The sequence below is a fragment of the Azolla caroliniana genome, unplaced genomic scaffold (genome assembly GCF_043228905.1).
Source record: "Azolla caroliniana isolate FFs.n. ecotype wild unplaced genomic scaffold, voAzoCaro1.0.p SCAF_2, whole genome shotgun sequence".
Lineage (NCBI taxonomy): Eukaryota > Viridiplantae > Streptophyta > Polypodiopsida > Salviniales > Salviniaceae > Azolla > Azolla caroliniana.
Genome location: NW_028230437.1, coordinates 4,050,421 through 4,193,873, shown reverse-complemented (window position 1 = coordinate 4,193,873; position 143,453 = coordinate 4,050,421). Strand labels below are relative to the sequence as shown.

At 39.0% G+C, this 143,453-nt stretch overlaps 11 protein-coding genes across 22 annotated transcripts; 5 read left to right on the top strand and 6 right to left on the bottom strand.

Annotated features, from left to right (window-relative positions):
- Positions 1-27,811: 27,811 nt before the first annotated feature.
- Positions 27,812-32,761, top strand: LOC147867155 (palmitoyl-acyl carrier protein thioesterase, chloroplastic-like). Its single transcript, XM_087314940.1, has 6 exons — positions 27,812-28,358; positions 29,446-29,582; positions 29,710-29,823; positions 30,593-30,764; positions 30,964-31,032; positions 32,197-32,761. Exons 1-6 carry the CDS (start codon positions 27,966-27,968, stop codon positions 32,425-32,427), a joined length of 1,116 nt encoding a protein of 371 aa, XP_087171066.1. The 5' UTR covers positions 27,812-27,965; the 3' UTR covers positions 32,428-32,761.
- Positions 32,762-37,401: 4,640 nt separating this feature from the next.
- On the bottom strand, positions 37,402-41,305 carry LOC147867154 (putative xyloglucan endotransglucosylase/hydrolase protein 30). Its single transcript, XM_087314939.1, has 4 exons — positions 41,228-41,305; positions 40,908-41,008; positions 39,397-39,605; positions 37,402-37,897 (listed from the first exon to the last, which is right to left on the bottom strand). The coding sequence occupies exons 2-4, from the start codon at positions 40,977-40,979 to the stop codon at positions 37,402-37,404; spliced, it is 777 nt and encodes a 258-aa protein (XP_087171065.1). The 5' UTR covers positions 40,980-41,008; positions 41,228-41,305.
- Positions 41,306-41,421: 116 nt separating this feature from the next.
- LOC147867153 (putative protein phosphatase 2C 62) lies at positions 41,422-47,707 on the top strand. The gene is made up of 4 exons (XM_087339664.1): positions 41,422-41,627; positions 45,333-45,375; positions 45,933-46,725; positions 47,373-47,707. The coding sequence occupies exons 1-4, from the start codon at positions 41,422-41,424 to the stop codon at positions 47,672-47,674; spliced, it is 1,344 nt and encodes a 447-aa protein (XP_087195790.1). The 3' UTR covers positions 47,675-47,707.
- Positions 47,708-48,439: 732 nt separating this feature from the next.
- Positions 48,440-51,347, bottom strand: LOC147867152 (uncharacterized). The gene is made up of 3 exons (XM_087314938.1): positions 51,245-51,347; positions 50,275-51,101; positions 48,440-48,964 (listed from the first exon to the last, which is right to left on the bottom strand). The coding sequence occupies exons 1-3, from the start codon at positions 51,255-51,257 to the stop codon at positions 48,659-48,661; spliced, it is 1,146 nt and encodes a 381-aa protein (XP_087171064.1). The 5' UTR covers positions 51,258-51,347; the 3' UTR covers positions 48,440-48,658.
- Positions 51,348-53,643: 2,296 nt separating this feature from the next.
- Positions 53,644-60,121, bottom strand: LOC147867151 (phosphatidylinositolglycan-like protein). Of its 2 annotated transcripts, none has more exons than XR_015529319.1 (8): positions 59,999-60,116; positions 59,037-59,079; positions 57,303-57,480; positions 57,130-57,214; positions 55,340-55,394; positions 54,540-54,678; positions 54,325-54,443; positions 53,644-54,205 (listed from the first exon to the last, which is right to left on the bottom strand). XR_015529319.1 is itself a non-coding variant. In XM_087314937.1 (8 exons), the coding sequence occupies exons 1-7, from the start codon at positions 60,027-60,029 to the stop codon at positions 54,375-54,377; spliced, it is 600 nt and encodes a 199-aa protein (XP_087171063.1). In that variant the 5' UTR covers positions 60,030-60,121; the 3' UTR covers positions 53,644-54,197; positions 54,337-54,374. The 2 variants fall into 2 exon arrangements, 1 of the variants encoding a protein (XP_087171063.1); XM_087314937.1 differs by having other exon boundaries at positions 53,644-54,197; positions 54,337-54,443; positions 59,999-60,121.
- A 29,005-nt stretch (positions 60,122-89,126) lies between these two features.
- LOC147867150 (transcription factor bHLH111-like) lies at positions 89,127-91,843 on the top strand. The gene is made up of 6 exons (XM_087314936.1): positions 89,127-89,348; positions 89,874-89,996; positions 90,623-90,703; positions 90,792-90,857; positions 91,116-91,154; positions 91,274-91,843. Exons 1-6 carry the CDS (start codon positions 89,142-89,144, stop codon positions 91,406-91,408), a joined length of 651 nt encoding a protein of 216 aa, XP_087171062.1. The 5' UTR covers positions 89,127-89,141; the 3' UTR covers positions 91,409-91,843.
- Positions 91,844-95,107: 3,264 nt separating this feature from the next.
- LOC147867149 (beta-glucosidase 4-like) lies at positions 95,108-99,974 on the bottom strand. Its single transcript, XM_087314934.1, has 13 exons — positions 99,745-99,974; positions 99,180-99,246; positions 98,422-98,480; positions 98,257-98,332; positions 98,091-98,165; positions 97,918-98,009; positions 97,474-97,719; positions 97,064-97,179; positions 96,752-96,972; positions 96,566-96,597; positions 96,277-96,379; positions 96,039-96,147; positions 95,108-95,803 (listed from the first exon to the last, which is right to left on the bottom strand). The coding sequence occupies exons 1-13, from the start codon at positions 99,901-99,903 to the stop codon at positions 95,530-95,532; spliced, it is 1,629 nt and encodes a 542-aa protein (XP_087171060.1). The 5' UTR covers positions 99,904-99,974; the 3' UTR covers positions 95,108-95,529.
- Positions 99,975-103,602: 3,628 nt separating this feature from the next.
- LOC147867148 (LisH/CRA/RING-U-box domains-containing protein) lies at positions 103,603-111,058 on the bottom strand. Of its 6 annotated transcripts, none has more exons than XM_087314931.1 (9): positions 111,021-111,058; positions 110,534-110,635; positions 110,050-110,436; positions 108,064-108,267; positions 107,867-107,989; positions 104,635-104,820; positions 104,418-104,551; positions 104,142-104,328; positions 103,603-104,034 (listed from the first exon to the last, which is right to left on the bottom strand). In XM_087314931.1, the coding sequence occupies exons 3-9, from the start codon at positions 110,377-110,379 to the stop codon at positions 103,933-103,935; spliced, it is 1,266 nt and encodes a 421-aa protein (XP_087171057.1). In that variant the 5' UTR covers positions 110,380-110,436; positions 110,534-110,635; positions 111,021-111,058; the 3' UTR covers positions 103,603-103,932. The 6 variants fall into 6 exon arrangements, with proteins under 6 accessions (XP_087171057.1, XP_087171055.1, XP_087171059.1 ...); XM_087314929.1 differs by having other exon boundaries at positions 110,050-110,406; XM_087314933.1 differs by having other exon boundaries at positions 110,050-110,403; positions 111,021-111,039.
- A 2,232-nt stretch (positions 111,059-113,290) lies between these two features.
- On the bottom strand, positions 113,291-116,900 carry LOC147867147 (uncharacterized). 4 transcript variants are annotated; one of them, XR_015529318.1, is made up of 10 exons: positions 116,792-116,900; positions 116,029-116,198; positions 115,208-115,270; positions 114,943-114,962; positions 114,796-114,840; positions 114,452-114,534; positions 114,157-114,254; positions 113,894-113,982; positions 113,581-113,782; positions 113,291-113,467 (listed from the first exon to the last, which is right to left on the bottom strand). XR_015529318.1 is itself a non-coding variant. In XM_087314924.1 (9 exons), the coding sequence occupies exons 1-9, from the start codon at positions 116,853-116,855 to the stop codon at positions 113,656-113,658; spliced, it is 759 nt and encodes a 252-aa protein (XP_087171050.1). In that variant the 5' UTR covers positions 116,856-116,900; the 3' UTR covers positions 113,291-113,655. The 4 variants fall into 4 exon arrangements, 3 of the variants coding, with proteins under 3 accessions (XP_087171050.1, XP_087171052.1, XP_087171053.1); XM_087314924.1 differs by having other exon boundaries at positions 113,291-113,782; XM_087314926.1 differs by having other exon boundaries at positions 113,291-113,782; positions 114,455-114,534.
- Positions 116,901-120,721: 3,821 nt separating this feature from the next.
- LOC147867146 (uncharacterized) lies at positions 120,722-126,053 on the top strand. Of its 2 annotated transcripts, none has more exons than XM_087314922.1 (7): positions 120,722-120,856; positions 121,980-122,131; positions 122,222-122,327; positions 123,010-123,343; positions 123,448-123,581; positions 125,108-125,283; positions 125,611-126,053. In XM_087314922.1, exons 1-7 carry the CDS (start codon positions 120,773-120,775, stop codon positions 125,732-125,734), a joined length of 1,110 nt encoding a protein of 369 aa, XP_087171048.1. In that variant the 5' UTR covers positions 120,722-120,772; the 3' UTR covers positions 125,735-126,053. The 2 variants fall into 2 exon arrangements, with proteins under 2 accessions (XP_087171048.1, XP_087171049.1); XM_087314923.1 differs by having other exon boundaries at positions 120,725-120,856; positions 123,031-123,343.
- Positions 126,054-139,361: 13,308 nt separating this feature from the next.
- On the top strand, positions 139,362-142,392 carry ANT1 (aromatic and neutral transporter 1). Of its 2 annotated transcripts, none has more exons than XR_015529317.1 (3): positions 139,362-139,846; positions 141,031-142,157; positions 142,304-142,392. XR_015529317.1 is itself a non-coding variant. In XM_087314921.1 (3 exons), the coding sequence occupies exons 1-3, from the start codon at positions 139,622-139,624 to the stop codon at positions 142,210-142,212; spliced, it is 1,257 nt and encodes a 418-aa protein (XP_087171047.1). In that variant the 5' UTR covers positions 139,362-139,621; the 3' UTR covers positions 142,213-142,392. The 2 variants fall into 2 exon arrangements, 1 of the variants encoding a protein (XP_087171047.1); XM_087314921.1 differs by having other exon boundaries at positions 141,031-142,028; positions 142,179-142,392.
- The last annotated feature ends 1,061 nt before the right edge of the window (positions 142,393-143,453 follow it).

Below are 143,453 nucleotides of genomic sequence, written 5' to 3'. Positions count from 1 at the left end.
GGTAACGGAATTTAGTAAATGAATCTTCTTTAGAAAGCTCTTTGAAAGAGCTTTCCAATGAGCTATAGAATGTAAAAAATGATGGCTAGAGTGAAACGAGAGAGAGAGAGAGAGAGAGATTACAAAAAAAACGTAAAATTGTATCACAAGGAAACAAGAATGACCAACTACTTACAAAGAGAAGGAGAAGGTGCTTATGTATTGCCTCTTGGGAAAGAGGTCGCTCTAAGTTCTCTCATTAGTATTGCCTCTTGGGAAAGAGTTCGTGCCTTAACTACTTAAAGAATATGTGTCATAGGATATTAACTTCTATGACACACTAGTTACTATACAAGGAGGTGGGGTGTTCACACACTTGAGTATCCTAGTGTTGCCTATTAGGAACACGGTCCGCGGTCAGTCCTTCGACCTAGACCTTCAAGTGGGTGTGGAACAACGAATGGCATCTAAGCGTCATGCGTAGGGGATTGTTCCCTATAACCTATCAGCGTATAAGGGAGACATCTACAACCGAATCCTTAGCAAAGGTTACACTTACGTTCTTACACGCTTAGGTCTTCAAGATACACACAGTGGATTAGCTGTAGCTATACATAGAGAATCAGAGAAGATAGAATTCTATTATGAGACGTTTCTTACATTCCCCAAAATTACACGCACCTCTATCAGAGGTTTTCTGCCCTTTATATACGCAGGGTCTATTTAGCCGTTCACGCTTCCAGCGTGAACCGTTACATGCGTTATGATCTTATATTATTTCTTATTCCTACGCTTTTGTCCGTCGGTTACTAATCCAGTGGACAACACCTGGCACGCCTGTGGGACAGTGCCCTGGCACGTCGGACCCATCCCGTTAATCCTCTTCCAAAATGGCCCGGATGTTTGGCTCTGCTGTAGTGTCCGCGTCCAGAGGTGACGTAGGGCCCGTAGGTGCATCGTGGTGTGACTCCCCTGTTTGGTCGGGTTGGTTTCTCCCGGAGTCGCAGTCGTCGTGTGTGGGCAGTCCGGGTACGGTGGGCTCTTCTTGAGCTAGTGGGTTGGGCTCCGCCGTTGTCGTGTTTGCAGTCGGCTGCGACTCTGCCTCCATTGTTACGTCCTCCGTGGTGTCGGCCGTTTTTGTACGTTCCGGGGAGTGGGGCGGAGATTCCGCCTAGCCCGCACCATTCTCCGTGCGGTCTGATGATAGCGTGGGCTCGTGCGGATGAACCTCTTTTTGTGCAATGGTTTCGTTGTCTGGTCCTGTGGGGAACTCCGCTCGTCGGTCCCCGCTGTTCTCCATCGTTGTCATTTCTGGTGATCTGGCTTGCGGTTCCTCTTCTTCGGTCGTGCCCGGAATTGGCGCCGCGCTGGATTCCTCGTTTGTGCGCGTGTTGTTGGCCAGTGTGATCTGGTGAAATAGCTCCTCCTAGCTTTCACCAAAATCATCTAAGAGTTGCGTGAGTTCTTCGGAGTGTTGGTCCGCTAGCGCACGATAGTCTTGCGCTAGGTCCTCTCGTACGGCCGCAATGCTCTCCTCATTTAGTTTATAGAAACCTCGACCGTCTTTTCGCCGGTTCTCCCAGTCCGCACAATACGCGTGCAATTCCGCTACTTGGGTTACCCACGCCATCCATCCTTTGTCCAGCACCGTTTTCAATTGCGCTGTGAACCTCTCCCGATTTGTTTGGAGAAGGATACGCACATTACCAGTGATGGCCTGGCAACGGTTGCGTGCGTCTTCCATCGACTTCTAGAGATTTGCGATTTCTTGTTGTTTAACCGCCGCCGCTTCCTCATACGTGGCCTTCAGGCCCGCCCACAGCTGGGATTCCTTTGCATGTTGTTCTTCTAATTTCCCCATTTCATTGTTTAGGCGGATTTCGAGTTGATGCCTTTTGTCTTGTTCGACCACCAATTGCTCGTCGAACTATACCTTCTTTTTCTCTAATAAGGCCTAGAGTCCCGCGATTGCCGTCTCCGATTTCTTCACGTCCTCCCGTAATTAGGCGTTGTCGTCTTTTGTCCGGATGTGCTGAGCTACCTCCGTAGCGAGTTTCTCTTCCAGGGTTTTTACTGCCTTCCGGCCGTTAGCCCGTATCTCCTTTTCTCTGTCTGAGGATTGGCGTAGTTCTGCTCGAAGGCGGTCAATTTCTGATTCCGCTAGTTGCACGGCCCTTTTCGCTTTTGAAGCGATGGCGGTCTGAGCCTCAATTTCTTCCTTTAAAGCGTCGATGGCTTGGTTTGGTGGCGGAGTTGCGTGTTGCGCCATAGCCGCATGAGCTTCCAACTCCGCGATGCGTTCGTTGGCTTTTTGTAGTTCGACTTGGGTCAGTTTCACCTTCTTCTAGACATTCTTATTTTTTATGGCCATCTCCTTGGCGCCCGTGCTAACCTTTGCCAGTTCCCGATGGACTTCGACTAGGGCCGTGTTTAATGGGGGTATCTCCATCCCCACTCGACGTACCCCAGCGTTCCTCTGTCTGCCGGCCCCGGCTAACCAGTCCTCATCGTCGCTCTCTGTGGTTTGTGTTAGGGTGCGCTCAATCATTTGGCGTTCCGCATGCTCTTCGGCCATTCGTTGGGCGGCTTTTACCTGTTGTGTTGCCAGGAACTCCATGAGCTCAAAAGAAGTGTCGAATTGTAAGAGAGCGTTGAACTCATGGGTCGTATCCGGGATATCCAGATATGCCAAAACCTCGCTTTCCGCCCTCAATACAGCTTTCCCTCGTTGGGACTAGGTCGTAATGATCGGTCGTGGCTCCCGGATGATTTCGAAGGTGGTATTGGGTTCCGTAGCTGCGGCGCCATCGCCTTCGGTCGGTGTTTCTGTCGTCGTGGAAACGTTTTTGACCAACCCCCGCCCATCTTTCCTATCCAATCTACGTCGTTTCGGTCTAGGGCTATCCTGCCGTGTTTCGGTGTCTGGCTCTGGGGTTGCCTCCATGGAACGTGCCGGCTGTTCCTCCTCCATTGTCCGTTGTCGTGCCTTTCGGCTCCGGATTGTTGCGTGAGTCGGGTGGGAACCGCCGAGGTTTTGGACTAGGAGAAAGAAAAATACAAATAAGACTAGTAAAGAATAGGTATAAAGAGTTATAAGATAAGAATCTCGTGAATCCCACGAGTTTAGTATATTTAGTCAATATTTAGGTAGTAAGAGAGAATTATTTTAGCAAATTCATGAATCCCACGAATATTTTAGATTGATTGATCATTATAGAAAAATAATCAACAAAAACTACAATGTGCTCCCCATCCTTATATAGTGATGGGAGAGACTAAGCATAGCTACATGCTTTTTCTAATATGTTCATGCACACTAAATGTGCATGTGATGCTTTTCTAATCCTTGCTTTTATTTGCTAAATATAGTGCTCATGCACGCTAGATATGCATGAGTCACTTTTTTAGTTGCTTGCGTTTTTTCTATAAAATATTCACACACTCTAAAAATGCACGATTTACCTTTTAATAAAGGTAGGTGCAAATAAAGCACTTATAGTTATTAAATCTATTTGTAGAACACTAAAGATAAGGTAGCGTAATGGTAAAGTTGAGGTTTGGTTACGTGGAGGTACAAGGTTCGAATCCTGCCCTATGCACGTGATAAATATTTTGATATTCTTATTTTATTTATTTATATGTAATTAAATCATTTATATTATTTTTACTTTTTCACGTAGTGTACGAAATACACTACGACACTCGCCCCCTCCGAACCCGCACATCCTCCGGTATGTGCCGAAGTTGCCGATGCTCGTTGTCTCCCCTTCATCCTCCGTTTGTCCCGCTATGTCAACTTTGTCTCTCCATTTTGAGTAGACCCATTCTTTCCACCCGAACCATTGTCGCCATCCGATCCACCATATTCTTTGTTCATTCTTTGCATTGCCATGAGTGGTTGTCATGGTCCCTTGTGGTACTCTTGAGCATCTCGGTGTGTTGTCTCTCTCCACTCCGCGCTTGTCTTCCGTAGGTTCTACCCACGCGTCGATGTCGACCTCCGAATACGCGCTCGCTGTTAGGTCCTTGTGCGGCTTTAATGCATGCTTTATTTCTCGATGTTGCGCATGCGTCGTATTAGGCCGTAGCGCATGCTTCGTATTCCATCGTAGTGCATGCGTCGTATTACCCCGTAGTGCATGCTTATTTTTGCACCGTAGCGCGTGCTTCTTTTTGCGCCGTAGCGTGTGCTTCTCTTTACGCCGTAGCACGTGCTTCTTTTGGTGCCGTAGTGCGTGCTCCGTATTACATGCTTCTCCCATCGTAGACCCGACCTTCGCGTTGTCATGCTTTTGTTTACATCGGAATTTCAGACGGATCATCTTCCATCCGAACCGGCTTCCGACTTTACCTTCCTTGTTGCCACCTCCCGTCTCTCCGGTCTCACGTTGGTTCTCGGACACAACCGCCGAAGTCTCTAGAATTAGTGGGTAGGAATCCTCGGTATTATCATCTTCCGTTGTTTCACCCATAGCCATGTTCTCCTTGGCTATCTCTCCTTCGTATGCATCGGCTTCGACCTTCGTTTCGTTGCCGCCACTTTCCTTATCTTCGGTGTTATGTCGACACCCGGGCTCCAGTACCGAAGTCTCCGAAACAATGGTGAAGGAATCCCTTCGTTCGTGCTCATTTACTTTGTCTTCCTCGTTGCCCTTCCGGTCCTCCACTTTTCCGCCGACACATTCCGTCTCTCCGGTCTCACGTTGGTGCACGGGCACAACCGCCGAAGTCTCTGGAACCGGTGTGGGGATACCCTTTTGTCCTCGATCTTCCTCCTCCTCGTCCTTTGTTGGCCTCGACTTTGGTTCGGTTTTAAGCTCCCCTTCAATGTCGACTTGCGACTTTTCATGCATCTCCGAACCCTTCCGCATCAAGCTCTCCTTCGGTGGTAGTCGGTGGCCGCTTTTCACCCACTGTTGACCGCCGTTCGTGGACCATGTCCTCGTCCGCTTCGGTCTTAGATAGTCATATGTGTCTCGTATAGCTTCTTCAAAGGACTCCCACATCGGGCTTTGTTGCCGTATCTCGTGGATTCTCTCTTGAAGCTCATCCGTAGCCACCCGGTTGAAAGATAACACTTGCAATCTTTCTGAGATACCATATCGCAACATCTCCATTTTGTAGTCACGTAGATAGCGTGACACGTCCTTTCCATCGAATTGCCCGTTCTGTTGCACGAGCCGTTGTACTACTGTCGTGATCTCCGACATCTCGCGTTGTTCTTGTAGCATTCTCTCGAACATCATCATCATCATGTTCATCGCCTCTTGTTGATTCTCCATCTCCTTGCCACCCGCCTTCACGTCGGGTTCACCAACTTGTGTCGTGCCTTTCGGCTCCGGATTGTTGCGTGAGTCGGGTGGGAACCGCCGAGGTTTTGGACTAGGAGAAAGAAAAATACAAATAAGACTAGTAAAGAATAGGTATAAAGAGTTATAAGATAAGAATCTCGTGAATCCCACGAGTTTAGTATATTTAGTCAATATTTAGGTAGTAAGAGAGAATTATTTTAGCAAATTCGTGAATCCCACGAATATTTTAGATTGATTGATCATTATAGAAAAATAATCAACAAAAACTACAATGTGCTCCCCATCCTTATATAGTGATGGGAGAGACTAAGCATAGCTACATGCTTTTTCTAATATGTTCATGCACACTAAATGTGCATGTGATGTTTTTCTAATCCTTGCTTTTATTTGCTAAATATAGTGCTCATGCACGCTAGATATGCATGAGTCACTTTTTTAGTTGCTTGCGTTTTTTCTATAAAATATTCACGCACTCTAAAAATGCATGATTTACCTTTTTAATAAAGGTAGGCGCAAATAAAGCACTTATAGTTATTAAATCTATTTATAGAACACTAAAGATAAGGTAGCATAATGGTAAAGTTGAGATTTGGCTACGTGGAGGTACAAGGTTCAAATCTTGCCCTATGCACGTGATAAATATCTTGATATTCTTATTTTATTTATTGGTGATAAATATCTTGATATTCTTATTTTATTTATTTATATGTAATTAAATCGGTTATATTATTTTTACTTTTTCACGTAGTGTACGAAATACACTACGACACCGTGTGTCCGGTTGGTCCGTAGGTGGTGTTGTCCTTGGGTCAGGCTGGGCGGTTTGGGGTTCCTTCTCCCACTCTGGGGCCGATAACTCCACTAACCTACACTTCGCGGATCGGGGCGGGGGCGTGGGTTGGCTAGGCTGCGGTGCCGGTAGGCCTCGGGGTGGAAATAGTACCGTAAGGTACTGTTGTATGATCGGCCTGAGCTTTTTGCGTGCCTGGTACGCATGCAAGCCTTCCCTTAACGCCAGCCCTGTGATGACCCCCCAATCGACCACGCGCCCCTCAAAGGTATCGATAACAATGCCTACCTTCTACTTAGGCATCCCATATGTGTTCACATGTACGCAGCCGACTTCTAGCGGGAACTTGGCAACTTCACGGAAGAAGGGATCCGGAATCTGCTTGGTTCTATAGGCCTTGGTGGACGAGGAATATGGCCCAAAATATCGTTGCAGCGCCTCTGCAGGAGGGATGTGGAAATGCCTTTCGCCTAGCGATGACAGGTCCAACTTCTTCCGGATGGAGGAGTTGGTGACCGTGTCGATGTTAAGCTTCCTGGCAACGTCCATGGCATCCGGGTGTGGGGGTGCTTCTGCGACCCGGATGTACCCATTGAAGCGTTTCTCCACGAGCCATCGGCGTAAGGCAGTAGAGATGAAGATCGTCATCGCCAGAGGAGGTTCGTGGGAAGGAGACTGGTGGTTGCGGTGGGTTGTAGTTGTGTGATAGGATGGAGGAGAAGGTGAGGGGGAGGAGCGATGGAAGCGTTGATAGCTAGAAGATGAGTTTCTGTTTTGTGCAGAAAATCTTCTATTTCCTTCTTTTTGTGGCTTAGGGTTCATTGGGCGGTGAGCCATCGTGGTGCCACGTGTTCTTGAACTAGGAGTTTGTGCATGTCTTTAGTCGTTTTAATAGTCGCTATCTTCTCCTTCTTCTTCTTCTTCTTCTTCTTCTTTTTCATAACGGTTATCTACAACCTATTTTTACATTATGGTACAAGTGGGGCCGCCGCTCATTTACGGTGCGGGTTCTTCGGCTCTGTCCTGTCCGGCAGTGAATGAGTTCAGTGGCGTAGGGCCAGGTAAGGTTTGAGCCGAAACCCATTCACCTTTTGCCGAACTACTTGCCCGGCCAGCGTACCTAGTTGGAACGTGCCTTGTTCCGCTCCAATTATCCAGTATGGGCCAGTCCAGCGGAATCGTAACTTCCCCGACATATGGCCCATGCGAGTTTGGAAAACCAACACTACTCGACCCACGGCGAACTCCTTTTCCCTTGCGTTCCGATGTCGATCCACAAATGCTTTGCGCCGTTGTTGTTCCTATTCCAACACAGCCATGTTGTGGACGCGTTTTTCCCCTAGTTCAAGGAGTTGGTGGAGCCATACCTCCTCCGGCTTGGCTTCTAATAGTCGGTTTCGTACCTGAATTCGCAAACTAGGTACCTGAAATTTGATCGGCATCACAGCCTCCAGCCCAAACGCTAGTCGAAACGGTGTTGACTGTATGCTTGTTTTGTAGCTGGTTCTGTACGCCCATAACGCACTCTATAGTTTGGTATCCCAGTCTGTTCTATTTTCATTGACGATTTTCTTCAAAATGGTCTGCAACGTCTTGTTGGTGGATTCTGCTAATCCATTCGCCTGCGGATAATATGGCGTACTCTTCTTATGGACTACGGCGTAATGATGTGTTAATTCTCGAACAACCATATTGAGAAAGTGGCTCCCCTAGTCACTGATAAGCTAAATCGGACAGCCGAACCGGCACCAGATGTGCTCGTAAAGGAATCTGGCTGTGACGGCCGCCGTATTTTCACGTAGTGCCTTTGCTTCTACCCATTTTGTGCAGTAATCCGTGGCTACCAATATGTATTTATTGCCCATACGGGCTGCCGCCAGTGTGAAGGGCCCCACAAAATCCAATCCCCACTTTTAGAAGGGGTCTAGCGGTAATACGGGCTGGTGTGGCATCCTTGCGCCCTCCTCGGGCTGTCCCATCCGTTGACACAAATCACACTTTGTACAATACGCGGATGCGTCCTTCTGCGTTGTTAGCCACCATAGGCCCGCCTGCCATACTTTCCGGGCTGTGACATCGCCCGCGTAATGGCCGCCTGTCGTGCTGCAGTGTGCCTCCCGTAAAATTGCTTCCTTCTCATCCTGTCATACCCCACGTCACCAAATGTCGTCACTTCCTTTGTGATTTAAAACGCCTTCGACGAGGTAGAAGTGACGGCTTCGGACGGCTAGTCGTTTCTTCTCGTCCGTGCGTAATTGTGGTGAAGGCAGTCCGGTAGTCAAAAAGAATGTCATTTCCATAAGCCACCGGTCCGGAAAGGTCGATTCTGTTCTTTCTGCTAGTGTCGCTACCCGCAAGATATCGGCGTCCAGAAAATCGTCGTCATCTTTCTGTACTATTTCTCCATTCTCGAGTCTGCTCAAAAAATCAGCCACTGCATGTTGCGTCCCTGGTCGGTGTTGGATTACGAAATCGAATTCCTGGAGCAGCAGCATCCACCGCGCCAATTTCCCTGTCAGGGCTTGTTTCTCCACCAAATACAGTAGGGCCGAATGATCCACATGGAACGTGAATTTCCTTCCTAATAAATAGTGCCGAAATTTATTGATGCTATAGATCATCCCTAGCGCCTCCCACTCTGTTGTGGAGTAGTTACGCTCTGTTGTTGATAATTTGCGACTAGCGTAGTATACTCGCCGGTACCAGCTTGGTTCAGTGAGCTCATTAGTGCACTTCCTATTGCTATGTCTGAGGCGTCGACGAACACATGGAATGGCTTTGTCCAAACTGGTGGTTATACGACGGGAGCCTGTGTGAGCATTATCTTAAGTGCCTCGTAGGCCTTATCCTCCGTTGCAGTCCATTGGAAAGGAGTCCGATGTACGGCAGCGTGTAACGGCGTGGTGAAGTCCGCCAAATACCGTATCATCCGACTATGCCACCGTATTTGTCCCAAAAACCGGTTGAGTGATTTGGCGTTTGTCGGAGTGTTGGCTTGCGTAATCGCGGAGATTTTTTTCGGGTCAACCGCTATTCCCTCCTTGCTGACTATATGGCCCAAGAGAGTCCTGTTGGTCACGCCAAAAGCACATTTCGCGGGGTTCAGGCTTAAGCGTGCGGTGCGGCAACGTTCCAAGCACAGTTGTAAGTGCGCAAAATGGTCTATTGTTCTCCCATATACCGCAAAGTCGTCTAAAAAACCTTGCATGAACGCCGGAATGTATTCCCCAAAGATCTCCATAATTGTCCGTTGAAATGTTGTCAGCGTCGTCTTTAGTCCGAACATCATGACGACTGCCACATATACTCCCTAGTACGTGACAAATGCCGTCTTTTCTTGGTCCTCGGGATGCATGCGTACCTGGTTATAGCCACTGAAGCCATCTAAAAAATTGTACATCTCATGGCCTGCGACAACGTCCAGTACGCTATCAGTGAAGGGTATGGGAAATGCGTCCGCAATGGTGACAGCGTTTAATTTTCGGTAATCTACGCATACCCATATTTTGCCATTTTTCTTTGGAACGACCACTATCGGGGTTAACCATGTCGCTTGTTTAACTGGTCGTATGAACCCCGCCTTCAGGAGCTTGTCAATTTCTTCTTTAATGCGGGTCGCGTAGTTCGAGTTCATGCGGTAGCGGCGCTGCTGGACGGGTTTCGCGTCGGTTGCTAAATTGATCTTATGCTAATAGAACTTGGGATCTAACCCCTTCATGTCCTCGTGAGCCCAAGCGAACATATCCTTATATTCCGTGAGTAGTACGATCATCGTTTTTCGCTGGTCTGGCCTTAATTCCTTTGCGATGGAGAGGAAACGAGGCTCCGATTCCGTACCCATATTTACTTCTTCGAGGGCAGAAGCGGTGACTCGTCATGAAATCTCCATTTCCCTTTCGAATGTCACCCGTGCTCTGCTGAGTTCCAATATGGACTCTGGGTTTGGTTCGTAAGGCTCGTCGTGGAGAACAGTGGTCGTGGCATATTCTGTCGCGGTTGCGATGACATCTATTTCAAACAGCGGAATAATCCGAGGGTGCTCGTCTAGGTATGCCTCTAATTCTGCATCCTCCACCCCAACCAGCATATTTATATCTTCTACATATAATGGTGTTATACCCTTCGGTTGTGGTGTGCTTCCTTCCGTAGGTACGCGAAAATTGGTGCGTCCATGTCAGAAACTAATACACTTGTGTTGCCAACTCTACTTAATATTTGCTGCCCGAAGCCTTGGTCTGCCCAGAAGCACTGGGTACGCCCCTGGGGCATCCAAGGCAAGGACAACCGCCGAGATGTCGAATCGGTGTCCACCCACGATAATGCCGATTTTGCGAATTAACCCTAATGGTCGCATTGAGCGGGTATCTGCCATTCGGAGCCAGAATGGGCAAGCCTCCCATTCTGAAATGCCTAACTGCTCGCAAGTTTTCGCGCTAATTACATTGACGCTTGAGCCGTCGTCGATTACACATCCAGGAATTTTCTGTCCGTGTAATATTAATGTAATAGTCGGGTTGTGTTGATCCACTACTGGCGGTCCACTGCTAACGTCTATAAGGTTTGTAGAGATACTCACCCTGGGTATGCCTGTCACCCGTTCTTCCATGGTCTGGCAGAAGCGTGGGACTAGCTGCAGCAGTTTCTCCATGGTTAACGTTATCTCACAGCCCGCTAACGCCTACCAAATGGGTTCTGGGACTGGTCTTTCGTCCTCTACTCGCTCCATTGTGTTCGCGGACTCCTTTCGCATACTTTCCGTATTTTTCGCGTTTGCTTTTTCCACCCACGCTTGGGCTTGTCAGCGTACCTCGTCTTGCGCCGCTCAATCAGCTATTTTTGTTTACTGGCGTGTCGTGACTTGCTACACCTCCGCCGTAATCGTATTGACAGCGGGCCCCTTTCCCTTGTGTACTGGGCATTGCGTGTCATAATGTCCGGGTTGCTGACAAATAAAACAATGGATGCTTGATTCACCCTTCTCGGTTCCTGGTGGTGTGTGCCGCTCCCCTGGTGCTACTTGCTCGTCCCGATCCGGCCTCATTTGTCGGAACGTACGCGATGGCTGCTGTTGGTCACGTCGTTGTTCCTGGTGCCGCTCATCCCCTGAGCTTTCGTCGTAACGCCGGTGATCCCGATATTGCCTTGGCTTACCACGATAACCATTGAAGCCGCCCCGTTTGTTTGTCGGCCATTGATTCTCGTAGCATCGACCCCCTTTGGCGTAACTCGGATGTCCACGATAATCCTCGTCCTCTGGTTCGTCCTCCTCGGAATCATTGTGATTTCGGCAATTCCGGTGGTACCAGTCCTCCCGTGGGTTGCGATCCTTATACCTGGGTCGGTCTTCTTGCCTCCTTTGTTCAGTCCGGTGTGGTTGACGTTGTGTATCCATGTTGCGGACTGCGGGAGTGGCTTTGTTTAACATATTGTACTCGCATTGGTCAACTGTGTGAGCCTTCGAGTGGCAGATTGGGCAGTGCATTCGCATATTGCAGTCCACTGCGGAATGCCCTGAGTTCAAGCAAATCGTGCACTGGATTGCTTGACGAAACTGGCGTTCCTCATCCTGAGGTAACGCGTGTCGTAAGGACAACATAGAAAACCTTTCCTCCTCGTCATCCAACTTGAGCTGCAACACTCGTTCAATTACCATATCCGTTGTTTCCCCTTTCACGCTATTGTTGTTGAGCGTTGCCCGGATGGGCTGGCGTAAAGCTGCCAGAAATGTTTCCCGAGCCTCGTCTTCCGCGGGGCTCCGTTCCAGTTTCCGTCATAAATTTTGGAAACATAAGTTGAAGTCCGTTATCGTCTCTGTCGGCAGTTGCTTAATCGTATAAAACTGTCCGAGGATTTCGCGTTGTGGAACCCTCTGATGGAAGAATCGCAAGAACGCGAACTGCAGTTGATCAAAGGTTGTTATTGCTGGTAAATCCATCTGTGAATGCCAAAATGCTACTCGCCCATCTAATGTTAACCCAAACTCCGTCATTTTCGACTAGTGTGTTGCCGCCTCCGAAAGGCTCTGCGCCATGTGGTTCGCATTCTAGACATTCAGGAACATGCGAATATGCGTTGCGGCGTCGGTTTCGCCGTTAAAGTGGGGGTAGGCAAAGGCCATGGTGGGGGCTACGGCGAGACGAGAAAGACCACCGGGTGGCTATGGTGAGCGTAGTCTCCGCGTCTCGTCGAGGTATTTGGAGAGCGAAGAATCACCTGTGTACTCACGGCAGGTAGTACTGAGGTTGCTGGGGCGCGGCTTTTGCCGTGCGCGTTCTTCTACCTGGCGTGTGACGGACCTTGTTATTGGCCGGTCTTGTCATGTTGGTTCTCTGGGGCGTCTGCGGCTAAACATCCATTCGTCGTTGTTCGTCTGTGAGAAGACACAGATCACCGGGCGTGCCAAAAGTGTTGCCTATTAGGAACACGGTCCGCGGTTAGTCCTTCGACCTAGACCTTCAAGTGGGTGTGGAACAACGAATGGCGTCTAAGCGTCATGCGTAGGGGATTGTTCCCTATAACCTATCAGCGTATAAGGGAGACATCTACAACCGAATCCTTAGCAAAGGTTACACTTACGTTCTTACACGCTTAGGTCTTCAAGATACACACAGTGGATTAGCCGTAGCTATACACAGAGAATCAGAGAAGATAGAATTCTATTATGAGACGTTTCTTACATTCCCCAAAATTACACGCACCTCTATAAGAGGTTTTCTGCCCTTTATATACGCAGGGTCTATTTAGCCGTTCACGCTTCCTGCGTGAACCATTACATGCGTTATGATCTTATATTATTTCTTATTCCTACGCTTTTGTCCGTCGGTTACTATTCCGGCGGACAACACCTAGCATGTGTTCCCACTCACGGGAAGTTGAGTTTGATTCTCAACACTTACAAAAATGAATTTTGCAGAAACCACCTCGATCAAAGAAAGTTGGTGACAGTTACGAAGGTACTCAAAGTTTGTTCATCATGCACTTGGAACGTGCTAAATACGAAAAAAGAATGACAAAGGGAAAGGAGTTGGAAGTGTCGGAGGACTTAGAAACAGTAAAAAGTTTTTTGCATAGAGTTGACCCTTTCAAACCATTACATTATAGTGTATTCAATGGGGATGTGGCGAATATGCTCGAGATATTACCAAAAAGGCACTATACATTGCTTGTTGTATCGCGGTGTCGCGGTAATCCGTGCACCCGTGTTAGATCCAGAGCGGGACCACAGGGGTCTTAGACCAGAGAGAGACGGATCATGGAAGGTTGAGCTTCACTGTTTCCCGCGATCGGCTAGGACACCAACCAGAGCGTTTCCGAATACGTGCCGAGAGTAACCGAATGAGAGAGGAAAAAGGATGCGCACGTAACACTGACTAGACACACGCATCCTATGTACAGAAACCAAAAAGAAGGAACTCCAAAGACACCGACACAGACACAAATGCACAGAACTTCACTATATATATACAAGAGCAAGATACAACTACGGCCTTGAGCCGGACCAAGGTAGGTTAGGTTACAACATCAGTTTGTTGCCAAGCCGTCGATCGGGGAGCTCTCGGGCTCGTCGCACCGAGCGGGGTCTTGCACATGAGACTGAGCAAAAGCGAAAACCCCTTAGGACATGCAAGCTCTTAACCGGACTAAACCCTAAACAGACATGAAGACTCAACCCACATGATGACAAAGAAGAAGACCTAGATGAAACCCTAAAGAAAGTAAGTAAGGAAGAAAGAAAGAAAGAAGAGAAAAGCTACCTTACTTTAGACCTAAGTGGTATACCCTCCTAACTCAAAATGGGTAACCCCTCTACAAGGGACCCTCCCTTCCCTTTATAGCCCAAGGACGGAGGGACATTACAATGTGGGATAAATCCCTTATTACATGGGATTCTCTGTCCCAACTTAATTCCTATTCGGTGCCATAAAGGCACCCCATTATCTTACACGGGTATACAAGGGTGAGTGCTCACACCGCACCCTGCCGATATTCCCAATAGGCCCGGTTTTCTCACTATGGTCGTGAATCTCCACAACAACGGGATCCACCTTCGATGATGTGCCTTTCAAGTAACCCCCCAGATCGAGAAGATGGTAAAGGACTTCACAGAGTTGACCTTGACACCATTGTGGAGGATAGTCATATTTCGTAGCATGGGTCAATCATTGCGAGTCATAATGTCATGCAACAGAGCATATGCATTGGTTAGTTACAAGTTGTTTTTTCATAATATGCTCTTAGGTATGTTGTTTATATGTGTTCCATTAAAATTTTAACCCATTGGTATAATGTCAATAGGATTAAAAACAAATATTACACGTAGCCCGAGCGATCGTATGGTCAGTGTTGTTGAGCATCTTTGTGTGGGTTATTACGATGTAATAATGAAGACGAAAGCTCGAGTACACGTTAATGAAAGAAACGTTGTAAATTATATAATGTGCCCAGTTGTGACAAAGAAGCTTCGACATGTATCGGGTGAAAAGTGTCTTGTGAACCCTTATCAAAAACCTCAATGAGTGATCAACCGCCTGATCGAGCTCTTCTCAAACCCAGATGATTGGGTTTTTTATTTGTTCTCTAGAACATGTATGTAATATAAGTTTAATCTCATTGATTTTGATTAAGTTATAGAGTTTAATTATTATTTTGACTTCTGCAATTCTATTTTACGATCAGGTACTACTACAGCTTGTGCATTAAAAATAGTCAGAAACTATGTTGTGTTGGAGAAGAATCCTGAACAAGTTAACTACATCAAAATGAGGATCCAAGGAATCTTGGACTGTCTGAATCAAGATCAAGAAGTTGGAGCCAAGCACATCAATGAAACAGAGAGGTTCCCGTTGACTTCGAGAGAACCAATGGAACCTATAGATGATGAAGCAGGGGCTCTTGTGGACCTAGACGATGTAACAGAACCTGAAGATATGCATGATTCAGCGGAGCAAACAATCGATGCTACAGAGGACAATCTATAACAGTTCATTCTTCCTGAAGTGCCCACGTTGCCTGACTTGCTTATAGATTGATTTCTATGGCTAAGTGTATTATTTGAACGATATTAAGGGTTAGACATTGACTTGTGACTTCTATAACATTTGAACACAATTCATTCTTAAAGTTTGAGTTTATTTAACCGTTGCATTTCCTAACTTATTGTTTATATGGCTAACTGCATAATTTGAATGGTATTAAATGTTTATCTTTGGCTTCTAAATTATGTATAATTTGAAGGGTATTAAATGTTTATCTTTGATTTCTAACTTCTAGAATTTGAACACTATTAATTCTTAAAGTTTGAGATTAGTTCATTGTTACATTTCCTGACTTGTTGAACAATATGTTTGTTTATAATTTCCAATCTAGTTTGGGGTAGAGACATGATGTTATAATATTCTTTGTCGTTTGCTCTGTGATTGGATAATTAAATTTGTAGTTCGGATTCTATACACATGGAAGGTGTCATGTACAATTAGCTGCAATGTTGTTGGCAACTCATAACTGCGACCTTCATAAATAACTTTGAGATGTATTATATGTAAATATAATGTAAAATTAACATCAGTAACATTTTTTGAGTGGGGTACTATTTTTATCTTCACCACAATTACGGTCCAAAAAATTAAAGTTGGATGGAATTCCATTCCGTTAATTTAGAACTTGACCAAAAACATGACATATGAAATATAAGGCTATTGAGTTTCTTGACATAAAATTATTTAGTTGAAAATTTTGTTATATTTTAAGGAACCATGTACGCATGTGTGGTACATTTTTAAGATTCTGTTGAAATAACGCAAATATTCTAACATCTCCCCATGATGTGAAAAGGAGAATGCGACATATTACCTGTTTCAAATGTCCTGGTGTTTAGAGATGATTGTGGTGAGATAGCCCTGACCACCAAAGAAGGGAGTGTGAGGAATTCCAAGAGGCCCTGCTGAGAAACGTTGTTTATTTTCTAGGCAATAAACTCCATTCGACAAAAACAAGGTGCCCCTTGGAATTAAAGGTTGGTCGAGGAGCCATGAAAAGGTTGGTGGAAGAGGTTGAGGTTGAGGCATGTCAAAGTCGTCCAAGCAAGATAATTGAATATAGATATCAAAATTATAAATTACACTAAAGTTCATGAATTGAGTAGATATAAGTGAGATTATCTCAACTTCGTTGCATGGAGTGGTGTGAAAGGGAGGTAGATAATGAAAATAGAGATATAAGATTTGAAGGTAGAGCTTCGAAGGAATATCCTCGAGTTCCGGTTCAATGGACCAGCAAGATAGCTTTGTTGCTTCTTATCATCATTGATCTTGAACTCTCTCTTGATTTGCTACTCCAAGCTTGTTCAAGATTTCGACAACACTTCCACCTTGATCCCAAAATTCCCCCATGCCATGAGTGCTCATATACCTTTTGTAGGCTCAAGAGCACCTCATGCAAATAAAAATAGTAGCTCTACTTTTGGCATGCACCTCATTTTTTCCTTGTTGTTTTACCTTCCTCGAGCCCTTGGTGTGAGCAAAATGTTGATATCCGTGTTCATCTATTTGCATTCTTCTCATTCATCCCATTGAAGTTTGCTTGACCTCTCACAATTCAAATGGGCTCGAATACTTAAACTTCTACTCTTGACGTAAGTTCTTTTATTTTGTTTCGAGAGTAACATTCTTTTCATACTTTTGCCCTATCCTTCAATCTTTTATATATCTTTAGTTTGACCCATTTCCTTATGTACACTCCCCACATTTCTAACAAAGGGAGTGAACCCCTCGCAGAACATATAGACATGCCCTTAGTGTGAGACAACTTGTGACGACACAAAGTTATCTTCATTTGTTGGTTTCATCCTCATTCCATTCAACTCCTTTTAGTTGTTTCATCAACCATGACCTTGACTTATTATAAAACTAGGGGTTTAGGCATTTTCTCCCTTCATACATGTCAGATCACAATGACATAAATAAGTTGACGAGCATTGTTTAAGATCCCAAATCAATCGTAATAATATGCCAATACAAGAACAAGGACGAACATGTGAAGACTCTTGTCATGCCTAAACGTGACAACTATAGATGCTATTGGCCCTTGTGGTGATTGGAAAAGGTTTTACTTGCCTCTCAAGAGACTCTCTCCCCACTAAATTCAACACAATGAAGTGCAACCAGCTTTTGTGAACTAATGATGTTCATCGAACCACCATTCTGAATGACGATGTCAAGTTGAGACAGAATATAACGTTGAGGGTCATGAAAGTTGTTTGAGGTGTCATTCATGTCAGCATTGTTTGACCATGGTTCTTGATTATCCCTTGTCAAAATCTAAATAACATCTTGATGATGTTGTAGACCCCTTGACGATAAGTACTCTATTGAGCAAGAAATTGTCTTCGGGAAGCAAATTGGGCATCACACACAAACGTTGTCAATCTTGTTTTGGCTCTCCAGAAGTGACCCAATTGTGTCTTCATCGACTCCACAAGTAGCGGCTAGGGCCATGCAATTGAATTCATGAAGGAAGGATTTGAATCTTGTTGATCTTTGGAAAGGAAAATTTGCTACAACAATATCAAACGACTTCGTAGTAACACACAATACATGTTTTGGCCATGTCTATTATACAAGATAAAAAAAGGGAGCCCTTCATACATTGAGTGAGTCGGATGAAGCTTGAGGCTAGATGTGTCACCAACACACAAGACATGACGGACCTCATTTCCACCATTATACCAAGAATAGAGGTACCATTTGGAAGAGCGATCACATCTCACTTCACCACTAACCAAACATACAACTGAGGGGAAATAATTCCTTTACCAGTCGAATATCCAGTAGGGAGGACATCACTCATATATCCCCAATCTAGCCAAACATTTGAGTAGGTTAATAGTAGTCACCAATTACTGGAGAAATGATTATAACCACCATTATTTGTTGATCAACTAAACATAAAATATGGTACCTTGGGGACATTGGCGTAGTTGGGGAAAAGCAAGCTATCATGCTTGAACTCTACCTCTGCAACACGGATTGTAACATTAACAATGGCACGATCAATATTGCCATGCATCCAAACACGGACAATCCCACCTTCCATTGTGAACCCTAATTCATAGGTATTTAGAGAATTCATAGGTATTTAGAGAATTCATAGGTATCACACGAATTCATAGGTATCACACGAATTCCTAGAATATTAACATGAATAAATATCATGTGAATATTGTAACACCTTTGTAATGACTATTTACATTCACACATTCTATCAATAAAAATGCTTCTTGTTTTCTTTTAACTTATTCTTATTATTTACAAAATAATAAATATATAATTAATTTCTTAATAAATCACATGGTATCAAAGCCTTATGTTTCCTCCATCCCACTTGTGCAATTATATCGAAAGCAAATCAACAACAATAATACTTTTTGTCGCCTATTTCATGGTTGGTGGCGCTATAAAAAGCATTTGTGAGCTTATCGTAACTCTACATCTAATAGACATCAATGACCCACATGGCCACGATGGGACAACCGTTGGTTATTGAGGTACCATATTTCGCATGCATACTAGCCTTCTTTTTTCATGTTGTGTCCAAGTTGTACCATTTCTCTACCTTTCTTCTTCTCATTTACCTATCTCAAGAATAAAAATAAATTTATATGGCACCTTATTCATATCAATGGATGTTTCTAAATATTTCAACAAGACAACTTTAACATTATTTAGAAATATAAAGTCATAGGTTTTTTAAATTTGTATGGATAATTGTGATCACATCCACTAGCTACCCACATTATTTGAAATTGCCCACACATGATGATTATCTAGATCCTCATAGCTCTTACCTCAAAAAAGGGTCACTTTCAAGTTTCACCCTAGAGTATTGGGTTTGCCTTGACATTTTTGTAACTTTTTTACGTTTTGGGTTCAACTTAAAAGTACTTATAATAGGCTTTCGATGGTTCCTTGTTGTCATAACTTGCTCACCAAACAAGGTGCCTAATGTAAATAACTTTGATGAATTCAAGTCTCTTGAGAGAATTGTCGTTGGCATCAAAACTTTCTGATGTCTTCAAAGTATACCTTTTTAATTTGCGTATATATTTTCAATCAAATACATATTGTTAGAGTTTTCTTGGCCACAAACTTCTTCAGCAATACCTGCAAATACAATATTCTAAAGCACAAAAGTGTTTATTTCTATCACTACTTTGCATGGTTTAATAACACCACATTATTCATGGATGAGTTGTCGTCATAAATAATAGTTTCCTCGTGGTTTATTTTGGTTTAAAAAGTGAACTACATCAGAAGATTCATTTCTTTTAGAAATATGCCTTCTAACATGGAGTTTATACTACATGAGTTTTTTTTATTACTGAATGAATACAATCTTTAAAGTTCTCAATGTTTTCGAATTTGTGCTTGAAATTACCCATGATCTAGCTTTAGGATGTATTCTCCTCTCATTAATTATGATTTTCCATTAGAACAAAGTGGATAAGATGAGGACAACCATAACGAGGAAGTTTCTATGAACTATTTAGATCCTTTCCATTCAATTACTAAGCAAAAACAAATGTGCAATTTCAAGCCGATCCTAAAGTGAGATAGGAAGTTCTTTTTTCTAAAAGCTATAAGGGTAACACTTTTCCCCTCCATTATGTTAAGAGATCAACAAATTTTGTTTCTTCCTTTACTTTGACTTTGTTGAAAATATTGGAATTCAATTAAAGCTCCTTTTGATTACTAATATGATGATCATATCAACCTACTCAACAACTAAATGATATATAGGTGGGGAGAAAATACACATTGACCTAACCACACTTCAATGGACCAGATTCTTGATGAAACCTAACTTAATATATCCTCTCGAGTCAACTAATGCCTTAACCGTTACAAGTAGATGTTAAATGAGAGGAGAGCTCGAAATACAAAACTTGTTAAACTCCACGAGATGATCATTGGACCTAACCTCACATTCGCATGCACTTTTGCTTTTTCTAGAATCGAGCCTCGTGTCATAAATGTCATTCTCATCGGCTCTAAGTTATTTTTTACGATTTCAAGATGCTTTTTCACTAAATGATTTTCTAATGCCATTAACTCTTTGTTATAAATAGATGAGCAAATTATTGTGAGCCATTTGAAACACATATTATCATTAGATGAACCTTAAAATATCCATGAAGGAAAAATCACTAATAGAAGAGTATACCTTATTACAATATAGCCACTATAATCAATCTCATGAGTGGGTATTCATAATGAACTAATGCTAGTATGTATGTTCCACTTTAACATGTAACGAAATTTGATTAGATTCAACTTCAATTAACAAGTATAGTTTCAGGTCTTGGAAAACTAAAGGATTTATTAATAGATCGTGTAAAAATTGCATTTCTAAACTCTGGCTTACATCTAGACTAACTTCTATAAGAAAAGTAACTCTAGTCACAACTCATGACTTGTCACTCTTTAGATTTACTTAATACATTCATGTATTCATGAGTCAATGAGGATAAAAAGTCTATAATGAAGTATTTCCTTAAAAACCATGTGAACTTCTAAAACTATGCATTTATACATAGTAATTGTATTTGAGATGTTTTGTAATTACATGGAAAACAACAATAACAAAGTCAAAATTATATTTGAAGTCAACCTGAAAATTCACACCATACACAAAAAAAGAGCAAGTTTTTTGATGTTACAATGGCTAACCACTATAATATAAGCTCAATAGCTAGACAAAATAGATTGATAAGATTCATTCCTAGAATATGACAAGTTAACATGTCATTGGGTCAAGTTTCAGACCGATTACCAACCTAATGTCAGTTAATAACTACATGAGTGGACTTTCAATAAGAAACAAGACTCAATTTCAAATAATAAAACCTTCACGCGCATCATGTTTTCTAAAGCACGTACATGAAATGACCATAACTACATCACCATCATGATTCATAATAATGTCTTGTTTTCAAAATAACGAACTTACAAAGACAATATATCGTGTACACCGTCTACTCTAGTTTTTATTAAGAACAACATAGTGTGATGATACAGATTTTCTTTTTTATTTCCTTTTAGTTATGGAAGGGATGTGTCTCTCAATTTTAAAGGACTAGAATTGAGGCATGCACACATATTTGTAGTTCAAGAGTGTGTGTGTGTGTGTGTGTGTGTGTGTGTGTGTGTGTCTGATAGTTCATGTGTGTGCATGAGAGAGGGAGAGTTAGTGAATAGTAAGGTTTTCACACAAAGTGTGTGTGTGTGTGGTATGGGACCTAGGTGTTATCCTTCTCATGACATCTTGCATTTTTATGCTCATTTCTTTGAATGCTTCAAGTTTATTGAGTATAGAAACCCTTTAGAACCATCTCTTGTCTCCACTCTTTAGGGGCTTTCGCCTCTTATTGAGTTTTCCATAACAATCGGCAATGGTTCGGTTTGAACCGAATTGAACCATGAAACCGCGGTTTAGCGGCTTAACGGTTTCAACAGTTCAATTTGGTTTGGTTTGGTTTTAACAATCAAAAACCACGGTTTAAATGGTCTAACGGTTTTTAATTTTTTAATTTTTTTAAAAACAATTTAAATTTTTTTTAAAATTTAAAAAAAAATTTAAAAAAATTTAAAAATTGTTTTTAAACAATCTTTTCATTTTTACACCTTATTCTCTCACATTTTAGGAACATCTTAACAATTCTAAATAATGAAATATTATAAATTTTAAAAAAATTAAAAATTTGACCTATGTTGAAAACAGAAACCGAACCATGAAATCGTGGTTTTTATGGTTTAATGGTTTGGAAAAAATGTTTAACGGTTCAATTTAATGGTTTCGCGGTTTGGTTTTGTTCAAGTTTCAAAAAAAAATTAAACAGTTCGGTTTGGACCCTCTCAAACCGAACCGAACCGAACTTTTCCACCAACAATCTAATGTATTGCAAAAACAAATATGTTTCTGCAAACACACACCGAATGAGAATGAAAGAGTTTGTAAGGTTGCTCGGTGGAGACCAACATGTCACATGTTCAACTTCTCTATTCCACAATGTTATATAGTAAATAAGTGAAGGATTTGAACCTATGGTTATATGTTGGAGTACTACATGATACGTACAAGGGGGGAGGGGGTAGACAAAATTGGTCAAGGGAGGAAATAATAAAACATGAAGGTGATACAACTGGAGTGATGTGTTAGGAAATGGGTTTGAAATCATTAGTGCAATAAAGAAGTGATATCTTAGGTGTTGCATAATGGGAAATTGTGTTGTGAAAGTTGTTAAATAAATTATATGATTGGAAGCTTCAATATTCGTACAAAAGGATGTAACATCTCCCCACAACCAAAATAGCATCATTCAATAAGAACTTCTCTTTTAATCATGCGCATGGTAGGTGAATGAATGGATGGATGTGAGGAACTCATTTGCCAGCTAACTTGAGTAGAGGGATTGGCCCTTGAAAGCAGGATTCGCAACCCAACCTTTTTGACCATTTCTAAGTGGACGTAAACATTGGAAGAACATACATATCAAGTGTAAGAGAGAGAAAAATCATAGCGTGTGATATTGTAGTCTTTGAGTGTGCGAGCAAAATATGTTGGTAGTACCATTCTCAACCAAGGGCACAGGTTGAAATGCACATGTTAAGTTAATAAGATTAAGATAAGCAAGACTTATGTTAAGAGTCTAAACCAAAGTCATATCAATTTCTATTGCACTTTTCTTTTAAGAAAGAGAGGGGGGGAGGGGGAGACAACTCAAAAGGTGAATATAGTTGGAGGATGTGTGGTCATTTGCGTACAAAAGCCAACTAAAGCGAGGAAGTGATGGTAACCAATATATACAAGTTACAAGAAAAAACAAATAGCTCGTGATAGAACAATAAGTGCTCCTTCAAGCAGCGTGGCTCTAAAATTTAAATCACGTAAGTCCATGGCGAATTTATGTTAGAACAAATCAACATTCTTCAACAAATATATCTACATAATAAATGATGAGTGATTGGAACGAATGTTAGATGGGCTATTTTTATGATTATCGAATAACGAACATTGAGACAAAAATAAAGCAATAAGTAAATTTGTTTGAATTGAGAGATCGTTGAAAAATGCTATTCTGAAGTACATGATAAAGAGAACATTTTTTACCTCATATTGACGATGATCATCACATGTTCCTAACATTTAGATGGCAATCAACATAAGCAAATGCAAGGTTGTAGCTAATCAACAATCAGATCAATGATAGATAATGGTATATTCACTTTAACTTTGATTTTTCGGATGTTTGATTGATAACGGATAGCGTAAACAAGTAACCAAAAAGCAGGGATTATCCAATAAAATATTAGGATGTGAATCCAAATAGAGCTTTGGTTCTCATTGCTCAATATTATTTGAAATGGACATGTGGTATTGTTTTGACTCCACTTCTTTAGTTTACAAGGGGATGTGATGTAAATGGTTTATCAACATCATGGCCTTTTGAGAGTGCATGTTCTATGGTTAATTCAAGAGGGGAAATGTTTATTTGAAATCGCAACGAGCAAATTTAGATAAATGTTTATTGATTGGTTGTGCACGAGTTCTAATTTGATATGGCATCATTTTAGCTCGTGCCTTCTCAATTTACCTTCTGCCCACTTTCAATGCCTTGTACAAAACCTAACCATTTTTCCTTAGCCTACATCGATATCTTAGTAACTTTCTCTTTTGCATGAGAAATCATGGTGAATTAGGTTCTTGTTCTCGATATGCATAATAAGCTAGAGCTTGTTCCCTCGTAAACGCAACATTATGGGGCATTGAAACTTGTTATTTGCGTAATGTATTAAGTAGTGCTTCTTTTAAATTGCATATAGAAACTAGATACAAGGTTTCAATTTTCATAGACCAAAATGCATTTTGATAGAAATAAAAGGTATCACCTTCAGAAAACAAATTGTGTAACTATCAAGTAAATTAGTTTTCCTACTTAACTAGCTATATGTATTTCTTCGTTGGTCCATTGCTAAAGTGGCTCAGGTGAGCATACATCATATTGTTGGTGAGACAAGATAAGGTGCATGTCATGTGTCTTTGAGCATATCGACGAAGTGGCTGGTTCACTTTGGCAAACCTCTTACTTAACTAACCTCTCTTGCAATCTTAATTAGTCTTGCATTTACTTTTGCGTGTTACTTAACTAAACAACTAATAATTCTTGATACATAGGTGAGCTCAAGCATGTAAGGTCTAAGCTCATCCTAGAACAATGTGTAATGTCTTTGTAATGCATTATAAGCCCAATTGCCTCTATTCTAAAATATTTTCTACCATCACTTACACTTTGTTCATTAGATGACATGCATAGCCCTATCAAGTTTGCTCATCTCCTCGGTCCTCCATGATCTACGTATCCAATCCACCTAGGAGTCGTGTCGCGTACTTTTGATGGGGCTTGTCGAGCTGCTATGGCAATAAAGAAAATTGTGCCTCTTTGTCTCTTCGTTCTCGTCCACTTGATTTATGTAAATGTGTGACTGTTAGGTGCCCAACCAACTTGGACACTTCTTCCCTAGTGGAAACTATCAATTATTAGGATAACTAGGTGGAAAGAAGCTGAAAGGTCTTTTAGGATTTTCTTGGAAAAAGTTTGTAACCGTTTTAAACTACTTTATTAGGAGGTATTTTGGTTATTTGAAGGTTGTTAAAAAACTACCCAACACATGTAATAAAATTCTCGTTAATATCAACATCTCAATTTTTACTTTTGAATCCACTCTTTCTATTTATCCATTACTTGATTACAACATGAATATACCGCCTCTCCTTATATAAATTCAAAATGCATAAGATGTTTGATGTATCTTTGTGATGAATGGTTTGTGGCGTCCCTAAATAGCCCGAAAACTACGACACAATAGTTGCAAATCATCTCCACAACATTGAGACACATAGATCTCCTTTCACATCAGGGTACATATTTTCTACATCTCGATCTCACATTGTATTTGGTGGTGATATATTTCCTACTTTGGTATCTAATTTTGTCCTAACTACATTATGTATACATGCACATAACATGTCAATCTCCAAATGATAGGTAGGAGTACATAGCAATATGTTGCAAACATTAACCAAGTATTTCTCTAAAATGCTACAATTTCATCTTATTTGAGGATGTAGACAAACTTGGAAACCAATGAAGCATAAGTTGAGTTACCTCCACATATATTTGGTTCATTTGCTCCACCACAATGTTTTCTTCTTGGGCTACCAAAAAATGTATCCACTTTGCTAATTGTGTTCTTAGTTGGACGGAACTAATACTTGAGCTTTTCCTCCCATATCAATAGAAAGTTTAAAAGTGGTCGAGTCTTATGTACACCCCCAAAGACATGATGCTTTCCCCCTTATCACGTGCATAGACTTTGGATGTTTGACAATGTTGATAAAAGAAGAACGTGATCAAATCAGCAAGATGTTAAAACCTTCCCACTGATTGAGATTTGTTGTACTAAGACCTTTCCTTGCCTATGTCAAACTCTAAAGTTGCAAAGAGAGATGTTCAAGTCTATTGGACTCAAGGTCACCTACCCTCGAACAAAATGAGGCTTCCATGTCGATGATCGAGGCAAGCAAGACCTCGAACTCAAGGCCACCAACCCTATGTCAACACTCAAATCACAAGAGAGATGTTCAAGTCTATTGGAATCAAGGGTCACCTACCCTCGAATGAAACAATGTTTCCGTGTTTGACAATCGAGGCAAGCAAGACCTTGGACTCAAGGCCGCCAACCTATATCAACACTCAAATCCACAAAAGAGATGTTCAGGTTTGTTGGACTCAAGGGTCACCTACCCTCGAACGAAACAAGGCCCCCATGTTTGACAATCGAAGCAAGCAAGACCTCGGACTCACAAACACCCTGCCCTCTCGAATGAAACGAAGCTTCCGTGTGTTGGATGATCGAGGCAAGCAGAAAAACCAATTGGGAGCTAGAAAAGGTGTGTCAACGACAAAATGTATGCATATGGATGGGTTCTGGACCATTGCATGTTTGCTACTCCTCGTCATACACACAAACAAATATGCATAGAGAGGTGTTGTGTTACATGCATGGATCAATATGCAGATGACCGGATCACTTGAGATGAGGAGACACAGGAAGATAGGGTAGATCTAAGGGCTTCTAGGGCAGGCGAGTTTAGCATGTTAGCTACTCCTCGTCATACATACACACACACAAACAAATATACATAGAGAGGTGTTGTTACATGCATGGATCAATATGCAGATGACCGGATCACTTGAGATGAGGAGACACAGGACGATAGGGTAGATCTAAGGGCTTCTGGGGCGTGCAAGTTTAGCATGTTAGCTACTCCTCATCACACACACACACACACACACACACACACACACACACACACACACACACACACACACACACACACAAATATACATAGAGAGGTGTTACACGCATGGATCAATATGGAGATGATTGTATCGCTTGAGATGAGGAGACGTAGGACGATAGGGCAGATCTAAGGGCTTCTAGGGCGGGCGGGTTTAGCGTGTTAGCTACTTCTCGTCATACACAAGCAAACAAACAACTATACATAACAAGGTGTTACACGCATGGATCAATATGGAGATGACTGTATCGCTTGAGATGAGGAGACGCAGGACGATAGGGCAGATCTAAGGGCTTCTAGGGCGGGCGGGTTTAGCATGTTAGCTACTTCTCGTCATACACAAACAAACAAACAACTATACATAACGAGGTGTTACACGCATGGATCAATATGGAGATGACTGTATCGCTTGAGATGAGGAGACGCAGGACGATAGGGCAGATCTAAGGGCTTCTGGGGCGGGCAGGTTTAGTGTGTTAGCTACTTCTCGTCATACACAAACAAACAAACAACTATACATAACAAGGTGTTACACGCATGGATCAATATGGAGATGACTATATCGCTTGAGATGAGGAGACGCAGGACGACAGGGCAAATCTAAGGGCTTCTGGGGTGGGCGGGTTTAGCGTGTTAGCTACTTCTCGTCATACACACAGACACACATACATAGAAGGGTGTTACATGCATGGATCGATATGCAGACGACCGGATTGGTTGAGACGAAGAGACGCAGGAAGGCAATTTGAGGGCTTATGGGGCCAATGGGCGGGCGGGCGAGGTACAGAGGGTTGGGCGGGTGTAGCGATCGGCGATCGGCGATGGTGATGGTGATGGCGACGGGAACTCTGAAATTCTAGGGCACATTAAATATTTAGGCAGAGGGGTTGGATAGGGCAGTCAATGTGATAGATAGATAGACAGAAGAAGAAGAAGAAGAAGAAGAAGAAGAAGAAGAAGAAGAAATAGATGCAGAGATGAGATAGATTAGAATTAGATAGATAGATAGATAGATAGATAGATCGATCCATGGACCTTTGCTGATGAGAAGAAGGAAGAAAGGGTTCAAATTCTCTCTCTCTCTTTCTCTGTCTGTCTGTCTGTCTGTCTGACTCTGAGTCCTCCTCCTCCTCTTCCTCCTTCCTTTCTTCCTTCCTTCCTTCCATAGCCTCCCCCCCTCCCCTTTCTCTCTACTTTTTCCTTCCCTCCCCTGTCTTTTCTTCTCCACTGCTAAATCTATTCTAGTTTCCTCTTTTGGGGGGGAGAGGGAGAGGGAGAGGGAGTGGAGTGGAGTGGGGGGTGGGGGGGCTGTGATGCTATACCGATTCAATTCCTCTCCTGGTGTCATAACCCACTTCTCTGCTTGCCCCAATTCTCACTAAGAAACCATCAAAACCCTAGCCCTAACCCTAAATCCCAGTCCTCAACACCACCCCTAACCCTAACCCTTGAAGGCCTAAAACCTGGAGATGTCTCACACAGGAATAGCTATCAGTAAAGGCTTCTTCCATAGCCATGGTGGGCTTTCTTCTATGAAGAATACCTCACAAAACACCTGCTTTACTATCAGATCTGTGGCCAGCGACTTCACTAGGCTCAATTCCAGACCTAATAATCACATCAATGGCTCTGTGACGAAGCTTCACAAAGACGATACTTTGGTGTCGGAGAGCAGAGAAGGTATTATGAACCAGAAGCAAGATGCATTGAAATTAGAAAGCAAAGAAATCCCTCTTGATGTGTTGGGGAAAGGAAGATTAGTTGAGAATAAACTTGTGTACAGACAAATCTTTGTTATTCGCTCTTATGAGGTCGGGTTTGACAAATCGGCGCCGATTGAGACCATGACTAACCTATTTCAGGTTTATTTCCTCCTTTGGAAAATTAAAATTTTTTGGGGTCATTTTTGTCTCTTTTTCGTTAAAAATCTGGCAAACGAATTGGCTGTTCTTTTTCTGACATTTTCCTTGAAACATTTAGATTAATTCTTGTTATCTTTCCTTCAAAGAATTGTCTCTCTTCATGTTATTTTTGTTGCCAGATTTCTTGAGTTCTGTGTATTTTTTAGGTCTTATGACTCAGAACAATGTATGCCCTGATTCATTTTTGTAGATGTGTGCACGCCTTAAATGAATCATTATATGCCATTTTATGCATCTGCTTATGCCCTTAATAAGGCAAAATATTGATATGTGTCTGTCACGACTCATGCTCTGCATCTATGAATGCTTCATGGATCATGCGATGCATCTATGCATGTTTTAATGAGTCATGCATATGCATATATGCAAGCAACAATAACTCATTCTATGCATCTATGCATATCATAAGGAATGTTTCTATGCATCTATGCATGTCACAATGGACGAATTTATGCATCCATGCAAGCCCTATGTGCCGTTGTATGCATCGTCTATCTTGTCATGCTATGCGAACATGCATGCTACAATTGCCTTTTCAATGCCTTCCCTAATGTGTCATTCTATGCATTGAGTCATGTACGATGCGGAGGTTCTATATATCTATGCATACACAATTTGTCATTCTATGGGGTATGCATCTATGCTTCTATAAATACTATACTGTTTTCTGTTATGCATGCTCTAATGAGTTATTACATTAATATATGAATGCCCTAATAACTCATGCTGTGCATCTAGATATGCCCTAATGAATCAATTCTGCATGTCTGAATGAGTCCTTCTATTCATCGACATGCTCATTCAGGAGGCATTCTGTGCATCCCAAATAGATCAATCTATGCACATCCTACTGTGTCATTTGATGCATGTGAATCATTCAATGAGATCTTCACTCTCGTTTGCATGCCCTAACAGGTCTTGCTATGTATTTATGCATGCACTAATTACTGGTTATATGTATCTATATATGGGCAAATCAGTTTTTTCTTATATGTATCCATTTGTCTTGTTAATTTTTTTCTAATAGGAAACGGCGCTGAATCATGTGGGCATGATGGATTTTGTGGGAAATGGTGGCATGGGCACTACCCATGCCATGGTCGAAAATCGGCTCATTTGGATAGTCACAAGAATGCACATAGAAATGATCCGATACCCTGTCTGGTGCTGTATCTCAACCTTGATGAATGCAGACGTTTTTTTTTCTTTCCCAACCATAAAATCATTTCAAATGATCTCTATGTCTATGAATGTCGGGAATTTATTGAAGTTCACTGTGGAGATTGTATAGGGGCGATGTGGTGCAAATTGACTCTTGGGTTAGTAACTCGGGGAAGAATGGTATGCGGCGAGACTTTCTTGTTCGAGATTACTGCTCTGGTTTTGTTCTTGCTCGAGCTACAAGGTATTTTCTGTCGTCACCATTTCATGCACAGTCTGATATGTATGTTTATGTATGTATGTATGTATGTATGTATGTATGAGTGTGTGTACTTATCACTATCTATATATTGATTGCGTTGCTTGGATTTGTTCATGAGCATCTTAGAGTTATAATCTGTTTAAATGATTGAAGCCATGGCAATTGAATGCGACTATTATCCCTAATAAGGAATCTCAAGAACTCGCTAAGTACAAATTGTTGAGGAGATTTTACAATATGCAACCTTTAAAGTAAATATTTACCATGCTGACATTTCATAACTTTTAGCCCAACCTTTGGCAAATGTTGTTAGTAGATTCTAGTTTGCTTTTGTGAAAATGACGAATCTTTGAAAATTTAGAATGTACAAAGTATCCCCACTTTCCCCCAGGAGATTCCTTGTTCTATCTTCTGTCACACTTGGGCAAATTATTTTTGGTAAAATCTTCCTTCTTTTGGAAGAATCTTTTAAAGAGCTGTGATCACAAGTAGGGTTACTTTTCTCCCTTTTGGTCCTGTTCATCGGGGCCCCTATTTTGGGTACATAATGACGTTCTCGATTGTATATGATATGCATTCCATTAGATTGCATTGCTTTTTTGTTAGCATTTTTCTCTCTTTTTTAGCAAATTAGGCGCTGTTTTTTATTGCATGGTTACTTCACTAATTGGTTTTGGTTTTCTTTATAGTATGTGTATGGAATTTGTACTCAATTGACCACTGGTTTTTGGTTTACCAATTTCTTTTCTAGCAATTGGGCCATGATGAATCAAGATACCAGGAGATTGTCAAAAATGCCAGATGCAGTAAGAGCTGAGATATCTCCGTGGTTCCTTGAGAGGTCTGTGATGGATGAGGATGATTCTAGTAAAAGGATTCCTATACTAGATGACACTGCCCCTTGTCGGACAAGTGGATTAATGGTATATAAATATACTCTTCTTAATCCCATACTATTATATCATAGTTAATGAACAACTTGGTATGATTAGGGGTCACAAGTAGATAATATCATGCATTTTTTCTCTTTTTTCTTTTATCTTTTTGCAAGTTATGAGGCTGAATTGTGCAAGCATTGTTGAAGAGTATGTTTTTAAATTCGTAATCTTATTAATCTTGCAGTCGAAGATTCACGATTTGGACATGAATCAACACGTGAACCATGTTAAATACATTGATTGGCTATTAGAGGTGAGATGATGTTTTAAGTTTTCAGAAGTCATGAAAAGTATTCTGTTTAGCATATATACTTATACACAAATGTATATGTATTTGTAAATGTGTACACACCTATATATACAAATATATGCATACATATACAACACTAATACACACCTCCATATACAAACATATGTATACATGCATGAATATATACACATGCAGATACAACACATACACATGCAGATACAGGTATGTAACACACATAAGATACAGAAATGTATGCAGATGCACATATGCATACACATACATAAACACACATGCACACATGCACATACATAAATACACATGCACACATACACATACATAAATACACATGCACTCATACACATACATGCACATACAGATGCACATAACCCACCTTGATAAAACACATGTGTGTACTCACACCCACATATACATAAACAGGCATGCACGTGCACATGCAGATAAGCATACATTACATATACATAAAAACAAATGCACATCTGTTTCCTTTCATTTATTATATATTCTAGTGTTTTTTCAAATTTAGGTAAAGAATTTGGTTCCGTGGGAAATATGAGGTTTAACAATAATGTTAAAACCAGTATTTATTGCCAAACGTCAACCATTTATGATGTTGGATAGAACAAAAGAAATGATAGTTTTATAGACAAAACAAACAAAATTTGGAAATTGTAGACATATAATAATTAGATTTTTACCACATATATCATGGGGGCCCCTCACAATTTTAGATTTAGGAAGAAAAATTTAATTCTGGGGCTGGAAGCTGGGCAAATGAAAAACTTTTTTCTCTCAACCAATGAAACTACTCGGCTAGTTTCTATAGACTTGTAGTTTTATATATTAGTAGGAACACATTATATTATGTAGTTGTTTTTCATGAAAATCTAGTTTTATATATTAGTAGGAACACATTATAACCCATTGGGATACTGGTCAACGAGTTTGAAATGCTTTTTTCATATTATATTTTAACTTATAAAATTGGGAGTTTTCATAAAAATATAATAAATGTTGTATTCAAATACTTTGTATATCCAAGCAAGCATGCGTACATACAAACATGGTTGGTTTATGTGCTGTTTTCTATACCTTTTTACCCTGTAGAAATACACAAAAAGTAATTTACATGTATGTATATATATACAGAGTGTACCGCAGACGCTTCTAGTGGGATATGAACCCATGACCCTGACGCTGGAGTACAGGCGAGAGTGTGGGCGGGCGGATATGGTTGAGTCATTGGCACGACCCGAGTTTCATATGGATGCTATTGCAGCTGAAGAGTCACCCCTCCAGTTCACACATTTACTCCGCCTCCAGACAAGAGGCGTGGAAGTTCTCCGAGGCCGAACAAAGTGGAGACCCAAGAAACACTAGTCTGTCTTTCTTTCTTTCTTTTTTACTGTCCATGTCTGTCTCCCTTTTTGTTTTGAAAGGGTGGCTATTCATACCTAGGAAGTTTGCACCACTAGCAACCTAGGGGTCTCTCTCCCTCTCCCTCTCCCTCTCTCTCGAGATGGCTAGAGTTCTATGTAATATGCCTACATTGCTCTGTCGCTTTGATCGTCCATCTCTCTTCTCTCTCGTCTCCGTCTTTTTCGTGGTGGTTGTTTGTATAGAAAAAGCTAGGATTCTATATAGAAGGAAAAGAAGAAAAAAAAAACATTGTACATTTTTTGCAACTAACGGAAGGGCAATTGCCTTTTTGCAAGGTAAAGGGTGGGGGGGGTGGGGGTGGGGCTGTTACGAAGCTCTGGTCATTTGTTTTCAACTCAATACAATAAATTATGCGCTGTCATTTTATCTATATCTATTTTGGTGGCTGACCGAAAGAAGATTATAGAGTTAGGGTTCATGGTTGTCTATGAAATAATGGGTCATTTTCTTTTGTTTCCAAATATTCGAATCCAGCATTTCACGCTTGAGAAGCTGAGAATGGTGGTGGGGGTGCTCATGTGCATTCGAGCATTGTGTATGTATGTATATATGTGTGTATGTGTTAAATGCCAGCTATATATATGTATACACCTAGCCATAGATGAAGATGGCTCCAATGTGAGTGCCAGGTAAGCCATGTTCTATTTGATAGCGAGATGCCAACTGGATGCTTAAAACACATATGGGTGTTGTGTGTGTTTGAAGTTGTGTTAGTGGACCCAGGTTTTTGGTTTGTATCTCTTTTCTCGCTATTCTCGTTGGTGTCATGTGGCTCTTGTGGTGTCTGTCTCCTTTATGTTTCCTTAAAGGCTAAAAGTAAGTGTGGCTCTGGGTCCCCCCCCCCCCCCTTTGTACCTCCTTGATGCTTGAAACACTTTACTACCAAGTGTTTGAAATTTGTATTATATGTTCTGTTATTGCAGGATCTATAAATGCTTTCTGTGCCACTTTTTGCAATGTTTTTATTATTTGTTTAAATTTTTTTTTTTTTTTTTTGCGCTTCAGCTGCGCCATGAATTTGTTAAACATGACAGGCAATTGATCTCGTCACATCCACAGTCTTCCATGAAATGACACATTTTCTTCTCTCTTTTTTTCCAAAAAAAAGAAGACACATTCTCTTTGCTTATCCATGATGAATCAAATGAAAAGAAAAATGAATCGTCAAATCTTCTGAAGTACTCGATAGCCACTACCTTCAGTCTTGTGCTCTAAGAATCTTACAGAACACAGAATCTTACTTTGGAAAAGGTCATTGTAATCCGATAGGGTAGGGCCCAATTTCATTTCCAGCTTTGTTTTGTTAAAAGCTTTTTCTATGGTTCATGGATTACGATGGAAAGCAACAAGCTCTATTGCGGTGATGTATCATACGTGTTGCCCCCGTTAATATTGACCAGGTGTATAGCTTGTTACTTGTCTTATTGCAATTCTAGCCCATGTGGATTGCTACAAAATTTTGAATTCTCCCATTGATAAATCGATTCTTGTGTGGAGTAAAAAGCTATGATTGACAAATGATAGAAATGATAGCTTGAATTGGAGATTTATGTTCTATAGAACTCCATAGCTTTAGCAAGATGATAGGAGAGTGGAATATGGGTCTAATAAATAAGGAAAAAGTAAGTGCCCTATTGCCCATGTTAAATAATGATTGGAAGGTTTTGCTTGCTATTTCGATTCTCTTCTTGCGCATGTTCTCATGACGTGGGGTTCCACCTAAAGTTCAAACAAACTAAAAAAATATGGAAGGCATTTGCGAAATATTGTGTTAGGCACATTTGGAAAGAGAATTTTGCAAATGTGGTATTCACATTAAGATGTAATAATGGATTGTAGTCCAAACTCAAAATTAGGCATACCATATTTTTTCCAACCAAACTCACTAAAATTATGGAATAATTTTATGTCGCGTTCATTATAGAGTGGACACAAATCGGATGAGGAAATCAAATCATACGAAGGTAAAATCGTAGAGGGAGATATGAGAAGGGGTATAGTTAGGTAGCAATGGTTTGATAATAGGGGATTGGTGGGCTGGTTGTTCTTAGGAACGAAATTAAGTCTCTTGCTTTTTAGGCGGTTCATATTAAATTGTCAGTTCCATTTATAGAGTTGTTGCATGGCCAGTTGCATGCTTTTGGCATATTAAAATAGCACAGTTACATGGGTAGAGCAAGTTTTTTTTTTTTTTTTTCTCGAGGCAACATAATCTATAAATGCTTGGTTTACAAGAAGGTTTCCCACTTTTTTCAAATACAAACCCTTCTTTCCCTTAACAAAATAGTGTATACGACCCATTAAAAAGTGTGTGTCAGATTCAAGAGAAGCGATCCTCCCTTTGGGCCTTTAGTATCGAAAGTTCTAAATTTCTTTGACAAAATACTTAGAAAATGAATTTCTCGATCCCCCATTAATTTTATTACGATGCTCTAGTGACACCATTGTTGATGTTATTTTCTTTGAAAATTTTCTTATTTGATGTAGGCGTTACCTCATTTCGTAATCATTTAAGTGGTAGAGTTTTGTAATAACGATTGTTGGGGGTATACTATTCAACATACTTGATGATATAGTATCAAAATACTTACTTTTTACCCCTCGAATTTAAAGTTATAGTTAATGTGGTAATGCTTGTCATAGTATTCAACATACTTGATGTAGTATTGGAATACGTACTTTTTACCCCTCGACATTTAAGTTATAGCTACTTTGTCTACAATACGAGAAACATCTTTACACTTGGTCTGCAATAAAAACCATTCTTTTACATATAAATGTGATGGTTCACTTATAAAGTTTAAGTTAATGAAAATATAAAAACATTCTTCTCATATTAAGTACAACTAAAACTAATCATGGTAAAAAAACAAATGTTGTTCATATGTGACACCATATTTGTCTCTCTAGAGTCTAGACTCTCCCTCTCTTATCATAAACTTTCTTTAAAATTACAATCCCCCCTCTTAAGTGTCTCCCTCTCTCTCTAGACCTAGAGAAAAACTAGATTTTGTTTTTGAGAAAGTTGTGATTTGAGAGGTTTAATGGTCATGGGTAACTTGGAAACATGATTTGTAGGACCCAAAAAGTTATATAAGTGGAGAACGGATTGTCCTCTATTGGTATGAAGGGTGTGGTGTGGCCACATGGCACCATGTACATATTTTTCTTTAGACCATCCTCCAATGCTTAAGTAGAGAGCAATATATGGGCTTGAGAGGTGAGGTTGGTGTGTCCAACTTGGAGAAGTTGAGGGGGGGAAGATAAAGAGTTGTCACATTAAACAGATTGAGTGACTTTAGGTATTATTAGATATAGAAGATTGGTGAAACACGTGAGAGAGAGTAAGATTGTTGAAGGGTGATAAAGTTTGGTTTCTGCTGAGGTGGATTTGAAAAGCTTATCGCCTCACGTTCAACTTATTTTGGAGTATTTAAAGTTAGGGGGCTATGGTTTCATTGGCAAACGAGAAATGTGTTTACTTTTTATACCTTGGTTGGAGTAGAGCACTAGAAAGGTATTCTTCTGTAGTAATTGTCATTATTACAAAAGTCAAGGCATTTGTCACATCGTGATTTGGTTTGAAGGATCATAGTGGTCTCTTTACGAATCCAATGTCTGCCACGTAAAATAAGCATAGTGGTATTTACACATTTGTAACGAAATTTCTACTTGAGATAGATAGATTATATTATCGTCTTCGGAGGTCAAATATGACCTATGAGACCAAAAATATTACATTTCACGTGATACGTGTGAAGGAGAGAGAGAGAGAGAGAGAGAGAGAGAGAGAGAGAGAGAGATTACTGATGGACAAATTATCATTAAACTACATTACCTTTTCGATCAAGGAATAGAATTCATATTTTCCAAATTAAGAAGGGCAATTTTTATGTTCTCTTTTAAGTTGCTTATGCATGCAACCAATGTAGTCTCACATTCCTTCCATGAATATAAGATTACATCATTACAAGAGTGTACCAAAGAATTGATTAACATATGCCATTGAATTGACATGATGTAAATAGTTTGATATGTGCAAGTGGTAGAAAACATGGATGAATTGCAAACCAATTGAGTGGTGTTTAAAGAAGCTTTGGGTGTCGTCGATAAAATGATGAGGAAATGTTATGAAGGAAGTGATGCCACTAGAGTTACAACTTACAAGTGAAGTTATCTAAAATACATGGTTTTCGAATAAAATACTACTTTATAAATACAAGTATTAAATAATGTGGAATAGATATTCTTTGGTGTTAAAAGAATTCTAGGAAAATTCATGTGAAACCACTTGATCATGATTCATCAAACATATATGAAAGGATAATGTAGCCATACACGGATTAGGATTATGTATGTATCTTTAATGAGTTTAAATTTTAATGTACGAGCCAAAAATCATAATTTTATTTTGATATATTATGTTCACAAAAGTTGTCCCATGTTTTCTTTTTGTGGGGAAATGGTACTCCTAGCAACTATCACAAAAAGTACCATATATCCTCTAGACATTCTGAAGATGCTTGAAGGTTTATATACCCATTTTGGTGTGCAATGTCCATACTTTTAGTACATGTCATGAAGTAGTGATACAAAGGGAGACAATAAGTTTACATGTTATTTGGTTTCATTAGTATCGTTGCTATTGATTGGGATTGATGATTGATCTTTCATTGTACAAACATGTCTCTTTGACACCTTAATACTTCACTCTCTGCTTACAATTTGAGTTATATATGGAATATTTACTTATACCATTTTGATACGTTGACAAGTATTGTAACAACCAATGTGTCTTGAACATATGGGTATATATGCACATCAAAGGGGTGCATTATCACGTTATTATTTCCCTACATAGTGGTCCCACAAAAACTATAAATGAATGAGGTGGAAATAAACATATGAACGTTGTTAATTGTTACATTCCGGGAGAGGTTGAGGATAACGACGAGAATCAACACAATAATCATAAACCATATAGTTTTGTCTCACCCAATGGAGACCAGTTTCATCCTCTGAGGTAAGGAATGGATTGGAAAATGGATAAGATGATGAGTCATTGCCAATGCTACATAAGAATCTAGGTTTTTTGTAATCAATTTCATAATCATCATCATCCTCTTCTTCCTCTTGTTGTTGTTCTTGGTCTTGTTCTACTTGTTCATCTGCATCTAATGAATCCCCTTCTTCATCGTCTGCTTGTTGTCGACAACCATGAAGCACAAAGTCTTTGTAGGAGGCTACAAAGGGACCATAAGTGTAATTGATTTTGTACTTTCCTCCCTCAGTGGCCCATGAAGAGGCATCCCAAATGGTGGCATATAGTGACATGGGCTTGGAAGGGTAATGTGCCCCAAGCTCATTTGAATTCTTTAGCTCTCTTATGGGTATCCCGTCGATGGAAAACCTACATTTATTTATGAGCAAATATTAATGATAGTACATTCATGCTCTATTGAGAACATACACAATCTCCATATGCATGTGCGCGCGCACACACACACACACACACACACACACACACACACACACACTCTCTCTCTCTCTCTCTCTCTCTCTATATATATATATATATATATATATATTTGTCTCTTAATATTTACGAGTGGCATCATTTGTTTGCATGGACATAATTCACATATTGGAGCACCATTTACAACTTATTATGTTGTTTGCATGTGTTTATGCACATCTCACTATACACCTAGTTTGTTTGTTGCAACTAGGTCCACTTTCAGGTGAGGAGATTGTGTGTATCAATGAGTTGTTAGTTACATGTGCACAAACTCTCCAACTAGAAATGGGGTGATTATAAATTATAACTAGACAAGACCAACCATGAACGATGAAATTATTAAACGAGTCATTGTTAAGTGTTTGCACAGTAAATATGGGTTTGGAGAGACTCCTTTTTCTGTTTCCAATGCCAACTATTCAGAAATATATGCTTTCCCATGTGATAAATCTCTATCAGGTAACTTGCCTCATAAATACTTGTGAATTCATAATGGGGACACTCATTTTTGTCTCAAAGGACCGTTTATAACGGGTTGTACAAAAGGTTTTGACCAAATCTAGTTTGGGAAATGATAAATCTCTATGTTGAGTAACTTGCCCATGGGTCCACAATGGGGGAGCTAAGGTCGCACTCAAGGAACTACATACTGTAAGTTATGTAACACCTTTTGAGCAAAATAGGTTTTGGTTAGGTTAGGTAGCATAGGTATGTTGCAAATGAAAATTCTCTACTTTCTAGTGGGTTTGATGAGTTAACCATGTTTAGTTTGGTCTAATGGTCTAAGCTAGCTATAACAATTCTACAAGAATTCTATGATTGAGTTGTTTAGCTCTAAATTATTCTATGATTTCCAATAGATTGAAAGGTAAGTTTGATGTTTTGAATCTTAAAATTCTTATATGGTTAAGGGAATGTACCTTGATCAATTCAATTGTGGCTAATTATTCTTTGTGAAGATACAATCCATAAGGCTAGTAGTGATAAATGTTAATGTTTCCACATGGATTCTAGATATTGTAAAACTTAGCATAGAATACAAACATGTAACATTCATGCATTTCACCAATGGGATTTGAGCTCATGATCTATAGGGATGAAAGGCCAATGTCTTTGGTCATTTAGGAAAGTAAATTATGGTCACAAGCATGCCATTCTCTTTGATATGGGTTCTAGACCTTAGATTAGCTTAATTCTAATATAAAGATTTAACTCTTGTGGTAAAGCCAAAAATGCTAGGTTGAAGAAAAACCCTCAGGCTAGATGGACTAAAACCATGGGTTCATAAAAACACGAATACTTTAACGGACATAAATTAATCATATAAGTTCATGGGAACTTAACTTGATAGCAACTAATCTAGGAGAGACAAACATGGGATAATTACTCACACGGTGTGATTGGGAGTCCACAAGATTGAATATTGATGAAAATCGGTAGTGGGATCAAACCAAAGGTGGTAACGTTGCTCTCTTCCGATGCTCGTGCTGCCATTGCCATATACATTTGTTTGCACTAGAAATGGCTCTCCTGGAAGCACTCCCAAAAACTCAAAGTCTATCTCATCATGACTATCTGGGTATTTGTCACTGTTGGATGTCTGGAATAATCAATAGAAGGCGTTAATCAATGCACTCCAATGGATGTGATCAACATGCGCATGTGTGTTTATCGTTCAAATATATGTTAAAGTCCAAAACATTTAAGGCATTCTTCTAGGGGGAAAGCATGTAGAGTTTTATGTTTCCCTACAATACTCAATATTATTACACATTCGAGGCCAACTATGCATAATACCCCGATTATGTAACACCCATTAAACATACATACGTTTGAAAATACATATACCAAGAGTTCCCCTTAAGGTCCTAACATTTGCTTATTTATTAGTTATGAGAATAAGATGGGAAATTATTGCTATCATTATTAAGTTCTGAGTTTAACAAAGCTTCAAGGTTTTTTCTTAGAAATTGGACTCAATTCATGAAAGTCTTGAATGAGATAGTCACTCCGTATGTTGCATGATTTGTGGTATTTTGCTATACAAATTAAGCTCACACATTTACAAAAAAAAATGGCAAAATATTGATGGTGGGGAACTTTTGCTAAACATTTAAAGGAAATAGGAAACCTTTTGCCTATACCAATCAAACTCAATCCAACCTAACCAAACTAGATAGTCATCCAACCAAACAAGGTAGGGAAGTTCTATGTGTTTATTTATGTCCTAGAAGGCCTATTATTGTGTAGTTGACCGTACTATAAACCGACAATGTAATGTGCGCCCCAATGAATATATGTCACCCCTAGTGGGACAACCACACCATATAGTAAAGTTATATGAGTCTTCATAAGTATATTTCACCCTACAAGGACCACTACGACATATAGTAAAGCTATTATGTCACTACTTGTGAGTATATTTCACCAAACATACAATACTCGAGGCCCTCGTAAGTTTATCTCACTTAACTGGGGTTCAACACACCATACCAAGAAGTTATGCGAGCATTCCATGGGTAAACATAACGTTAGTGAGGGCCCACCACACCTAGGCCCCAAAGCTAGGTAAGCTATATGTGTACATTATGCCATGAGGTCTCCCACAAGTTTATGGTTCTTTCTCTTGGGCCTTCTTTTACAAGTTCCTGATGTTTCCCAAATTAGTAAAGGTAGGAGAAAATACCCCAAATTAGGACCATTTCTTACCAATTAAATGTGATGTTGAATAGTAATCTTCAATTTAGTTCATAAACAAACAAATGGCCATGAAGTTGTGTTAGCTAGTCCTAGATTAGGGTTTTTCTTTTTCATAATTTGGAAGATTAGTAAATCTCACATAGAAGGTAATCAGAGATTAGGGTTTTCCTTTTTCATAATTTGGAAGATTAGTAAATCTCACATAGAAGGTAATGGCCACACCGGCGGTGTTGTTGGCGGGAAGTTTGATCGCGGCGCTAAAATAGCCATACATGTATGGCGATTTCGATTTGAACCCGCTACCTAATGGGGGATTCAACATCACAAGGAAAAAAAGAAAACAATTAATAAAATGGGCAATTAAGCACAATGATTAAATGAAGTAAATATTTAGATGATGATGATAATGATGATGATGTGTGCGGATTAATTAGCGGATGAATTGGAGCGCAATTGTTTAAAAGTATGATTAAGGTCAAGGGAGTAGGGGAAATTAATAGAATGAGAGAAATTGAATCGAACCCGAGTGATTGTCAAGGGTGATATTGGCGGAGAAGAGGTCGTCGGACACGGATTGGTGTCCGGGCGCCCATAAGTTGGAGAAGGCGGACGGAAATGTCCGGAAGGCGCGGCCATGGCCATGGACATGGTCCGGTGGTCCCGAGCCCGAGCCCGAGCCCGAGGGTTTTGGTTCGGGTTCGGGTTCGGGTTCCCCCATGACTCCTCCTTGTTCTCTTCTACTAATTTTTCTACTTCTTCTTCTAATCAAATTCTTTTCTGTTTCTGTATTTGTTCCTCCATGGGCTCCAATTGCCTCAGATGATGCTTCTTCTTCTTCTTCTTCTTCTTCTTCTTCATCATCTGCTGCTGCTGCTTCTTCAGATTCTTCTGCAGCTCCAACCTCCATGCTCATTAAGATTTGGTCATAGGAATCCACCGAGACTGCCACGGATTGGACTCCATGATGATCCATCACCATAACCATCACCATCATCATCACCATCACCATCACCATCGCCATAGTCTGCATCTTCATCATCATTATTATTCTGAATTTAGGTCAATCTCTGAGCTTGAATGCTTTATTTAATCAAAAACCTGAATGATTCTCCAAATCTTTTGGGTTTCTGTGGCAAAGAAGAAGAAGAAGAAGAAGAAGAAGAAGAAGAAGAAGAAGAAGAAGAGACAGTGTCACTTGGCCTTCCCATTTTTTTCTTGGGGTTTGTTTTAATTATAACTGCCAAGCAGTAGTATAACCACCATATCCTATATGTATATATTTTCTCCACCTAAAAAGAGTAACTTCCGTTTTTTCTTTCCCTTTTTAGCAAGAAAAAATGTCCCCCAAACCCCCCCCCTCCAAAACAATCATATTTCACATAATTTCCCAAAATACCCCTCCCCTCATCACAAAGCAAATTGTTTTGATCGTAGATGGGCCCTATGTGTCTCGAGACCCTGAATGATTCATTCGCATGTCGATCGTCCTTTTGTATGCATCCTTTTCACATTTCTGATGGGTGCTGCATCTACGAATCGGCAAGTTCTGGCTTAACCGGTTTGGCCTAGTACTCCAAACCATAAGCCTTAACATGTTTGGGAGTTTTCAAACTTGAACTGAATCGGATCCTAAACCGCTTAAGCATAAACCAGCTTAGGAACCAGTTTATCTAGACCGATTAATCCATAATCGATTTTGGAACCAACTTAGCCCAAAATGGTTAAGTTCGGCTTAAGCTATCCCAAACCGAGCTCAAATTGGTTACGGAAGCTCAAGCTCGAACCAAATTGCTAAACCGCCAAACCGTTTAAAAATAGTTTAACTGTTCAGTTTAGGCTTTAGCCGAGCCGGTACAGATTCCTTGTTCTCGTTCATCCTTTAATTCTCATGCTACATGTTTGGGCCGCGGCGTATTCAATAACTCTCGATTCATTGCTATTGGTTGGCGTGTTCGTTGACTCTCTATGAAATGCATTGGTTGGAGCATTCGGAAACTCTCTACGAAGTCGTACGGTTTATGACGACTACTTTCTATGAAGTCTTATGTTTGGCGTATTTTGCAACTCTCTATTCACTGCCATGGTTGGTTCTTTGGCAACTACAAGTGTGAAGAGGGAAAGTAATGACTTACAAAATTGGCATGCCCCTTACCAAGCCTCACACCTTTGTTCTTTGGCAACTTTAAGTGTGAAGAGAGAAAGTAACGAGTTACAAATTGCCCTACTCTTGTTGTAAGCTATTTTGGCTGACGACCCAAGGGTCTTGGGTTTGAATCCTTAATACCATAGTATGAACCATACGTACCATTTGTGAATGTTTCAATCATTCGCGTAAGAATAACACCCTCAAAGAATGATAAATACCATACTTTTGGATTAACTATTTATTATGAGGTAAATAAGTCTAAAAAATGGGAAAAAACAAAAAAAACATTAAAAAAATGGGGAAAAAAACACACGAATGTTTGAATAACATTCGCATTCGTTTTCCAACGTAGGAAAACGAATGTTATGCTAGACGAACACGAATTTTACGTACTATGCTTAATACTTCAAAACACCTCTCATAATGTACCTTATATCATCTCCCCTAAAACTACATAACGGCCTCTAGGTTAGGTGTATATTCTACCTAATGTCCTGACAATCTTCAATTTTTAAATCTTTTTATTTTCAGACTTTTCTATTATACCATGTGGAAAGCATAGTCGAATGTGATCAAAGACAGAGCATTGTATCAAAATGTGATAGTTCAATCCCAAACTTATCTAGGGCGAAATGTGAAATACAGTCATCTACACTAAGTGGCATAGAAGCAATTGTTTGAATGAAAGACAATGGAATGGGCTCTAACATGTATTGATGTGTGTGGATTCCCCATTCAACGAAAAATATGGGTTTCTAGTTAGACTTAGAGAATCTTTGTAAAAAAATGCTTTTTGACATTTTAACATACGATAAATGATATATTTCATGGTTGCTCAACATGCTAATCTAGATGATATTATGAACTAGCTAGAAGCCTCAAGAGGAGCACAATGTCCATGTTTGTTAAGTCATACAACAATTGCAAGAATATCACCTATATGCCAAACTAGGAAGTATCCAAAATAATGGTTTCCTATATGACATTATTATTGATCATGAGCCCCAATCCATCTATGTGTCACACATTTGAATGCAATTCACAAGTATTGGATTGCCATGTCTTCATAAATTCCCTACCATGAATATTTTTTGAGCTTCATGAATGTTGCACATGATGGGCTATCATGAAATTCAATTCATAGGATGGATTAATCCTCTTTCCCATGCACCACCTTTAGTAGTGCACCTCACATGTTTTTTGGGTGTCTCCCTAGATATCCCTCATGAAGGAATTACTTGTAGACCATGATGCATTTGTAGTTATTAGTTTAGGAATCTTCCTACGTGCTACCCTTCCCCCTAGCATTGATCCTCCTTGAATGTGACGATTTTTTGCATAGTTCATTCTTAGGCAACTACACCGGTTGACTTAAAAAGTTATAAGCTACATCTTTGACTTCCGATATTAGATTCTATCTTCCCTTTTATGCCTAGCTCTAGGAAACATGTTCGTCTTGACGTTGTGCTTCCCAATCACATAATGAATTTCTAGATTTACTAAGTTAATATAGTATATCTATCTCTACATTGCAATGTTAGGTGTTGGAATCAGAAGACAATGACAATGACAACCTTTGTGCCTATTAAATGGTCGTAATCCACTTTGATCATTAATACAATGCCTCTTAACTCCCTCTTCACTTGGGCACTATTCGTTTGCCTCTTACCAAGCTCTTTGGCCCCTCATCAAATTGCATAGTGGCCCCCACCTTCACTTTCTTTATCGATGACCTAACAAATTCCCATTGGACTTACAAAGGTAAGAGACCCATCCACATACTTAGCTTTTTGCAAAGTCGAAGCCTAATTAGTAGTCCTTTGAATCTCTACATCACTACAGTTTGGTCTTGGCATATTGAGATTGAGCCATATGGGCGTAATATGGACCTAGGAACCACCTCACTTGATCATGCATACTTCTATCATCTCATAACTGACATCACCTTTTCAAAGGAGGACTTATGACTATATGGTGCATAGTTTTTTCACCACAAAATGTTATGTGCTCATCTTCTAGCTTTTGTATCACATCATCACAATAAACAATGTGGTTGACCACAAAAACACTTGCACCCTTCCTCTCCAAATGTCTCATCGTTCTCTTCCTCCGAGAATCCTTTAATGTATATGTCATCCAAGAAAGGCATGGTGATATCTGGAATCCAATCCTTTAATACCTTGTTCATCGGCTTCATGCTGTGAGCCACAAAGTTGATCTAGTCTCTTGTGGTAAGGTTCACATCCTTACCACATCAATCATACTTTACATTGTGGTTATACATGTGCTATCCACATATAAAGTTAAGTACATGTTGTACGTAGCATAACTGGATGCAGGCATCGACATTGGCTTCGGTACTATAGACTAAGTGCAAGAACAAGAAAGAAGGGGGGATACAACAAAGTTGTCTCTAGAGTTTTAGGACTAATTGCCACCCCCATGTGAAATGTTGTGAAATGTGACAATCTCTTTGTAAAGGAGCTCTAAAAGTCATGAAATTTCGTCCTTTGTTCAAGCTAAGGTGCTTGAATCCTTCAAAATACCAAATTTGACAATGACCTCTCTTGTCGATTGTATAGTTTTCTAGGAGTCCTCTTGTTGGAGTCCTTATCTTGGGCACTTGATTTAACCAAAACTTACAGCAATATGTCATTTATTGCATATGTACTTGTGATCAAGTCTTGTGTCTAGGTCATCCTATTGATCAACATTGCTTCCTAATTATCATTACCAGGGAGATAAGGTCCACGTTTAGGTTTGGGTCAATATGTGGTGAAGTGCATTATGTCCCTCCTAATTTGAAAGAGACAATTCCTTCACTAAAACCGCTCTACTTTAGGGCTTGGTTGTATTTGGGCAAATTTCCAAGTCATATGCTATATCTATCCAAGCTGAGCTATTACTAATAACACAATGACAAAAACGAAGATCAATGCTTATCCATAACTCCCAATATCTTATGCTTTTGAGGGATTGTCAAATAAATAAAAAACAAAATGAAGATCAATGCTTATCCATAACTCCCATTATCTTATGCTTCAAGGGATTGTCAAAAAAAAAAACTAAACTAAAATGGAGGAGGAGAAAGAGGCTTGGGTTGTGCATCCACATCATCATCATCATCATCACCATCATGGCCGCCACATCGGCATCTCGAGGCCACCCCATGCTGATGTGGACCGCTCTCCTCACGACGACGATGAGGATGCTGACACATGGACAAATCCCGGTACGGCGCCCACGACAAGTGTCATCACGGAGGAGGAGACGAGGGGGTGTGGCGCCACTCGAAAGCATGGCATGCAACCCCAAGTGATCTACGGCTACTACATCTTGCGATCGGCCGCGGAGGGATGGTCCGGGTCATCGGAAACCATGCCGTGGCCAGACACAAAGACCACCACGGGTGGTGCTCCAAGAAGAGAGGACAACATGTCCCGAATTCGGCATGGCTGCCGCGATTACGTGACCGCGGAGATCCGTAACGAGGAAGTCGCGTTCTTCGGGGTCTTCGATGACCATGGTGGAGATGGAGAGGTCGGGCGGTGGTTGGCATCCACGCTCCTCGATGCCATCCTCACGCAAGGTGGCGGCCTCGGATCGGACCCGGCGGGTGCCACGCGGGACGCGTACCTACGCACCGACCGCCGCATCTTGGCGGAGCTCGGGCCGGCCAGGGGAGGCGCCACGGCCGTGACGGCCATGATCCTCCACGCAGGCGCCCGCCTCATCGTTGCCAACGTCGGGGATGCCCGCGCCGTTTTGTGCAAGGACGGGGCCGCCGTGCAGTTGTCGGTGGACCACGTGGCCGACCGGCTTGTGGAACGAGCCAACGTGGAGATGCGCGGTGGACACATCATCACTTTCCCAGGTGGGAGGGCCTCCTTGTTGTGTTTTTGTTATAAAAAAGCTTTCATTGGTTTGTGTGGACACATCATCATTTTCCCCATGTAGGGGGTCTCTTGTGTTTTTATATAAAAAAAAAGCTTTCAATGGTGTGGACACATCATCACTTTCCCCAGGTAGGGGGTCTCTTGTGTTTTTGTATAAAAAAAAGCTTTCATTGGTGTATCATGATTGTAAACTTTAATGCATTGTGAAACTCACATCTAGAACACATATTAAGTTGACCTTGAGCTATATAAGTGGTTTCCTACTATGACCAAGTTTACATTTAACAAGATTATAACCCTTGTAACATTAAAACACAGCATTGAACTCCTTGCAAGGCAGCCCTTGATACTAAATTACCTTCGAACCCAACAAGGGATCAATATTGTAAGCCATTCGTCATCACAACATTGTTATGTCATTCTCCTTCAAAGGTTTTCTCTTTAGAAAGCGAAATAATAGTGTCCCATGTTATATATCGTAACTCCACATAAGAATTTCGAATTGCTATATTCATTCTTAGATCTATTTAATGCTGAAATGTCTCAGTCCACACATGCTTGTCTGGAGTCTCCGATGATTGGCATTAGCAATCGTAACGTACTTATATGTGTTGCTTGTATACAGGTGACCTTCCTCGAGTTGATGGCATGTTGTCGGTTACCCGTGTATTCGGAGATGCAAATTTAAAGGGGCACCTTAGCGCAAAACCAGATGTTTCCGATATTTTGCTCGACATCTCCTGCCAATTTCTGGTGTTGGGTAGTAATGGCTTATGGGTATCCTTCTCCAACAACCAAGAGGTTGTTGACCTCATCAAGGACATATATGATCCCTTGGCAGCTTCAAAGTTTATTGTCACTGAAGCTAGATCGCGTGGTAGCTTTGATGAAATTTCTTGCATTGTCATCCGTTTTAAAGAGGTTTGAGGAAACTACATATGAAGTGTCTTTTGTACAAGTTAGTTGACATTTACATATTATTATGTGTTTGCCTGTCACCAAGTTCATGAGATAGGTGTTAATTTGTAAAAATTTAGATTGTATAGACAATTTGCTTAAATTAGATTTGAGGTTTTGAAACGGAACAAATTGAATAGGAAGAAGAAGAAGTATATGTTCGTGGAGACGACATTCAACATGCATGTTTTTTGCCATCATTGTTTACTATGTAAATTTGTTGTGTGAGGGAAAATCCATGACCACTATTTTGTGTGTTTTTGTATGTAAACATAACAATAAAAAAATATGAATTGATGATTGATGGATGACGTAGGTTTCTCATTAAGATCTTCTAATTTATTTTATAGTGTGTTTTGCATGTAGGATCACAATACAAATATGAGATGTATATTTACAAATATGTGTTATAAACTTATTTGTATGTATACAGATATGTGTCATATATATTTGTATGTAAAGTCCAAGTTTCATACGCACGCACACAGATTATGGTCATGGTAATGTATGACATTGAGAATACTCATGTGGCATCTAATTGTTACTCTGTTTGATTAACACTCAATAGTCCATGCATGTATGCAAGAATGTACACAAGAAATATCAAAGGTATTGTATAACAAAAGCATATATGCAAATGAAGCATTGATCGAACATTAGGCGAATAATAAAACCATTATCAATTATAAGAAACGATAGTTTGGGCAACACGGACCATACATTGTATATGTATAATATGCTAGATCCAAATCAATTTGGAGTGTCGGCCACAACTTAGTGACCCCACACGAATCTCCTCATTCCTTTCCTTATTGAGATCTCCTTCGTGACCACAAGGAGTTGGTCAAGGAGGAAGTATAGCTCTTAACAAAAAAAGAAGAAGAGAAAACACACCCATCATACCTAAGAGACCTTTGTTTTGGGCTTTGTCGGACGGAGAGTCTTTATTAGTTACTATATAGATATGGCATTCTCATGTGGTCCATTATCGGCTTCATCCCCATCACATGGCTCGTAGTCGGCCCAACAACCTCCATCATCGAACTCATTATCTCCTTCCTTGCCATTAGGAGAGCTTACGTTCACAAGGACCGACCACTCTGAAGCTCGGTCGTCTTCTTCGAACGGCTCACCACAAGCTCCCTCCCACGAGGCCCCAACTTCTCCGCACGTCTCATCGGCTGATGAAGTCTTCTTCTCTGGGGAATCGAACCGCAAGGTTCGGGTTGTGCTCTTGCCGAGAAATGTTCTCGCCTTATCCTATACAATAGATAACAATTATGTCATGAAACACACAAAAAAAAAGCTTCATACAAATCGCCCTAACTTTGATTTGATACCTCATGTGTTACTTTAACAATTAACCAATGCCAAGATAAACTCTAACTACAATTTTCATACTTCATGGGTTACTACGATTAACCAACGCCAAGGTAAACCCTACCTTTCTAATTTGATACCTCATGGGTTACGACAATTGCCAAGACAAACCCTAACTTGATTTGATACCTCATGTGTTACTTTAACAATTAACCAATGCCAAGATAAACCCTAACTACAATTTTCATACCTCATGGGTTACTACGATTAGCCAATGCCAAGATAAACCCTACCTTTTTAATTAGATACCTCATGGGTAAACCCTACCTTTCTAATTTGATACCTCATGGGTTACGACAATTGCCAAGACAAACCCTAACTTTGATTTGATATCTCATAGGTTACTTCAACAATTAACCAATGCCAAGATAAACCCTAACTACAATTTTCATACCTCATGGGTTACTACGATTAGCCAATGCCAAGATAAACCCTACCTTTTTAATTTGATACCTCATGGGTTACTACAATTGCCAAGACAAACCCTAACTTTTAATTTGATATCTCATAGGTTACTTCAACAATTAACCAATGCCAAGATAAACCCTAAATACAATTTTATATACCTCATGGGTTACTACGATTAACCAACGCCAAGATAAACCCTACCTTTTTAATTTTGATACCTCATAGGTTACTACAATCATCATTCCCAAGATAAACCCTAACTACAATTCTCATATCTCATGGGTTACTACAATTAACCAATGCCAACATAAACCCTAAACTTTTTAATTTGATACCTCATAATTAGGTTACTACAATCACCATTGCCAAGATAAAAACCCTAACTTTTAATTTGGTTAACTCATGGGTTACTACAATTAACCGATGCCAAGATAAAACCCTAAACTTTTTAATTTGATACCTCATAATTAGGTTACTACAATCACCATTGCCAAGATAAAAACCCTAACTTTTAATTTGGTTAACTCATGGGTTACTACAATTAACCAATGCCAAGATAAAACCTTAACTTTTTAATTTGATACCTCATAATTAGGTTACTACAATCACCATTGCCAAGATAAAAAACCCTAACTTCAATTTTTGATAACTCATTGGTTACTACAATTAACCAATGCGAAAATAAACCCTAAACTTTTGATTTGTTACCTCATGAATTTAAAACTGCAATTAACCAATGCCAAGATAATCATAATAGTAAAACCCTAACTGTAATTTGATACCTCATGAGTGGCTGTTAATGGAGTAACAGCATGATGATGATGATGATGATGATGGTTTCCACCGGAAGTAACCGATTCTGCAATCCGAATCGGAGTGGGCTTCATAAGACCAGACCCTCTCTGAGACACAGACACGATTCCAGCTGAAGATATGACCCCTTCTTCTGTCGAATCTTCCTCATTGTTGCTGTTGAATCGGTTCAATTCTGTCGTTGCAGACATCGTTTGAGGTGAAATGGTGAGATCGACGAACAGTTTGATACCTGAATCTTGCCGGGATTCCTCAGAATCCATGGCGACAACAGCATTCCCATGAAATGCATCTCGAAGGCGGCCATAGGCAGAGGAATCAGATTGAATGGGAGTGGTGAGGGTGGAAGAAGAAGGAGGAGGAATGGAGATCCCACCTAAAGGGGTGTTCATAGGGGTGGGAGCCACAAATCGAAGCGCAGGAGATATGGAGTGACTGTGGAAATTAGGGCACAGATCCGGAGCTATTGCTTGGAAGAATGGTAATCTGTTGTCGCGAGGAGCCTCAGATTCGACCTTGTTGAGAAGGATTTGGACTTGGGACCTTAGGAGGGTCTCACCGATGGGGCTTTCAATCCCTGCAGCGATTTCAGCAGGCGGGGGACCAAAACCTGCAGGGATCATAGCAGAGTTATGGTCATGGATCATAGCAGCGATTCTGCTGCTGCTGCACAGAGGGGAGGTCTTGAGGATGGATTGAGAAGAGATATGGATGCGGGAGAGGGATGGGATGAGTCCACAGATCGGAGAGTCTTTGTTACCAGGAAGATCTGCAAGGGCACGCCGGCGGGGAGATCCTGCAGAACATGAAATCAAACATGAAATCAAACAAGAAATCAAACATGAAATCAAACAAGAAATGGATGGATGGACAGAACAGAACAGAAAGATCTGAAATGGAAACTGCAGGAATTGTCTTGAGTAAAATAAAGAAAGGTACCATTTCTGGCCATCTAATGCTTTGGCTTTGATGCAGACAAAACAAAAAGAAGAAGAAGAAATGGAAATGGTGTTTGTTCTCCTGATCTTTTTGAGCTTTTCCTTCCTTTCCTTTCCTGTCTTTTCTTTTCTCTCTCTCTGTTTCTCTGTTCCTCTGTTTCTCTGCTTCTGTAATTTTGAATGTCTTATATATATATATATATATATATATATAAGACATTCAAAATATAGCCGTTACATGTGTGAGTTTAAAATATAGCCGTTTTTCTCTCTATATATTTATTTATTTATTTATTTATTTATTTATTTATATATTTCCCTCTCTACATATATATGTATAGTTTGGGCTTTGCTTGTTCCTCATTCGAATCAAATGGCACGAGTTCGTCCCGCTCGGCTTTAATGTAAAACTCGTGTTTCATCTTTAGAGACACAGGAACCCCACGACTACTCGCATCTATTTCCTTGGCTTCTATCCGGTGCCATGTGAGATCGACCCAACTGAACCCAGTGTTTTTCGACGATGCCGTCCGCCCATCTAATCATTTTGGTGTTCCTGTGAATTCGATCGATACCTTACGCCTATGCGTTTAAAATGCCGATCGGCTGCCAAAATCGCATAAGTTATCCTCACCAAGTTATATATATAGCCAGAGTTGTCTACGTAGAAATTTATTCACTAATCTTCTCGATTTTGTTAATTCATATCGAGGTACTATCAATGTTTTATTGGAGTAAGAACAAAGCTTCTAACCAATTGGAAGTGTACCTCAATCTAGTAAAGCCCATAACTAGTGGTAGGTTTCATACCACATGAGCAAGAAGAAAATTTGTGACAAGGTTTGTTTAAATTGAACCGTAAATATGTATTTCATCTTGGTGAACCCAACCGGAGGAGAGGCTTTGTTAACTTTTGGAATTAAACTTGCTTCTTTCATAAGAACATTTCATTAAAAGGTGTTTACATGATAATTAATTATCCATAAGGCAACAACAATTCACAAAACAATTGATCGACTTTTTGGGTAGTGATGTCGTTGATTATATAGCTTTGCATTTCTTCTTACGAGCATATGCAAGTGTGCTCAGAACTAGTAGATAGCTAGCTAGCATTCTAGTGAATAGAATTTGATCATTGCAATCATTTAAATCCATGTGGTTGGGCATGTTGGTCTCAATGTTAGTAGTCACTTCAAATGTTAGAAACCAACAAGCAACAAATACTTAAAGGATATTGGAAGACTTTTGATAGGATTTTAACCACTCTGCTTTCATGTCAATCAAAATGTGGATGACTATACATTATCAAAATCAAGGGTCATTCTTAACGTTTTTTTAAGTATTCCAAAGGAGATAGATAACCAAATTTTAAAATTTCACTTTTACTACCGTTTTGCATACTTGTGAATAGGACAAATTACAAAGTTTTATATCTTTATCCTTGCTTTCCTTTGATGAAGATACATTACTTTCTATGTTCCACCTTTTTTGACTACTTTTTTACGGATGTTATACCCATAAAATTCAACAAGATGAACTTGTTTGCTGCCCACTTTTCGCACAAGATAAAGAGACAATGTATTTTAGAAACAATCACTATTATTTGCACTTTTTTTTTTTAAAAGTAATAATTAGCAAAGAATAAGCTAATAAAGTTTTAACTTTTCACACCATCATTGCATGCTAAAATTAAAACTCATACTTTCCAAGAAGTTTCAATTGTTACTTGAATTGATTTTTGCTTTAAATATTGTGATATTAGCTATAGCCTCTCAACAAGCAAGAACTAAGAATCAGATTGACTTTGTATTAGTGAAAATAAAGCCCAACATATTATTTCTTTGGTGATAAAAACCCCATGATAACCAGCCATTGGCCTCCAAGAGGCATCATCATGCAATGAACTATTTCTGAAGCACTACATAATAAGTACTTGCCTTGAATCCAACCAATATTTGATAGACCATATACCAAGAAACTCTATCGATATAGAAACAGGCACTGAGGCGAAGCAGCTACTGATGGGTTCTAAAGAGTCATGTCCCTGGAAAATAAGGTGGTTTATCAAATATTTAACCAAAATTTGTGATGACTGTTGTAGACAGTAACTGGTTTCTTCGAAAGGCATTAATAAATAAGAAGAGAAAAGTGAGTAGCTTATTAATCGAATTTGGGCCCTGCATCATCACACGCATTATCCATTCACCAATATTCTCATCTTCACACATTCCTCTCCATCCGACAATTAGACAAATCAAATGGAAACAAATTACAAGTGGTAAGCCTCAAATTGTCAGAAATACATTTGGATTAACGTTAAAAACAAGCAAGAAAAGCAAATAAAAAGCAACAAATGGGCGTAATTATGGATGGGTTGTTATCTTTTCTTCATTTTTGAGCTTCAATAAAAATAAGAATAAATTTTAATTTGTATGTTTTTTACATGTATCATGTGGATAGCCACACAATGGCTTCTTCCAGATCCTCTCCCCTTTCAGTCCATTCAGAAACATTTGAAAAACGAAATGTTTTAAAGCCATAACAGCTTTAAAGTCATTTATTTTCTCATAGGCCCACTAATGATGTTTTTTATAACCATGCTAGAGTAACAAGACAGCAAAGGCCACAATTCTCCCACTTCACATTCATGTGAAATAAAACATGATAACATTTAACAACATATTTGCACTCCCATCCAATGGGTTTTTACTCCATGTCTCTTTGGTGAGGTGCACTGCTCATTGCAAGTTCATGGCTCATTGTACAAGGATTTATGAAGTTCCTCAACATGAAGGATTTGTGAGAGAGGTATTTGTGTTCGCAAAACCAGCCTTTTTTTTATCGTGGTGGCATTTCCAAGCTTAACAAAGTCACTCAAGGCAATTGTATCTATTTCTTTCCTGAGTCAATATCTCAATCAGTAGTGAGATTAAGCCTTTCTCTTTCCGATTGTAGTCGTTCCCTGGTTTGAAAAAAACTGAAATTTAGATTGTTCCAACCCATATTTTGACAATAAACATTTCTGATAAATCTACCTTTGATGCATAGATATATTTGCAAGAGACAATGACAGAAATTTACCTTAAATGTAAGATTATCAACTGAAACCAAGGAATGTATAAATTCGCACACTAGCTATTAACAGCTTCACATAAGGCCTTCCAAATGGGAACAAGCACACCAAGAGGAGGCCTCACTTCCTGCTTGACACCATTGAAGATAAATTAGGAAACTGAAAAAAACAATGCTAATATGTTAGGTATGATACATGTAGAACCATGTGAAATCATGCATACCTTGAAAGCAAGAACTAGTTTAGATTCATCTCGTATTAGCAATGCAAGATAATAATAGCAAGAGGTTGGTGTAACCGCCTCATTTATGACAGCTGCCAATATTTGCTTCAATGGCACGAATTGTCGCTGCACTTTTCCACTGCATCATTTAACAGGAAAACAGAAGAGCACATGTGAGATATAGCGAGAAAAAGATAAAACTAGATAATATGTTCTAAAAAATAAAGAGAAAGCACACATATGGGACACTACAGGTTCACAAATTTGATCTAGCAACTCATTGCCTATTGATTCAAGTTTGTCTTATTTCTAATATTCTTAAAATTTAATGGGTTCAAATCTCAATGAATGGTTTGATGTTACTTTTATTATAGCAATGTACATTAGCAGATTAGCTCATAAATATGATTTTTCTGCATGGTAATATGCTAAGAACAGAGATCACTATTTATGTAGCATGTTGAACCTACGGAAGCAACCATTGTTTTTCTTCTAGGATATGAGCCAATGTACCCTGCTAATAAGATTTTGATTCTAGTGATCAATTCCAAATCATAACCCAGTTTCAATTTATTTATTTTCTTTTCTATGTTCAACAAAAATTTATCCTCCTCATTTTCAAGGTTGACCATGTTAATGTTTATAAATTATTTGGAAAGCCTAGAGGTGCATATAGTTCTTTCATTATTGCATATTTGATTAATAATGCCACCCTCATCCACAGCAATTCCATGTTCCTTTGGTAAAAGTAATGCAAAAGAAATAAAAAACCATTAAAAAGAAGTATCTTGATTACAAACCTGCAATATGATGTTTCGAGCTGCACACCAAATGTTGGCATTACAACAACAGCTTCTATGAATGTAAATACAGATCATCATCAATAAATGAAGCAATAACCATCAGAATGTCAAACAAACGAAAGGCATGCTCCACAAACAGTATTTTAAAACTTTCATTTGTAAGTTTATCTGAAATCATTTGTCTAAGGTACTGAAAATCAAATTTTCGAGTTTATCTGGACACATAGACAAGGCCTATGTACCATACAATATTTTCCCATAATTTTAGAGTTAACTTGGTTATTTTCCAAATAGATCAGCGTCAATGTGGTTACACTCCAGTAAAAACAATCTTATACTCTAAATAGAGATCCGATTCGAAAAACACCTCGTAAGGTTACACAAAAAGTCACAAGACTTCCTTTAGATGCATAGCAATAGAGAAGTGTCCTTCCGATATATGACCCCTCCTTAACTTTGTGTATACCTAACAAAGGTTCTTGTTTAATCCTTCATTTTTAGAACCTGTGCTTTCAGTGCTGTGGGGGAACCAAGTTATTCACCCCTATTGTACATGGGAGCTGGTTTTACTTTGCAAAGATTTAGCTGTACAAAGAATTCCCTTTATTTTTAGAACCTGCAGTTATTGTGCTTTGAGTACTGTGGGGAAACTTGTGAGTGTCTGACAAGAGAGTACTTTTATTGGTTGCGAAAACTTTGCAGATGTAGTTTAGCTCTTATCGAAGTAAGATTCAACGCTATTATTATAAATACCAATGGTATGATATTAAGACTATCCAAAGAAGAGGTCAAAAAGATATCCATGGAAAATCTAAGAGAATAGACAGATATTTAAAACAAGACTCCAAACGAACACCCAGCACAGACTGTGACAAAGGAAAGGTTGCCCACAATGTCAGAAGGATTCCTAGTGTTCTCCAATCAGAAACCAAACATCTTTACTAATCATTTATTATAGTCCTCCAAAAGATATACAAAATACATACTAATCACAAGTGTGCAAGTTCATTCAGTTTTTCCCGTTTGCATTCCAAATGTTTTGGGATCATACTTTTCCAACTCTATCAAGAACAAAGAGACATTTTATACGTCAGCTTCTCAATTTGAGACATTTTATACATGTAGCAAAAGCTAGAGATTCGTGTACTTTGCAAAAGACTTGATTTTTTACTTGTGACCTTATCTAACCAAGGTTCTACATCCTAAATAATGTATTCACATTTTAAGATGCCAAAAGTGCAGAAAACATTGAGAACGTAGTGTCTGGGAAATACAAAACCATTATGCAAGAAAATGGCGTAGATACTAGGTTTGCATATTCTCAGAGGTCACTGTATCAGATTTATTCAATATTATCTACTCAAACAAACAATAGACATCATTCTCATTCTCAATCTTGAACAAACATTAGTGTTCAGATGCGAGGAAACTGTTTAAGAATAAGATACAAATCGGATGCCATAACTCACGAAATGATCAGTTACCCTACAATGATTCAACAAGATAGTACAACAGATTTATGGTGGCTGACGTGAGAACAAACACAAAGAGAGAGAGAGAGAGAGAGACAAAATGTTGGAGCTTTTTAATGAACACAAGATGACACGACATGGGACACTAAACATCCAAGGTATTTTTCCTCTATCTTTGCAATCCTAGCATCTTATATGCTTTAATTTTGATAAAGACTACGTCATTGTGCACTTCCAAGGCCTTGTTTGTAAATATCAATTTCTAGAGAAATATTTCTTTAAAGGAGAGGGAGAGGCCAAAAACATATACAGTACCTTCAGCCACAGCATTCCTTTGAAGTATTAGGCTAACCACTCCCAAACATAAAATTAACCACTGAAGGCTAACAGCAACAGCAATCTAGAGAACAAAGCGCAGAGATGTTCTATGAGAAAATATGTATATGACATAAATTGTAGAAATCCTACTGAACTTGTAGCACACATACCACTGAGAAGACGATAGAGTAGGAGAGAACAAGAACCAAGAAGAGAGATAAACGGTAGTTTATACGGCCACGCAACTTGCTGTGTTTCCTCACAACTACTCGGTGTGTGTTCAAAAGTTGCTGATCATCCATGCAGTCACAAAAGTAGAAGTACTTTGAATTGCTGCTCACTGGTTGCCTGCAATACATTCCCACATGAAGTAGTTAGCCTTCTTCCATGTGGATTTCAAAAAAGTTAGAAGTTAAGTATGAATCATAATCTATGATTTCTACCCTAAACAGTCTATGACTTCACTGTTATGACTGTTTACTCTCATTCAAAGTTACATATTTGTTAAGGAACTAAAAGGAATTAGATGTTTTCTGAAAGAAAGGAATTAGATGTTTTATGAAAGAAAGGCATTATGATATTCCAGAAATAGCATGTGTTAAGCTGCAAATCACAATTACGGTTCATATTTTTCAATAAAACCACGAATAGAACCAAACTTACACATATGACACCATCTATATGGCAAAGGTGTGTGAGAGTAATGCCATGAGAACAGAAATGCATATTGAGTGTTTCATGCCTATGTCTGTTCTCTTAGGGAGAGAAAATGAAAGAAAGACTATTAAAGGCCAAAATTAGTCTACAAGACATATCAAATGTACAAAATTGTCCTCTGTCTGTCCACGAGGAGGAATGGTATGATAAAAACAGTGTAAGAATGATAGAAATTGAAAGTGAGATGCCTACGTGATCTCCTAGTACAAGGATGATGATGTTGTAGCAGCTCCCAAATCTGGCTAATGTCCACATGCTTTTTTAAGGTAACATACTAGCTAAAATATAGCTAGCTTCCTTCTATAGTAATCAAAGGGTGTAGAATGAAATGCATTGGTGGGTGCAGTGTCAAGGCTGTTTGAGTGAGTTTCAGAAGGTTTAATACCAACTTGGTTGCCTTCTTATGTGCAGCATGGGAGAATCTCTGTCTGATCTGAGTCTTGGGGCATTGTGTCCACAACATTTTATTTGTAATTCAGTGTTTTTTAGTCTTAAATATGCGGAACACACTCCATGTCAATTACTTTAATTGGAAATCACCCAATCTCAAGAAGTGGGAGAATTTGTGGGTTTTGCCAGTTTTCCTTTGATGAAACCAAGAAAACATTTTTGGACATTTTAAAACTCTTTAAAACGAACTCCAAGAATTCTTACAATTAGATGGTTTATCCTAGTTGAGAGCCTTAATCAGCATAATCTTTGTTTCGGAGATATTGGCATTCAACCCATTATGAGGAGACAGATAGATACATTATATTATTGTCCTTAGGGGTCAAGCAAGACCCATCACAGAGATGAAATGAAATGGCATGTCCTATCACAATGTGCATAAAGGCCAAAAGTGTCCTATGGGAGTGAGACAGATTTCAGGAAAAATATCCCAAAATGGCAACCACATAAACGGGAAAGTTTACAGTCCCTAGAAGAGGAAAATGGCATATGATACCATAAAAGTTCGAGCATGATTTCAGCTTATATACTACTTGTATAGGAGGGCTCAAAGTGGCACATAAATCCTAAAGAACGAAACACCTAAAGAAAGAAATGTTCTTTGATGGTTATTGAAGGCCAAAATCATCCTATTAAAAAAAAGAGGTCTACATTCGTTGATTATTGGGAATGGCAAATCAAAGTGAGATGCTTGCATATATACAGATAGGAGGGAGGGAGAGAGAGAGAGAATGTACCCATCTTTGCATGAGAGAGAGGTGAAATTTTGTGACATTCCATCTGCAAGTAGTAACTTCTGAGTTAGCCAAGTTAGAAAAGAATATATATTTGAGCTCAGAAGAATGTATAAGTTAAAACAAGAATTATTGTAAAAAGTTAATTCCATAATTATCACAGATCATCTATTTTATATTTTATTTCATTTCATTGTGTGAAAGAAGGTATATGATAGATTATGAAGTTGGCAGTCTTTCGTTTCCTGAAATTAGCACTTCTTCTGCTTGTTTCTTTCATGGGAAAGTTTCTGAATTACATCCAAAAAAATCACTAATGGAGAGAGAAACTGCATCAAAGAAATGGATTGGGATGTGAACTATAATGCCATACTTACCATCCAATCTAACACGCAAAAAAATGCTCACCAAATAGACGACAACTATTTGAATGCAAAGTTGTAGGAGGAAACATATCGATTGTGCCTTGTGACTATGTTGATTTCTAGAATAGGTTCCGCACATTTATAGATTTTGGAAAGCCTATTGGAATCTTCTAGGAATACATTGATCCATAATGGCTGCTTTTCAAGGAACTTCCTAATGAGGTGAAGATGCCACATTCAAGACCGTTAGTATCTCAATTTTCCAATATGCCTATCTTATCTTACATCTTTATTTCAGCGGTATATGTTCTTGAATTATCCAATGAATCCTGTCTCTGCCATTTCGAAATCATCTCCAGAATCATTCGATCCATCACAAGCATTAAGATCGTTGGTATGGGTCTTTCCGATATTTGTCTTTCAGGGTGGATGGCATGAATTTACCTATGTTTATATTCCCCATTTGTCTGCTGGGCGGATTTTGGCATCTAGTAGACATTAAAAGATTTTCTTTTCTTTTTCTTTTCTATTATTTCCTTTTATTCTTTCTTTCTCTCACGCAGAGATTCTATCAGTAAAGGTAAAGATGGGGGTGAGTACCTGGAGGCTTCACTGCCATCTTCGTCGTCATCGCCGTCGGATGGACGACCGAGAATGAGGATGAGCTTCTTCAGCGGGGCTTCTTTCTCTTCTCACCTTCTCTGCCTTCGCAGACGAGAGAAGACTCTCTTCTTCTTCTTCTTCTTCTTCTTCTGTTTCTTCTTCTTCTTCTTCTTCCCTGTTCTTCTCTTCTTCTTCTTCTTCTTCTTCTTCATTTCTTTACTTTGTCTCACCAAAAGCAAAAAGCAAAAAGCAAAAAAACAAGAAAAATGCCATTAAAATATGATCAATAATAATAATAATAACAACAAGAAGTTATGGAGGAAAGGGGGGGTATGTTAGGTAATTTCTTCCATAATTTCTTGTTATTATTATTATTATTATTATTATTATTATTATTATTGATCATATTGTGGTGTCCCTTGGATGCGAGTGCATGTCTTCATGTTGGGTGTGCATGTGTTCCTTTGTGCCCCTTTTAGCATACCCTTGTTTATAGCATGCATGCCTTCATGTTATGGTGTATATGTGTTCCGTTGAGCCACCCTTTTATAGCATACCCTTGTTAGGACGCATGTAGCTAAGTAAAGCCAACCCAAATGGGTACCTTTGTACGACTATAAATTGAATAGGAAGTAAGACTTAGCGCAAGCTGGTTTGGATTCCATTTATGTGCATTTCACATCATTGGTGGAGAAGTGCGGTAAAATTTTAGCCACTATCACCTCGCTCATGGCGTCCCATTTCCCTTCCGTCGTGGTCGAAGTCGATACCCCTATGCAATCTGAGTTCCTGCAACCTCTTGAGTGGCCACCCCCATTCCAAATGGAGTAACTCCTACAAGTCCTCTCCAACACCATGCTTCAAATCAGCCACATGAACCAAGCTATGCTCTCCTTCCTCTCCACTACCAACGATCAGTCTCCAGATTGGCCAGATTCCAAGGTTCCCCCAAAGTCCTTCTCTGGCTTGCCCTCTAAGGACGTCTTAGCATGGTTGGATCACTTTGAGATGATATCAAGTTACCACAAATGGTCTGACGAGCGCATGGCTTTGGAAGTTCGCACCTTGCTCGAAAATGTCGTTGCCACTTGGTACGTACAACAAGCCAGCGAAGTGACGGAGAACTGGGTGATCCTCGGGGATCTCCTTGTGCAAAACTTCGCCCATCAAAATTCAGCCCAGACGGCATTGCAACAACTCGAGACGTTGCAACAGTAAGCGCACGAACCAGTATGCCAATTTGGTGTTCGCCTAAATCAACTCCTCGTCCATGCCAATCCAACCATGCCCGAGCATGTCAAGCTTTTCTTCTTATGGCCCCGTCTACACCCTAACATCACTCGTCGTGCCCGGGACCAAGGTCCCAAGACCTTCAACGATGTGATCCTCATTCCCAACGCATCGAAGCGTGTACGCTATCTGACTCCCAACCAAGATGGCCCCCTCCACCATCGACCGACTTGCGCACGCAGTACCAACAAGCGACCCCCATGGACATTGACGTCCAAAACATGCAGATGCAGACTCGCCAAAACCTTCCTAATCGCAATGCCCAAGGACGCATAAAGTGTTTCTACTGCCATAATTATGGACATTTCCGACGTTATTGCCGAAAATTGCAACAACAATCTCACAAGCAGCAAGCCCAGATAACCATGGCTGACGTAGCATCGTTGGTTGAGCTTCCGGGAAACTAACTTCCGAGGTACTGAGGTATCTAGTTCACAGGTATGCACCGCTCTCGCCACCATTAATCACTCCACACACATCATCCTATTAGACTCTGGTAGTAGTATCTCTTCAATTAGCACCGCCTTAGTTGAACACCAATTAGGCCTCCCCACAACCACTGCGCCTTCCATCCAAGTCCTTTTTTGCGATCACCAACATCTATACCACTCTCGCACGCAAGCCCACTACACCGTTACCTTAGGCACTCTCACATTCTCACACCACTTTTATGTCTTGTCCCACCAACTCTTCCCCCTCACCTTAGGTTGCAATTGGCTCCTCAAGCGTCGCGTTATGATTGATTTCGATGCTCACAAACTGATTGTCCCACAAGCTCCCCCTATCCCCCTCCTACACGATAGCCCCCATGTCCCCCACCTTAGCCAAGTCCAGGTGGCCCTCAGTCCCAAGGAGCGGTTAATCTCCATCCGCCAATTGTTAGCTCATTTTCTGTCACTAGCCCCCCAACCCACGCATGTCGCTACTATCTCTTTCCCGGTACAACATGTCATTCGTACCGGGGACGTCGCTCCCATCTGCATGGCTACAGGCCAACATCCCCCCCTCGACCATGATCGCATCGATGTTGTCGTCACCGATATGCTCACCAAAGGTATTATCATTCCTTCCACCAGCGATTGGGTGTCAGAACCCCACCTTGTCAAGAAGGATGATGGCACCTTCCGCTTCTACATTGACTTTAGGCCTCTCAACAAAGCGACGATCCATGACCTCTACCCACTCCCTCGCGTGGACAATCTCTTGGACCAGCTCGAGGGCCCCTGTTATTTCACCTCCCTTGACTTAGCCTCGGAATATTGGCAGATCCCCTTAACGTCGTCTAACGCCCACAAGACCGCATTCCGCACACAACGCGAGCTGTTCCAGTTCACCCACATGCCGTTTGGCCTGTCTGATGCCGACAGCACATTCCAACGCATGGCAAACTCCATCTTTGTTGGCCTTATTAGTAAAGGCGTTCTCCTCGTTTATCTCGACGACATCCTTATCCACACTGCCACTTGGGAGGATCATCTACAAACTCTCGTTGAAGCCTCGTTTGCATAACTAAGCTGAACGCTCATGCCGGCTAAACAGAACTACTCAACCATTGAGAAGGAACTACTTGCAATCGTCTGGTCTTTCCAGCGTCTTCACCCATACCTTCATGGAGGGCAGGTTACGGTTGAGACTGACCACCAACCCTTACTTTCTCTTATTCATCGACCTCACCCCCCGGGCCGCTTGTTGCGATGGACGTTGGCACTTCAAGATTATCAGTTTACCCTCTCCTATCGAAAAGGTGTAACCAATTTGGTCACCTATAGTCTCTCTCGCGCCGATTTCCAAATTGTCCAATTTCTACCCGCGATGTCTGACCTTCCACTGCCACTACCACAAATCGCTACACTTCAGCAACACGACCCCGCCATCCGAGAGATAACCCATCAGTTGCGCTCCCTCCAACCATTTCCCTCACAACGACAATTCATGCTCCGTGATAACTTGGTGTTCTTCATTCAGGCACATCACGAGCCGCGTCTCTACATCCCTCATGCCCTACAATAGATGTATCTCCAATTTTATCACGACCACCCATTGTCGGGTCATCTGGGTTTCCACAAGGTTCTTGAAAAGTTACGTCTCAAGTATTATTGGCCCAACATGCGACACTCTGTCTCTACCTACATCAACCAATGTGCTTTGTGTCAACACACCAAACCCGCGAGCAAGCCCGCCGGAACGCTCCAACCCATCACCGTCACATCGCCTTTCGAGCTCGTCGGATGGGATTTCATGAGACCTTTTCCCAAAACCCCCAGTGGCAACAAGTATATCCTGGTCATAATAGAATACCTCACCATATGGGCTGAAATTGTTGTCATCCCTGACGTCATTGCGCCAACAATCGCATCCCAACTTTTGCACAAGGTAATTTTTCAGCATGGTTGCCCTGTCCAACTCTTATCTTATCAAGGCCGCCAGTTCCATGGGGACGTCCTCAACGCGGTTGCAACTCAACTAGGTGTCCAGCAAGTGTTTACATCCCCGTACCATCCGCAAACAAACGGCCTCACCGAACGCCTCAACAAGACCCTCAAGCAGGAGATTGCCGCTTATATCGATCCATGCCACAAAACTTGGGATCAAATCTTGCCTTTCGCCACCCACACCTACAATACATCCGTTCAGGTGTCAACACGGATCAGCCCTTTTCGAGCACTCTATGGGCGTGACCCTCGGCTCCCACCAGAATCGTCCATTGACGTCCATTCCAAACCTACCAACATGGATGGTGCCACTTGGGGACTCTATCTCTAACAACTACTACCTCTCCTTCAACAAGCAAGCTCTCGAAACCTACAAGTCGCACAACAACGCCAAAAGTGACACTACGACGTGGGTCGAATTACTGTCATAACTAGACTCGAACCCATAACCTTTTGTTACACGGGTCGAGACTTTACCATTAGGTTATGAATTGTAATTTGAAGGATATTATTTTCATTTAGGTTTTATTGGGAAATTGATGTATATTCCAGATTTCTCTGGAACATTCTAGAAACTTCAGGAGTATTCCTGAAGACACTATAAAAGGAGGCGCAAGGCATTAGTTCGAACCAAATCGGTTCAACGCCAGTCTTAAGCCTTCTAACTACTGTTGTATATCTTCCTTCATATAATACATATACCTTTCGCATCATCATTCTCTCTCTCTCTCTCTCTCTCTCTCTCTCTCTCTCTCACACTCACCCATTCCTTCTCTCAAAGTTTGACACCTCTCATAGTACTAATCCTTCTCTGTCTTAGTACTATTCCCCGACAATAGTACTAATCCTTCTTTTAGTACTAATTCCTTCTCTGCCTTAATAGAGTTCCTGACAGTTTGAACCGATTTTCCGGTGCCTGTCTGGTCTTTTCTCTCCCTCTTCCTTCTGTCTCCCTCCTTTCCTATTAGTCTCTTATTTCCCTTTTCCTTCATCCCATGGCCACCGTTAGCGCTGAAGAGTATCAATCCGTTTTCTCGGAATTTCAATGCTTGAAAGAGAAGTTTCATGCCTTGGAACAAGAAAATCAACGCTTGTTGGGGGATCTTCAGCAAATTTCCTTAGAAAAGCAGCAAACGCAACAACAGCATGGGGAACTTGCGTTACGCGTGCAACAACTCGAAGCAACCATCGTAGCAATGCAACAACAAGGGCACGGAGCACAAGGGATTCATAAAGAACCCAAGATTGGCCTTCCCACGAAGTTCGATGGAACGCGATCGCAGTTTAGAGGGTTTCTTAACCAGGTACGGTTAGTTATTCAAATGCATCCGTCCCGATATCCCACCGATGCATCACGAGTGGGTTTAGTAGGCACGTTGTTAAATGGCTCAGCATTAGCATGGTTCGCTCCGCTACTAGAAAAGGAATCTCCAGTACTAAATAATTTTGAAGAATTCATAAGTGAGTTTAAAGCATGTTTTGGAGATACTGACAGCATAAGGACTGCAATCAACAAAATCCGGCGATTACGCCAAGGTGACCGTCCAGCCTCCGCATATGCTGCAGATTTCCGCCTACTCGCCGTCGATATCCCCTGGGATGATCAAGCATTGATGGAGCAGTTCCGCTATGGTCTACGCAACGATGTCAAGGATTTACTCTTGACTTTCCCTGAAGAGCCAAAATCATTAACAGAAGCAATCAGTCGAGCGGTCAGATGTGACAACCGCCTCTTCGAGCGACGTTCGGAACGACAATTTCAGATGCCGAGGGCAAGATCCGAGCCTACCTATGCCTCAGTGGTAGCAAAACCTTTTCAAAGGGAGTCACATAATGCGCCTCCAGTAAGTACTCCAACTCCAATGGAAATTGACACTACACGTCGTCGTGGGCCGCTATCGGAGGAGGAAAAGCAACGACGCCGAACAAATCGATTATGCCTTTATTGCGGTGGACCAGGGCATATCGCGATAAACTGTCCCCATAGACCAAGAAGGCAGGTAAACCAAGTCGTTGTTAGTTCTGACTATACTAAACCCGAGTCTATTTCAGTAGGAATCTTTGATAGTCCTCATAGTCATAATAGTCCTAATAGTACTAATAGTCCGAATCTCGCAAACAAATTTGATGTCCTTAGCCAATTAGAAGAAGAGTTAAACGACTAAGTCCAGCCAAAATAGGAGCCGTTTGGGTGGACAGCCCTAGATCTGTGCAGCCCATTAGTGGTTCCATTCCCTCTAAGCAAGTTAGTGATGTGTTCGTAGCCCAAGTAGCAGTTAGTACTAAAAGTACCCCTCCAGTACATACCTTAGCCCTTCTAGATTCCGGAGCTAATTCTTGCTTCATGGATAGGAATTTTGCCCGAGCTCATCAGATATCTCTCAGAAAGCTCCCATGTCCAGCCTCAGTAGTAGTCATTGATGGTCGTCCCATTGCTTCTGGTAATATCATAGAAGAGTCGGAACCCGTTAATATTGTCCTAGATAACTTAACATGTGTAGTATCATTTAATATTATTAGTATTCCAGAACATCCCATAGTTTTAGGATTACCATGGTTCGAGTTACATAACCCAGACATAGATTGGAGGACAAGGGAAATCCGGTTGCGACAAACCCAAGGATCTACCCAGAAGGTTGCAACCATTTCGCTACGTCAGTTGCATGAGGAAGGGCGCAAGGAGGAAATGTTTCTCTTCGCAATATCAGTACAACCCTCCAGTACCACCAAAGAGGAGTCCACCGTTCAACTTCCCGAGAAGTATCGTCAGTATGCTGATGTGTTCGATAAAGTACAAGCCAACACACTTCCTCATCATCGGCCGTACGATTGCGCCATCGACTTACAACCGGGAAAAGAGCCGCCATGGGGGCCGATCTACAATTTGTCACCAACCGAGCTAGAAGTCCTTCGAGCCTATATAGAGGAGAATTTGGAGAACGGTTTCATTCGGCATTCGAAATCTCCAGCCGGCGCACCCATTTTCTTCGTCAAGAAAAAAGATGGCTCGCTTCGACTCGTTGTAGATTACCGTGGCTTGAATAAGGTCACAGTAAGAAATAGGTATGCTCTTCCCCTTATCTCAAGTCTTTTAGAACGGATCAACGGTGCCAGGTTCTTCACGAAGATCGACTTACGAGGAGCCTATAACCTCGTACGGATCCGACCAGGAGATGAATGGAAGACCGCGTTTCGCACCAGATATGGGCACTTCGAGTATACGGTCATGCCGTTCGGACTCACTAATGCGCCGGCAGTCTTCCAGCACATGGCGAATGATATATTTCGAGATCTCTTGGATGATTTTTTGATCATCTATTTGGATGATCTACTGGTTTATTCAAAGACCCAAGAAGAACATGATTCTCATGTACTATTAGTACTAAAACGACTTCGAGAACATGGTCTGTATGCAAAGTTAGAGAAATGTAGTTTCGGGTGCAACCAAGTGGAGTTTCTCGGCTATGTCATCTCCTCAGAAGGCATATCTATGGACCCAGCCAAGGTCAAAACGGTGATAGAATGGCACACTCCGCGTTCGGTGCGGGATGTGCAATGCTTCCTAGGCTTTGCAAATTTTTACCGGAAGTTCATACAAAATTACTCAAAAATTGTGCTGCCTCTCACACAGCTCACCAGGAAGGGACAATCATTCATTTGGTCTAAAGAGACAGACATGGCTTTCGAGAGTCTTAAGAAGGCGTTTACATCAGCTCCAATTTTAGGTCATGTGGATCCGGAAAAACCATTCATTATCGAAGCTGACGCATCGGATTTCGCATTGGGGAGCATTCTGTCACAACAGGGTAACGACGAGAAGCTACATCCTGTGGCTTTCCACTCCCGTAAGTTTGACGCCGCCGAAATCAACTACGAAATTCATGATAAAGAGCTATTAGCAATAGTTGATTCTTTTATGCAATGGAGGCATTTCCTGGAGGGATCTCCTCATCAGGTCACTGTATTCAGTGACCACAAGAACCTTGCCTACTTTCAAGATGCTCGTGTACTGAATCGACGTCAAGCTCGGTGGGCCCACTTCCTCACACGCTTCGACTTCAAAATTACATATCGTCCGGGGAAGCACCAAGGGAAGGCAGATGCATTATCACGGCGTTCGTATCTAACACCACGTCCCGGTGAGCCAGCTTTCGATAACCAGAAGCAAGTAATCTTGGGTCCAGCACGACTGCAAGCAGCACAGGTCTTTGACATGCCCGTGGATTCCGACATTACCAATACTATACGTGAGGACTTGAAGACTGACGCTTTCGCCCAAGCTATACTAGCACAAATTGACCCCTCTCGAGCGTCATGTTCACAATCACAATCACCAGGTACGGATTATCGGCAATTCAAATACTGTGATGGATTACTCTTCTTTAAGGAACTTTTGTATGTTCCTAATGGTTCTTGCCGCCTTCGAGTAGTACAAAACTGCCATGACACATATACAGCAGGACATTTTGGTAGTACTAAAACATTAGATTTAGTACAACGATCATTCTGGTGGCCCCGTATGCGACAATTTGTCGAAGATTTTGTTCGGACTTGCGATACATGCTGCAGAGCGAAAATGCCAAGACATCATCCATATGGTTTATTAGAACCATTACCAATTCCAAGCAAGCCATGGCAATCCATTGCTCTTGACTTCATTACAGATCTTCCAGTCTCTAAGGGATTCAGTGCGATTCTCACAGTGGTGGATCGATATACAAAGATGGCTCATTTCTTACCATGTACTAAAGAAATATCTAGTGAAGACACCGCCGAAATTGTCATGCGGGAAGTATGTCGGCATCATGGACTCCCTGATAATATCATCAGCGATCGTGGACCCCAGTTTGTGTCAAAATTCTGGAAGCACCTTTTTAAAATGCTGAAGGTCACTTGTCACCTCTCCTCCGGCTACCACCCACAAACCGACGGTCAAGCTGAACGAACAAATCAAACACTGGAGCAGTATCTGCGGTGCTTTCTCAACTATCATCAGAATGACTGGGCAGATATTCTTCAGTTCGCCGAATTTGCCTATAATAACGCTATCCACGCATCGACTAAAGTCACGCCATTCTACGCTTATACAGGATATCATCCCCGGTGTTGGAAGCAATGTCGTCAGTGCGGAAGATCAAGAAGCACTCGATTCCTGTTTAGTACCTGCGTATGACAGTTTTGTAGTCGTTGCACAGAGAGAGAGAGAGAGAGAGAGAGGCACAAAAGAGTCTTTATTTCATAAAGCAAATAATACAACAACCCACCTCACAAAGAGGTTACAAGGTCACTATATATAGTGACCGACTTAGGGCAACTACCCTTTATGCTAATTACATAAATGACCAAAACGGGATAGTGTGAATACGTCCATTATACACATGTATTCGACACTCCCCCGTAATGGGCGTATACATGGGTTATCTAAGATTACAGGTATAGACTTAGGTTCTCGGACATATCAGCTTTGTTCGAGTCGGCAGAGTCCGAAGGCAGAAGACCGAACTGGTCGGGTCGGAACAGTTGAAGCCGATCATTAAGGAACTGATGTCGGTTGTCGGGAACCATCCTGCTCTGTGTTCGGCTCTAACCGGACTGGTTTGTCGTTACGCCCATCTGAAGCCGAAGAGACCGAAAACGGTCTGCCGAGAGACACTTGGTCATTCCATCTGCGACATTGTCGGTTGTGGATATTTTCGCTAGACCGATTTTCCCTGAAATGACGCAGTCCCGAACGAAGTGATATCGAACGTCGATATGTTTGGAGGCGTTGTGGTGAACCGGATTTTTTGACAAGGCAACAGCACCTTGACTGTCGCTGTAGACAACTGGAGCCGATTCATGATCGACTTGTCGAAACGTGTGCGCCAGCCGACCGAGCCACAAAGCTTCTTTTGCTGCGTCGGACGCAGCTACATATTCTGCTTCGGTCGTTGAGGTCGTTGTGCACTCCTGAAGTTTCGACTTCCACGAGATTGCTCCATTGCCGAATTTGAAGCAGTATCCGGTTGTTGATTTCCGACTGTCTATACAGCCGGCGAAGTCCGAGTCGGTGTAACCGACTACGCCTGAGGTTCGGTTCGGACCGAAAAGAATGCCGTGGTCTTTTGTGCCAGCCAGATATCTGAACACATGCTTGACTGTGTTCCAATGCGATCGGCCAGGGTTGTGCATAAATCTGCTAACGACTCCTACGGCGTGAGAAATATCAAGCCGTGTCGCGACCATCAGGTACATAAGGGAGCCGACTGCCGGTGCATACGGTACCGACTTCATATCTTCCCCCTCCGGACCGGATGTCGGGCAGTCTCGCTGAGAGAGCCGAAGATTCATTGGGAGCGGGGTTGAAGCAGATTTGGCTGATTGCATGTTGAAGCGTTCCAAGACACGTCGGATATAGTCGGTCTGAGACAAAAAAAGATGTCGTTTATCGCGATGCCGACTGATCTTCATGCCGAGTATGTGTCGTGCCGGACCGAGGTCCTTCATGGCAAACTTCAACCGCAGTTGCCGAATGAGATCAGCAAGTTCGCCCGCGTGGCGACCAGAAATTAGCATGTCGTCCACGTAAATGATGAGGAAGATGGGTGAACCATCTTGAGCTGTGTTGGTGAAGAGACAATGGTCCTCATCGCTTTTGGAGAAGCCGATCGATTGGATGAAGTCGTCGAACTTCTTGTACCATTGTCGCGGTGCCTGTTTGAGGCCGTATAGACTCTTCCTGAGTCGGCAGACTAGATGTTCTTGGCCAGTTGCCACGAAGCCTTTTGGCTGCTCCATATAAATTTCCTCCTCGAGATCACCATGGAGGAATGCTGTTTTGACATCTAGCTGGATCAGCTCCAGGTTGTCGGCTGCCACGACGCCGAGTAGAAAACGAAGGGTTGTCATTTTCACCACTGGTGAAAAAATCTCGTCGAAGTCGACGCCATATTCTTGTCGGAAGCCCTTCGCAACTAATCTGGCCTTGTACTTTGGGGTGGTCGAATCAGACGTCTCTTTCAGTCGATAAACCCACTTGCAAGGAAGAGCACGTCGATTCTTAGGTAATTCGACCAGGTCCCAAGTCTTGTTTGCCCGAATGGAGTGCATTTCTGACTCCATCGCCAGATGCCAGGTGGCTGAATCGACAGAGGTCGATGCATCTTCGTAAGACGTCGGTTCGCCGGCGTCGGTGAAGAAAATTCCAGGAGAATACCTCTCCGGAGGTTGCGACAGTCTGTCGGATCGTCGAGGTATGATTGGACTGGTCGCATCGGGTATCGAGGTCGGATGGTCCGAAAGCGGATTGTTCTGCTGTGCCGAGTCGGAGTTGTCCGAGTCGGTGGTGTAAGGTTCAGCTACCCGTGAAGCTGACCGTGTGTTGAGAGCAGGGCCTTCTTGAAGGGTCGGCACATCGGAAAATGTTACCCTTCGGACTTCGATCAGTTTTATGACTGATGGAGTCATAGCCGACTCGTTGAACACAACGTCCGAACTTCGAACGATTTGTCTGCGTTCGGGGTCCCAGAGTCGGTATCCCATTTCGCCGTTTGATCCATATCCAAGGAAAATGCATTTCCTGGACCGAGGTGCAAGTTTTCGGCGATCATCTTTCGGAATAAGGGCGTACGCCTCGCATCCGAAGATCCTCAGCTTGTCGTAATTCGGCTTACTGCCGATCCATAGTTCCTGAGGAATTTGAAGTCCTAGAGGTCTACTTGGCGACATATTGATTATGTGTACTGCCGTGAGTAGAGCCTCGGCCCAGAAGCCATCCGACAGTCTGGAGTGTTGGAGCATGGAAACTATCCGTTCTTGGATTGTCCGATTCATTCGTTCTGCAATCCCGTTTTGCTCCGGACTGTGTGGTGCCGTAAATTCACGTCTGATGCCGCGTTGTCGGCTGAATTTGACGAATTCTTCGGATTTGAACTCTCCCCCATTGTCGGTCCGAAGGCATTTCAGCTTTCGGTCGGTTTGATTTTCTGCCATAGCGAGCCAATCGGTGAAGATCGAGAAGACCCGATCTTTGGTGCGAATTGGATAAGCCCACACCTTTCGAGTCGAATCGTCAATAAAACTGACGAAGTAAGAGGCACCGCCGAGAGACTGATGCGGCATTGGGCCACAGACGTCCGAGTGGACCAAATCGAGGGGTCTCGTTTCTCTTGGTGCTGATGTCGGGTGTGATGCGGCTGTTTGTTTGCCATACTGGCAATGCTCGCAAAATTGATGGTCCGAGAAGGAGAGTTTGGGGATGTATCCGGCTCTAGATAGGTGCGTGATGCCGGCCTTGCTGAGGTGTCCCAGTCTTCGGTGCCATAGTGATGACACAGGAATATCCACCAAAAACAGGTTGCCCTCTCTGAGCGTAACATGTAACGGATACAGTGAGTGTATCTTGGGTCCTCTAGCAAGCAGGAGGTTCCCCCTGTGGAGTGTCCACCCTCCCGAAGAAAAACCGGCACGAATGCCGTCTTCATCTAGTTGTCCGACTGAGATCAATGGCCTTGAGAGCTCGGGTACATGTCGGACATTGTGGAGTACAAGTGTAGAGCCACCTGCAAGGTTGAGCTCTACTGTGCCGATTCCGATGATGTCACAGTGTTGTGAGTTGCCGACTCGAACTGAGTCGGAGTGACGGATCGTATATTGCCGAAATTGGGACCGATGAGGAGTCACGTGAAAGGACGCGCCCGAATCTAACAGCCATGTGCTCGATTCTTCAGTCGTGAGTAGAACTTCTGATCCGACTGGATTTTCGATTGATAGTATATTCGGGTCGTCCGGTAGTACATCAGCTGAGGAGCTGACGTAATTGATCTCCTCATGCCGGCCACTCTTCTTGTTGTTCTTGTTCTTGAGTGCACGGCAGTCGGCTTTGATGTGTCCGGGTTTCTTGCAATAGTTGCAGATTCGGTTATCCCGTGACTGGCTCCGTCTTCGCTGATTGTTCGGCGGCCGTGAGGAATCTCTTCCTCGTATGTTCGATCGGTCTGTCGAACCTTGTACTACGTAAGCGTCGTCTGTTGAGTCTTTGGCGAAAGACTTTCTCCGAGCTGCTTCGGTCAGAATTGCGCTCGTGACTTCGGAGTACTTAACAGCCGTGGTTGACGCGTTGCACACGGTTGTGACGAAAGTTTCCCATGATGAGGGAAGGCTACTCATGAGTATCATTGCTCTGAGTTCATCCTCGATTGCCGTCCCCTGTGACGAGATTTGGGAGCTTATGCTTTCGTACTCGTTGAGGTGTGCTTGAACCGAATCGGATTCTTTCATCCGCAAGTTGTAGAGGCGCCGGATCAGAAACATCTTCGTTGCGGCGACCTTCTTTTCGTAAGTGTCCGACAGTGTTTTCCACAGTTCGAATGCTGTCGTACACGATTGCACCGTAAAATATACCGATTCCGATAGGTGCATCCGAATCGTGGCGCGTACGATTCTGTCCAGCTTCTGCCACTCGATTGGTTTGTATCCTTCTGGAGGTTCTTCATTTTCGATGGGATCGATTTGTCCCTTGACTATGAGATAGTCCTGCATTTGCTCTTTCCAGAAGTTGAAGTTCGATCCATCGAACTTTCGTAGGCTCATTTCTGACGAGCCGGATGTTGATGCCATCAAATTTGGTTTCTGTTGACGAAGCTCGGTTCGGAGTTGACTACGAACCTTGTTGGAGTGCAGCCGGTTGGCTCACCCGATATCGTTCTAGTCGGATTTGAACCCGAGTCGGTTCGGCTTCGGATATATGTGCCGAATACCGATTATTGAAACCGATTATCTGGACCGATTCTGCTTCGGGTGGCTGCAGCGACGAGAGAGACAGATCCAACTGATCCTCTCGAATGTCAATCAGCCGGATGAAGCACGAATTGGGGTTGTTATCTTGAGACCAATCTGCACCGAGTGGTTACAACGAGCGGCGATTGATGACCTCTTCGGATGCCGTTTAACCGAGTGGAGCACGATCGTGTCAAAGTTGCACAAGGGGATTTCACCTCGAGCGGTTACGATCTCGGAGGACGGAGTACAACCTACTGGCTTCCTCCAGGCAAAGATGATCTAACGCAATGAGATGCAAACCTGGTTTTTGTTCTTCTTCTCTCTTTCTTCGAATGACACGAATACTGTGCAGGCCGCGGTGAAGTGAAGAACCGAATGCTGTGCAGGCGGTGATGACGGTCGAACCTCGAATGCTCTGATACCAGATGTTGGAAGCAATGTCGTCAGTGCGGAAGATCAAGAAGCACTCGATTCCTGTTTAGTACCTGCGTATGACAGTTTTGTAGTCGTTGCACAGAGAGAGAGAGAGAGAGAGAGAGGCACAAAAGAGTCTTTATTTCATAAAGCAAATAATACAACAACCCACCTCACAAAGAGGTTACAAGGTCACTATATATAGTGACCGACTTAGGGCAACTACCCTTTATGCTAATTACATAAATGACCAAAACGGGATAGTGTGAATACGTCCATTATACACATGTATTCGACACCCGGTGGTGTGTCCTTGAAACCCCAGAAGTGTCCACAAATCCTTGCGCGGAGGATCGTTTGGAGCGGTTACGCAAGATACAAGCGGATTTATCTACTCAACTCCAGCAAGCTCAACAATCACACAAGGACTACGCAGATCGTCATCGACTTCCATCCAGTTTTAACATTGGAGATCGGGTGTGGCTGCTACGACGACACATCAAGACTACTCGTCCATGTGAGAAGTTGGATTATCGGCGATTAGGTCCTTTCCGTATTATCGGGAAGATTAATGATGTCGCTTTTCGTCTCGAGCTACCTCCGCAACTTCGGATACATCCGGTGTTTCATAGTTCTCTCCTCGAACCCTATCACGAGAGCACTATCCCAGGACGTACTATACAACCACCACCTCCTATCGAGCTCGAAGATGGACCTGAGTATGAGGTCGCTGCCATCCTCGATTCCAAGATTGTTCGCAACAAGCTCTACTATCTAGTCGATTGGCTAGGATATAGTCCCAGCGAGCGTACTTGGGAACCGATCGAGAATGTGACCAATGCTCGTGCTCTTCTAGAAGACTTCCATCGACGATATCCCGAGAAACCGGGTCCTCAATCCAAAACGACTCGTGGAACTCGTCGTTTTAAAGGGGGGATAGTGTCATAACTAGACTCGAACCCATAACCTTTTGTTACACGGGTCGAGACTTTACCATTAGGTTATGAATTGTAATTTGAAGGATATTATTTTCATTTAGGTTTTATTGGGAAATTGATGTATATTCCAGATTTCTCTGGAACATTCTAGAAACTTCAGGAGTATTCCTGAAGACACTATAAAAGGAGGCGCAAGGCATTAGTTCGAACCAAATCGGTTCAACGCCAGTCTTAAGCCTTCTAACTACTGTTGTATATCTTCCTTCATATAATACATATACCTTTCGCATCATCATTCTCTCTCTCTCTCTCTCTCTCTCTCTCTCTCTCACTCACCCATTCCTTCTCTCAAAGTTTGACACCTCTCATAGTACTAATCCTTCTCTGTCTTAGTACTATTCCCCGACAATAGTACTAATCCTTCTTTTAGTACTAATTCCTTCTCTGCCTTAATAGAGTTCCTGACAATTACCCCGACTTATGATGATGGAACCAAAGTCCTTGTTTACTTCCCAGTCCGGCAGTGTGGTCTCAACGAATCACTCATGCACCGATGGATCGGCCCATTCACCATGGTTTGTGTAATCAAATCCACGACTTACTTGCTCCGACGCGATTCCAATGGTTGATTCACCTCCTGTTAAGGATCTATGTATCGATGGAGTAAGCTCCTCGATGTCGTGCGGGATTCGGACCGGCGTATACCCTCTTGATGGTGAATCGGGCGGAGATGGTTGTCGGATACCTCTGAGCCTCACACTCACTCAACGATTAGTAAATGATTAGCACGATATCTCTCTCACTCTCTCAAGCTCTCTCTCTCATAAACAATAGATCAATAGTATAGACAATAAGAAGCAAGAGTATGTCTATTATTAACCCTCTTTGCTAAGAGGTCTAGCACCAACAAGGGGAGAGATTAGTGTTCTCTAACTCAACACTTCACTAATCTCTCTTAAGCTCAAAGGTTTACAAGAAAGAGGAGAGGACGCTCTAGCTCTAATCAATAGGAGATCTTTACAAATGGCAGAACCCCCACAAAGCCACTATTATGTGGTTTATATAACTTTCACATTTAGGGTATGGGCCTTTCACATTTGGCCGTCTCTTTGCTTTCCTTTCCTCTTGTCGTTTCCTCTTCGTACTACGTCCTTGTTGATGCGTTCTTATTCGTGACTGGTTGTGTTGTTATCCCAACGCTTAACACCTCCGCCCATGTTGCCCGCATCAAGCCCTATGATACCCCAAGCCCATCTTCTAGTGCTCGTCCTTTCCCCATGTCGTAAAACTCCTTGTTTCTCTCAGGGGGGAAATGTGGTGTCCCTTGGATGCAAGTGCGTGCCTTCATGTTGGGTGTGCATGTGTTCCTTTGTGCCCCTTTTAGCATACCCTTGTTTAGCATGTAGGCCTTCATGTTATGGTGTACATGTGTTCTGTTGAGCCACCCTTTTAGCATACCCTTGTTAGGACGCATGTAGCTAAGTAAAGCTAACCCAATTGGGTACCTTTGTACGACTATAAATTGAATAGGAAGTAAGAAGCTAAGCAAGCTGGTTTGGATTCCATTTATGTGCATTTCACAATATTTTAATCGCATTTTTCTTGTTTTTTTTGGCTTTTGCTTTTTGCTTTTTGCTTTTTGCTTTTTGAGAGAGAGAGAACATTGACCATAGCAGGATTGTGCCACTAGATAGATACACAAAGAGAGAGAGAGAGAGAGAGAGAGAGAGAGAATGTCAGTCTCCCTGTGGCTATGATGGATGCATTTTTGCTTGCCATGGAGACCAATCGAGACCATCGGCTCGATACACACACTAGACCCCTCGTACGTCCATTTTAGGCCAAAGTTTTTCGGGCCACAATCTGATAATGGGTGCCTATGTCCTTCTTAACCTTGCTCTCATGTACACACACATATGCCACATGCTTATATGTGGTTGAAGAGATCGTCTCGTGCAACGCTTTAGACGGTCCTGCCCTTCACATGTTGGAGATTTGTCAGGTTGTCAGTTACACCAATGTGGCATGCGGTTTAGGAGAAGCTCGAGCTGGAGTTGAGATTGTTGAGTTTGACTGCTTCGGAGAGGTCATGTTGTCATTAGTTTAGGGTTTAGGGTTTAGCATGATGGTCCAATGTCAGCATGTGGATCATGGAAATGGACATATGTGTTCACATTGCGAAGGGGAAATGACCCCGTTAGAATACCTTATGGGTGGAGGTCGATTCAATTGCAAATCAAGCCCCATCGTCCACATGGTTTCCAAAATATCCTTGATAATCATAGATTGGCGCAATGTCACTAGTTTCACAACTAAATTTTGGAATGAACTTTCCACTCTTGTGAGTGTCAAGAGTGAAGGGTTTATTTCATAGGAAAATGTTGTACACTTCAAATCAAATGTAGCATATAGAATGGCCTTTGTTCATATTGCCATCTAATATGTACCTCCTTGCATAGTTTTGGTTTTCCATTATCCAAGTCAATGTATAATAGGCATACTTGTATCTATGTCAATACAATTGAATCTAATTTATGTCATTAATGTTATGATGTTTCTTGTTGGGAGCCTAACTTATGGACAACACACCTACTTTTATTGCAAAGGGCAATGTTATTGACTTCACTAGTCTTCATGTCATCAAGATTAATGTTAGCAGGAATTGCTAGCCTGAATTACCTCAAACCAAATTTTCAATTTTTTTTTTACTAATACCAAACTTGTTGCTCGAAACTCGAAACATGCAACCCTAACACTGGAAAATGCTGACTATTTTTTGTCTACATTTTTTAACTCAATATTTACATAAAGGCAATGTTTTACATCATGCTTTGGTGAGCAATGTCTAGCTTTGTAATAGGGAGAAGGTGGTCTCTATGTGATACCTTGTAACAACAATAAGAGGGTGAAGAGCTATGTTAAGAAACAAAAAGGCCTACTTCGTAGTACGTCATTTACTTTAGTTGTTCGTTTAATTTAGATTCACAGCCTAGGGGCTTTGGATTTCTTAAATAATGTTTTCATTGACAACCATCACTTTCTATGCCTAAAATTAAGAAATTTTATGAAGTATTTGAAACACCTTACCATGGGTGGGTGTATGTTGAAATGACAAATCTAATATTTAATGGACATCTTTTTTGTTTTATTTGCATTCCACACCCCAAGACTTTACATCTCTTCAAGTGTGTTTTCGTACAAGATGATTGCCTCCCATTCCTAGAATTAACCAACTTTAAGAAGTTCAAAAATAACTAATTGAAGTATGTCTGTGAGACTGTGTGGGTGTCTAGTAAAATGGCAAATCCAATATTCAATGGAATCTATAGTTCGTGGGTTACTCTTCATCTCTTTTGCTCAATCATGTGTACCTTTTTACTTCTCTGGCCCTTTTTCGCCCTCTTGCATGCACATCATCTTTCAAGGTAGTTGTGTATAAAGGTAAACTTTACTTTGAGATTAACAATGCTCATTGATTTGTTTGTAAATCCAATCTATAATAGCATGTCATTGCTTAATGATGGTATATTGCTTTGCTCAATGAATAAGAGGTATTTTCAATATGTAGAAATTTATTTGTATTCTATTAGTTTTTGTTGAACCCCACACATTGTGGTTAAATAACTTGAAAATTCTCCCATTTCGTGGTTGAATGTTGTTCAAATAGGCTACATGATTAAAACTCTCCCAAAAATCCTAATAATTGGGTCTTTAACAAATGTTTGGGAGCCTTCAAATAAATTTATTTGTTTTACGTTGTTGCGGAAATTCGCTTTGTGTGTGTAAAATATGAATATGGGGTAATCGGGGTCTCAAACGACCAAAGGGAGATGAAAGGAAAGTGAGGAGAGGTTTGGAAGTGTCAAGCCTGGGTTCTAGGGTGAGAACAAACCTTGTCAACGAGGCTTCAACTACACAATAAAACTTGGGTTAAACAAAGCCCAAGCACACAAAACTTCAAGATAAGTTAAATCACATATTGTATATCTTAACCCGTTTAGATAGGGTGAAAAAAAAGGTGAGGAATAGTTATGGGGGGGGATGTGATCCAAGATTCAGCATGATGAGCCTACTATTGAAGGAAATGGTGCCTTGGCCATTGTAGGCCTCCCTTGCATCCTTGTGATTCACTTCCCCGAGTTGGTCAAATTGTCGTCGAAGCTTGTTTGTTCGATTCCCAAAACTTGTGAACCCGACAATGAGTCTTACTCCTTGTGTTTTAACTTTCAAGAGCTTTGCTAGGTAAAAATAGAATCTCTTCTCATTCCCCTAGAAGGTCATCTACTTTCAACAAAACGTATGTCAATTACTCACATTTATCACACAATCCCTTGTCATCACTTATGCCCACTATATCTCTTTCCAAGTTGTTAGTGGGTTCAAATTGTTGACCCTTTTGATAGCGGTGACTAGTGTTGTCTTAGTATATTCCTCTTTGCCCTTTTTCTTCTATTGATCATTATGGCCAAAACCTCAAGCTTTTCTTGCTTTTCGCTCTTTTCATATGCCACATCAAAACAACGTGACTAGCCCTTGAGCTATTAAATATTATACAATGATTATAAACACATATATTTTTATTTTTATTTTCCAAAAAAATACTGCTTCGCATTAGTTAGCAAACAAAATTACATCATAGAACTCTCAAAATTCCTCTCAACAGCCCTCACCCTGGCCTTCCCACCAAAGCGGACATAGTCCCCACCTCATTTTCAACAAACATATCCAAACAACTCCAATAACCTAGTTATTTGTACCATAACTATACAAATTTACAACACCTAGACGTTGTTGGAAACTATTGGGGGAAACAACCATCGGGGTGCTTGGTAGTGCCATTGAGGCCCTGATGATGATCTGCCGACCATAGGAGAATTACCCCATTTCAGCAAGAACTTTGATCGAGATCTTTCAGCTGCATCAGATTCCCCCTTAATCGAGTCGTATCGTCCCCGCAGCGAAGAGACCAACTCAAACCAGATATTTATTAATAACTCACCACTAGGGATCTTTTGTTGTTGAAAAACAAACTTACAGCGGTTGGTCCAAATGTGCCAGACCGATAAACAAGCCACCATCCTCCATATCTCTTCAAAAAGTTCCGAGTTAGTGCCAGGTCGAACTCCAGCCCGTTGAAACACCTTGCCACCTTGCACTATAAATCCATGTCCGTGAGGGTTTAACTGTTCAGCCCAACCTTCCCCTGTTAACTTCAGCCCCTGTACGAACCCCCATACAACTCTCCCATTCACGCCGCATGCTGCCACTATCCGGAGACTTCTACCCCAAATGTTAATAGCCTCGTTACAATTCCAAAAACAATGAGGAATTGATTCCAAAGGGTGACCACAAATTTTGCATCCAGCCTCACCACCACGACACTTAAGCCACTCCCCCACTGGTACAGCTTTGTGACTAAGAAGCCACAACCAAAGCTTTATTTTTTCTGGCATATCGAACGCCCATAGCCTCCTCCAAAACGACTTCAACCAGCCATCAGAAATGCCTTTATCCTTCCAGCTATTGCGAGTTAGGGCAACACCCATCGATTTAGATCCAATGATTTGCCTTCCTAGCTTGGTAGTGTACTCGAAAAACCGTTCAAGTTTGTCCGTTCCTGGTTTCTGCCACCACACCTCTAGTGGATCCCAATCCAGATCACATATGGGCTTGTTGTCAACTATCCAAAGCTTACAATCAGATTGCAGCTTCCCTGGGTCCGGGTTTACTTGCCACTTCTTACCTTCTAGCATTGCCACTCGTACTGCCAACCACTGGCCATTGTCTACCAAAGCACTTAGGTTGCCCCACCACCGATACTCATTAGATGGGCACCTGCCTCGGATAACTTGTGCATCATCCTCACCCACAAACCACCCAAACCAGACCCCCTCTTCTTCATTCATCCTAGCTAGACCATCAACAGCCTTATCTATCAAATGGGTAATCTTTTCCAACCTGCCAGTAAATCTAGGGCTACCAACCAATCCCTCCCTTCTTCTCCTTTTGAACTCCTCCCAGTCTCTTACTGAACTAACATTGTACTCTACCAATTTTCCCCATGGCAAGTATTTTTTCTGACCAAGCATCATACCGTCATCACTTCGAATCCTAGGGTTCCAAAATAGAGGTTGACGGAGTTGTTCCTCCATTGTTTTTGGCTGCATTAAGACAAGCCCCTCTCTTAAACTTGACCATGCCCTCATTATGGAGCGGGCCACCCTATCCTCCATGCTAGTAGGTTCTTTTAACGTTAGGCCTAGACTAAACAGCCACCACGTCTTTGCCGTCCAAGGGCCGCCATTCCTCGGACACTAGAGTTTAGCTCTGTCTCTAAGAAGCAATTTCCACAATTCTGGTCCAGGTTGGAGACTTCGCACCAAGAGCTTACCAAGTAAAGCCTTACTTTGGTGAACCGGATCCACCAGCCCAAGTCCACCTTGACTTTTTTCCTTGATCAAACAACTCCAGGCCACTTTCGCTGACGCTGTCTCATGGTCTCTACCCGACCAAAGGAACCCTCTCACCATTGCCTTAATATTTTTGATGCAATCTTTATCTAACATCCAACATGCCAACGAGTGCCACATGGTGGCCAACAAAATTTGGTTTACCACAACCACTCTACCTGCAAGGGAAAGCTTTATTGATGTCCATAACCGAAGCTTTTTTCTAATTTTGTCTTTCACTTGCTCAAGCTGCTGATTTTTCTGAATCTCTACTCCCACCAAAAAGCCCAAATACTTAACCGCCCTTCCATTAGGAACCCATTGAAAATCAGCATTAGGTTGCCAATGCGGCCTGGAGTTTGGACTTACCCAAAACCCTCTACTTTTGTTCTAATTAATTTTCCCCCCTGATGCTTCACAAAACAACTCGATCCGTTTTTCAGCCTGCTGTAAATTAGCATCATTGCCTTGCAAATAGAGCATAGTGTCATCTGCATACATGGAGTCCAACAAGTCCTTGCAAGCATGTGAGACAACCAAACCCCGAATTCCTGCAACTTGCATAATGGCATTGATGGGCCCCGTTGCCCTAATACCAACACCCTACTCAAGCTTCCTTTGTAAAGGGCCAACGCAGCTGCACTCCATTTTGAGGGTAGTCCCAACCGCTCCATGACTTTGTCTAAAAAAGGCCATCGTACTCTGTCATATGCCTTCTCAAAGTCAAGCATGAGGCATGCAATATGTTGATTGGTTTTCTTCGCCAGGGCAATCGTTTCCCAAAAGGTCAACACATTATCAATTATACATCTATTTTCCATGAATCCTATTTGTCCAACACTAATTAGCGCATGTAAGAGGGGTTTGACCCTCTTGGCCAGCATATTAGCAAAAATCTTATAGATTGTGTTGAGCAGCGTAATCGGTCTCCATTGCCTCACATCCGTAACTATACCCTTTACCTTAGGAATTAGAAATATTAGTCCCTCTTTAAAATGTTCAGGGAGGTACCCATCATCCCATGCCTCATTTAGTCCAGCAATCAGGTCAACCTTAATTAGTTCCCAAAAAATTTCATAAAAATCTTTTGATAATCCATCGTCGCCTGGACAAGATGTATTACATATACTTGCCAAAGCGTCTGCCACCTCTTCTTCCAAGAGTGGCCCTGACAACTTAACTTGTGCAACCTCTGAAATTCTTGGTTGCATTCCCTCCAATACAAATTTTGCCAACGAAGGTTGGGCTGGGAGACTATAACTATTTGATAGTAGCCCACTATAGTGAGATGTGATTGCCTCCATGATCTTCGATACATCTTCTGACAGTGAACCATCCTCCTTGATCAATTTAGGATTGAAGTTACCATTTGTGCTCGGTGGAGCAGGAATGGGGACAAGGTGAACCAACAATTTTTTAAGTTTAAAAAACCGAGCATAAACACATATATTAAAGAGATGTATAAACCACTAGCATACATGAGATATTTAGAGGATATTGGTGAGGACAACAATTCAAATATAGTGTACTAATACATGACATGAAAACAACATAAGACATAAATAAAACGAAACTATATCCAAATTTCAGCTCGACAATGTTCAACCAATCGTTTGGTTGAGATTACTAAGATTTTGTTATTCTCAACCAAGTATTTGATATAGCAGTAGCTTTCGTAAACACTCATTTCTACATCTACCGTAAGCAAGCCTACTATCTTTTGTGACTCCAAATACTAGAAAAATTCAATAGTTTTTTCTTGTGTTTTTTTGTGATTACTTTGGTTAGTAAGTTGAAGAACAAGAGGCAATTAACATTATTATTATGAATAAATAAAAATATAATTATTCATTTTTAGGTGAGTGAAAAAGGAAAGGCAATACTAACAACTTTCAAATTTGCAAATTGACTCGTTGGAATTGCCATGGACATCAATGGACATGACAAAGTGTTCAAACTAACTTCTCGTTTAGAATTACACCCTAAGGATTACTCATCGTAAACTAGAGCTTGAAAGGTGTTGGATAAGTAGAATGTGCTTTATTATCTATCAAACTTGAGTGTAGACAAATGAGTTATGGTTGTTTGTTTACCCCAAGTTTTATCGTTAAACTAACAACAATGGCCCAATATCAATAGTTAAAACAAGTATTAAATAGAAGCATGCACAACTACCACATTCTTTGAGTTTGTTTAGAGATGAATAGCTTAGAGTATGAATCATCGATACTCAGATCTTGCTTTTTGAATGCTAAATAATGATTTTGCATACAAGACAATTACTAAAGTCTGAACTATTTCATGATATCTTTGATTGTGCATGCAGTTAGAGTTTATTCTTGGAAGACCAATCCACTTAATAGTGGTTACTAAAGTCGAGATTCAATCATCAAGCATGCACCACAAAACTTCGTTTTCATTGATCAATCAACTTGTATGATGCCCACTACAAAAATAAACATTCTTTAAGTTTATGCTTTCACTACCAATCAAACCACTTTTAGTGGCATGTAAATTGATAGGTTGAGATATTCCACGATCATAAGAGATGTACACCTACTCTCTTACCAAGTTGTTTTTTCAATGATATTCCCACATAATTCACATGATTCGTTTCTACTAGAATGGAGACCCTGGAACAAATCAAACGGCATAACCATTCACATGAAAACATCAATCCACATGAATTTAAAAGGTCATATATCCTCAATCCAATGATCAAATGCCATATCTAGAGTAGCAAGCATTTAATCACGACCTTTTATTTTCGAAAATATGTATGTGCATTGTGTTCTTGAGATTGTAATGTGAGAAACCTTCATAACTTTTACATCCTTAATACGTACAAAATAAAATGGCAAACCACGCACAAGAAAATAAGATATTGGGTCCAAGCTTCACATTTTCCAAACACTTTTCGTTTTAATTACTCATATGGGCTTATTTGTAATGCTGAACAAATGAGATTAAAATATAAGGTGTGTTGTTTAACAATTCCCCACCAGACCAACTATGTGATAAGTTTATTATTATTATCAATGATCATCCTAAAATATTACATTATGGATTTGTCGTTTTTTACCAACACTTCTTGGGTTTAGATAAAATCACACAATTCATTAACAAATTGCAAGGAAAGTATATGATGGCCAACAATGTCATTTTCGCACAATATACATGGTACGATTGTGCATCATCATCTCGACACAAAAACTATTTGAGAAGAGGGATTTAAAATGGGAGTATGTTGCATATTAAATGAGTTTTTTCACCATATTTTTTGCTAATGCCTATTGTATGGAACCATAAAGTTTTGGTTTTACGTGGAAACATTTAATATGGAATTAGGCCCATGAAATGGACTGGGCTCCTCATTTTGGATCTTATTATATGAGAACATTATAGTTTAAAGGTGTGTATATACATGAGCTAGTTATTAGTATTTCTTGATATGGAAATAATTGAAAGGAGATTCTCGCCCAAGATGTATTGGCCACATCGATGTACTCTTCGATATAGATTTATACCTTTTTCTAAGGGTAGCAATCAAAGCAGACTTTGGAGAGGAAAGATTATTTAAGGTATGAGATGTGCACTTGAGTCTTGCAAGCATTAATATAGTGGAGTTTGACATGGCAACATGATCGTCAACAATGAAGAAGATCAAATGTTTGGCGTATAGTTATAACAAAAACAATGGGGTTACATTAAAAAACAAATGATACATAATCGATGTTAGGATGGCAAAAGACCACGCCTTTTTACTAAGAAACCGTGGCCGCTAGGCAATAATTCAAAACTTCTCGATTATGAAGGATCGAGACCCTTATAGAAATTGTTTGCTTGCATATATCTATTCATGTTGACATGTGAACAAATTCCATTAACATCTTGAAAAGACAAGACGAAAGAATGGTGTGATGGGGGCTTCGAATTAGGGGAGATGAAGATTTGAACCGTTCATGATTAATCCACCTCATATGGGCACACAAGGCTCTCATACTGACCTTAAAATAGTATGTAATGTATGCTTTGGGTGTTATAATCATAAATTACCATTCTCACTTTAAATTTACATGTCAATATATGCCGACAGTGTGTGTATGACTTTACAAGGAAAACATGTTCTAGAACCACCATTATAAAGCTCGGTGGGTTGCATGGGGAATCTAGGTCAATGATTTGTGAGCCACTTGGAATCGTTAATAAAGAACTCGTAAAGAAGCAAGGACAAAATTTTCTAAGAACCAATGTGAGTAGAAGTATGAGATGTAAGAGGAGATCATAAAGAGGCTAATGTACACATCTTGTGAGTATGGAGTGAATATTCCTAGGACAAGAAAGCATTTATGATACCACTGAAGTAATATTTTAGGTGAAATATGTGTGTTGAGCTTGTGAAAGCTTTGAATGCGATATTAAATTAGGATGTAAATATGTATATGTAATCCTTTAGAGCAAATTTTTGTCACGATCTACATGTTACAACTTACAATGATGATGAACTCCTGTGTTCGGAAACATCCGGATGATATTCAACACTACATTAATGGAGGAATGCAAGAACTAGTTCATACGTGTGCAAAAACCATTAGATATGGCACGAACAAATACATTGTTAATTGCATTAGATGTGAGATGATGTTACCACCTTAGTTAGCAAGAAAAATCACACATATAAATTTTCAAAAGCTTGAAGGAAACAAACACTCGATGACTAATTTAAGCAAGCCATAAATGCTGTTACAAAATAGGGAAAATAACATATAGACTCCTTCATTATACCGTTTACGTTTTTACATAATGTAAACAAATAATAACCTTGCTCAAATGAACTATAGAAAGATTGAGGGATAACTTTCCTTACACCTAGACCTTTGATCAAACGGAAAAAGATAAAGGTCAAGTGTATTGACTAATAATATAATCATGCGACCTAATTACCCGAGTAAGTTAGATTATTATGTAGCCTAATTGCATGAAACTAATTATTCTAATGAAGTCTAATTAGGGCATAAACAAGTACTTAACAACAATGTTTGAAAGATGGTATTCTTGTATGTACATTGCAAACAGTTACAAGGTAAATGATGAAAAGATGACACAACCTTTATTTATATAAGGACTAAGAATGATTAGCAACATCGAAGGATTCAATCTAAGAAAATTGTAGATTGTGATAAGCTTAGGTTGAATGTAACTCGTCATTGCCATTAAGGAAATGCAAAGAACAAACATCAACCAAATTCAATGAACACTAATGACAAAACCAACACATGCCACGAGGGGGGGATACCGTCAATGTTGTGATACAAGAATTATGCATATGACATGGTTGAACAATATGTATAAAAAGTTACACCCATTACCTCTATCATCATCCTTGTTTATAAACACAATCCCCAAGAATCAAGTCATAATATCCCCACTCATGAGTGAGATCTTCATACATGAGCGCATGTGTTGGATTAATAAGTGGGAACATATGTCAAAAAAGATGCCAATGTAGAAACATGCTTTTCTAGTATTTACATTCCTAGGATTTAGTATGTATCCTACTTCCAAGATTAAACAATATTTGGAGATTTACAACGAAATTTCCTTAGACAATATGGGTTGATCCTTTGAAGGAACCTACAATTGCGATGAAAACAACATTGGTAAGGTTGTAACTTGCTATGTTCCCTTTCTTGAATGATGTAACAATACTTTAGAATCATAGCCTCCAAGGCAAAGATGTTGTGCATAGGGGACATTGATAGTTTTTGCTAGAGATATGGCCAAGCCAAGAGAGCACAAACAACGAGCCAACGATCATTGTTAAAGATTTAATTTTGCGAACCTCGTCCTAGAAACATTGAACATAATTCTTCAACGATTTCCCATAGCTTGGCATCTAACAAGCAGTAGGTAGTCAAAGGGCTAAAAACCACCTTTTCTAATGCATCATTGAACCATTCTAAGTGGTGAAGGGATGTTGAAATGGCATTCACCATGAGTGAGCTTTCCCCTCGAGCTCTTACATGTCACAACTATGACCACTTGGATTATGAAACACGTCCCACGATGACCTATCCACCAAGAGAATGCTTGAAGGATCATCCACAAGGAAGATTTCCCAATGACATAGAAATAAAGAAGATCTAGTAGCAAATAAGAAATTCCAAATGTATGGAGGGATATGTATAACAATGATGTGACCAAATCCCCACTTGTCACTACTCTTCATCATGACTCATGTGTGACAAGTAAATGCGAATAAATCACAATGCTTGATGGCTGAAGCATTTCACCCTCGCATCGAACATCATTGCAAGCACTTGGAAACAGTGTACTCTCACTTACGTTAGGCCAAAAGCACATTTCTCAAATTCAACAAATGTGTGTCAAGGATATGGAATAGGATGCGAGAAACACAATAAGATCGAAGAAGAGGACTAGAAGGCCATGGAGTTAATTATAATTCTCCATCAAATGTTCCATTACACAAGCTCGATGACAATTTGTGAGCTAATGAGATAATGTTTTAGCTAAATTCATGCATGAATGGGGAAAAACAAACAACCAATTCACATAATGTAGGAGTCAAAGTGACTTATGGAAATTCAAATGATCAGAATTGCACGAGAAAAAAAACAAATGATCAATTCCCACAACGTGGATGTCCAACTTGGGATACGTACAAACTACCATGTTTTCACCATGCAAAGTAGCATTTCCATAGCATGAGCGACTAGTCCCATACAAGATGATGTCTATCCCACATTCATAAGAAGGCCAATGCTTTTTGTTCTACTTCTTGATCGTTTGTTTTCTTGTTGGGCTTTAGCAAACCAAACCCTAGACGACCACATTCGTTTTAGAGACAAACGATTGATTCTAGTGTTGAGATTGTCGTGGATGTTCCCTTGGATCCCAATATGAAAACACAAACTATTTTCCGGTTATGTGTGGGCACAACGACCAGAGTAAGCTATTTGGGCTGATTCTAGATGAAAAAAACAAAAAAACGCACGATTCATGAAGCAAGCACATCCCATAGATATGCTCGAGGTGACCAATGATGACAACAGGGGGTTGGGGGGGGGGGGGGGGGGGGAGGCCCTACCCAGCAAACGGGTCGGGTGGGGCCTGAGCCAATCACGAATACAAAAGTGTACGATTTGAGGACACTCGGTCGGGAGGCATAAAGAAGGAGAGCCTCGGAAAGAAGAACAAATTGTGTGTGTGTGATATGTATGTATAAGTATATGTATATCAATATATGTATGTGTATATGTATATCAGTATATGTATGTGTATATGTATATCAGCATATGTATGTGTATATGTATATCAGTATATGTATGTGTATATGTATATCAGCATATGTTATATGTATGTGTATATATGTATATCAGTATATGTATGTGTATATATGTATATCAGTATGTATATGTATATGTATGTGTATGTGTATGTGTATGTGTATATGTATGTGTATGTGTATGTGTATGTGTATATGTATATGTACATATGTCAAACAAAAAGGCAATTTTTAAATTGTGTAAAAGCAGAAGGAATATGGAATGGCAGGGCAGAAACAGAGGACCCCACAACACACACAGAGACACACAGAGACTGTGTACTCTGTTTAACACCACTACCACATGGAGAGATCTCTCTGTTTGTATTTTGTGTTGTGTTGTGTGTGTGTGTGTATGTATGTCACATGTGAAAAATCTGATTATTATATAAAGAAGGGTGTTTTTAATCTTTGTTTCCATGGGTCCATTCTGTTCCAGCTCCCCCCCAACCTTCTTCTTCCCACATTTCAGTCTCTAGAAACAGAAACAGAGGAGCTTGTCAGCTATATACCATGGATTCCAGGAGCATATGGCCTGATCTCTCCCCTATCCTGGAGAGAGATGAATACCCTGTTCTTCTAGGAAACCCTTCTTCTTCTTCTTCTTCTTCCTCCTCCTCTTCCTCTTCTGCCCATGGTGGAGATGAAGGAGTAATTCATGTCTCTTCTTCAACTGTAAGCTTCCATGATTCCGATTCCTTGCACGGCCTTGCTGATGCGGTAAACCATACCATTACCATCTATGCATCATCCTTTGTTTCAAAATTTGGCAAGGAAAACGAATGTACGCATGAGTATCCTAAGAAAAAGATGTCATAGATATGGAGATAAATATGCATGTATATATGTTGCTAATACACACACACAGATATATATATATATACATACATACATACATACATACATACATACATAGGGTTTAGGGTTTGGGGTTATACATACATACATACATACATACATACATACATACATAGGGTCTAGGGTTTGGGGTTTAGGGTTATACATACATACATACATACATACATACATAGGGTTTAGGGTTTAGGGTTATACATACATACATACATACATACATCTACATACGTATATATGTTGTACTTTCTGAACGAATGACTGTACTATGTATATTGTTGTATCTACGTTTATGTATATGTGTATTTATATACATATTTGTGTATATGAACATAGGTAGAGCCTAATGTGAATTTGAAGGTTTTCTTGGTTTGGTTTTGTTTTGTTTTACAGAACCCCTTACCAGACAATGATATAAATTCCATTCTTATGTCCCCATCTGGGAGTGGAACAAGCTTCCGAGATGAGGTTTCCAAAAGGGTTAAGATTGACCCACAAAGTTCTCCAGTATCCAAGGTCAGTGAAGCAATCATTTCTTTTCTTTGGCTAAACAATTAGTGTAGTATTTCCATTCTATTTATATCAATCCCAACCCAAAACTGGAGCTTGAGAAACTGAGCCCAAAAACTTTAAAAATGTTAAACAGTAAATGTAGATGGTAGAACCTGGACCATAAACTCTCAATACCATAAAGCCTAGACCCCAGTGTGGGGGTAAAATTGTTAAACTCAATCCTTAACTACATTAAACTGGACACATTGTTTAATTGATTCCTGGAATTTAGAGATTGCGGCAGTGAGTTTGGCTATGGGTTTGGGGTATACAAGCTAAGGACTAGGATCTAAGCGCCCCGCCCTAAAGCCTAAACCCAAATTCTTTAACCATAGAACTTAATGGAGTTCAATGGTCAGCTGCTCTTCATTGTATCATTGATCAGTGGCTTTAGGACTTAGGATTTAGTATTGGGTGCGTGCCATGTAATAAAGATACTCGAGATATAGAAATTTCTGAACTTAAAGGAACTCATCCGTGGGTGATTGGGTATTAATTTGACATAAATGAATGATCCTATAGCGGCCCAGAATTTGGATAAGAAAATGGCTCATGGTTTTTGCCGTCTTTTTAACTTTTTCCTCTTTCAGACACTGATCAATCAATGTCATGTGCGAAAGTTTGGAGACAAGATTACAGCCTTGCAAGAATTAGTGTCTCCATTCGGAAAGGTGAAATTTCCAAGACATATTTGTATGTTATGCTTTACAGGCCTTCCATGCATGTACATTATCTTACTCTTGTTTTTCTCTTTTGTAGACGGATACAGCTTCCGTGTTGTTGGAAGCAATTGGGTACATAAAATTCTTGCAAGAGCAAGTTCATGTAATTCTCTACTTTATATTATTACCTTTGAATGCATACATTGTAAAGTTTGAGCTATTTGGCACGTTAAAACCTCTTGCATGAGCAATACCTAGTGAGCATTTTCCTGATTTTAAATATTGGTCTGCACATTTAAAGGTCAGCTCTATCCATTGGCAAAGTATAGCACATTCTCTGTTTTACATCATTACTTTGAACATATATAATCTAAGATTTTAACCTAATCTTCGGAAATTGAAGAGTGATCATCGTATGTAGGTCTTGAGCTCACCATACATGGCCTCTAGTAGCAAGAAGGTAAACAAACATCAAAAGTTTTGCCATATTTAATCAATCCAAATATATTGTATATGGTGTGCACATTCTGTTTAATATGAAATTTTATGTTTTGAGAAGTTTCATGTTAATGCCTTCAGGGATGTGATGCGAAGTCGACTCTACAGAGCAGAGGACTTTGTTTGGTACCGATTTCTTGCACCAGGAATGTCGTTTCAAGTAACAATGGGGCTGACTATTGGATCTCAGGCCTAAGCGGATGTGGCCGATCTTAAAGAAAATAACTACTTTAACAATAGCTGCGTAGATTTTTCACCCATAACAATATCTTAACTATATGACTACACGATAAGCAACAACAAACATCATACATATTTATACACACACACACCCAGATAGCCTTTATCCGACAAATTTTGATATCAACTCCTAAATCATTATAACTTTGTATGATGATCCATAGACACAGTAACATTTGGAAGTAGACAAGAGGAAAACTTTAAAGCATGCACATGTGCAATACAGAAGCAACCATAGCCTCTGGTGTACGCTCTTTTCTTACTATTGATTTACATGTCATAGGGGGATCCCCAAATTGCTGTTAATTGTGTGCTAAGAAGTATTCTTGGACAACACTAGTTTATGTAATGGGACCTATGTTAAAGTGGTATGTTGGAAGAAAAAGGGGATACATGTACGAAAGGTTGGCGTTTCTTGTTCATTGCAAAAAACATGATCATTGCTAATTTGTTAAGTAATACTTCCATGCAACTTCAATCTCAGTGATATGTCCAGTGTGTCATTGCATTTTCTCTTAATGTGTTTAAGTTGCCATTGAAATTTTCATGTCAATATCTTCTTCTTCTTCTTGCTACCCTTGTACAATTTTGTCTCTTATTGGCCTAAAAACTTTCTCTCAAGTGTTGTCTTGTTAATCCAAATCTGTTCTTCCTACACCATCTTTTAAATTCTGGTCTTCAACCTCTTCTTGTCATGCTCTTAAGTTGTAACCTTTTCAGCTCTTATGTTTATGTTGCTTATTCCTTTAGAGCAATGTGATATCTTGCATCAATGTGGACATTATAAGCTCATTTCAAATGTTCCCAAATCAATAATAACAAGCATTACTTTTAAGATAAGTCAAAATGCCCATTTGATGCCCTATTCATGGAAAATTCTCATGACTAAATGATTGCATACTTAAAATAAAAAAAGGATTTAGATGCCCGAATCTTTAACATGATATGCTGGAAGACCCAACTCAAACCTTCATTGGGGCAAAAGGGCTAATTATATGTCCCACAGGTGACCAACTAATGGAGCATGCTTTGGGCACAAACCACTTTATAATCTTTGATATCGTTTTCAGCACAAAACTGCTTTGACTTTGCCCATATAATGGAGCACTCATAATGGGCAATTGTTTATGTTTTTTCAAATTACGGGAAAAAGCCCACCGAAGGTTTCGAAAAGTTTGGAAAAAAAAATCTTACCAAATGAAGCTCACGAATTAAGCTATTTGGCTTACCACAAATATTACCCAATAATGGAAACAAGTCTAAAGGCTTGGGCTTGAATCTTTTTCCTATCAAGTATGTCACAAGCACAAAAACTCCATGAGGAGTTGCCCAATTGTCATGAAACCAAAACAACCAAGGATAAATAGCAAGACAATCAAGCAACAAAGTTTGATTTTAATATAGATCCTTCTCCTTATGAAACTGTGACGCCAATGAAGGATTAAGAAACAATTCCTTGATCATAGGAACCTATGCTAACAATGGAGGAAAATGTGAGGAAAGTTATTCCTCAAGTAAACTAGATGCAAAATACTGTTTGCACAAACAAGCGACATTTAGTGATGATAATGAACTTCAATTACGCGTACTAGTGATATTCCTCTAGTACACAAGTATTTATGTTCTCTACTTATTATTGTGTACCAATGATGTCCCAAAAGTGGAATGAAACATTATTCTAATACATTGATTTCTTTTGTAAAGTTATAGACGCAAACATTCTCAAAGGGGTTCCTCAAGGTCTTTAATCTATGGGAGTGGAAAACACACAATGACTAATTCATGAATTCACATCTCATACCCTTCACATTGGGAGTGCTTCAAATAGTTGTGGTATTGACCAAATAGGCAAGTGAAAAATAAAAGCTTAATCTTGATTGAGATTCTTTGATGATGTGAAGCAAAACGGATGCAAGAAAATTGCTCGACCAAATGAATTATGTGAGTTTGATAGGGTTGGCACATAAAGAATGCCAAAAGAATGAACCTTTATGACAATCTCAAGTTAAAATTTTGATGCAACCTTTCTAGTTTATTATATAAAGAGAAATGATCATTGACAAGTCATACACGATAACTCCTACCTTTGTGCCACAAGAAACTTATTTATGAGTACTTGCCTTACATGAGCTCATTATGTCAATATGTACCACTACTAGTACCCTTCTTCAATATGATCATGTTTATTCGTGCTATTGTCACTCCTCTACTATATGAGGTTATTTATGTTACATCAAGGATAATTTACAAACTCATACTCACAAATTCATGACACTCATTAATGATGAACATAGATTGATGATGATAATTCATGAACTAAGTGATGTAAAAAGCTTAATGAAGGATTCATTAACTAAGCAATGAACAAACCTTAGTGACAAATTCTCCACTTCACATGAAGGCCATGCTTCATACAAACTAAATAACTGTGGCTTCTGTATTCTAATTTCTCGCATGTTAGCTTCCAAGGATGGATCATACAAGAATCCTTGACCACATGTACCCAATTGAGCAATATTTTGTAGGGCTATTGACACAAAATTGCCAAACAATCAAGATTTATGAATATATTATAATATGTGAAATTTGTATTGTTTGATAAAAGATACAAGCCAATTCATAGGCGACACTACCACCTTTTCATCTCTATTTTTAAGCATACTAGAGATGGTTCAATACTATTATAAGATTTATCCATGCATTCAGACAATCCATGTTTGGGAAAAAATTTAATCCAAAGAATTTGTTAGAAATCAAGCGAAGCCCTGGTTTTGGAAGGGACATTCAACACTAAATATCGATAGCACAACTTTCCTTTTTATATCTTCCAACACTAACAATCTCAACATTGGCAAATGCCCATTGTGGATTAAGATTGTATATATTCCTCATTGTAGATTAAGACAAACATTGGTATGCAAACATTTGAAGTATGTTGGCAATGTCATTACCACATTATAGATATATACATGGAATAAATAAGTTTGGAAAATTTTCTATGAACTCCCACAATTGGCATTAGATGCAGAACAAGGAAATGATTGAAGCCAAAAGCATTGTGATGTTGAATAATGGGCAATGTGGGATTCAATGGAAAAACAATGACCTAAGCTAGCCAAACTATGCTTTAGTTGATGATGTACACATTATAAGATAAAAAATTTGAATTTCTACTCCAATTAGTCACAATAACAATTAATCACAATACCGTTCCCTTGACCCTTCATGCATGAAATTGATCCTTGTAAGCAATGCTCGTTATATTTGATACTTATTATCTTTAGCAAACAAGGTAAAGTTAATGTTTTTGGATTGACTTCTAATGAAATTTATTGCACTTATCCATAAATTGATAATGCATTGCTAGCTTTAAAAGCATATGTTTGCTAGGAATATAGAAAATAATTCCTAATTGACAATTGTAAGTGATGCTCGTTATATTTGAACTTATTATCTTTAGCGAACAAAGTAAAGATAATGTTTTGGGATTGACTTCTAATGAAATTTAATGCACATCCATAAATTGATAACGAATTGCACGCTTTAAATGCATATGTTTTCCTTAAAGTGATAATTAATTACAAGTCTTAAAAGCATACTTTTGACAGGAAGGGAATAAACATAGAAGTTGGGCGATTGATTCTTGGATATAAGTAGGTCTAGAATAAAACAAACTCAATGAAATTTAATTTGCCATTAATGAAAGTGACAATTGATTGCAAGCATTGGATGCACATACATTTACATAGAAGTCGTGAGACCAAGCCTTGCACGGTAGATCTATCCTTGTATATAATGTGTGGTTATAGCCTATAGACATATGTCTGTTACGAGTATAGTAAATTACATTGAAGTTGCAAGATTGATCCTAGACTCTACTATATGGTTCTACAATAAAACAAATTCCATTAGTTAAGGGTTGATTGTCTACAATGGATCCATAGCAGGGTTTCAATTGTTATGCAAATGTTTTCCATGACTTATAGATGTCAGTTAAAACGAATTGCAAATAGCATTTTTCATGAACCTATAGGGCATATAATTATGTGAGTTATATGTATAATGATAGATTTAACAATTGTATTATTGATAAGTTGTTAGACGTTAGCATATGCCATTTGCTTTTCTTCTCTTGGACTTGTGAGGGTCATATATGCATAGCTCATCATCAGGTCCTGGATTTGATAGCTTTGTCTCCACATTGGCTCTTGTTTGAGGAAATTACTATACCACTTTGCAGAGTCTTTTGGATATCTCTGGAGAGTTTTGTAGTCAACAAATATCAGTCCAAATCTCTTGGAAAAACCAGACTCCCATTCGAAATTGTCCATCAATGACCATGCAAAATATCCTCGAACATCTGCTCCTTCCCTATTTTTTAGGTGAGAAATTTAAAATTAGGGTTATTGTAGAGCATTGAATGCAAAACATGTTATCACCCTCCCAACGGTAATGACTCTAATTATATGACTATCATTTTGCATCATTTCCATTCAATGCTATAAATAATCCATAAAACACGGAAAATGCAGATATGAGCATCCCATTGGTATTGGCACGAACTTGTGACTATTGTTTGTGGTATTGTATCCTAGTAGCTTCTCACCTTATGGATTGAGCAAGCTCTCCTAAGTAATCTTTATGATAATTGACCCGTTTTGTATCGTGAATGAACTCATCGATTGATTTTGTGGGAGAGTCTTCATCATCCATACCTAGTTTTCAGGTCAAAAGGTCAGCAACAATCTAAGCAAAGTAAAGGTTGGATTATAAGTTCAAAGAATACATGATGCTACTTTTCAGGTAACATGAAAGAAACCCAAAAGGTTGTATTTTTTTCTTACCATTCTCTGTGATGTAGATAGGAGGCCTTCCATATCTTAGAGTCACCCAATTGATGAGTTTTCTGAAACCCCATGGTACAATATACAACCATTGTGATGCGCCCTGCAAAGAAGACAATAATGAAAAGGATTCTATCATGACCTATGTGTCAGAATCCTTCACAACCTTGTCCTTTGTTTTCTTGAATAATTAACTTATATCACTAAAACTTAATATGAGATGAAAACCAAGAAAAGATATGACCTTGTAAACATTATGGTGCAAAACAATAACTAGCTATATGTATACCTTGTCCCCAATTGTTTTACCACCTACTTCATCTGCAAAAAGAAAAAAGAACATGTTTCTTATATGCTTGATCTTCTTAATTCCCTTCAAGTCAACAATATTGATTGGCTTTAATACAAATATATTTCCACCTAAGAGAAAAATATGTTCGTCATAATATGCTACTCGGATCTGCAAATAACCCACCTATTCTTACAGTTCTAATATCATCAAACCAACCACCATAAGTAGTCTTTGTATTTAAGTCTGCTGGGACGATGTATCGTGTTGTATAATGATTAATTCCGACAAAATCAACAGAGTTCTTCACAAGTGCTCTCTCTTCTAGGGTGAATATTGGCAATCTAGGACCAGCAGCTTCTCTCATCGAAGTTGGATAGTCACCAAAGAAAATGGGATCCAAAAACCTAGACATAACAAAGCAGACAAGCTACATATTGAGTTCCTACACTTCTGAATATAAGCTAAATCATATAAGCTCTAAGAAATACTTAATACCATCCGATGTGAAACTCAAGGTGTCGTTGAGCAGCATCTATGTCTTCCTGACATTTAGTGAGAGGTTCTCCCCATTCTGAATCAACTGATATTCCTATAACCCCAACTTGTTGGGCCTGTAATCAAAATGTGTAACTATTATAGCCAGTATTCATCCAGAAAAGTAGGTGTTCATTCATCACCTAACCATAGACCAACACAGTATATCAGACATCCACCAAAACTTTGTTATTTTTGGCAGATATTACTTGTAATTTCCTTAATATATCGTAAAAATGGGCACATACTTCAGACACACTCATCATACAAATAGTCAGCAGTTCTTAGATTCCTTCAAGCCATCCAGGGATAAATATCCCTCCATGGTTCACATGTAGTGGTCACTTCTTGCGCATTTGTTGTATATATACCTTGAACTTCTTATTGTAAATGTCGACCGCGGTCGCATGAGCTAGTAAGGCATGATGTCCAACCACGTAAGGTTCAATGGAAGAATCTCCCTCGGCTGACCTTGTCCGGTTTGAGGTCCGCCCAGGTGCATGTATTCCAATTCCATGTCCAAAAAAAGCAAATCTTAATGGCTCATTGAGAGTTGTCCAATGCTTTACACGGTCTCCAAATTCACGGAAACACGTCTCAGCAAAATCTGCGAAGTGCTTTCTGTTCAAATATAAAAGATGATCAACTTCAATCAGCACAATTTTGAATGAAATACCCAACTTGTAATGAGCATACACATATTCATAATTATTGGGAATCAGAAGGCAAGAGATTGGACTTGTAGGAAATCAATCTTTGGCCTATTGATTCCTACGGGTGTGCATGTTCATAACATCATTAATAACTCTTAAGACTTGCATTATTTTGGGACTTAGCCAACCCCCGATTGAATCCTGGAGCGCTTGCGGAAGATCCCAATGATACAGAGTAACAAATGGCTTGATACCTGTAGAGAGTATACAGAAGATTAGCATTCACAAAAGAATAAAGAATTTACATAAGAAACAACATTGAAGACAAGCTTTACCTTTCTTCAATAGGGCATCAATGAGACGGTTGTAGTAAGCGATGCCTTCCGCATTCAAAGAGGCACTTGTACCATCTGCCATAGAGTAGACAGGGCATTACAAGTTTATATAATGTGGATGTGGATTTTCCAGGAATTATGGCTATCAACTATTATCTTCTCTTACCAGGAAATATTCTTGGCCAAGAGATAGAGAATCTATAAGAATCAAAACCCAGCTCATGCATCAAGTTGATGTCTTCCTATTGACATACATGGTCAGAGATGACAGGATAAGTTTCTCAATTCAATAAAAAAATACTATTTGAGTTAGCCAATATACAAATCAAACCTCATAGCGGTGGTATTGATTGACAGCAACATCTCCATTCTTCCTATCTGATATCTTATCTGTATCCATCCATGATTGCCAAATCGTGGGTTAATAACACGGTATATAACTTTGAGTGAATTCTACATATTTCCAGCTATAATTTCCTCCCTTGTTTCTTTTCTTCCAAGTTCTTTTTAAGAGATTTCCAATAAAACAAGTGCCTCAGATTGGACAACACAAGTCCCATTAGCACATGTCAGATTGGCCAATAACTAATCAATAAGGATCCTCCATGTGTTTTGTTCTGTGGTCAAGTGGACAAGCAAAAAAGACACGCCGGTGCATGCCAGTCATGGTCCTGCCATTCCTAGGAGTCCCTGAACGCTAGTAAAACTTTGTGATAAGAATTCCTAAAAATCAAGCTTGATCTCCTCATATGATATGCATTCCAAAAGTGATACAGTCTTCTGATTCCGGTACACCAATGTGACAAATATAGAACACAAATTCTCTTTTTCTGCTCAACATTCAGCCAAACCCCCAATTATATATTTTCACTATATGTGTAAACCTATAGACATCCGTGTGATAGATGTGCGTCTGTGAGTGTGTGTGTGTGTATGAGAGACAGAGAGCCCTACATTCCACAATGGCATCTCGTAGAGTAAGGTATAGTTAGATTTGGACCCAGATGCATGTCTGAGTAAAATCTTGACTTACTACTAAGTTACAGCCCTAATACGAAGAAAACCAGTGAGAGAGAGAGGGAGACTCACTAGGCAAACGAGTGAACGTATCCCATATACTGACACCCTTACCTCCCTCTGAGGCAGCACCTTCAACCTGAAGGCAAAATTCATCAGAATAAATAAGCAATCAATGTGTTGTATACATGAGAAACCATGATGAAATACGGAAGAAAGTAGGGATTTTTCTATTGATCTCCTATCTCAAGAGCTAGATTTACACAAAATATGACATTTTCTTATTGATAAATCACTGCATAATTGCCTTCGCAAAAACATGTTACTATATATACATATACATATTTATATGAGAAATATGCAGGTATTGAGCAAATGGTGCAAGAATGTGAGAGAGAGAGAGAGGAAAAAGAAAATTTCTATCATTCAATCTCAAGGCAGGATTTTACAAAAACATGTCCATATTAAAATACATACACATATACATGTAGATGCATACATTACACATATATAATACATGTATTTTGAGAGAAAGAGAGAGAGTACTTTGAGAATTCATACATGCATACATGTATGTACACATATATATAATCCATACATACATGCACGCACACATATTAGATATATGAGATAATACCTGATAAGCAGAAGTCGAGGCTCCGAAGATGAAATCGCGGGGGAAATTGGATCGGGACAGAACCTTGGGGGAGCGGGGAGAAGGAGGAGGAAGAAATGGCGATGGATCAGATGGAGAAGATTGAGTGGGATCAAATTGTAAACCAAAAGGAGGGGCCATGGACTCTTAACTACCAACACTGAATCTACAGGCTACTGCTACTGCTACTGCTGCTCCTGCTCCTGCTCCTGCTGCTGTTCAAAGAATCAAGAAAGAAATACAGAGTCTTATATGGTATATATGAATATCTATTCTCCTTTTTCTCTATGCATATATATATATATATATGTATGTATGTATGTATGTATGTACATACATATATGTATGTAGATGTATGTAGATGTATGTATGTATGTATGTATGTATGTTTGCTTGTTTGTATGTATGTATGGATGTATGGATGTATGGATGTATGGATGGATGTATGGATGAATGAATGAATGTATCACGTATGTATGGATGGATGGATGGATGGATGAAGGTATGTATGGCTACATTCATGTACACATGAGAATGTTTCTTCATCTTGACTTTCTTGCTTCTTCTTATGTATGTATGTATGTATGTATGTATGTATGTATGGATGGATGGATGGATGGATGGATGGATGGATGAAGGTATGTATGGCTACATTCATGTACACATGAGAATGTTTCTTCATCTTGACTTTCTTGCTTCTTATGATGTACATATTGCTACTGGGTCAATCACTCCTTCGTGGGTCCAAACACGTCTCGCCCATCCAATCTGATAAAAGTGAGAGAGACACCAGAGAGAGAGAGAGAGATAGAGAGAGAGACATATGTATGTAATGGTCGAAAAGAAAAGAAAAGAGAGATTTATATGTTAATAATCTATGGAGATGGCTTTACAATTAGAGCACGTTCGAATAGATGGGAGAAGCACCCTTTCTCGAAACAGTGATTTGAGGACGACACTAGACCCAAAGTACTACTACATGTGGAGTGTGCTGATGCTGGAGCCCTTTCCATTGTTATGCTCCGATTGTGGGGGATTGGTCATTAACTATGACCTATGGGCTTCCATCGAGAGAGACAAGAGCGTTACTTATGTATCCTAGAATCTAGTGCTTATACTATCTTGGGCATCAGGGCCAGAAGAACAATTCGAGTTGTATGCGAAATGGGTTATCGTTTGATGGCCTCTAATGGAGTATAGTAATAGGCACATTCATTAAATGGCAGATTGATTGTTAAAAAATCGGAAACTTGGTTTTGCGGGCTCTTTTTCCTTAAAAGGTTTTTGCCATAATATGTTAGTTAGTTAGTCTTACAACAACTTTGAGGGACAAGAAGGACTGATTTTTCATATTACCATGGGGTCTTAATACAACACCACTTTGACAAGAAAAAAGGAATGGACATATTGGTCAACTGTTTAGGTTGCGTTGATATCAACAAAGTCAAGAATGGGAAGCTCGTTTGGTAAAGACTAAAGGTCTTGTCTTCAACCCTATTCTAGGTGTGTGTTGAATCCCTGCACTTTGCTCATGTCTACTAAATGGTAAAGGTACCTCTCCATGCATATGTCGTAGGTTGTCCAATTCAGACCAAACAACCGTAGATTTCATTTAATTATGGCCTCAAAGTTCACTCCCACATTTGGCACATGGTTGAAAAAAATGCGGTAAGATGATAAAAAATGCACTTTGATTTACAATCATTCCAAACCACACAATTTGATTGCATGTGTAGTTTTCCTTATCCAATGGGACTCTACATGATGCAATTAATTATGACAACATAGAAATACACAAGTTAAAAATGTGGACTAATTCTAAGTTGTTCTTTACCATAATATATCATATACAAACGCGTGCTGTCATTTTTAGATTTGTAAGTGTTTCGGCATAGAAGACCATTCTCTACTTGATGATTATTGAGGACCATTCAGGTTGCGTTCGCATAATTTTTCAATGTCATTGTATTCTAGAATTTGAAGATGTGACGTATGCAAATGATCTTAACCATTTCCTAGTCAACATAAACACGTAAATACATTGACTTCCGGATGGGATCTTGATGTTTATGGAATCATACCTTAAGGACTTAATAGGAAATTATATTTGAATGTACGCATGTATGCACTCTTGCATAGATATATAAATATTTCATTGGCAGATGTATGTGTGTGTCTTATAAATTTTGTACATATTTCATTGGCAAACATGAGTAACCGTAGTTAGTGCGGGTGCCACAAAATATGTTTATAATTATGAATTAAACATAAAATTGTGATCACATCACCACGTATATATCTCAATGTGCACAAGAATTAGTTTAGAGCTTGATATGGCGTTGATGTAGTTTGATCCGCACAATATTGTTGAAGAAGTGGAGCCACACCCCTCACAAAGTGGGTGGTGTAGGAAAGGAGACCAAGAAGTGAGAGATTGAGAGAATAACATCAATAGAATTTCTATACCAATCATTGATGAATGAATCCCTTTTCTTGTACGAACGTGTCAACACATGCTCTTGACACACCTTGTGTTAAATACATGATTGGAATGCGAGGAATCAAACATTTAATACAGATCCCCATTGATTGCATGTCAGAACATACGCATTAAATGTCCATCTACTATGTGTTCACAAACATACGAATCAGTAACTATCCAATTAATGGCTGAATAATAATATTTACCACTTCTTATCTCGTTTAGAAAAGACAAAAGATTTGTTAGCTTGTCCCTTATCTAGTATTATAATTTATAGTCATTCTTTTATATCAATTGGTACCGTGATTTTCCAAGACAGACATCCTACTGAGAATGATGTCAAACTAAAATTACAAAGAGCTCTAATTTTAACATCAAACACGTTTTTTATGTTAATGTGTGAGAACAAACAAACAAACGAAAATGACAGATACTTTTTAATGTATAACAAATGTAATATCAAACACATTAATCAAGCTTTGGGTCCACAACTTTGTTATTGCAAAGTCCAAAACTTTACATCAACAAGCTAAAATTTCGAATTCCAATATTGTAGAACAATTTATGAACCAGTAAAGGTTTTTCACAATGTTTACATTGTACAAGAATGAGAAATTTTGAAGCAAATAACACATTGAAATATCTTTATGTAATATCTGTAATGTATCATGAACATGTGGATGTCTATGATTTATATTAAAAAATCAATGATTTTCCATAAGACAATTATTGGTTTAAGACAATGTAAAAATTTTAAGATATGAAACTCAATTTCACTAGTAATAGCAGCAAGTATACATTGATACTTTGTAACGGTTTCATTAGAGACATGAGGAAAATGCACTTCACTCAACAGAAAAAGGGTGACAGCAACACCTATAGCAAGTTCTTCAAAAGATAAAGGAGAGCAATCCCATATGAGTCTATTCCACAAAAGAAAACTTGAAAGATAACTCTGAGGAGATTTATTTTCATTTTTATTTTTCCAAAAACAAGAAGATTTTTTTAATTCATTTAGTCCTCAGAGATGGATATAACTTTACGTACAATGTGCATATGCTTAACATCAACATATCATGAATGGCTGAGCTGCACGAATTCTTGATGCACATGATCTAATTTCTTCTTCCTTACATGACATATAATTTGGCTGAGCTGCACAACTTTTTGATGCATATTATCTAAGTTCTTCTTCCTTCTATGGCATAGTATGTATGCTACTATCTCTACAACGATCTACAGAACTAACCCAGTATTTTCTTCCTGTCAAAGTGCACTGTAAATTAATAAGAAAATGAGCGTACAATTTAATTGCCTGGAAAAGACTTGAAAATCCACCTCCCTAGAACTAAAAATAATGATTTGCAAAAGCTCTTATATATTTGCAAAAGAGCTCTGTACAATTGATTGAATGGAAGGATCGGCTATTTCAATATTGAGCAATAGCACACATTTACAAGAGGGTAAACCAAATGATTTAAAGTCAATTTATACATTACCCCCAAGTGTATTGATACAGACCCTAGCACAAGCTTAAAGAGGATTATCTTTTTACATCATCCACGGCACAAACTTGGTTATTATACTAGCATTCTGACCTTTGGCCTAAAGGATCTATCTTGCATTTCATTTGGTCAAATCATACTTTATTTCTGTGTTATGGAGGATTGTGCACATGTTGCATCACACTATGATATATATGCCTTTGAAAGCTCATTAAAGTTGCACACATAACCAGTCCTTGGACAGGTTATCTTCCCATTGTTTGATTTCGCCATCTCCTCAAGAGCCTGCAAATTGATCAAATGGAATCATTCAAACGTTGGACATAACCTTTAACCTTATATTGATGCATGTTGACGTGATAGGTTATTAAAGTTGATAGACAAGAGCTCACCTTGGTACTATAAACATATCCATTTGGTAAAACTTGGGGAGGATTATCTTCATCCATCAATTCCTTTGTTATGTAGCATACCAATTTTGAATGGATGTGCTTTGAAAATGGTAGAGGGGCTGCCAATTTCCTGAACATTTCTTGAGATAATGGGTCTTCTTTCGTACAGTCTTCCTCATAACAAAATCTTTAGGCCAAACTTTTAGTAAAGGAAAAAAGTTTCCATTAACATAATATTCCCAGACGTCAAGCACAAAACTATGCAGTAAAGGATACGGAGTTTTGAGTGCTGACAACCCTGCCTGAAGGTGAATGTTCAATAATGAATCTGTTGTCATCCCATAGAGTTTGCAGAATTCATCTTTAAATAGGTCAATTAAATCATCCCACTGCTTTGCATCAAACAAGAGCTAGCCAGGGTGGGAAGAGAAAGGTGAATACAACAACATCAAATTCTTACATGAACAGTCAAAGCAACAAAAAAATTGCTTACTTTATAACTCGCACAGTCCGTACTGCTTTTGAAAGCAAGAGTTGCCATGGCCTGCTGCAATTCTTTCATGTTTGTGCTCCCCCAGGATGCCAAATATTTTCGAGCATATGTTACAGCTTCCATCATCCGTTCTTCTCGTACTAATTCAATGAACTCTTGAAGTCTCAACTTAAATTCCAATTTACTCTGGCAGACAGGTTCCAAACAAATCAAGATTACAATGTAAATGTGTAATTTCGAAATTAAAACAGGAGAGATTCTGTCTACAATGGCTAGTCATAATCACCAAGATCACTTGATTACCTGTTGGGTTCTCCATCCCTATTAACTCGGATAAGAGAGTTCACTATCTCAAGTAGATATGTTGGCTTGGCAGCAGATAATGCATATCTACACTTGGATGGATGCCAAAGGATGTATATGCTAAGAACAAGACGAGGCAACTCACGAGACAGTTGATGTGTATAGTTGTGGAGTATGGCATGCTTGATTTGAATCCTTTTGCCTCCGTAAAGAAAGTCACAAATGCCTTTCCCTGCACCACTAAATGTAACCACATATAGTAGAGCAAGGAGATACGTGCAAGGGGAAGTGACTTTGTGGATTTCTACACAGACAAGGAAGAGTAGCCTATCAATGCCTCCTGGGGAAGAAGAGATCATATTTTGCTAAATTTAAACCAAATGGTACAGTAGGTGGTTTCGCAGGGAAAACATCTAACGAGAGGCAACCTCAGGCTTGGCATGAATATGGCATTCCCAGGCAGAAAGAGAAGAAGAAAGCGCCAATAAAAGGAGAATCTGTCGTTGCTTTGCAGATTTCTGAAAAAACTTCCACATGCACAGTACCTACCACGTGCTCAGCTTGTGCAGTGACTAAGGCCCTTGGAAAACGAATAGATATGCAACGGGGAATCTATGTGCTACATGAATCAGTGCTATGAAAAGTATTATGCACTCCTAATAGATTGCCAAAGGACATGGCTGGCACAAGTGGAGAGAAACAAGGATGCATGTTATCATCCAGTGGGATTCTATTCATTTCGAACTCTTCCAAGGGACTACAAAGACATCTATTTATAGGTCATGGCTAGCATAATTGGAGTGAAACAAGGAGTTACCCACTTTGGTCTTTATATACATGAGGTATCTAAGTAAATAGAGAGATTGGGTGGATCAAGAGAATGACATAATGTTACTATCTGCTAATGACAGTACATTGATTTCTGACTCTCCAAAGGGACTACAAAGACATCTGAATGCTTTATAGTCATTTTGTACAAACAAAGATTTGTGAGCAAATCTTGGATAAAAAGATACCAGCATTCTCATTTGGAGAGGAAAAGGTGGCATACACATGATCTGATACATACCTAGTAGTAACATTCACAGAGCCTTGGTTCTCTCTACAGGGGGCCGTGCATGTACTCAACTTCTTGTGAATACACAGTTCTTGGTACCCTTGAAATATAATGTGCACATATGCAGTTCAAAGAACCACAACAATGATATAATCAAGATAGAAGCTTGAGGAAAGACCCTTCATAGGTCACAGAAGTGGAAAGATTTAGAAAGACCTTTAGTCTGGCTGATTGCAAAGCATTAGTGGTCCATGAGATAAACCAGGCTGGTATGAGAGCAGCCCCAAAGTAACCAAGGCGTTATTCCAGTAAGTGACCAGTATCCAATGGATGTGCAAAAGAACTCAACATTATCATCAAAAGAGCAATTGCATCATCAAACCCGTTGGTATAGCATATAGACAGCACTATTGTAAGTTGAGATACAATATTGGTTCCAATCACATGGCATAAATATAAATGTGTCTATGTTCCAATATCGTTTGGAATGTCCACACTCAGACACAATCAAAGTGCAAAATATTAGCGTAATCAAAACTGATGTCATTAAGTTTGATAATGAAAGAATGTCCGCCAGCCCCAAAATACCACCTCATAGGAAGTTGACGCAATATAAGGATGGATTTAGTATGTCCTTATGCGTGAATACACATCACTCTCATGTTGAGCAGCTTACAACCTCTTCATATTAGATAGAGATTGAGACATGAAAATATGCATGCAGATCAAAGAAAGAATGGATCTTCCAATTGTGCCAGTGGAATGTTTGCCATTCTTTTCTCTATGAAATAAGGGGGTGATATCACTTCCTCTTCAAACAAGGCTTTGGCCCACTTTGTAACGCGATGGAATATAAATACCATTGATGCTCAGTATTGTTCTTGCTAGAAATCTAGGACAAATCCTCATCAAACTATTACAAATTTCTTTCGTTCCATCACTCATGCAACAAGTCACCCAAGGGCTACAAAGTAGGGTCTTAATCACAACATTTGAAAGAGGTTACAATAGATTGAGTAATAGCAATCTGTCATGCACATAGGCCGTGTGCATGTGGATCACAACTCCACCACTCTTGTTATCGATAAATCAAGACCATTATCACCCAACATGAAGGTGCATCCAACACTTCACAGGCCTCTCCATTTTTCATTGGCTCATGTTGGGGATCTTTCTATAGCAGACATTTCAGTCCATCTAGGTGCAGAATGGTAAGTATGAGAGTATCTGCTATTTTAGGGAGTTTTTATTGATTAAGCAATATTTAATTTGGTCTGCTGTTCTCAGATGTAACCTCTCATTTGATAAATATATTTTTGTTCACTTCCTAACAGACATAAATATATATTTTTTTCTTTCTATACTTTCTTCTGTGCTACAAAATCCGTTTCAAGATGCAAGATTAAAACAGATGCCATGTTTTACAACGCTTATCAATCAAAATTTCTGAGTGCTGCATGTAGATCTACTAGTTGATTTTTTAAGGATCAAGTTCTGTTCGGGTTTGGTCAAACGTCAGATGCAAAAAATTGTATATTATAACATTTCCTGGTTTTCATATGCCTGTGTCTGATGTCATCACATGCCATGTGTCATTATCTCAAACATGTTTCCACATTTCCAAACAAACCATATCCCAATTACAATTTCTCTCATTTAACAATACAACAATAACTAATGACCCCTCCAACTATCCTCTTAATTATCTATTTTCCTACATTTTAAACTCCTTTAAACAAAGTATAAACTTGCATATTCACAAAAGCTAAATCCTTTCTCTCCATAATATTTTGTAGATAATTAAAAAATCATATGGATATCTGTAACATGAGAATGGCACAGGCAGTTTAATAAGAGTTGTTTAATATATACCTTAGTTTTTTTAAGCTTAGATTTGTTTTCGGAGCACCAAGAAAGGGCCTCAGAACAGTCTTTGTTTCTTAAGCATTGGATAACCTTCTTTGCATCAACAAAAATATCGGTATCTACCAGATCCTGCAATGCCAGAAGAAAAACATTTAATCACATATTAACTTGATTGAAGTCAATCACGAGAATAGACAGTGTACTTGGATGCCACTTGACTCGGCCAGCTTTAATGCTGTGTCATAATAAGATGAACGAAGCATGTAGTCCACCAAGATGCGATCCACACGAATGTTGTTCCACTTTGATTGTATTTCCTTGCCTCCAAGCTGCAGCATTTCTAAGTGGTCTAATCGTGCTTTACTTCTTTGAACTTCTAATTGCTCACACTTGTTGCTCTCGTCAAGCTGCAAGAGCATTAAGACATGCATTGATTTAAACCTCCCAAAGTAATTTATTTCTTCTAGCCATCTTTGAAAAATCAACAACATAAAACATTGCCCTAGTTACACATGACTAATAAAATGTTTAACTTAAGAAACCTATTAAATATAGCAAAAGGTATCCTCATAAGCAAGAAATAAGTTTGGATTTAGAAACCAAAAATAGCAAGGCAATTAAAATCTGGCTTCTTATGATAATAAAATCTATGTTGTTGTTAATAATGCAGCTTGGAAACAACAGACAAGGAAATGTGAAACACTAAATATTGGAAATAGAAGATAGAAAGAGTATAATGATGGATTAGACACAAAAGTTCAATTTAAATTCAATGACATAAACAATGAAAATTCTACATCTCGTTGATGTTCATCTTGCTATACAATAATATGTTATTAAAACTGCAGCAGTCATGTGGAACTGAGCACTGAAAATATGTTAGTAATTGCATTGAAAACAAGTTGTAATTAAGCAATTTAGAGTGATCCCAATTAGTATCATTAAATTAGATAACGAGAGAATGTGAACAACAATGCCATTTGGTAGGAAGATGGCCTACTATAAAGGCAATATTATTACATTGCTGGCATGATGGATTTATCAATCAAGCCCCTTATGGTATAGATAGATAATATCTCTTGCATACACTCCATTGTGTGACATGACAGCTCATGATACCTTCACATCTATTAGAGATTGAGACAAGCAAACATGTACACAAAGATATGGAAGAATTGATCTGCCAATTGTGCCATGCAGATACGCAACCAATGGAACACTATGTTTACATTGTGCCTTTTTTGTGAGTAGAGCGAGATATCATTGCCTCTTTGCACAACTCTTTAGCCAACTCTGCGAGGTAAGGGAATACAAAAACCAGTCATGCTTGACACTGTTCTTGCTAGATATTGAAGTACATAGATTTTAATCTTTTAAATAGAATGACATATCAGCAAAATCCCTCACAGCATTCTTTGGTACCATCACCCCTCCCATAACGCATTACAATCAAGGGCTACAAAAGTAGCATCTCAAACATAATATTTAAATGGCGTAACAAAAGACCCAGCAATGGCATTTTGACATGCAGATAGGGCGTGTCCAGCTGGACTACAGCACCATCATGCTCATCATCGACAGATCAAGGGCATTGTCATCCAATACGGAAGATATTTTCCTTGCTTCAGGAACCTCTCCATTTTGTATTGGCTCATGCCAGAGATATTTCTTAGGCTAAAGTTTCAGTTCATCTACGTTCACAATGTCACATTCTTAGATAATGAAAACATTTGCTGATTTTACTAATTTAGTTTTATTCAGATTGGTTTGCTGTTCTCCAAGTCGATAACATTTTCAGAAACAATTCTTATTCAGTTTCATAGGCCATTTTAGCCTCTTAAAAGACGTTAATATACCTGCCACTCATTCACACTCCCCTGCTGATCATGGTTGCCGACCATTTTTTAAGACAAAGGAACAGATCATTTCGTGCCCCTCAAGGTGTCAGAGAACTCTATATTATGTAAGAGTTTTCTATGTCTGATCTCATATATCTATGAGAGGCGAATCCTATCATGAAAAGTTTTTCTACTCAAGTTCCATAGGTCATGTTTTGTTTGGGGAAGCCTCATAGATGATGTTACTGGCCTTCAGAAAACAAAAACACATCATCAAGATCACCACTGCCACCGCCACCATCATCATCTCCGTCTCTGGAAAACAAGATAGAAATGTATATATTTATATACCTTGCGTTTGAGACCTTGAAGGCGTGAAACAAGATTGGTAAGGTGTTGGACAGCCTCTTCTTTAGACAGATCTCTTTCAACAGCTTCAGCAACTCCAGAGACAACAGCATTCATCTCCTTTTCAACAAGCCTGTGGCTGATTCTGATGGATTTCTTGAGCTGCTCGAAAGGCACTTTCATCAACTGATACTCAAGCTTCAGAGACTCAAAGACTTGGTCATTCAGTCGAGCTGATGGGGATGGATGACGAAGCGGATGAGGTGAAGTGATTGCTGTTGAAGACGCAGGAGAATTGAGAGAACCATTTGAGATTGTCGCTTCTGGTTCCATCACGGGAAAATTGTTACTGCTGACCTTCTTGCACACAAGAAGATGGACATAAGTTCTCTGTACAAATCTCAGGTACGGCGGAGCTTCTTGCAGAATTTAGGTTTTTTATAGAAAGAAGCCAAAGAAACAATGGAGGAGAAAAAGATATCCTTACTGTGTATCTGCTATGGCTGAAATTCTTAAGAAGAATAAAGCAGATTCTTCACAGATCCGACAATTCCTGTGCACAATTGGGGTTCTTTGTGATTAGTTCTATCTGCAAAGAGAACGGGAGGAGAAGAATACGAATATACTTACTGCATATAAATGTCGACAATGGCTGAGCTTCTTGTACAGAAGATGATGATGATGGAGAAGCTTTTATCCTTCACAATTTCTGTGCATAATGCAGGCTTTCCAGGATTCTTTTATCGAGAAAAGATGAAATGAAACCGCAGAGAGACAGGAACAGAGAGATAGAGGGAAAGGAAACACTTACTGCGTGTAAATCTCAGTGATGATGACTCCGAAAGAAGAACAAGATGCAGTGTATGTCTGTGTAGTCTTAGGATTGGTCAGATTTCATTTGCGGGGGTTGAAAAGAAACGAAAAGACATAAAGGAGCAGACATAGAGAGAGAGAGAGAGAAGGATATACTTAACTGTGTAAATCTCGGCTATGGCGAGCTTCTCACAAAGGAGAAGAAGAATAAGGAGGAGGAGAAGTAGTAGAGGAGACAAATTCCTCTTCTTCTTCTTCTTCTTCTTCTTCGTTCTTTCTTCAGCCGCTGGATGAAGCCATGGATGGGTGGACGTGCGCAGAGAATTAGGGTTTGCGCTGCGGCGGTCTGTATTCGTGTGAGTCGATCGAAGGATTCGTCTCTGCAACTCACTGTTTGTTTGTTATGCAAATGCTGCTCTCTCCGTTTCTCGTTTTCAATTCCTTTTCTTCTAAACATATTATTATTATTATTATTATCATCAGCAGAAGCATCATTTTTATTTTTATTTTTATTTTTATTTTTTTTTATTTTCCATTTTCTATTTATTTTATTTTATTTTTCATTTTCTATTTTTATTTGTTTCTATTTTTTATTTTTTAAATTTTTATTTTTCATTTTTTATTTTTCATTTTTTATTTTTTTATAATTTTATTTTTTTATAATTTTATTTTTCATTTTTCTAATTTTATTTGTTTTATAATTTTATAATTTTATTTCTCATTTTTCTATTTTTATTTTTGTTTTTTTTATTCTTGTGTGTGTGTGTGTGTGTGTGTGTGTTGGTTAGACATTAGTATCGTTCTCTCTCAATTGGTTATTGATATAGCTCCTCCCCATTTGTTGAAGTTGCCTTTTTAAAGAGCAATGTTGTCATTAGTATTTGATCAAAGATTTTTTCCCTTTTGCTTGTATACATTCCCATTTTTTTTAGCATTGCCTTTAAAGGTCAATGATATTATTTCTTTTCAATTGAGTAAACACATACACTATACACTTTCCATTTTTCCCCGCAACTCCACTCATGGCCTTCTATTGCAAAGCTCAAGCTTTACCATAACATAACCATGGTTTCATAATGTGCTTTCAGTTTTGTAGCATGTGCTCAAAAGCCATCACTATTAACTCAGCTTCTCAAAGTTTACTAGCATATCCATATGAAGTACAAAACTTTTACAATCATGCAATATATGGTCATTTTAAAGAAATTATAATGTTTTGGCAAACTCTCAAAATGTTTGGGATATTTTGATGTATCTTGTTATTATTCTATTCAACAATCTACATTATTGGCAATGCACAATTTTAATATGCCTTTGTAGAGTTTTTGACTATAGAAATGTAATTCCTTGTTTGTGCATTCATAAAGGCAAACGATCCATAACTTCATAGACACATTAACAAATCTAGCAAATAGTATTCTTGATTACTAGATATAAACATGATGGATTCTATGGTTAAGGTAGTGACAATGTGACATGTTGCAATATGGAAGACCAAAGTGTTAGAGTGGAGGAAAACAAGAACAATGAAATGTTGTGGAGTCATGGCACCTTACCAAGTAGCACAAATGGAAAAGTTTGAGGCTTGTACAATCAAATGTATGCAAGGTGCCCAATATGGTATGTTATCATGTAGTTAGGTGCAATAAACCACAAAATACCAAGAATGTAGCTGAACAATGAGGTCAAAGCCTAAGAAGCCCGACGTATTTATGATTGAGGATTGAGCCCGAAGTCAAAAGTCAAGTATCGGAAGACTCATCTCATTCAAGCAAGGTGCCAAAGGCATTGTATGCTCAAATCAATTGGGGATGAAGCAAAGGAGGTTTATAATAAAGAACATAAAAGCTAAAAGATAAACCAACCAATCACTCAAAAGATACATTAGTTAGCTAGATGTGTTTAACACCTACCTTGGATATGAACATGTAAAACTTGATATATAGAGGAACTTACGGCTATATAAGAATGGAGGTGCTTTCCAATCAAAAACGGAAATACCATTAGAACCATATGAGAATAATAGACTATATTCATGGGATATACAAATTTTTGATCCGTTTTTCTTTATTCATCAATCTAGAAACTTCACTCTTGCCATATATATAATTGTGTTAAACTTCTGAAAACCTCTGGTCGTGTATTTATATGATTTGGTAAGATAACAATTTGCTTGCCTCTATATTGTTTTTGTCAATACAATTCACATGTATTTCTTTTGATCCTTCGTCTTAGCTCTATATTATTTTAATTCACATTATTTATTCTTCTTATTTCATCCTTTTGTCTAGTTAACCAATCCAGGAAAATTTCATACTAACCAGGTAACTTGTGCTATCAACTTCTAAACCAACCAGGTAACTTGTGCTATCAACATCTAAACCAGGAAATTTTATTTTAATTCACAGAATTTATTCTTCTCCTTGCATCCTTTTGTCTAGTTAACCAATCCAGGAAAATTTCACCTTAACCAGGCAACTTGTGCTATAAACTTCTAAACCCTTTTGATTATGTATGATATAATTTGGTGAGATATAGTGAAACATGTCATAAATCTCTTACTTTATTTTATGATTACATTAACATGGGTTTTTCTGTTATCCTTTAACTGATGAACCAATATACCATAATTTTATGATACATATATAGTGAAACATGTCATAAATCTCTTACTCTATTTTATGATTACATTAACATGGGTTTTTTCTGTTATCCTTTAACTGATGAACCAATATACCATAATTTTATGATACATATATACATACATATATGTATTAACTAAATATTTCTCCTATTCTACGTTTCTCCGCTTTCTCCACTCTCAATCATGTCAATATTGTTCTTTCCACATTGCAGGCACACACAAGTGTTCTCTAACCTGTTGCTTGATGAAGCATATAAAGATTCGAGTTGGTTTGCCTGGGTTTTATCGATTTGGTCAAAGAAACTCTTGCAAGGATAATTAAATTAGAGTGATTAAAAATTGTTATTGCTGTTTCTTAACACTTGCTAATATCAACATGGAAAAGGATATTCAGATGTTTCCTGCAGTGCTTGTGTTGCATGAGCAATGGCTTCCATCAGAATAATTCTCTGTTCCATTTCTTGCTTCTTCTTCACGACCTGAAAAAGAAACAATGATCACAAACAAATCAATACATTCTTTCTTTCTTCGGTTTATCATATGAAACAAATCAATATGTATTGATAATCTGATAGACGAGCCAAGTACTGTCAATTTCTTTCTCACAGGAAATAACATATATCTGAGAAAAATGTGAAGAAGAAGAGACGCACCTCATCATATCTGTTTAGCAACACCTTCTCTTCGTTTCTCATGTTTTCAATGCATAAATCTGTGAAGTTATCTTCCTGACTCAATATTTTGTCCGCTTCTTCTCCAGTGAATGGAGAACAAAATTATAGGAATTAGTTTATATTGTAATGGAATAAGTGTGATCAGTATAGGCATTAAATTTGTAAAGATTTGTTGCATAGCAATGAAATCAATGATCGATATAGATAATACAATTGTAGGAGTTGAGATAACAAAACTGTAGGAATTAGTTCTAACAAATCTGTAAAATCGTACTACCATTGGCAAATGAGATTTTTGCTGACTTCTCTTCAAGTAAAGACTTGAGGTTGCTTTCAGAATAGTAATGCCTCATATTCCTGTTGGAAGAGAAATAAACAATCATTCTAGAAAGAAAAGGCTTTATCTCACTCTGAACAGTGCAGTATGGGAAAAATATATGAAGATAGTAAACCTTAACCTAGATTTGTTAAGAGCATTTATAACAAATATCTCAACATCTTAAGGTATTTACTCTAAAACATCTTTAAATTTTGGAGATATCGAATCCCTTCACCTTCAAGCTTTTCAAAGGATTATTTTGAATATGCAAGAAAATAAAATCATAAGAAGATCCAAACCTCATTCTTTCATTGAAGTCCAGCATTTCCTTTATAAACTTTTCCCTGATATCATATCCAGTCTGAGTCTAACTTTCATCAAAATTTGTGGCGATGAAAAGTTAAGATAATTATGTCACTCAATGTAACTTGAAAGACTGAGAATACCTGTAGTTTTGTTCTTCTTTCTGATAGGAAAAACCATGGCATGTTAGAAACAAGAATCTATGGGTTAGTTTGTTTGTATTTACTGCTAAGCAAAATCCTCACGTCAAGGGGGGGAGGCATATAAGAAAGAAGAATCTATAAGTTTATTTGTTTGTATTTACTTCCAAGCAAAATCCTAAAGTCAGAAAATTTGAAGAGATAATGAAGATATATTTAGGACCAAGGCTTGATCTGAAATGTAGTAGAGAGCTATCATCATCTATACCTCTAAAGCTGTGGCTTCTTTTGTTGCCTTGGCCATCTCTTCTTGCTGAGTCTGAACTCTAGCCTGTATTATGATTATGAGGCAAGCACATATAATGGTTTTCTTTGTTTTATTCACAAAAAGAATGCCAAAAATTATTAGGTCTTTTTTGAGAATCTTGCTTGAATGTTCACAGTACAATCCAGGGATTCCCAAAAGGAAAGAGTTCTACCACCAAAGCATGCGTTCAGCTACTAAAGTTTTGTTGAGGTTAATCGTTAGAACTAAGAGATTTTTGAATTTCCAGAAACGTTTGAAGCTTCCTTTGAAAACTTTTTAAATTTTAGGATTGTTTTTACCTTCACTTTCAAGTTATTACGCCAAATATCTCAAAATTTTGATGTATTTCTATTTTCATTCCGATTTATGAGTAAACATAGAGCTTCAATCTCACAAAATTTGAAGGTGTGCTTCTAATATTCTTAGTGCAACTACCAGTCATCGAGCTTCCATCTCAAAATTCAAAGGTTTGCTAATATTATTAGTGCAAATTACTAAACAGTGAGCTTCAATTTCACAAAATCTCTGTCTCTGTCTGTCTGCCTGTCTCTCTCTCTCAAGATCATGTATTAAAGACATTCCAGCAAACGTAATGATACATTTGCTTCAATTTTGAAACAAGGCAATTACATTTGCCTTGTTTCAAAATTCACACTCGATCACAAGGGAAGTGAAGATATTCACAGACAAACAATATATTCATGTCACCCTAATTTCTTTAAAACAAATAGCTTGTTTTTTCTTTTCATAATTTTTAAGTTTTATTCATTGTTCATGTTCACCTGTCTGCTTTTGAGTGCAGCTTCTGTAGAAGCTAGATCAATTTGAAGTTCTTTCAGATGCTCTTCAGCAGATTTCTTCTTACATTTTGCTTCTTCAAACACTTTTCTGGCCTTTTCAAGATCCACGTCCAACGCAGCATTCTGTCCCTTAAATTCTTCCACGGCACGCTCTATATTTAAATTTATATATCATTTTACGAGTCTATATATTTATTAGATTTTTATTTTTTATTTTTCTTGCTCTTTCCAATTTTTCAAAGAACAGCAGAACAGTGTTCGCGCAACAGATGGAAAACAATATATTCTCTTCATATGTAACAAAGCTTCTGCGTGATCTCATACAAAAAGGCTTTCCATTCTTCACTTTTGATCAAGAGATTAGGATTTCCAAAGGCCTCAAAAATTACAAACTTTCCATCATCTTTATAACTGATCAAGACAATCAGATGAGACAAGTGGTATATTCTTCCTTGTGAAATACAATAAATATTCATTGCTGTTGTCCTTTGATCCATGGCACCTTGCAAATAGATTGTCCAGAATGCAATAATATTCATCAAAGAACTGACCATTCGAAAAAGAATTGGAAGAGCAAGTTCTTGCTACACAAGTGAACTTAGGAATTTCAAAGTGTAGAAGAGATTTGAAAGAAATAAATTAAAGCTGAAATGTGAGCTAATCTGAAAGAATCTGAAGGCATACGACTATAGTGAAGAAAAACATATAATTTGCGAAGGAAAATGAAAGTTTTTCGTTTTTTTACCTCCTTCAAGACGCTCATTGGAGTATATTTGAAGGAGAGAGATGAGCTTCTGTTGTTCCGCCATAGCCACGACCGAGAGAGAGAGAGAGATCGCTATATTAACGACGAGGCCGAACACGGCATTGTGTACATCTCCAAATGCTTTCACGTCTTTGAACGCGAGAGAGAGAGAGAGAGAGAGAGAGAGAAACGATTTCAAAATACAACCTCTCCGATATCGCTATTTCCCAGAATGCCCTTGTAATTAATTTTGTTATTTCCCAGAATGCCCTTGCATTTTTGTTATTTCCTAGAATGTCCTTGTATTTCTCTTATTTCCCAAAATGCCCTTGTGTTTTTGTTATATCCGAGAATGCCCTTGTATTTCGTTATATTCCCAAAATGTTGTTGGATAGGCAAGAAACATAAGGGAAAGTAAGTACCCCATCTGACCAATGACTCGATTTCTCGGGCTTCAAAATGAAGTGAAAATATACACACTTTGCGACAGAGTAAATTTTTCCTGCATCTTTGAAAAGATTCGTTACTGTTGATAGATACATCAATTTCATGCATGTCCAAATTCGATGCATGTAGCTTTGTCAACTCTCATGAGAAAGACATCATCCAATCTTATTTTTGGTATTGATTGGTATTGAATGAAAATAGCATAAGGGGCGATGAACCTTATAGGGCATTCTACAATATCTTTGAATACAATGAAGTAGTTTGTGTGTGTGTGTGTGTGTGTATGAGCACATGCGCGCATAAATGTATATATCATCAATTGTATTAGTGATTGTAAAGATCTAGAACCAATCATTTTATGGACGTATCATGTAATGTGTTGAGTAGTAACCAGTTACCAAACTATGTATTGAAGAACATTTCTATGACATACCTTTGTAACACTTTTCTAGTTGTCCTCTGGACTACTTGGGCATTGAATTTTTTAGATGAATCTAGTTAAGGTGAATATTAATGTTATAAGTGTTGTTTCGTGTGCATTTCAATTTTGAGTCTTGCCATTGACCTTCTTGGCCACATTTTGATTCCTTCCTATCACAAGCCATGTGCTTGATTCACTTTGTTGAAGACAATACTCTTGCTTGATTTGATGTTATAAGTGTTGTAAGTGAATATTAATGTTATAAGTGTTGTTTCATGTGCATTTCAATTTTGAGTCTTGCCATTGACCTTCTTGGCCACATTTTGATTCCTTCCTATCATAAGCCATGTGCTTGATTCACTTTGTTGAAGACAATACTCTTGCTTGATTTGATGTTATAAGTGTTGTAAGTGAATATTAATGTTATAAGTGTTGTTTCATGTGCATTTCAATTTTGAGTCTTGCCATTGACCTTCTTGGCCACATTTTGATTCCTTCCTATCATAAGCCATGTGATTGATTCATTTTTTTGAAGACAATACTCTTGCTTGATTTGATAAAGGAGTATTTGTGTATTAAATCTCCTACTTATTTGGAGGGGATTATCCTACTTAATTTGATAAAGGAACATTCATGTATATATTCAAGTGTGGGACTCACTAATGGCCATGCTTGATTTCTTTCCTACTAGAAGTGATGCATCATCCAATATTTTTTAGAATTAACCTTGTTTCTTTCAAACCCTTGATTATTTTAAACTTCTGTTGTGAACATTGTCAACTGTCACCTATGATGCTACTCGAAACTTCAGTACTTAGATGGCAATATTGACAAATCACTAGTTTGGGAGATAAATGGATTTTGGAAATTTAATTTTAGATAATACTTGAGATTGATGCCATATTATGCTCATACATGAAGATTTAATTATTTGGACATGTGGTTGTTGGCTCAAAAGCCAATGTGTTGCATTATCCAATGGTTCCTAATATCAATAATGTATCCCTAAGCCATCATTACCTCCTATAAAGTGCCCACGTTCAACCCCAAAACAAAGAAACCAATATTAATTCACCTTGTAATTGCCAAATAACACAAACCATCGATCATAATGTTACTCTTGCAAAACTTTGATAATCTAATATCAATTGAATTGTAAAATAAAACTTCGGCGATGTGGCTTTTTTTGGCCCCCCATTATGGAATGATCCCAAATTTAGATGTGTAAATGTAGTTTTCATGTATGAGCTCTTTTTAGCCTTTGTTCATCTTTCACCCAAAATATTTAAAATGATCTCATTGTTAACTTGAGATCATAATCTATGTCAAGGTGACATGCAATCTGTGTTTTTGTTTTAAAGCTAAATTTCTAGCTTTGTCCTTTCAGGCTGTGAGCAATGTGACTGATATCATTGGGCCAACATTGATTGGCAAGGTATAATTCTTTTTTAACTATTTTTTTGATAGAATAGTATCATTTCTTTTGTTTAAAAACGCCATATCATTAAATTATTTTTCCCTTAGCTATTTGTCGTGAAAGATGCCATTCTTAGTGCTCGTAGATTTCACTGCTCATTCAATGGACTTGATCGTATTCTTGGTGGAGTCAAATTATTATGTATATAGACTTCATCAATTTGTATGGATTACATTTGATTTTATTGAATGTTTTCATAAAAACACTAATTATGTAATGTAGGAATTTATGATTCTCCCAGTTGGTGTTTCTTCGTTTGGGGATGCTATGTAGATGGGGTCCGAGGTTTACCATCATTCGAAGGTAAACCGTTTACTATTGAATAATATTTCTAGTAATATTTCATCCAGTAAATAATATAAATAATAATATGCCCATTCGTATTCCATAGTAACGGTAAATCTATGTCTATTGTTCATGCACTTTGAATAGACACCATATTAATTTCTATAAGAGGCTTTATAAACCTTCCATTGGTGTTACAAGTTCTAGTTTTTGCATTTCCCTTTTTATATTACTTCTTTCAAAAGTTTACCTATATTATCTTTCTCTATTTGTGGGCAGAGAGTACTTATGGCAATCAGGGAGTCATCATGCAATGCACTTCTTTTGAAGGTAATCGTGGCTCAAGCATATGACCATTTTCTTAAACATTATCTATAGTTGGATTTGCAAGAATTTGGTGGATTTTGGCTTATTAATGTTTGGGAAATTATTGTTAGAATTTAGTGGGTTTGTGCATGGTAAACTCAGCTTTCAAATTGTTCGAAATGTTCAATCTAGTGAAGTTTGTGCGAGTGTTATTTATTCATTTAAACTATTTTTAATTGCAAAACAATAATAGCGGGGACAACTTAAGATTGATGCACCTTGGAGATCAGATAGGTTGGCCAAATACAATTAGGTTCAAGAAGTTACATTTTGCTTGTTTGTGTTAGGAATACAAATCAATGGCAAGGACTTGATCAGGCGGTGGATGTGTAGAATTATTCATCGCCATTGCTTCTCTCTCTAGTTAGGGTTGGACTCTCACAAGGCATTCAAAACATTCGTGTAAATGCCCTTCTTTATACCAAACCCTAAACCCTAAACTGCACATCTGTATCCATCTTAGAGCAATGAAGTTAACCTCTTCTTGTTACTACAATGAGAATTGTGAACAATGATGATACATACGGTCAACTATACACGGTAGTTTTGAGTTCTAACTTGTCAGCATTTTGATTTTGTCTAGTGCTTTTCCAACAATTATATATTCGTGACACGACAAGTGTCTTTGAATCTCAATGTTGGGAATCCGAGACTCAATCAAAAAGTGTTTTGACAATTGCGCTCCTAAATTTTAGTTTTAGGTTACAGACTCACACTTAAGGAGCTAATTTTAATTTTCATAAAAAATGCCCCCAAAAATTGAAAATTTGAAGAGATGAGGAGGAAAAGGCGAGGGGCAGCGTGTAGAAATAAAGAAAACTGGCGAGGGTATTCCTGGAGAGGGTTTGTTCTTTTCTTCTCTCAGATCAACGAACGATGATTCCCTTCTCTCCTACTAATGGATTCTCTGTGTCTGTCTCTCTCTCTTTTGTTATTTAGGGTTTAGGGTTTAGGTACTACTGGTCTCTCTCTCTCTCTGAGAGACATGGGCAGAGACGTAATCCTGCAAGCGGCCTCACAACCTGCAGCTCATCGTCTTCTCCTCTACGCAACCTCTCTTCATCTCCAGGTATGCTTCTTCATCTTCACGAGGATGATGATGATGATGATCATCATACAGTTTTTGTGCGAAGAATGTACTGAACTCGGAAAAGTAAATATACAAGTTTTAAGAGTTTTATTTATTTATTACTGTAAATGCATGACAATGCACGTGCTTATGAGCATGGAAATAATATTTTGACCAACAAAGGTATTTTTGTTCAAATAGCACGTACAACTTCCTGAGAGGGGGTTGAGCAAGGGCATCTAGGGATACAACGAAAATTGAGGGGCATCTGGGGAAATGGAGAAAAAATCAGAGGTTTCCCAGAAAAGCGTTAAAGTAATATTGAAGTCCAAACAATGAAACATATATATATATATATATATATATATATATATAATTGCAATATAAGTTATACTCACATTCTCCATTCCTTTGTTACCTGAACTGCACACACCAATATGAGGTCTACAAACATATTGAATAAACCTCCAATATCCAATCACATGACCTTGAAATTCCCTTAATCAACCAATAAAAGATTCTCATTATACTGCTGGTTTCATACTATTTTGGTGCTGCTCTAGATGTATCTATCTAAGGTGCCTTGAGTCCACAACCATGATTATATATTGCATGGATTCCTCATCATAGAGCATAAAACAGGAGGTCAACAAATGGACATAAGTAGTAAAAAACTGGAACTAGAATACATACTATGATATATATATATATATATATATATATATATATATATGGTCATAAGGTAGTCAACCTAATGACTAGTATCATCTCTTACATTTATCATGTATTCTCGTATCACCTATTTCCATGCTTTCCAAAATTTGAATGATATTCTAGATTTTAGTTTTCTCTAAGAGAAAATTGGTGGCAAGGTGGGAATATGGATATTTCATCTCCTTTTTGATGTGTCTTTGAGCACTTATATCTGATTGTCAAGTCATTCCGTTTTTATCTCCTTTGGGGGGTTTGAACTGGGGCATTTCGGGTATAACGAGAGCTTAGGGGAATTTGGAGAACAAAATAAACCATAGGGGTATGTCAGAGTCTTTCCTGTCTGTACTTTGGTTGGCCTTATAATAATTGGATATAAGCATATAATGCAAAATTTTATTTTGTAATACAGGCATTCCCTTCTAAAAGAGGTTTTTGTGATAATGCTACGGAGCTTGGCTCAGGCAATTCTGATTATAATGGTTCAAGTCTTGTGCTACTTCAAAACTGTAAAATGACTCCAACAGAATTCACAGATCATATCATGGGCTGTTTCCTAAGAGGGTAAGATGAAGTGCTGTAATGTGTTATTAGGTATAAAGAAATCAAAACGTTTTCTCTTAGGATAATCATAGAAGCACGAACAATTTGCAGGTATATAATGCGAATTTATTGGTGTGATTTTGTAACTGAGAGCAAAAGCAACCTTGTATCACATATCAACGACTTAGTAGCTGGTCTACATGTCAACACAGAAAGGGTAATCCATGAATGTGCTCCTCTAGGTTAGTAGCAAAAGTATGTCTATTTGGCTCCTTCTGATATATGGAGATATAATCTTACAAAATGTCCTTTTGAGTGTTAGTATTTTCTGGAGTTACAAAATGTCCATTTTGAATTAAATGAGCATGCAAAGCAGTCTCAGCATTGATTGATTTGATCAAACAAGCACAATGATGCATATTTACCAATTATGTGGCATTTAGTCATTTACTCCTTAAATGTACCCCATCGCTGAGAGAATAACTCGAGAATATGAAATGCTCAAGTTTTCTTATTTCCCAAACATTCCCAGTCAACCCACAAAAGAGCAATTCTGTGTGTCATTTAAGCAATTCTACGGTCTATTTGTTCCTTTTTTTCTGCAATATATGCAATATTGGAGGTATTATGTGGTTGCTTCATTCCCATTTTTTTCTCTTTCTGGTGTCGACCAAGCGGGTTTGGGGAAATATAAAAAATGCAGAGAAATAAGAAAAACTCAGTATTTTGGAGATTCCCTATTTCTAATAATCTACTGCTAAATTGTACTACTTTATATCATGCAGTGCTAAATGTCTTGTTTCTAATCATCATATGCCTCCTTGCATGCAATCTCATAGTTCACTTCACTTTCCATTTAAGAAATCATCACTGCAGAAACTCTCATTTATGTGAAACAGATATCCTGTGATTTAATACAGGTTTCCCCATGTGAGCATGAAATACATGCATTTTCAGATGTTAAAGTCCGATTCCAAACTTTTCCAAGAGATCTTTCAAATTGGTTGATTGATGAACTACCAGAGTTAGATTGTGCGAAGCATCATTTTTCACATAGTCTATATGTTGTGGAGATTGATGGTGTTATAAGATATGGAATCGGCAAAGGGCAAGACATGTATCTAACTGCGTGTGATAGAGATGCTCTTTTTAAAGGATATGTCGCGAGGGCATGCGCAAAATTAGATGAAACACTTTATGTTAAAGGGATCAATCTCACAAAGGATATGTTAGGTAATCCAATAATCTCTAAATATTAACTTCGATGAATTGATCATTAAACTCACTTTTCATAAGATTATATTCATTGAAATTCGGTTTCTATTCTTGTGTTTCAGTTCTTGATGTTGGTGCTGCACCTGGTGCATGGACTGAGTTTCTTAGTAAACATGTGTATCATGTTGTGGCAGTTGATCCAGGAAAACTAGAGAACAGTATTCTTGGAGAAAAAGTCACACATATATGCAAGAAGGTGTGGAACACTAGTGTTTTATGGAAATTTTCTAAAATATCCCTAAATTTCACAAAATTCCTGAAATTCCTTAAATACCCCTCATTTTCCAAAATTCTCAAAATATTTCCTCTCTCTCTCTCTCTATTTATATGCATGTGTGTGTATGTATGTATGTATGTATGCATGCATTCATATATTAGGGCTATACCTGGTAGTAACCCGAGTTTTTGCTTCCCACGCTGCATGCACCCAGGTTCAAATCTCAATTTATGTACTACTTATATGCTACAGTGGAATGTAGGGATTGAACAGATGACCTTCTGGCCTCTACTGGACAGCTCTACCCAATTGAGTTACCATCGTTTCCCCTCTCTTTCACACACACATTTGCTGAACAACAAATAATATCAAAGTCAAGAGGTTTTCTTGGCATTGCTTCTCTCTTGTTGGTTGTGCGGGGTGTTCCTAGCATTTAATGCCTTTCAACACTTGTTTGGTAATGGTTTGAAGATGTCAGCCTGCCACAATAGCCATTTGTTTTGAAGTAGCAATGACCTTCCTTGGTTGCTAGTGGCTTAGATTTCATAGCTTTAGTTAGCAGTCTCTTAAATGAAAAGTCATATTAACATCAGTGAAAAGGCCAAAATGGCCTATGAGGCCAAAATTGCAACTATAATAGGATATGATAACAATGTGTGGTTGAAGGCAAAAGAAAAACAAAGTAGTACAAACCCTAGATCTAGAGATAAGGGTTCGAACACAACTTGTGTTAGAGTGATGATCTAATGTAAGCATATGATAAGGATAAAAGATAGATAAATAAGAAAGCAGAGAGAGAAAGAAGGGTGCCGATCCACCCGACCACCCTCGAACGAAGGGATAGAGACGGACTCGAGCCTCGATCGGTGTCCTGACCACCGTCATGGCGTCGACTCGCACCTGGTGCTGGCGCACTCACTACGAGAGTTGACCCACCACAATGTTAGAGTCTCGACGCAGTCGATAATGTGTCAAATGAGGGTAGTTAGGCCTCATATTTATAGCCAGACCTAAGGCCCCCAGGCAAGTTCACACTTGGCCTAATGGGTTGTCTCAATCCCGAGGATTTAAAGTAATCCTCCCCTTCTTTACACTCTTGTTTAACCCTCACCCTTTATCCACGTGTATAGAATACTACGGTAAATTCTCACCACGGGATATTATATGGTCATGATTGTAACAACTTGTAAGAGGTGGAGATGTCAAGCTATGACAGCTGGGAAAGAGGTATATCTCTCTCATATATATATGTGTGTTTGATGGTGTTCATGTCAGCTTATGTAAGCCAACGATAATAATTGATTGGGATCGATGATGAGGAGAATTTTGAAATTTGTATAGGAAATAATATTTTGATAAATGAGCATTCTTTTGAAAATATGAGGATGTTTCTGGAATATTGTAAGAAATGTAGGTAAATTTCCCTTTATTTTATGATCAATTTATTTACGATCTAGATGGAAGCAAACATTTCTTTAAAGCCTGACTATGTTTCTGTGAGATAGGCACAAGATGCATTGCAGGAGATTATGTTATGGACAAAAGAAAGGAACTTTGATCTTCTGGTTTGCGATATGAACAAGCATCCTGTAGAGGCATCAAATATTATTATTCCCTTATTGAAGTTTTTGAAGCCGGGTGGTTCAATGATCATAACTCTCAAGTTTCATGGCAGGGGCAAGTAAGTCTCGAAACTGTCAAACTAAGATGAGAAGAATATATCCAACTTGGTTTCCAATTTCATCTAATTCTTTGTACAAGATGTAAGTAAGAAATCTACAACGTTCTAAGGATTTTGTGTATTTCATGAACTTTATTCTTGCATTTATATTCTTATGTCTTCCATATTTGCATGTTCCAGGAAATCTTTAAAATCTTGCACTTCAATAACACTTTCATTTTTCATTCAGCAAAGAGTTTAGGCTCCAAATATGAAAAAGTGAAAATGACTTTAGGATATAAAGAGAACAGAGATTTTACATAGTGCCATGCAATTTTTACTTTTTAGGGACAAAGCCCCGAAGGTAGCAGAGATAATGGAGATATTAAAGGATTTACTGATGGAGATGGAGAGTATTTGGCTTCTAGCTAACAGTATTTATGAGAGGACATTCGTTGGGGTCAGGAGGTAGGATCTCATCGAGATTGTACTCATTGTTTTCATTTATTCTTCTAATAGTTAAAGTGACATTCCTATGAGCTGGCAATTGCACAGTTAATTAGATTATTTGCACAATGCAAATGGTGAAAATGTTTTCTGATGGTTTGTGAGATAAATTCTTGGAAACTATAAAGAAATGATAAATTAGACTCTTGCTATTGATTAAATTGATATGACATTCTTGATTGTCTATTGAAATAGATTATATCTGTTGAAGATGTAATAAAATTGATAATCATCATTCTCTATTGAATTAATCGTATAATCTCAAAAATGAAGGTTTTTGCTCCCACATCGAAATTGATTGTTGTCTACAGATGAAACTTCATGGTACTAATTGCAATGGATTGGATATGAATTGATCACATAATGATAAACCATAAATGATTAATGTTTTTGAGCTCCCAATGGGTTCCTTCGGAAAGAAAAGAGGAATGTCATGAACCTTCTACTTGAAGGAGAATGTTGTATATATTAATTGGGGGAATGATTTGAAACTCTATCTATCATTGACACCTTCATGCTAGAGCTTTTAATTCCATGAGACTCAAAAGAGGAATGATATGTAAACGAGATTTGGGCTACATATTTATTTGTTAATTGAAGGTACGCATGTCTTGTACCTTTGTAATCATCGATGAAGTGCTGCTGTTAAAGAATATAGAGATTGAGATGGTTATTTGAATAGTTCAGAGATTGTGAACTAGTCTTTTAATTCAAATTGTTTCCATGAGACTCAAAAGAGGAATGATATATAAATGAGACTTGGGCTGCATATTTATTTGTTAATTGAAGGTACGCATGTCTTGTACCTTTGTAATCATCGATGAAGTGCTGCTGTTAAAGAATATAGAGATTGAGATGGTTATGTGAATAGTTCAGAGATTGTGAACTAGTCTGTTCGATCATGAAAGTAGTGTAATGTACAGATGCCAACAAACGACTTCACATTGTCGGTGTAATATCTTACGAGGGTAAGCCCATTACAAAGGAAAAAGGTAAAGAGAGAAAACCTAGGATTAGGAGCTGGAAAAACTGTCACCCTTTTTGTGAGTTTTCGCTGAAGGGGCCACAACCTTACCCTCCTATTTGATAAGCTTGTATTTGACTACCTTATGTATTGGGGTCTTTGGTACAATTGGAGTATGAGAAATGGCTTCTTAGTTGATGGTGTTCATAGTGTCCTAGAACAAGTACATGGGTTTAAAAACATTTGGTAGTTTTTCTAATGTGTTTGAGGTGAAATATGGTTTTGTGGCATTTGGCCCTTTTCTAATATTGTTTGCCAATGGTGATTGAATTGGGTATATGCCAAGTTTCTTGTTTTTCAGAACTTGTTGAAGACCACCGTGTGTTGGATATTACATGCTTTTTTATCCAACACGTGCAAGCCTAAATTGTGTATGAGAGATGTAGATGTATGTCCTTGAAGAAGTGGAGCATTTATGAGTTTTTGAGAACATGAGAGTTGAGGTTAGTGAAGTTCCAAAGTTGTTTGCTTGTTATTATGACATGTTTCCAATTCCAATGAATTTGTGACACGTCTTACAATTAAGGTTTTACTCCCGAGTCCCTCTATTAGGGTTTGTATGATTTTTCACATGAGCAATTTAAATAGGAGCATTTTGGGTGCTTTGAATATAGTTGCCACAAACTTGAAAGATTTTGAGTGGTTCTTGATTACCAACATTATGTCTTGAATTAGAATGTATGCTAGATGTACATGAAAAATCAACACGTCATAGTCTTCATAGTAAGTTCCTATCTAGGTATGTGGTGGGATGAAATCAGTTTCCCCAAATTTATTTTGAAGGGTTAAAACATTGGTTGTAGGGAAAACGGTAGTCCCAACATGACATTCGTGTGTAGTATGAAGGATGATGAGATAAATTTATAGCTCCCATTTGTGAATCCCAAGCAAAGGCTAGGACAAGCAGGGTGGTGACGCATGCCAAACAATTTAGATCAAAGAGACGAAATTTAAAGATATCAGTGAAGTTTTGTAATATTGATTGAAATTACTAGATTCCCCACCTAATTTGCCATTAACTTGGACATTCTTACAAGTTTGTCTTTTCCAAAATATAGTGATAATACTACCCTTTAAAAGCTAATTGTAATGAACATATGCAATGATTTGGTGAGGCAACTTAAATAACAAAGATAGTACGAGGGAGCTATGAAGACCACCATATCCCCTGTCACCGTTCAGCCTTCTGCTGCTCAGCCTTCCACTACTCAGCCTGCCGCCACCCAACTTGCCGCCGCCGCCGCTTAGCCTGTCGCCGCTCAGCCTACAGTAGCCGATGATTGCTTAAATCATCTAGAGGGATCTGTAGGGGCTTCCGTTTATACCAAAGTAGATGCAGAAAAGCAGTTTGTCCCCTTCAACTTACCTGCTACAACCAATCCAATTGCTGCGGCCAGCCTCTCAACCTCCTCCATAAACCCGGTCGTCTGCAATGCAACGGAGAACCAGGAGCAATTGCCGCACTGTTGCGAAGAGCCTAACCGGGGCTCCCGTGTAGCTAACCCGGATATTACACCTATTTCGGACAACGTAGTAGAGCTTCTGTTGTCGGAACAAGATAGAGCACAGATTGTAAGAGAGATTCAATGTCTAGAGAAGAGGATTATCATTGCGCAAGTTTTGTGCATTCGTCCTCGGCGTGCTGATCTTTGATTGTTATTACAAGCTTCTTTAAAACAAGATATTGACAACATCACGGATATTCAAATGCTTGGTCGGAACTATTATCAAGTGGAGTTCGAGCTTGAACGGATGGTACCAATCTTGCTAGAGAAGAAAATAGTGGCAAACAAGGGAGGATGGGTATTCTTCCACAAATGGACTCACAACTTCTCCGCAAATCAGGTACTTCATGATTTAGATTCATATCATACATGTGTAGCAGTGTTTCCCAATCTACGTAAAGAATGGGTGCCATTTGTGCATCTAATTGCCAGTACTATTGGCACAGTCTTGGAAACTTATGATAAACCTCGTCAGAACGACGATAAATATATGGGAGCTACATCAAGAAAACTTTTGATTTCGAAGTCCACAATTTTGCCCTCAAATATCTTATTGCCTAATCTGCTTGACTCCAGACAAGAATCTTATTCTCAGAGAATTTTGTATAGGGGTTTGCCAAATCAATGTTTTCGGTGTTTTGGATTTGGTCATTTGGCAAGAAATTGCCCTAAATATAATAAAGAGATAGATAAGCATGTACCCAATATAACTATAGTCCCATCTCATGCTAGATCTAAGGGTTGGATTGAGGTCGGTCATAGGAAAGTATCTTCACAATTATCTTATGACAAGCGTCATCAAGTGTCAATCAATAATTTAAAGGAATTCCCCCCCTTACAGAATAGATATTCTACTCTCCAAGTAGAAGAGGATCGGTCACATGAAGTGAATATGTCAAATCAACCATCAGCCCATTTTTCCCAAAAGACAGACTTACTTTCTACTAAGTTGCCTGGGACTTTCCCAAGGTTAATAGTAGGCCAACCACCATTGAAAAGTGTTGAGAACGAGCAGTTGACACCAAATGTTAATTTGGATTCATCTAAAAAATTAAAAGGAAAAGTTGTCTCTGCTCAAGATATTACAGATGTGGAAATGCCTCCAAGTGTTATGGGAATCGAAGCAGACCAACAAATCAATATCAGTGTTTGTGGTAGTTCAGTTCCCTTTGATAAGCTTGTAGGAAAATCTATTTCTAGTCAATCAAATATCATGGGGGTTGAAATGGCTCAAGGAGTAGATAAACTCCCTTGTGATGGATATCAATTTACAGTTTCACAGGATACCTTGACACTTCAGACCCCTCAAAAGCAAGTTAATGATCATCGGGTACATAAGCATGCAAGGAACTATCTGCTTTTAAAACGACAAGCAAGAGCTCAGGAGGGTGCCCAGAAAGGCCGCCAAGATGCTCTCCTTGAGAAAAGGACACCAATAAAATCTGTGTAAGATGGACACCTTACATCTTCTTTCCTGGAATGTGCAAGGCTTGGGTGGTCAGGCTTTTCGTAGATTTAAAGGACTCTTACGTGCAGATTTAGGTACTGCTAATGTAGGAAATATTGATATTCTTTTTTTACAAGAGCATCACTTATGTATGGATAGAATTCGGAAGTATGGATCTATTTTACCAGGACGGTGGACTCACTTCTGGATTCCTGCTTTTGGCCCCACTGGCCGTCAGGCTGGATTATGCATTGCAATTAAACAACATTTGCAGTCTATCATTGTGTCAGTTGCTACTATTATGAATAAAAGGGCACAATTCCTGATTGTGAAAATAAGATCCCAAAAGGTTGGCCTTATGAATCTCTATGCCCCAAATTTTGCGGCCGAAAGGGCAAAGTTATGGCTATCTCTTTCTGATTATGTGAGTTTAGCGGATTGTTGGTTGGTAGGAGGCGACTTTAATATGATTGAGGATGCTGTTGATAGGTTGGGAGGTATAACTACTACAATTTCAGGATGGGAAGCTAAGTGTTGGGATTACTTTTGTTTTACTTATGGGTTGCTGGATTTATGGAAGGTGCATTCATTTTCACGTATACAAGGATCCCTTCAATTTTCTAGATCAAATGGAAGCTTGGTTGCTACAAATTTGTCTTGACTAGATAGATTTTATGCTAGTAGCATTGTTTGGGAAGCAGGTGGATCCATAGGAATTATTCCAGGATCAGTTATCTCTGATGACGACCCTCTGAAGTTACAGGTTACATTTACTAAGAGGCGATACTCGACACAATTGCGTATCCCTCCTGCAATTTTATCTGAGGATAGTCATCGGATGTCAATCATACAAATATGGTCAAAATACAATTTCTCAGATGACTGTTTGCTTAGCAATATGACTCATGCCATACTCAATACAAAGATTCTATTCACAGAAAGAGTTTTAGCATCTGTTTATCAATACAATTCAGAGATTGCTAACTTGCGTCATGCTTTGGCAGCATTACAACAACTTTTGGAAAGATATCCAACTTCATCTATCTTATGTTGTGATTTGCAGCAAGTAAAAAGTAGTCTAAAGGAAAAATAGGAAGCACGCTCAAGTTTCTTTTACCATCGTAATGTTGCTCGCTGGTCTCAAAGGCCAGATCGGGTCAATCAGGAATTCTTTAATCAATTTAAACGAAAAGCTAGTCCTCTTTCTATTACTTCTTTGAAGCGGCTTGATGGATCCTATACATCAGATGGCTCTGAGATGCGAAGTATAGTCTCGGATTATTATCATAACTTATTGTCTGCTGAATCTTTTACGACAGATAATTTTTATAAGCAACAAGTTGTTCTTGCAACTATTGAACAGAAGGTTACAGATGTAATGGCCTCTCAGTTATTACAACCGTTTACATCTCAAGAGGTATTTGCTGCGGCTAAATCCTTAGGTAAGGATGTTTGTCCCGGAAAAGATGGAATAGGAATTGGCTTTTATTTGCATTATTGGGATTTTATTGGTTCTCTCATTACTAGTGCAGTTAATTTAATATTCTCAACGGGTAATATGCCTGAGGAATGGACAGAAGGAATCATATATATGATTCCTAAATCGGATGCTCAATGTGATAAAGTCTCCAAGTGGCGGTCAATAACATTGCTTAATGTTGTGTATAAGATAGTGGCAAAAACTATTGCCGTTAGACTACGACATGTATTGCCGTCTATTATTCATGATACACAATGTGGCTTCCTACAAGATAGAAGTATTTTTGATAATATCTTTTTGTTCTGGGAAATGGTTGCATTAGCTCAGCAACAGAAACAACAACTTGCAGTATTGTTGCTTGACTTTGAAAAGGCATATGATAAAGTGGATTGGGACTTTCTTGAGGCAGTGCTATCAAGATTAGGTTTTCCAGCCGCATGGATAAAAGGTGTTTCATCCCTTTACAAGCATGCTTCTAGTTCTGTTTTGTTTGCTGGAGAATACGAGACACTATTTCCTATATCCAGGTTTGTTAGGCAAGGATGCCCTCTTGCCCCATTTCTTTTTATCTTGTTTGGGGAAGCTTTGTCCTCCTACCTAAGATCATCAACTACTGGTATCAAAGGATTAGTATTACCTATTACACAATCCACTGTACTGGATGTTGAATTTGCAAATGATACAACCCTCTATGTTGACGGGGAGATAAGTAATCTCGGTCAGGTACAAAATGCTTTGCAAGTTTTCTCAGATGCTACAAGTGCATCACTTAACTGGAATAAGTCAGTTGGCCTTTGGGTTGGTGCAGAAAATCATCCTGAGTGGTATCCAGGTCATGCTTTCCGATGGCTTCATCGTGGTGAGCTAGTTCGATATTTAGGATGTATGGTTGGAATAGATTTAAGGCCAGAAGTAATGTTATCTCCGTTGCTATTATCAATAAAACGTAAATTATTGTATTGGGATGCCCAACAATTATCTTTTGCGGGTCGCGTTGTAGTAGCAAATACAATACTATTGGCATCAATGTGGTTTATAGCATTTGTGTGGCTATTTTCTAGATCAACAATGACAAAAGTGCAAAGCTTGTTCCAGAATTTCCTTTGGGGGGGAAAACATGGCTCTCCTACAGTAGCCAAAGTTGCGTGGAATGTGTTGATTCAACCTAAAATTAATGGAGGGTTGGGTTTGATAGATCCTTTGATGCAGTCAAGAGCTCTCTTGACTAAGTTTGTTATCAGAGGCTTGTTGCCAGGATCAGAAGCTTGGAAAGGAATGTTTTTAAATTAGTTAATGCAATTAACTCCTAAGACAGGAGGAGTATGGTCACCCTCTTTAAAGTGGTTGTTCTTGAATGACATGAAAACACCAAGGAGAAATCTTGCATCCAATAGATTTTTGTTAGGAATCATAAGAGCGTGGGATGCAATTAAATCATTTTTGCTAAAGGACAAACCTTCTACCTGGGATGCATTACTTAATCAACCTATGCTTGCCAATTCTCTATTTCGGGATAATGCAGGAAAAGTATTGGGCCTGCGTCCTCACCTTGCTTGGGGTAAATTGGATAATGGGCCATCTGCATCTGTAAGAACGTGGACTCAGTTTCAACAAATGTCACAAGAAGGTCGACTTGTACATCTACAATCAGTTCATGGTGCCAAGATAATGACGACTACCTTATCAGTAACATATTCTTCATTTTTAACAACCTTCCAACCGAGGCAGGAACATCTATGGTTTGGATGCTTTGCAAATGATAGATTGATGGTTGTTAAGGGTGTTTCACCTAATGGGTGCGTGTCTTATTTTCAGGTCCTAGACAACAATAGATTGCAATCTTATACCTTTGATTGCAATTATCTACAAGACTTACGAAGTGCACCAGTTAGAGGGGTTGCTAAAACCGGAAAGAAATGGATCCTTGATCCTTATCCATCAATTGCTCATATGTGTGATATCATGTGGTTATATTCAAAAGATCCTTTTGCAAGATTAACATGGGATCCAGGGGGTTGGCTTTGGTCACACTCCTTGGGAGAAAAGATCGTAAAGGTCCCCTTTTTTGAGTACTCAGTAAAACTTGGAAGATCATTACTGCTCTCTCATAATGGAAAGATACCAGTGGCTCAGAAACATTGGACCAATTGGGGTGTTTCCACTTTGCATTTGAGAACCTATTGGAAATGGATATGGTCATTCAAGGGGCCAACTAAATTTATTCTCTTTCGATGGTTATTAGTGCATATGGCTCTACCAGTTGGTCATACATTGAAAGGGAATGTGACACCCAATTTGCGGCAATGTGCCATTTGCCATGAACCTCAAGAGACTACCAAGCATGTCTTATGGTCATGTTCTTTTGCTCAAAAGTATGGAAGAAAGTCGTGTCTTTATTCCTAACAATAAATGTAGGTTGCTTATTCTCATGGGGATCAGCGATGTGGGGGGTATTACACTCCGGTTTAATGTTGCATGAGGCAAACGATGTTCATGAGGCAATGACAATACATAATGGAAGATTGATATTAGTTAGTCCTTTCCAGCAACCTCGAAAGCAGGTGCGATCCGTCCAAATTTGGAAAACTATGTCCACAATAACATTATGGGTATTATGGAAATATCGATGTAAACGACTTTATGATGGGGTAGACATTCATGTCTCAGATGTGTTGTTTGAGTTATGGAAGAACTTGTTGGCTGTAGTCCGTGGTCAGTATGACAATATGCAGGGTTCCCCAGATACTATGATCAAGAAAAGGAAAAAGCTTCTTCACTTATAGAAAAAGGTGCCCCTGTTTATAATGGTAGCTCAAGAGCCTCAATGGCAATATCGACTTCCATGGACTCTTTGAATATCACAAATGTAAACATCCTCGTATTTTATATCAATGTATAAAGAAAGTTGTAACTTTCTTGGTTGCTAGGTTCAAGTTGTAGCCTTCGGGCGTTTTGTTCTTAAAAGTTAATACTATTGAAGAAAATCTTATATAAAAAATAAAAAACAAAGATAGTACGAGGAAACATTGTTGCCCTTTATTTAAATGGCAACACTAATATACATGCAACTTTAACATTTATTTGCACAAGGAACTTGAATAAATGTAGTATGAGGTTAAGAGAAACATTATGTAGGTAAGCCAATTGACTATCTCGCTTCTTAACCATGAGTAAACACTTGGAATCCCTTTTTTTTTTCAATAAAAAAGATCCTCCATTGGTATTAACATAAAGTGGCCAAAGGCAATATACAAACAAGTCCAATATTACAAAGAGAAATGCAACATAATTAACTAGAAAACTATTGAACACTCGTGCAACTCTAACATTCTCAACAACACTAGGCTCAAGATTTTGGCCTAATGAAGACCACCCCATAAAAAACAAATAGCTTCACCTACAAAAAACAACACCTCATCCACCGTAGTCTTGCTCAATGCAAATATCGCATTCAGCGCTGCTTCCAAAAGTATTTTTTCAAGGCCACCATGGCAGATATGCCCAAAAAATATTGTTTCTACACCTATATATTGTTCATCACCATCAGAAAATAGAGGTAAAAAACCACGTAGACCATATATGACCAACTGCTTCCACTACAATTCCTGATAGGAGAGGATTTCCTGTTATCTCACGTGTACTTGTCTCAACCAACTTACTCTCCCAACCTACACATTTCTGCAAATTTCTTTGGTGACTGAGCAACAACAACCAGAAGTCCATTTGATGCCTTAACATGTAAATCAACAGTTCCATTTACGGCCATGGCATGTTCCAATAGCAACAACATACGTTCATCTAGGGATGATCTGTCAGACTCTTTGTAACATTTCAAAAAGGAAAATCATTGCTTCATAGGTCTTTGATTCGAATATAAAATCTTGCTCTCCCAGTCTTGGTTGAATAGCCAACCCAGATTGTTGTTTCCCAATGAAGTTCAACAACAAAGTTCATGTACAACTAAAAACAAACTAAATCTAGACTATTTCCTCCTCCCTCATGATTTGCTTCGGCCCCCACACTGTCATCACTCATCCTCTCATCATACTATTATGCTTCAATCCCTATCACCACACCATGAACACCCATCATAATGAGAAAACCTAAAATCTTCTTTATTCAATATCTTGATAAGCCGACCATCTTGGCATATTGCCAATGTCCACGAAAATCTTGTATTAACAACAAAAAAGTAGTCTAAAAGTTTCCTCACCCACTCATGATAGTCGGCTTCGACCCCCCCACCATCTTCACTCATCCTTATCACAGAAAAAATTTCTTCATTCAGTCCACATTAGCCATCTCGCCAATTTGCATCTTGCCAATGTCCATGAAAATCCTGTATTAACAAAAAATTAGTCTAAAAGTTTCCTCACCCACTCATGATAGTTGGAATCCCATTTTTGCACTTACCTACAATCTATGGTTATAATTGTATAGTAAAATTTCCAGTTATATAGCTTTGTCGAGAAGAGGATTGAAATTGTGTTTTGAGTAATAGCTACTAAAATCATTAAAGTAACATGGAACATGTCATGTGAAATTGCTTCTTGTCTATATTGTATTGCATGTGACTTTGTCTTTCTCACTTTTATCACAATAGGGGAATAAAATAATATCAACAAGACCACAAGTAGAGTTTAGAGAGGGAAAGAGAGAGGGTGTCAGATTTGGAGTTACATTTTTCAAATTTGGCAAGTTTGCACAATTCATGGTGTTCTTTGATGCCAATACAATGGATGTTTGCACAATTCATACAAGTTGACCCAAAATCAGAGATGGTGATCGTTTCCCTATTTCTAAGGTATTAGAGGTTGTGTCATAAGTTGCAAGGAGTACTGGTGTGATAGTTTTCTTTATTGGGGCAAGTGGAGATTCTTTCCTCATTGGAGTATTTGTCTTGCCTATGGGCAATTTAACATATTAAACCACTACTCGTCTAGTAACTAGGTGGTCATACTCCATTGTGACACCCATTGTAAATAGTGTTTCACACACACACACACACACACACACACATATAGAGAGAGATGTGGTTGATAATGAATCTCAAAGGTTTTGGAATTTGAAGATGCTGAACGATGGTTATGTATTCCCCCAAATTATAGATTTATTTGGGAGAAATGACAAGATTTACCATTGTTGCATGGATCATTGCCATTGAAAACAAACGTTGAACCTTGGGTTGATTGACGATTACACAATGGTACACGCTTGTTACAAGTCACTACAAATATATTGTATCAACATGCAATGTGATCATTATCTTGGCTATCACCTAAAGCCGAAAAGGTATGAAATATATCTAAGTTGAATGCAAGGTGGTAGAAAATATTACAATGTGGTTGGCATTCCCATTTGCCATTTCGTGCAAAGGTATTCATATGGAGAGTCATGATTGATGGGCTTCCATTAGGTTCAACCTTAAAGAGACGAGGACTAGGGTCAGACACTTGTTTCTTTTGCACCATTCCATTAGAGGACAATACACATAAGTTCATTAAATGTTCGATAGCATGTACTATTTGGAAGTATTTATCGAACGTTTGGCAAGTTCTAACCCTTTGTTACTTGAAAGGTATTCTTATGTGGAATTGTTGGATGTCATATTTCCTCAAATGCATATTCAGGTTTTCTAATGGCACTACAGGACGTCCCTCTCCCTACATAGGCACATATGACAGGTAGAAGAGACTCTAGAAGTGTTGTAACTGTGGATTTTACATACAATTAATATAAATCGTGTGCTTTTTACCAAAAGAAAAGAGAGAACCGGATAAGGATGGGCAAATGTCGGTGATGTGTTGTTGTCGAGCTCATCACAAACATTTGGCGGGGAGAGAGAGAATTGTGTAAGATGAATGAACGAAGGAATCAATCAATCAATCAATTGAATGAAGGGTGTGTGTGAGAGAGAGAGAAAGAGAGAGACCTTTGGCAGGGAGAGGTGTATGGCACTTTACTCTTATGTTTGTCTCTCTTCTTTTGTTTTGTTTTGTTTGGTTGGTTGTGCATGTGAACAAAATGTGTGCTATCTTATCTTACCTCTAAATTTAGAGAGGGGCCCTTTTTTCCTTTTCTTCTTTTTATTTATTTATAAAAAAACAAAGAATGCACACAAACAGAAAGAAGTTTTTTAAGGTGAAACATTATTATTTAAATATATTAAGAAGAAGAAACTTTTAAATAAAAAACGAAAAACAAAAAATACACAAACACTATAACAAGTTCTAGGTGAAACATTAAAAAGGAAAAAAGAAAAAAGAAAAAATACACAAACACAATAAAAGTCCTAAGTGAAACATTAAAAAACAATAAATAAATAAATAATAATAAAAACAAAAAAACAAAAGAAAAAGAAAAAAAAAAGAAAAAAAAAAGAAAAAAGGAAAAAGAAAAAAGGAAAAGAAAAAAGAAAAAAGAAAAAAAGAAAAAACAAATGTTTTTCCCAATAAAATAATTAAAAACACAAAAACAAACAATAATTGTAGGTGAGAATCATTCTAATTTCTAAATATTAAAAAAAAAAAATGTAAAAAAAAAAAAACCAAATATTTTGTTTTACTATCAAATAGAACAAAAATGGTTAATATCTTTCTATTGTATTTCTTTACTGCTAAGGTTTATAGGATTTTAGGGTTAGGTTTAGGTTTAGGTTTTGTGGGGTTAGGTTTAGGGCTATGGCTTTCTTTTCCTTCTGTTAAGGGCCTGAGTGTTGATTCTATCCTGCGTCCTCATCGTCTTCTGCGTGGATTTGATCCTTCAGTCCCTTCTTTCATCTCCGTCACCGTCTTCTTCAGCTACGTTTTTGATTCCTGCTTCTCCTTGTTCTTCTTTTCTCGGAAATCATCATCGTCGTCTGCTGCCGCTGCTAGAGTTTGATTCTTTTTGTTTCTCTTCTTCTTCATCATCATCATCATCATCATCATCATCATCATCATCATCATCATCATCATCTGCTAGGGTTTGATTCGTTTTCCTTCTTCTTTATCATCATCACCTGCTAGGGTTTGATTCTTTGTCCTTCTTCTTCATCATCACCTGCTAGGGTTTGATCGCATCATCATCATCATCATCACCAACCCTTCGCGTTGTCGCCATCATCTCCTAGTATCGTAAAATTCGCGAAGAAATGAAATACATTTTGGCGTTAGGAAGCGTGGGCTTCCTTCCTTCTGTCCTCTGGAATTAAGACAGAACACAGAAGTATATTGGAGAGGTATGCATATGAAGGATCTATTAGACATTATATTAATTTTTCTCTTGCTCTGCATCGAGAAGATTATCAATTGTGATACGGAACGTGTGTTTTAAGAATTGAACGCTAGTACATTTATTTAGGAAATCATCAAGAAGCTTCTGCTTTTCATTAGCAAAACAGAAGATTAGTTTTTTTCATCATCACAAGTTTAAGATGAAGGAGAAGAAACAAGGAAAGAGTTTTAATTCAGAGACAAAAAAATGAAAAGTGAAAGGAAATGATTTCGTCCCCCCCCCCCCCCCCCCCCAGTTTCAGAGACAAAGGTGGAAGAGAATTTCTTTTTCAATCAGAGACTAAGGTAAATTCTTGTTTCGGCCAAGAGTGGGAAAGGTCTTGTTTAAGCAGAGACACAGAAACGTCCTGGTTTATGCAGAGACGAAGGTGAAAGGAATGATCTTTTCTTCTTGTTTCTGAGACCAAGTTGGAACAAAGGAAAGATGATGATTAGTACCCGGGTACAGAAGTGGGAGGAAGGAACTTTCTTCTAGGCTCCGAGAAAAATGAAGGTGTAAGGAGATATCTTCTTTAATCAGAGATAGGTGAAAGGAAGGATCTTTTCTTCTTGTTCAGAGACAACAATTGAAATAATATATCTATTATTACTAGAGAAAGAGTATGAAGCTATACATGCATATATATATACAGGCAAATCTGGAAAGGGGTTTTCAGAGAGGAAGTTTCTAGGTTCAAAAAAGGTAGATCCAAAATTGCAGTTTAAGTGTCAATTTTTACCGACTTTAGACAAGTGTTTTTAGGAGCAAAGTTTTAAGGAAGAAGGATAGCCATCCATCTTTCAGAGACAAAGGTGGGAAGGAAGTAAATCTGATATATATTGGAAGGAGAAGAAACGGTTTGAGGATCATCTTTCGGGTTTAGGGTTTAGGGTTTCAGAGACACCAAAGTAGAAGGAAGCACCATTCTTTCAGAGACAAAGGTAAAAGTGGCAAAGGTTTAAGGATCTTTCAGAAAGACAGAGCCAGACGAATATTCATTCAGAACTGACGGTTGATAAAAAGAAGCAAAGAGAATTAGAAACACAGACCAAAGGATTTGGTTTTCTCATTTGCAATTCGGGTAACGAGCCTTTGGGATTTACTTTTGTAACAATTGCTCCATTTAGAGAGTGCTAGAGAGAATGGCGGAGTTTGAAACCAAAGATGAAAGCACTCCATTGCTTCACTTCACAAAATCCAAGGTTGGAAGTGCATCTATTACTCGAACTTTTGGGAATATAATCGTCTCCATCATCGGTACAGGTGTCCTTGGCTTGCCTTACACTTTCAAGGTCAGTGGTTGGGCGGCAGGATCTCTTGCAGTTACCCTATCAGCTACCTTGACCTACTATTGCATGATCCTCTTGGTACTTTCGAACCCTCTCTTATCTTTCTGTCCAATTATACGTCAAATATTATTTTGCTTCATTCCTATTCTTTCATCATACATTCCTTTGTCAAATAATACATTTTTTTAGAAAAAGTCTCCAATTATGCATCAAATACTGTTTTTAGAAGAAGCAGATTTCTTTCATCATACATTCCTTTGTCAAATGCTACATTTTTTTAGAAAATGTCTCCAAATATGCATCAAATACTGTTTTCTTCATTTCAAAAGCAGGCTTTAAATGGGTGGTGTTTTGCATGAAAGTAACCTGTTGAATTTTGTTCAGTTTCTGTCAAATGTTGCACCGTTTTCATCCTATTTCACATATATACATGCACAGGTATTGAGTGGTATGATGATTTCTTAGCATCTGTATCACGACTTCATAACATCCATGTTGACTTGTGATAAACTGTGTTCTTTTACACATCTCAACTCCCTGATGAATAAGATAGTTCAATTAGGGTAGTAAGAGGATTTAGAATACCGCATTTAATATACTGGATGGAGGTGCTCAGAATTCCCTGGCATCAGCTACTACCTTATGTGGTTGGATAAATTCATTTAGGGAAATACAAATATTATGCTTGATCCTGATTCTGTGAAAAAATAATCATGTGAAACAAGCCTAAAAAATGAGCTATTGTATGCATTAAAAAAATAACATATGTAAATATCTTATGTGTAGTTTGATGAAAGATATGTTAGCAATTATTTGCATTTGTGGTTATTAAACAAAAGGTTATAAATTCAAATCTAAGCAAATGCAATATGTTGCTTAAACTGTTGAAGATCAAAGCTTAAATGTAATCATGTCAACCTACAATATCTGTCAATATATCTACATATTCAAAGGTTAAATGTAAGTGTTGGGTTTGCATAGATTCCAACCTACAATATCTTTCAGTATATCCAAACATTGACCAATACATTTATCTATTTGAAAATTATAATCAAGTACTCCTATTGTTTCTTCAAAAGCAGCCTTGTGTTCATTCTATTAGATGTTAAATGTGATTTGGTTCGTTTCGAATTCCTTTTCTTTATCTTACCAATGACCATCATATGTCAAATATGGTTTTTGTACAATTCAGAGCCTTTGTCAAATGCCTTTTTTATCATAGAAAATTCATGCACTTTATATGAACTCTTGTAATTATTCAGGTCAAATCAAGGAACAAGCTAGAGGAACGAGTCGATGATCACATATTAACGTATGGAGACTTGGGAAGGCATACCTATGGTCATGTAGGACAAACATTGGTGGATTTAATGGTTTTGGTTTCGCAGAGTGGATGTTGTGTTGCTTACCTGATCTTTATAGGGCAGAACCTATCTTCCATGTTCACCGGTGGGACTGAGAAGCAAACCTTCTTCATTGGAGTTTTGCTTCCTTTTGAGATAATGCTGGCATGGGTCCGATCTTTGGCTGGCCTTGCACCTTCTAGCATTCTTGCAGATGTTTGTAATTTATTGGCCATGGCGATTGTTGTTAAAGATGACTTTGGAAGCTTTGAAGGATTTGATGGGATCATTGCTTTCCAAAAATGGACAACATTTCCATTTGCCTTTGGAATCGCTGTATATTGCTATGAAGGTTTTGGAATGACTCTCACGTTAGCATCATCAATGAAGAAACCTCATCTTTTTCCAAAGGTTCTGGCACAAGCTCTATTACCGATAACTATCCTATACATAGCATTTGGCGTCGTTGGATACTTTGCGTTCTGTGATGAGACAAAAGATATAATCACTTTGAATCTGCCCAACGATTGGTGGACAGTGGCAGTTAAATTGGGGCTATGTACTGCCCTCTTGTTTACCTTCCCAGTGATGATGTACCCTGTGCATGAGCTAGTGGAATGCAAAGTGACAAGAACACAATACTTTCAAAGGACATTTGCTTCTAGAACAACACTACGCAGATTGGTGCTGGATTTAATCAGAGGCGTTCTTGTGCTTATAATTGCAGTGGTAGCGGTGTTGGTACCTACATTCGGAGTGTTCATTTCTCTTGTAGGAAGCACTGTTTGTGCTATGTTGGCGTTTGTGTTTCCAGCATTTTTCCACTTGTATGTTTTCAAGGATTGTATTCCTCTTTGGCAAAAGGGGATCGATTGGTTGCTTATCGTGGGTGGTCTGTCTTTTGCCGTTTATGGTACCTATACAACTCTTATGAGCATTATTACTAGCTAGAATGAAAGATGAGGCAGGCAACTTTGTGTTTTTTTGTCCATAATTGATATCCAAACAGGTACACAATACGACTTGTGTGGACAACATATGGGCATGTCTTTTGCCGTTTATGGTACCTATACAACTCTTATGGGCATTATTACTAGCTAGAATGAAAGATGGGGCAGGCAACTATGTTTTTTTGTCCATATTTGATGTCCAAACAGGTACACAATACAACTTGTGTGGACAACATATCTAGCTAGGATAAGTGGAAGATATGTTTTCCTTTTTGTACAACTTGGGCCAACAACACATCTAGCTAGGAGGAAGTAAACAATATGTTTCCCTTATTTGGTTGCTGGACACTACTTATACAACTCGTGCAGACAACATATCTATCTTAGCTAGAAGAATATGAGTATATGGTTTCCTTAACATCTGGAGTCCAAACACTCGTAAAAGAATGAATGTCCGTTGGGGCCTGTTGAATCAGAACTATAAATACTATTAAGCCCTTTGCATTTCCTTATCGCTGTTTTATGTTTATGTTTTGTGCAATTATCACAAATCTTAATGTAGAGAAGCACATAATATTTTCAACTAGGAAACATAGAAGTGATGAAGCATCATATCAACTTAGTGAGATTCTGCATAGATTGCCCTTGGAAGGATTAGATGTGCCATTTGCTTCCATGTTGGCTTTCAATTGATTAGCTTTATTTTTGCTCGAAAGATCAGGAGAGCATAAAGGAGAGTACATGAACCTACACTTGTAGAACTATTGAAGGGTGGTGTCTGATCTCAAAAGATGAACTATCTAGGAGCTACTTGTATCTTAACTATAATGCAAGTCAACTTTATCATCACTTTGTAAGAGGCTTATAAGTTGAATTTATATATAGGTAGTTGCCAAGTCAATTAGGTGACTTGTATAAGAGGAGCTACTTCATTGCTTGGAAAAAGCTAATGAGGATCCACTCTTGAAGACCGAAAATCCTAGCTAGGTAGGAATGTTTTTTTGTGTAGCAAATGAAATTTTCTCTTGTTGATTTGTTTAACACTTGTTTACTTTTTTAATGCTAATCAACTTAATTGGCTCTAATTAATGCTCAAGTTTCTTGGCAATTTAAATCTCAATTGATTCGTATTTGACATATGAATAATCCCCTGATGATATTAATACATAATGTGAGATGATACAAAATCAGGAGGGATGGTTCACCGAGTTTCTATGTGTTTTCTAGTTCATGAATTTCATAGAATATGAATTATCAAGCACAGTTATTGATGGGGTTGTCATACACTTCAAAACATGTGGACATGCTATAGAACATCTTTCATGTTCCATTAGCATATCAAGAGCTTTTAGAGAAACATAGTATAAAAAGTCAAAACACAATATACAATCT

Bases quoted from the DNA above. Each gene is read 5' to 3' on its own strand.
- LOC147867155 (XM_087314940.1), top strand. From the start codon at position 27,966: ATGTCTCACACAGGAATAGCTATCAGTAAAGGCTTCTTCCATAGCCAT. The intron at 28,359-29,445 runs GTTTATTTCCTC...TTTTTCTAATAG, and splicing joins CCATGACTAACCTATTTCAG to GAAACGGCGCTGAATCATGT. The intron at 29,583-29,709 runs GTGCTGTATCTC...GAGATTGTATAG, and splicing joins ATGATCCGATACCCTGTCTG to GGGCGATGTGGTGCAAATTG.
- LOC147867154 (XM_087314939.1), bottom strand. From the start codon at position 40,979: ATGTATGGCTATTTTAGCGCCGCGATCAAACTTCCCGCCAACAACACC. The intron at 39,606-40,907 runs GTGAGATTTACT...TGATTATTCCAG, and splicing joins GTGTGGCCATTACCTTCTAT to ACATCCAACAGTGACAAATA. The intron at 37,898-39,396 runs GTGAGTAATTAT...AAATAAATGTAG, and splicing joins TGGACTCCCAATCACACCGT to GTTTTCCATCGACGGGATAC.
- LOC147867153 (XM_087339664.1), top strand. From the start codon at position 41,422: ATGACTCCTCCTTGTTCTCTTCTACTAATTTTTCTACTTCTTCTTCTA. The intron at 41,628-45,332 runs GTCATAGGAATC...CTCTTTGTAAAG, and splicing joins TCCATGCTCATTAAGATTTG to GAGCTCTAAAAGTCATGAAA. The intron at 45,376-45,932 runs GTGCTTGAATCC...ACTAAAATGGAG, and splicing joins CGTCCTTTGTTCAAGCTAAG to GAGGAGAAAGAGGCTTGGGT.
- LOC147867152 (XM_087314938.1), bottom strand. The intron at 48,965-50,274 runs GTATCAAATTAC...TCTATTGTATAG, and splicing joins CATTAACAGCCACTCATGAG to GATAAGGCGAGAACATTTCT.
- LOC147867151 (XM_087314937.1), bottom strand. From the start codon at position 60,029: ATGACGACGAAGATGGCAGTGAAGCCTCCAG. The intron at 55,395-57,129 runs GTACTGTATATG...TTACATTCATAG, and splicing joins AAGGAATGCTGTGGCTGAAG to AAGCTGTTGTTGTAATGCCA. The intron at 54,444-54,539 runs GTATGCATGATT...GGTGTCAAGCAG, and splicing joins AACTAGTTCTTGCTTTCAAG to GAAGTGAGGCCTCCTCTTGG.
- LOC147867150 (XM_087314936.1), top strand. From the start codon at position 89,142: ATGGATTCCAGGAGCATATGGCCTGATCTCTCCCCTATCCTGGAGAGA. The intron at 89,997-90,622 runs GTCAGTGAAGCA...TTCCTCTTTCAG, and splicing joins AAAGTTCTCCAGTATCCAAG to ACACTGATCAATCAATGTCA. The intron at 90,704-90,791 runs GTGAAATTTCCA...TCTCTTTTGTAG, and splicing joins TAGTGTCTCCATTCGGAAAG to ACGGATACAGCTTCCGTGTT.
- LOC147867149 (XM_087314934.1), bottom strand. From the start codon at position 99,903: ATGGCCCCTCCTTTTGGTTTACAATTTGATCCCACTCAATCTTCTCCA. The intron at 98,010-98,090 runs GTAAAGCTTGTC...TACTCTCTACAG, and splicing joins TGATGCCCTATTGAAGAAAG to GTATCAAGCCATTTGTTACT. The intron at 96,380-96,565 runs GTATACATATAG...TCTTCTTTGCAG, and splicing joins GTAAAACAATTGGGGACAAG to GGCGCATCACAATGGTTGTA.
- LOC147867148 (XM_087314931.1), bottom strand. From the start codon at position 110,379: ATGGAACCAGAAGCGACAATCTCAAATGGTTCTCTCAATTCTCCTGCG. The intron at 108,268-110,049 runs GTATATAAATAT...ATGCTCTTGCAG, and splicing joins TTCAAGGTCTCAAACGCAAG to CTTGACGAGAGCAACAAGTG. The intron at 104,552-104,634 runs GTAAGCAATTTT...CACCCTGGCTAG, and splicing joins CGGACTGTGCGAGTTATAAA to CTCTTGTTTGATGCAAAGCA.
- LOC147867147 (XM_087314924.1), bottom strand. From the start codon at position 116,855: ATGGCGGAACAACAGAAGCTCATCTCTCTCCTTCAAATATACTCCAAT. The intron at 114,255-114,451 runs GTACGATTTTAC...TCACTGGAGAAG, and splicing joins AATCTCATTTGCCAATGGTA to AAGCGGACAAAATATTGAGT. The intron at 113,983-114,156 runs GTGCGTCTCTTC...TTTCTTTTTCAG, and splicing joins TGCTAAACAGATATGATGAG to GTCGTGAAGAAGAAGCAAGA.
- LOC147867146 (XM_087314922.1), top strand. From the start codon at position 120,773: ATGGGCAGAGACGTAATCCTGCAAGCGGCCTCACAACCTGCAGCTCAT. The intron at 122,132-122,221 runs GTAAGATGAAGT...AACAATTTGCAG, and splicing joins ATGGGCTGTTTCCTAAGAGG to GTATATAATGCGAATTTATT. The intron at 123,344-123,447 runs GTAATCCAATAA...CTTGTGTTTCAG, and splicing joins TCTCACAAAGGATATGTTAG to TTCTTGATGTTGGTGCTGCA.
- ANT1 (XM_087314921.1), top strand. From the start codon at position 139,622: ATGGCGGAGTTTGAAACCAAAGATGAAAGCACTCCATTGCTTCACTTC. The intron at 139,847-141,030 runs GTACTTTCGAAC...GTAATTATTCAG, and splicing joins ACTATTGCATGATCCTCTTG to GTCAAATCAAGGAACAAGCT. The intron at 142,029-142,178 runs CTATACAACTCT...CGTTTATGGTAC, and splicing joins TCTTTTGCCGTTTATGGTAC to CTATACAACTCTTATGGGCA.